Source organism: Melospiza georgiana, chromosome 28 (assembly GCF_028018845.1).
Source record: "Melospiza georgiana isolate bMelGeo1 chromosome 28, bMelGeo1.pri, whole genome shotgun sequence".
Classification (NCBI taxonomy): domain Eukaryota; kingdom Metazoa; phylum Chordata; class Aves; order Passeriformes; family Passerellidae; genus Melospiza; species Melospiza georgiana.
Window position 1 is genome coordinate 274812 of NC_080457.1, and position 124724 is coordinate 399535.

The 124724-nt window shown below is 56.9% G+C and overlaps 6 protein-coding genes across 9 annotated transcripts; 4 read left to right on the forward strand and 2 right to left on the reverse strand.

Annotated features, from left to right (window-relative positions):
* Positions 1-1548: 1548 nt before the first annotated feature.
* On the reverse strand, positions 1549-10205 carry SOCS7 (suppressor of cytokine signaling 7). The gene is made up of 10 exons (XM_058041457.1): positions 9379-10205; positions 7786-7850; positions 7421-7525; positions 6855-6956; positions 6270-6400; positions 5485-5653; positions 3998-4126; positions 3681-3816; positions 2903-3050; positions 1549-2382 (listed from the first exon to the last, which is right to left on the reverse strand). Exons 1-9 carry the CDS (start codon positions 10203-10205, stop codon positions 2930-2932), a joined length of 1785 nt encoding a protein of 594 aa, XP_057897440.1. The 3' UTR covers positions 1549-2382; positions 2903-2929.
* Positions 10206-11564: 1359 nt separating this feature from the next.
* On the forward strand, positions 11565-22496 carry GPR179 (G protein-coupled receptor 179). 3 transcript variants are annotated; one of them, XM_058041564.1, is made up of 12 exons: positions 11565-12397; positions 12810-12918; positions 13743-13845; positions 14039-14235; positions 14348-14416; positions 14751-14860; positions 15396-15634; positions 16196-16334; positions 16559-16664; positions 17121-17267; positions 17546-21502; positions 21785-22496. In XM_058041564.1, exons 1-12 carry the CDS (start codon positions 11565-11567, stop codon positions 22379-22381), a joined length of 6606 nt encoding a protein of 2201 aa, XP_057897547.1. In that variant the 3' UTR covers positions 22382-22496. The 3 variants fall into 3 exon arrangements, with proteins under 3 accessions (XP_057897547.1, XP_057897548.1, XP_057897546.1); XM_058041565.1 differs by having other exon boundaries at positions 17546-21334; XM_058041563.1 differs by having other exon boundaries at positions 17546-22496.
* Positions 22497-23818: 1322 nt separating this feature from the next.
* On the reverse strand, positions 23819-28363 carry MRPL45 (mitochondrial ribosomal protein L45). Its single transcript, XM_058041667.1, has 8 exons — positions 28307-28363; positions 27929-28124; positions 27314-27431; positions 26773-26871; positions 26321-26369; positions 25939-26088; positions 24641-24814; positions 23819-24219 (listed from the first exon to the last, which is right to left on the reverse strand). The coding sequence occupies exons 1-8, from the start codon at positions 28361-28363 to the stop codon at positions 24166-24168; spliced, it is 897 nt and encodes a 298-aa protein (XP_057897650.1). The 3' UTR covers positions 23819-24165.
* A 4563-nt stretch (positions 28364-32926) lies between these two features.
* On the forward strand, positions 32927-64796 carry NPEPPS (aminopeptidase puromycin sensitive). The gene is made up of 23 exons (XM_058041696.1): positions 32927-33095; positions 40768-40852; positions 46234-46311; positions 46627-46748; positions 47595-47702; positions 48834-49034; positions 49907-50003; positions 50124-50157; positions 51376-51490; positions 52721-52885; positions 53552-53656; positions 53920-53980; positions 54662-54771; positions 55061-55124; positions 55784-55923; positions 57067-57201; positions 58006-58225; positions 59268-59410; positions 59635-59691; positions 59977-60084; positions 60916-61071; positions 61187-61234; positions 63160-64796. Exons 1-23 carry the CDS (start codon positions 32973-32975, stop codon positions 63310-63312), a joined length of 2628 nt encoding a protein of 875 aa, XP_057897679.1. The 5' UTR covers positions 32927-32972; the 3' UTR covers positions 63313-64796.
* A 2447-nt stretch (positions 64797-67243) lies between these two features.
* KPNB1 (karyopherin subunit beta 1) lies at positions 67244-91384 on the forward strand. 2 transcript variants are annotated; one of them, XM_058041699.1, is made up of 22 exons: positions 67244-67334; positions 67589-67647; positions 70979-71161; positions 74099-74299; positions 75638-75790; positions 76363-76422; positions 76529-76618; positions 77524-77634; positions 79221-79322; positions 80125-80349; positions 80875-81066; positions 81733-81863; positions 82793-82940; positions 83206-83277; positions 85388-85532; positions 85949-86031; positions 86664-86771; positions 87418-87561; positions 88097-88202; positions 88918-89032; positions 89993-90154; positions 90809-91384. In XM_058041699.1, coding segments are annotated over exons 1-22 (2631 nt in total). In that variant the 5' UTR covers positions 67244-67294; the 3' UTR covers positions 90810-91384. The 2 variants fall into 2 exon arrangements, with proteins under 2 accessions (XP_057897682.1, XP_057897681.1); XM_058041698.1 differs by lacking the exon at positions 90809-91384 and having other exon boundaries at positions 89993-90158.
* A 7553-nt stretch (positions 91385-98937) lies between these two features.
* Positions 98938-110829, forward strand: TBKBP1 (TBK1 binding protein 1). The gene is made up of 11 exons (XM_058041673.1): positions 98938-98984; positions 100574-100837; positions 103279-103503; positions 103577-103699; positions 103797-103901; positions 104243-104384; positions 104464-104624; positions 105463-105512; positions 108311-108429; positions 109241-109980; positions 110195-110829. Exons 3-11 carry the CDS (start codon positions 103282-103284, stop codon positions 110321-110323), a joined length of 1791 nt encoding a protein of 596 aa, XP_057897656.1. The 5' UTR covers positions 98938-98984; positions 100574-100837; positions 103279-103281; the 3' UTR covers positions 110324-110829.
* Positions 110830-124724: the final 13895 nt, after the last annotated feature.

A 124724-nucleotide genomic window follows, 5' to 3' on the forward strand; every position in this document is an offset into this window, starting at 1 on the left:
AGGGGGTCAAATACTCAGAATTCACCACAAAAAACATCCAACAATTTCCAAGGTTTTTATTTCAAACCCTTTCTCTCTTCCCTTCCCACCCCTCCCACAGCAAAAAAAATAAAATCCCAAACAACCCAAAAAAAACCCCAAAATCGACGCTAAAAATGAGTTTTACAAACACCAAGTCAGCTCTTCCTGGCTGACCCTGTAGGAAAAAAAAATACCCCCAAAAAAACCCCAAAACCCCCAAAATCCAGGAATTCCACACCAGCAGTTCCTAAAATCCCCCACAAGAGGCCAAACATGCCTATAAATACAATATTTACACACAAACCCCACAGCTCCCCACCCCAAAAAATAACCAAACACACCCAAAAGTGCATTTGTGGTTCATATCAAAACCCATAATTATTAATATTATTATTATTAATTAATTTTTTTTCATTAAATCTGAAAGATTGGCCTGCAAAGTCCGTTTGGTTTTTTTATTATTATTTTTTAACCATTTAGTAACTTTTCTCATATATTTATGAAAATAAATTATACAGCCACTATTTGAATAAATTAAGCACACACACAAAAAAAAAAAGTTAAGATTAAAATTAAAAATTAAAAAAGGGGGGATAAAAAAAATAAAAATAAGCAAAAGCTGCATTTATTTTTTTTTTTTTTAGTTCCAAAGGGTGATTCCCAAAATCCTGGGAATCTCCTGCCCTGGGAGCTGCTGGAATCTGCTCATTCTTCCTCCAAAGGTGAGGCTGGATCCCGTGAAATTCCTGGGATTTGGGGTGAAGCCCTGGATTGGGAGCACTGGGAGCTCCCCAGGCTGGATTCTGGGGGATTGGGAGCGCCCCAGGATGGCAAAAAGACCCCAAAAACCCCAGCTCTGCTTTTCCCTGATCTGCTGCTCCCCTTCCCAAACCTCTCCCATTCCAAAGAAGAGTGGGAATGCTGTCACCACCACCCCATGGAGGGAACAGAATTTTCCCTGGATTTGTCCTGGATTGACTCACACCTTCCCAATTCCCTGCATCCCACTATCCATCCCTGATCCACTTTTCCTTTTTTTTTTTTTTTTCCAGGATTTTTTTTTTGGGGGGGAAGAAAAGCTGGAGCAGGCCTGGTTCTTGGGAAGGTTTTCCCTCACACAGCGCCATGAGGTATTTCCATGGATTTTCAGGCTCAGTTTCACCCAGAAACCTGGAATTTTTTTAAGGATTGTGGGTTTTTTTCCCCCTCCAAATCCCAGCTGGAGGAGGCAGGCAGGGCAGGATTTGTAGCACCTTTTGTGGCAAAGCAGCTTGGAATTCTTTCCATTGAAATCCACAGGAATTCCAGGACTGGGGTTGTCCCAGGGCTCCAGGGAATCCTCAGATCCAGCAGGATGGGGCAATTCCTTGGATTCAGAGCACTGGAATGCTGCTCCTTTGACACACGGCAGGGGAGAATTCTCCAGAATTCCCAGCTGGAAGTTCCCCCATGGAATTCCTGCTCGGGGGATGGAGAAGCCCGGGATCCCAAGGGGTGAGGGAGGAAAATTGGGCCCAAAATCAGGGATTTTGTTCCTGATGTCCCAGGGAGAGGAGAGAGCTGCTCCAGGAGGATTCACTCCATTCCCAGCCTCTGGAACCCACCAGGGACAGGCTGGGAGAGCCCATCCCAGGCCTGGGATTGCTGGGCAGCTCCAGCAATTCCAGCAGCAGCTCTTCCACCTTCCCAGGGCTCCAGGGAACCTTCCAGCAGCGTTCCCTCCGGATCCACCACGCCCCACGCTCCTCCTTCCTCCCTTCCTTCCATCTTCCACGGCTCCAAGCTTCTCCCAGGATGCTCCTGCCTCTCCTGGAGGGTTTGGATCTCTTATCCCAAGTCCTGGGAAGCGGGGGAGCTGTGGGGCTGCTCAGAACTCCACACTTTGTTTATTCCCAGGGGTTATTCCCAGGGGTTCTTCCAGCCCCTGGCTCCGTTTGCAGCTCTCCAGAGAGGATCAAAGCCTTGCCACGACGCCTGGGAGCAGATGGATGGATCTTCCCAGAGGATTCCCCCTTCTCTCCTCCCTCTCGCCCACCTGGAAATTCCCAAGGTGGGATCTGAAAATCCAGCGGGATCAGAAAATCCAGTTTTTCCTCATGCCGATGATCCAAAAAAAAAAAATTTAAAAATCCAGAGACGTCCAAACTGAAATCTTCCAGGAAAACTCGGGAATAGTGCCATGACATTCTTTGTTCCGCGGGGATCCGCGGGGCCGGGCTGGGTTCCCCCAGGATTCCTTTTCCTGCTCTGCTGGCTTCCCGGGAATGCTGGGCCCTCTCCTCCAGGAAAGGAGCAGCAGCAGCAGCAGCAGCAGGAGCTCAGCCTCCTCCCCACCGTGGCGGGAGGGCAACAACCAAATTCCTGCCGGGAAAAAACGCCAGGAGTTGGGATCAGAGATGGGATTGGGAGGGATGGGCGCCTGGGGGAGAGGGGGAATGGGAACAAGGGAGGAGCAGCAGGGTTGGGCCCTTCCTGAGGAAAGATGGGAATGGTAAAAGGCCAAGAAGCCTTGTTCCCCTTCCCAAGGAAAGCTGGGAATGGTAGAAGAACATGAAACCTTCTTCTCCTCTCCAAGAAGAATTTTGGGAATGGTAAAAGGCCAGGAATGCTGTTCCCATTCCCAAGGGTAAGGGGCAAGGAAGACTTGCTCCCCTTCCCAAGGAAAACTGGGAATGGGAGAAGGCCAGAAAGCCTTGTTCTCTTCTCCAGAGAAAATTTGGGAATGGTAAAAGACCCCTGAGGGAGCAGCCACGGCTTCCCCAGGGGGGTTCTGAGGGAACAGGGTTGGATCCTGGGATGAGGCACCATTCCCAGCCATTCCTGGGGCATCCCCAGACCGTTCCAAAACCATTCCCTGACCGCTCCCGGCCCATTCGCGCACCGTCAGTGCCGGGCGGCTCCGGCCCCGCTACGTGGAGGACTCGGGCTCCTGCTTCTGTCGGGAGATGAGCTGCGCCTCCTTGAGGGACAGGTACTGCTCCTCCTGCGGGTCGTAGTAGTAGAACTTGCGGATGTAGGAGATCAGGGGCCTGGAAAAACAGGGAACAGCCGGACCCCTGAGCCACGGCCCCTCTGAAACATTCCCAAAACACAGCCCGAGCCTCTTCCCCGGAAAAACACCGGGAACAGCCGGACCCCTGAGCCACAGCCCCTCTGAAATTCCCAAAACACAGCCCGAGCCTCTTCCCTGAAAAAACACTGGGAATAGCTGGACCCCTGAGCCACAACTCTTCCAATATTGCCAGAGAACAGCCCGTCTGACGTTCCCAAAACACAACCAGAAAAAACACCAGTAAAAACACCAGGAAGAGCCGGATCCCTGAGCCACAACCTTCCAATATTCCTGAAGCACACCCAGAGCCTCTTCCCTGGCAAAACCCTGGGAAGAGCAGGATCCCAGAGCCACAACTCCTCTGAAATTCCACAGGAACAGGAGCTGCTTCCCAAAGCTCTGGCACAGCAGGGAATCCCTCATTCCCAGGCCGCTCAGAATTCCCACTGCACCCCAAAACCCCGCAGGACATGGATCCCGCTACCCCAAAGCTGGAAAAGCCCACGATTCCCTCCCGGATCTGAGCTCACAGATGCCTTCCCGCTGCCTGGGAGGGAGGGAGGGAGGGAATTCCAGGGACGATCCACGGGGAAATCCCAGCACTCACTTGGGCAGCGGGAGCTCGGGAATGTGGTCGATCCGGACCAGCTGTCGGATCCGGAAGCGGCAAAGGTGCTGCAGGGATTTGACGTTGCTGAACCTGGAGACAGGGTACAGGAGCTGGACGGGCGTCGGAGGGAGACCTTTTTGGGGGAAAAAAAGGAGATTTTGGAGATCGGGATTAGGCAGGATTAGGTTATTCCCAGGCTCACCTGGACAATCCCATTATCAGGATCACCTGGATCCCTGGCCCATCCCATTCCCAGGCTCACCTGTCCCATCCCATTCCCAGGCTCACCTGGCCCCTCCCATTCCCGGGCTCACCTGGGACCCGGGAGCGCAGGAAGTAGAGGAATTTCCCATTTTTGGAGTGCATGATCGCCCTCTTGATGAACTCCACCACGGACTGGCAGCGGTCCTCGAACTTGGGGTGGCACCACAGGCTGAAGGTCCCTTCCACGAGAGAAAGAATTCCCATTATTCCAGGGGAATTTTGGGAAAGCACAGGGGAATTATTCCTGTTATTCTAGGGGAATTTTGGAAAAGCACAGGGGAGTTATTCCCGTTATTTCAGGAGATTTTTGGGAAGGCAGAGGGGAGTAATTCGCTTTATTCCAATGAATTTTTGGCAAAGTAGCTTCCCCAGCACCATCACAGAAACAACAGGGGAAGGATGCTCAGTGACAAATATGGCATTGCCAAAATCCCCTGGAATGGGCTCTGTTTTGCAGATTTGGGAACAGCTAAACTTCTCAATATTCTTATAATAAATTAATTAAATATTCTTCTATTTAATCAATCAAATATTCTTATATTTAGTTAATTTAATATTATGATATCTAGGAAATTAAATATTCTCATATTCTGGCGTGCCCCTTCTCCATGCCAACATCCCCAAGGGAAGGTGACCTTGGAGCATTCCCAGGTGCTGCTGTCCCCATTTCCCAGCCCTGGGATCATTTTCCACAGGAGCAGTTTCATGTTCCTGCTCCTTGATTAACAGGATTGTTAATTAGGCCCTGGGTCACCCTTTGTCCCCGTGCTGTCACCTGACCCACCAGGTGGCCCAGGATGAAACTGGAGCTGGGGACACCAGAGCTCCCAGTGGGTCACACCAGCCTGGGCACCCCCTCCTCCACCAAAATCTGGGAATTCTGCAGGCTGGGAAAGATCCCAGCTTGTCCCCTGGACACCGCCGTCACCGTGTCCCCAGGTGCCACATCCACGTGGGGCTTGGACACTTCTAGGGATGGGGACTCCGTGTGCAGCCTGTTCCAACACCTGACCACACTTCCCAGGAATAAATTCTCCCTAAAATCTCCATTTGTCAGAATTTCCTTTAAATCCAGCTTTCCAGGGCACTGCCAGCTCCTTATTCACACTTTTTCCAGGTACTGACAGTTCTTTTTTTCCATTTTTTCCAAGGCACTGGCAGCTCTTTATTCCTCGGTAGTGCTCCATGCAGGTGTGGTGGGTGATTTCTAATACCCTGGAGCTGAGAATGGCATCCCAAGGATTTGGGATCCCGGGAATGTAGTGCTCCATGTGGGTGTGGTGGGTGGGTTACAAATCACCCCCTGGAGCAGGGAATGGATGGGATTTGGGATCCCGGGAATGTCTCACCTCTGTAGTGCTCCATGCAGGTGTGGTGGGTGGGTTATAAATCACCCCCTGGAGCAGGGAATGGATGGGATTTGAGATCCCGGGAATGTCTCACCTCTGTAGTGCTCCATTCGGGTGGGGTATGTGGGTGATTTATAACTCCCTGGAGCAGGGAATGGATGGGATTTGGGATCCTGGGAATGCCTCACCTCGGTAGTGCTCCATGCGGGTGTGGTGCGTGATGCCCTGAGAGCGGAAGCTCAGGCTCAGGATGTAGCGGGGGTCGGAGCTGTCCCGCACCAGGAAGGACCCGTCCGGTTTCCCCTTCAGCTTCATCTCAGCGTCCTCCCAGTTCATGGGGCCCCAGTACCACCCGCACTGGGAACAGAGAGCGGCAGCTGAACGGGGAGGCCGATCCTCATGGGGAACTGCACCCGGTGTGGGCGGTTGGGATTGAGGGATGAGGGGACAGAGGGGACGCCAGGCCCTGAGGGGACAGAGGGGATCCAGACCCCCCTTCCACACCCAGAAACGGTTTTCCTGGACTCCAAAATCATGGATTCCCAAACCCAGTCTCTGAGGGGCCGCATTCCCAAACCCCAGGCCCTGAGGGGCCGCATTCCCAAACCCCAGGCCCTGAGGGGCCGCATTCCCAAACCCCAATACCTGAGGGGCCACATTCCCAAACCCCAATCCCGGAGGGGCCGCATTCCCAATCCCAGGCCCTGAGGGGCCACATTCCCAAACCCCAGTCTCTGAAGGGCAGGAATTCCAAACCCCAGTCTCTGAAGGGCAGGAATTCCAAACCCCAATCCCTGAGGGGCCGCATTCCCAAATCCCAATCCCTGAGGGGCCGCATTCCCAAACCCCAGTCTCTGAAGGGCAGGAATTCCAAACCCCAATCCCTAAGGGGCCGCATTCCCATCACAGTCCCTGAGCAGCCACATTCCCAATCCCAATCCCTGAGGGCTCGGACTCTCCCCCGCCCCGGTACCTTCTCCAGCTCCCTCAGGCTGGCAGCAAAGCTGCTGGGGTCAGGCCTGGCCAGGGGACACTGCAGGTGAGGAGGGGGCGGCTGGCCCGGGGCCTCGGGGGGACGCAGGGGCACGATCCGGGGAAAGGCCTCTGCAGGACAGACAGACAGACAGACAGGGTCACTGCCATTGTCACTGCCACTGTCACACAGAGACAGACAGGGTCGCTATCACTGTCACTGTCACACACAGACCCCCTCAAGGTCATTGTCACTGCCATTGTCACCCAGAAACAGCCAAGGTCACTGTCACCCAGAGACAGCCAGGGTCATTGTCACTGTCACCTAGATACACACAGGTCACTGCCACTGTCATTGTCACCCAGAGACACCTGGAAACTGCAGGAGAGAAAAAGTGGGGACTCCAGGAAGGGAAAAGGTGGAGATTGCAAGAAAGGAAAAAAGCAGAACTCCAGGAGGGGGAAAAAGCAGAATTCCAGGAGGGGGGAAAAGCAGAATTCCAGGAGGGGGGAAAAGCAGAACTCCAGGAGGGGGAAAAGCAGAATTCCTGGAGGACAGAGGTAGAGCTGGCCAAGCTGAGCTGACCTGGGGCATGGGGCGGAGGAGGCGGAGGCAGAGGGAAGGATTGCAGGGAAGAGCCCATGGGCCCCACAAGCACAGCCGGAGGCAGCGTCCCACTGATGTCATCTAGGAGAGAGCAGAGACAGGTCAGGAAACAGGGAGAGAACAGCCCCAGAGCCTGGGAAACTGCCTGGAAAAGGAAATTGGGGGATTCCCAGTGGAGCCCCAGAAAACAGAATTGAAAAGGGAACTTTGGGATTCCCAGCAGAGTCTGGGGAAACAGCATGGAAAAGAGAATTTGGGAATTCCCAGTGGAGCTTCAGAGTCTGGGAAAACTGCCTGGAAAAGGGAATTGGGGGATTCCCAGCAGTACCTCCTCTCTGGTTTGGCAACTGCTGGAGGACAGGGATCCCTTTTCCAGCACTGGAATTCCCAGGGCCCCAGGGAAGAATCCCAGGGCACCAGGGACCATCCCCAGGTTCCCAGGGACCATCCCCAGGTTCCCAGGGACCATCCCCAGGTTCCCAGGGACCATCCCCGGGTTCCCAGGGACCATCCCCGGGTTCCCAGGGACCATCCCAGGGCAGTACCGAGCAGGCTGAGGCTGCGGCGGGGCGGCGGCGGAGGGGTCGGAGGGTGAGGGGAGCTGAGCCCTCGCTGGGAAATGTCCACGTCCACCAGTGACACCGTCTCACCTGGAAAAGGGAGAGGGAAAAGCCCCGTTAGGACCCAGGATGAGCAAAGGGAAAGGAATTCTGCAGGGTTTGAGAGGTTTTTCCCACTCGATGCTCCCAAGATAAATTTTTCCATCTTAGGAGAGATCTTGAGGTAATTTGCCACAAGCCCAGCAGCTGGATGGGATGAGGAGGCTCCAAAGTGAAATACCCCATTCCCTGCTTGTCCCACAGCAAAACAAAAAACCCCAAACTTGCACAAATCCCCCCCAAATCCTCACCTGTGAAGAGGGGGCTGAACACAACAGGGGAAAAGGCACTTTGGGTTCTTGTCAGTCTGTGTTTCCTGGGGGTGGAAAACAGGGAAAAATTGGGTGAGGAGAGATGGGGAGGGAGACCCCGAATCCCAGCAGGAAAAACAGCGGAACCTTTTCCACCAGGAGAAACTTCTTCCACCAGAGAACCTTCTCTCACCAGGAGAACCCTCTCCTACCAGGAGAACCCTCTCCATCCTTGCCAGCCCCTACAGCCACGGGTTTCTCCAACTCCTGCTCGGGGCAGGGAACCAGCAACAGCTGGCACTCTTGAGAGAACGGCCTCCCCTCATCACCTGCCCAGGACAGACTCGTTACCGCTCAGCACCATCTCAGCACCCAGGCAGCAACATCTCAGGATCATCTCAGCAACCAATCCGCACCCACTCAGCACCATCTCAGCAACCAATCCGCAGTCCTTGCAGTAAATGGCTCCTTTTGTATCAGAAAAGGCCCCGGCCAGGACTAAGTTAATGGCTCTTCTTCCCGGAGAAAGATCTCATCTTAAACCAAGACCTGGAGCCGGGAGCCAGTGGAGCGTCGAGATCAGGGTTACACCCAAAGCTCGCACGAGGATGGGACTCGCAGCTCTGCCCCTGGTGGACAAAGCTGTGCGTATCGTCCTCCTCCGAGTCACCCAGAGAGAAACGACGGAAACTGCAGCTCTGTTGGGCTTCCCAATCGTGAGCTGATCACTTTTAATAAAGGCTTTAAAGGGATAAAAAGTCTCCTGCCCTGTTTATTTCACACCGAGGGCCCCCATCCCCAATTCTGCCCGGCCACGCGTCCCGCACACGCTGCAGAGGGGCACAGCCCTCAGCGTCCACGGAGACGGCGGCAGCGCGGCTCGGGTGGGACGCCCCTCAGGACCCCCTCAGGACACACTCAGGATCGACTCAGCAACATCTGTGCACCCACTCAGCACCATCTCAAGACCCACTCAGCACCCTCTCAGCTGCCCTGGAAGCATGGATGGAGCTGCCCTGGAAGCGGGGATGGAGCTGCCCTGGAAGCGGGGATGGAGCTGCCCTGGACCAGCCATAGCTGGCATCAAGCAGCTCCTGCCTGCTGGAACAGAGGTGAGGGACAGGAGGGACCTGTGAGGCCCCACACCAAGATATCCCGGGATTTCTGCCTCCATCCCAGCCAAGCTGGGGCTGGCAATGATTCCTCCTGCACGGAGGGGAGAGCTGAGCCCCCACAGTGGCAGAGCCTGGGACCCCCAGCCCCCTTAGCTGCTCCTCACGGGGCTGATGCTCCAAGCCCCGCTCCCGGTACCGCTCCCAGAGGTTTTACCACCGTCCCCATCAGGGTTGCAGGCCTGGATCAGCGCGACCCTGCTCCGCCGGCCTCTCCCGGGCTCCAGCGTTCCCGAGCGAGCGACGAGGCCTCGGCAGCCGCTCCGAGAGCTCGATCCCAACCGGGACCCGCGGGGCGGGATGGCCCCGGAGCCCCACATCCCCCTCCGGGAGAGCATCACAACATGGCCCCGGGACTGCCCGGCCCGCATCCCGCGCTGCCCCGGCGGCATCCCCCCATCCCAGCCCGGTGCCCGCGTACCTGCCCGGCTCCTGCTCCCGGCCGCGGGCCCCGCACACATCCGTGAGGCTCCCGGCCGAGGCGGCGGCGCTGGCGGCGTCCCCGGTGGCCGAGCCGCCGCTGCAGCTCTTGGTGCGGAAGAGGCGGCTGAGGCGGATGCGGAGCGAGCCCTTCCTGCCGCCGGGGCCGGTGCCGGTGCCGGTGCCCGCGGGCGGCTGCGCAGGGCCCGTGGCTGCCGCTCTGCCGCCGGCACGGGCGGCCCCGCGCCCGGGGGACCCCGGCTCGTCCTCGGAGCCGCTGCCGCCCTCGTCGGGCTCCAGCGCCTCGAGCACCAGCAGCGCATCGCTGGTCTCCTCGCCGGCGGGCGGCCCGAGGCACGGGCAGGGGGTGCCCGCCGCGCCCGCCGCCCCCTTGGCCCCCAGCCCCGGCGGGCGCAGCCCCAGCGCCGCCAGCTGCAGCTCCAGCCCGCTCTGCGCCGCCGCTCCCCAGCCCGCCGCCGCTTTGGGCTCCAGCGCGCAGCGGTGCCGCGGGCACAGCTCGGCCCCGCCGCCCCCCGGGACGCCCCCGCCCGCCGCCGCCGCCGCCGCCGCTACCGGGCCGCAGTCCTCGCCGGGCCGGCCCTCGGCCGCCGCGTTGCGGAAAACCATCAGCTGCGGCCGCGGGCTGCGCAGCGCCGGCCCGGCCCCCGGCAGCCGCCCCCCGCCGCCGGGCCCCGCGCCCGCCGCGCCGGTACCGGCACCGGCGCCGCCCGCCGCGCCCGCCTCCGGCCCGGTGCCATAGCCCAGCAGCCGGCTGAGCACCCGGTACGAGGCCGCGGCGGCCGCCGCCGCATCCCCGTCGCGCTGCATGGCTACGGCCGCCGCATGGCCCGCGGGGACCGGGGACCGGGAGCGCACCGGCGGCCGCCGCCGCCGCCCTCGCACGGCCGCGGCGCCCCCCCCTCGCTGCCGCCGCCGCCCCGCCCCCGCGCTTCCGCCGCTGGCCGCGCCCCCCGGTGCCGGTCCCGCCTCCCCCGGTGGCCGCGGTCCCGCCCCGGTGCGGAGGCCGCGCCCCCGAGCCCCCGAGCGCACGTGGAGGGGCCGCGGGGACACCCTCGGGACACGCACCGAGCCCCGCGAGCCGCTCCGAGCCTCCGCGCCCACCGGCGGCACCGGAACCCAAGGGCGGCTCCGGCTCCCACGGAAGGACCCGCTCCGAGCCCCGGGAGCCGCTCCGAGTGCCCGGTACCCACGGGCGGGAGCGGCTCCGAGCCCCGGCACCAGCCCGGTCCCGGCACCCGCGGGCACGGGGGTGTCACGGATGGCGGGGCCGGGGGCAGCGAGAGCTCCCGGACACGGAGCTCCAGCCGTGACCCCTCGGACTCACCCCCCGCTCCGGGACCGGGGGATGCGGCGGGGGAAACTGAGGCACGGGCACGCGGCGCTTCGTACCGCGAGCCCTGCGCGGCTCTTGCCCGGTTCCGGCGGGCAGCGCGTCCCAACCGGAGCAGAGGGGACGGGAACCGGCTCTCCCCACACGTCCCCGCGGGCTGGGGCTGGGGAAGGTCATGGTTGCTTGAGACTGGAGCAAGGAAAGTGAGCACCCTTCCGTGCCTCAGTTTCCCCTCTGCACCCCGGCTCTGCTGCGCGGGACGTCCCCCCGCACTTGGGGGTGGGCTTCAGACCCCGCTCTTGCCCGCACCCAGCGCCCCCAGCCCCACAGGGACACCCCCGTGGGTGCCACCCCCCATTCCCACCCCATGGCCCGGAGGGGGGACGGGGCACTGCGGGATTGGATCCCGCCACAGTATGGGGACCCCGCGGGCGCCCCGTTCGCCCCGGCAGCCGAGGGGCCGCGGGGAGGGGGATACGGGCAGGAAAATTCCGGCTGCGGTTGCCATGGCTTCCCATCAGGATGCGCTTGCATCACGGCCAGCCCGAGGGGCCGGGGCGCGGGGTGCCCTCGGTGCGCGGCGCCCACGGGGCTCAGACCGGGGGGCTCCGGGCAGCGCCGCCGCCCGAGCGGGAGCGCGGGGGCGGGCGGGGGGGCTCCGGGCAGCGCCAGCCGCTGAACACGGTTTGGAGCCGGTGACGTCTGCTCCGGCATCGCCGAGGGAGAAGAACGGGCGGCAGAGCGCGGGGCGGGCTCCGGGCGGCTCGGGGTCCCTGCCCGCCATGCGCCGGCCGGGGGGCGCGCCGGGGGCCGGGGGGCTCCGCTGAGCCCCGGCCATGGGGCCGCGCCGCTGGCCGCTGCTCTGGGGCTGGCGCGCCGTGCTGGTGCAGGTGGCCGTGCTCACGGCGGGGCAGCGCCCGCAGCAGAGAGCCCCGGGATGGTCCCCGGCCCCCTCACCCCCATGGGCGCCCACCGCGGAGCCGGCAGCGCCGGCGGACGGCGAGGGCTCGGCGGCGGCGCTGGCGTTCCTGCGCACGGGCGATGCCGAGCGCCTGGCCCGGGCCAACTGCAGCGGCGGTGTCGCGGCGGGGGCCGCCGGGCCCGGGCCCCCCCCGGCGCTGCGGGCAGCCCTGCGAGCCGCCCCCGAGGCGCTGGCCCACGCCGCCAACTTCCTCAACATGCTCTTCCAGACCAACGACATCCGCGAGGCCAGCGTGGCCGAGGACGTGGAGTGGTACCAGGCGCTGGTGCGCAGCCTGGCCGAGGGCCACCCGTGGGTGCGCAGGGCGGTGCTGGCCCTGGACGCCCACCCGCTGGCCCCCAAGCCGCGGCTGATGCTGCAGGCCACCAAGGGGGACGGGCAGATCCTGCTGCAGGACGTGTCCGGCGCCGCTCCCAGCCTGGGCAACCTCAGCTGGGACAACGAGTGGTTCAACGCGCTCAAGTCGCAGCGGGTGCCGGCGCTCCGCAAGCGGGTGCTCAGCAATGACCTGCGCAGCCTGGAGACCCCCAAGTGGCAGCGGGGCGACAGCTACGTGGGGGACGCGGGCCACGTGCGCTGGTCCCCGCCGTTCCTGGAGTGCCGCGAGGGCCGCTTCCTGCCCGCCTGGGCCGTCACGCTCTCCTCCGCCTTCTACGGCCTCAAGCCCGACCTCAGCCCCGAGTTCAAGTAAGTGGAGCCCGGAGGGGTTCGGGGGGTGTCAGAAGGGGTGGGGGGCGCCCCGTGCGTGTGCTGGGAGCGCAGCTGGATGTGTCACCCACCCCAGGGCGTCCCCAGTGCTCTGCCCATGTCCCTCTGCGCACGCCTGCAGGTGCGCAGGGGTTTGTACACATCCCCAGGCATGGGGGTGACTCCCTGTTCCCCCCTCGGTGTCCCCTGTGCTGCCCACCGTGCGCTGCCACCCCCTGTCACTGCTGTGCTGGTGGTGGTGAGCCGGGCTGGGACCCCTCCCGGGATTCGGGGGGTCCCTGCTGCACCCCGGTGCACGGGGAGCCAGTGGGGAGGGAAGGGTCGGCCGGGATCAGTCCCAGAGCCCACGGCCCCATTTCCCCGCCCTGGGCTGACCCGTCCCTGGCCACAGGGGGGTCGTGCGGGTGGACGTGGAGCTGCGGGACGTGGTCATCGACCAGTGCTCCAGCGGGCCGGGCTGGTTCTCGGACACGCATCGCTGTGACCTCAACAGCACCCAGGTACCGCGCCCCGGCACCCCGCACCCCATCCTGCCCTGCCAGGAGCGGGGTACCCCGCATCCCAGCACCCCCGGAGCCCCGGCCGGGCTGCCCGTGCCCCTGTCCCTCCCTCCGGGCTGAGCTTTATCCTCTCCGGGCGATCCATCTGCTTCGCTCAGCTGCTCTCGCACCGCGGTGAGAGGTTTATTGTGCAAATCTTCCCTCCCCACCGCCAGCCGCGCCGTGTGACCCGGCTGCTCCGTGCCCGGGCACCGCGGGGACGGTGGGCACAGGGCCTGGCAGCAGCACCACGGTGCCTGCAGCAGAGCCCGAGCGGTGCCCTTGCGTTTCGGGGCTGGGCACACCCGGGCAGGGCGAACCTGCAGCCTCCCAGCCTTGGGGTCCATCCAGAGCTGTCCCCAGGCGGGAAAGGCGTCGCCAGCTCCTGTTTCCTACCAGCGATGCCTTCCAGAGGGCCGGGCCCGGGGCCGGGCATCCCTCCAGAAAACAACAATGCCCAGGGAGCCGCCAGCGCGGCCGCCGGGGCAGGAGGCGGCCGGGGGGGATTAGGGAGCGCGGCCCGGGCCCAGGCTGCCGTCACGGCTGGGCAGGATTAGGGCGCTCGCTGCATTAGGTGTCCATTTAGGTTTTAGGGAGGGATTTGGGGCCAAGCTTTGGGTTTTAATTCTGAAATGTTTAACCACTGATTCCTCGCGGCTCTGGGGGAGGATGGCGTGGGGTCAGGTAGCCGTGAGCTGGGGGCTGCTGGAGCCCCTGGGGCGGGGGGATTTGGGGACAGAGGGGATGCAGGGGGTGGGGGACGTGTCTCAGGCTGTTTCCTTCAGTGTGTCCCCCAGGAGAGCCGCGGCTTCGTTCTCGGGAGGTACCTGTGCAGGTGCAAGCCGGGTTTCTACGGGACTGATGGAGTGGCCAGCGGTGCCCGGGCAGGTGGGTTGTCCCTGCTGTCCCCAGTGGCACACGGATACAGCAGTGGGGACCAGGGCTGGGGGGCTCTGGGGACACAGAGCACGTGCCCTGGTGTAGGGGGTGCCACCAGGCCCTGGGATGTGCTGATGCCACCCTGGATGTGCTGATCCCACCCCAATGCCACGATCCCACCTGGCCATCGCTCTGTCCCCAGGCATGGCAGGCACAGACGGGGGGTCCCGGCTGGGGTGCTGGCCGTGCCGCCCGGGCTGTGCCACCTGCGAGGACGACACGCCCTGCCTGATCCAGGAGGACCAGGTGCTGCGGGCAGCGGTGCTGTCGTGCCAGGCCTGCTGCATGCTGGCCATCTTCCTCAGCATGCTCGTGTCCTACCACTTCCGACGGAGCAAGGCAAGCCGTCCCTGTGTGCCCCTGCTCCGCTGCCACCCCAAACCCTGCAGGGTCGGGGATCCCCCTGCCCTGGCCCCTCCGAGGCCGCACCCTCACGCTGGTATCCCTGCAGAGAATCCGCACATCGGGAATCATCCTGCTGGAAACCATCCTCTTCGGCTCCCTCCTCCTCTACTTCCCTGTGAGTCCCCAGCTGTCCCCAGGGCTGGAAAGCTCCAGGATGGGGTTTCCAGGATGGAGCTGCCCCACGCAGGGCACGGCTCCATCTAATTGTTAATTTTGCTGGCACCGTCCCTTGGGGGCTGCCGTATAAACCTTCTCAGAAAACCAAATCCCTTTTCTCCCGCTGCCTGTGGGAATTAATCCCTGCCCAAATCCCCTCTCCCTCCCGCACGAGTGCAGCGGGTGCTGCAGGGTCACGGGGGAGGGTGGCACAGGGCTGGCCTGGAAAGCAGGGGGCTCCCGAGGCTGGGGCAGGTGGGATCCAGCCCGGATCCCTCTCTCCTGTGCTCCAGGTGTTCATCCTGTACTTCAAGCCGAGCATCTTCCGCTGCATCGTCCTGCGCTGGGTGCGGATGCTCGGCTTCGCCATCGTCTACGGCACCATCACCCTCAAGCTCTACAGGTAGCTCGGACAGGGGGCTGGGGGCTCGGGACCCCCACAGCAGGAAGGGTTTGGGTCTCAGGACCCCCACAGCGGGAAGAGGTTGGGTGCTAAGGCCACCCATGGTAGGGAGGGCTCGGGGAGGCTGAGGGGCTTGGGACGCCCACAATGGGGAGGACTGGAGGCTCAGGGCCCACGGAGTGGGGAGGGCTTGGGATCCCCAAAATAGGATGGGTTGGGGTCCCAGTGGGATGGATTGGGGTGTCACTGGGACAGTCAGGGGTCTCAGTGGGACAGGCAGGGGTCTCAGTGGGACAGCCAGGCTCTGACCTTGCTGCCCCCGGCAGGGTGCTGAAGGTGTTCCTGTCACACTGGGACGGTTGGGGGTCTCAGTAGGACAGTCAGGGGTCTCACTGGGATGGGCAGGGGTCTCACCCCGCTGCCCCCAGCAGGGTGCTGAAGGTGTTCCTGTCGCACTGGGATGGGCAGGGGTCTCACTGGGATGGATTGGGGTCTCACTGGGATGGGCAGGGGTCTCACCCCGCTGCCCCGGCAGGGTGCTGAAGGTGTTCCTGTCACGCTCGGCCCAGCGCGCTCCCTACGTGTCGAGCGGGCGGGTGCTGCGCATGCTGGCGCCCATCCTGCTGCTGGTGCTGTGGTTCCTGGCGGCCTGGACCATCGGCATGCTGGAGAACGCCCGCAAGAACATCCCGCTGGTCATCCGCGCCCAGACCAGCCGCGGCCTGCACTTCTCCATCTGCGGCCACGACTGCTGGGACTACATGATGGTCATCGGTGAGACCGGCCCCCGGCAGGGCTGGGGTCCCCCCGGCCCCCAGACCCCACCCCGGGCACGTGGGGCTTTCATTCTCTTATCCATTGAATCTTCCTGAAAGCTGCAAGGATCTGGGGTCCCCACAGACCCACAACCCCATCCCATAATTTGGGGCTTTCATTCTCTTATCCATTTAAACTTCCTGAAAGCTGCAAGGATCTGGGGCCCCCATTGGTCCCATCCCGTAACTGTGGGGCTTTCATTCCTTTGCCTGTTTAATCCTTCTAGGAAGGTGCAAGGTTCCCACAGCCCTGGGACCCCACCCCATAATTTGGGGCTTTCATTCCCTTGTCCCTTTAATTGTCCTGGAGGTTTCAAGGAGGGTTGGGGTCCCCCACCCTCCCCCTGAGCATCCCCTGGGGTTGAGTCCCAAACTTTGGGAAGGCCGTGCTGGGGGACGCTCCAGACCCGGCTGCAACCCCGCACATTCCGGGGTGAGGGTGGTGGGCAGCAGCTGAGCATCCCAAAAGCTGCCAGGGCTGGCTGTGGCCGCTCAGGGCGTGTCCTGCTCTGCCCCACAGCCGAGATGCTGTTCCTGCTGTGGGGCAGCTTCCTGTGCTACGCCACGCGCGCCGTGCCCTCGGCCTTCCACGAGCCCCGCTACATGGGCATCGCCCTGCACAACGAGCTCATGGTCTCTGCCACCTTCCACGTGGTCAGGTAGGGCCAGGGACCGAGGTTCCCACCCCTGGGGATGCTCAGGAGCCGTGCCAAGGTGGGGAGGGGTTGGGTGCTCTGGATCTGCAGAGGAAAGGGGGTTTGGGAGCTCAGGACTCCCACAGTGGGAAGGGTTTGAGCTTTGGGTGGCCAGGCAGGGGGGTTGTGGCTCTGCAGGTGGGGAGGGGCTGTGGTGGCAGCTGGCACTGCCCTCCTGGTCCCTCCAGGTTCCTGATTGTCCCCTCGCTGCACCCGGACTGGACTCTGCTGCTCTTCTTCGCTCACACCCACGGCACCATCACCATGACCCTGGCCCTGCTCTTCATCCCCAAGGTATCCCAGGGGCTGGAGCACCACGAGAGGCTCAGGGAGCTGGGGGGGCTCAGCTGGGAGAAGAGGAAGCCCAGAGGGACCTTCTGGCTCTCCACAAGGCCCTGACAGGACCTGGGCAGGGTCGGGCTCTGCTCCCAGGGAATGGGGACAGGAGGAGAGGGAACGGCCTCAGGCTGGGCCAGGGGAGGTTTGGGTTGGATATCGGGGAAATTTCTCATGAAGAGGGTGATCAGCATTGGAACAAGTGGAGTCCCCACCCCTGGAAGTGCTCCGGAAGGTGTGGATGTGGCACTGGGGACCGGGGCAAGCGGCGGCTCTGTCAGCGCTGGGGAACAGCTGGACCCGCTGACCTCAGAGAGCATTTCCAGCCCCACCATTCCATCGCTAACGCTCATCCCAGGGGCTCGGGGAGCGGGGACAGGACCCCGCGAGTGACTCCCCCGTGTCCCCCGGCAGTTCCTGCACACGGGCTCGCCGCTGCGGGAGGAGATCACGGCCGAGGTGTACGAGGACGAGCTGGACATGAGGCGCTCGGGCTCCTGCATGAACAGCAGCATCGCGTCCGCCTGGAGCGAGCACAGTCTCGACCCCGATGACATTCGGGTGGGTGGCACACTCAGGACCTTCTTTTGACGCTAGCTGTGCAGAGTAAGAGGTGCCTTTCGCAATCTTTTCCTGACGCAAAGCAGAGGGAGGGGACGAGGGGGTGCGGGGTGACCCCACCCGGGTGGGCGAACCCGCTGCGTTCTCTGGGCAGCGCGGGGGGCTCCGGGGACACGGGGATGACCCGGGGCTCGGCGGAGCGCTCCCGGCCGCAGCCCCCGCTGTAGGCGCTCTCCTCTCTCCCTTTTCTCTGCCGCGTCCCCCCACCCGCGGCGCAGGAGGAGCTGAAGAAGCTTTACCGACAGCTAGAGGTGCACAAGACGTGGCGGATGGCGAGCAACAACCCGCACCTGGCCAAGAAGCGCAGCTCCCGCCGCAGCCTCGCCCGCTCCATCCTGCGCCGCAGCGGCGCCGAGCTGGCCGAGAGCGCGTCCCGCCGCAGCAGCGCCGGGGAGCGGCCGGGGACCCCGTCCCGCCGCGGCTCCTCGGCCAAGCGGCTCGTGGATGCCGCCGGGCCCGGCCTGAGGATGCGGGACGAGAGCTCCCGGCGCCGCTCCTCGGCCCCGCGCAAGTCCCGCAGCTCCGAGGGGCCCCCGCGGGAGCCCCGCCGAGGGTCGCGCACCCCCAGCCCGCCCCAGGAGCCTCCGCCGGCGGCCGTGACCGACCTGGAGCAATCGGACAGCGACTCGCTGGACGCCGCCCCGCTCCTGTGCAAATCGGCCAGCGCCCAGAACCTGGCGGGGCCCTGGCAGCGCCCCCCGGGCCGCGCCCCGCCGCTGCAGAAGTCGCACAGCGCTGTCACCGGGGCGCGGGACGCGGCGCTGCTGGCCGCCCGCAGCGCCACCCGCGAGCAGTGGCACGGCCCCCGCCACCTGTCCGCGCCCGCCCCGGGGGTCGCCAGCGGCACCGCGACGCCCCCGAGCCCCGCCGAGAGGGGCCCGCACGACGGCGACGCCAAGGGACACAAGCACGTCACCTACGCGCCCATCAAGAGCGTCAGCGTGGACAGCGCCCACCCCGGCAGGAAGGTGCGGGTGACCGTGAGGAAAACGCCCCCCGCGCCCCCCGTGCGCTACCAGAGCCTGCAGCGCTCGGGGACGCTCGGGGACGGCGCGGAGCCGCCCCCGGTGCCCCCGGTGCAGGCGGGAGAGGCGCAGGGGACAGCGGGGCGCGGCCCGGAGCGCGCGTCCCCCCCGGCCGGGAAGGGCCGGCCGCCGGCCCCGAGCGCCAGCTCGGCGCACGTCTGTCCCTGGGAGCTGGTGCAGGACGAGATCCTGGGCAGGAAACACAGGGCGGCCGAGGCAGCGGAGCCGGGGAGCCCCGGGGACACAGCGGCCGCCACCCCCGGGCCCAAGCCGGCCCCCACCAAGAGTTTCCGGAGTCTGGGACTCGCCATCAAAGCCCTCAACCGCTCCAGGGGGAAGAGCATCCTGAAAGGGAAGAGCGAGGGGAGCCTCAGGAAGAGGGGGAGCAGCCGGAGGGAGAGGTCCGGCCCCGCAGAGGCCTCGGCCGCGTCCCTCGGCGGGGCCAGCCCCGAGGGGAGCGGGCAGAGCCCCGAGGTCCCCGCGCTGCAGCACAACAACAACGCCGCCACCGCCGGGGAGGCCGCGGGCTGGGGGGACGGCGGGACGGGAGGAGAACGGGACAGGCTGGCCGCGGGGACAGGCCGTGGGGACAGAGCGGCAGAGGAGCCCGGCGCTGCCCGGGAGGACGCGGGCACCGCTCTGGAGCCGCCCAGCGCGGGCCGCCAAGGAGCTGAACGTGCCCCGGAGGCGGCGCGGGTACAGCCCCGGGAAGGGGACCAGGCTCCGGCCGTGGGTCTGGGGGAGGACGTTCCTGCGGTCACAGCGGAGGAAGGGACACTGGAGGAGCCCGAGGGGACCAGCAGGTCCTTCCAGCCCAGGGACCACCCGGAGGAGGAGCAGCCGCCCGCGAAGCCCACCCCGAGCAGCGTGCGGGGGGCGAGGCCGCCCGGAGGGCTCGGAACGCCGGCAGGAAGGGGAGCCTTGCTGCGCCAGGCCGCCATCGCGCCCCGGGAGGATGGAGGGAGCCCAGAGAGCCCGGAGAAGGCGCTGGAAGAGCGGAGCAGCCGGCCCGAGCCCGAGCGGGGCCCTGGAAGGAGCTGGAGCGGCGCCGGGAGCGCGCAGGGAGAGCTCGGTGCTAGGGGAACGCGGGGAGATGCCAGCCCCAAAGCAGCAACCGGCCGCAGTGAGGGGGATTCTCAGCGCTCTGCGGGCACGGAGAAACCACCAGGGCTGCCTAAAGAGGCCCCGAAGCAAGCGGAGGGCAGGAGGGCTGAGGTGTGCCCGTGGGAGAGCCGGGAACAGGGAAGAAGTGTCCGAGCAGAAATCTGCCCCTGGGACACAGAGGGGGCTCCGCCGGAGCAGGGATCCCCCAGATCTGGAGAAGGTGTGGAGCAGCCTGGGATGGAGCTCACAGAGAAACCCCCAGCTCTGCCCAAACCCTCACCCCAGCGGGCTGGAACCGTGGAGAGCAAAAAGGCAAACATCTGTCCCTGGGAGATGGAGGATGAGCCGCCCCCAAAACCAGAGATCTGCCCCTGGAAAGAGGCTGCAGCTCTGTCGGGGAAGGAGAGATTGGGGCAGGACACGCGTGGCACTCCCAAAGGGGAAGAAAAAGTGGGATCCACAGCACCAGAAAAGGGAAAGCATCCCCCAGCCAAAGCCCTGCCCAAATCTCCTTCAGGGAGACCCCAGAGCTCGGAGAAGGCAGAGATCTGTCCTTGGAAGACTCAGGGCTCTAAATCCAGTGACAAAGCCGAAATCTGTCCCTGGGAGGTGGCTGAGCCTCAGCTGGAGAAGGGAACAGCCCCAGGTAAGGGTAAACTCCCAGGAAAAAAAGCCTCTAAAGTTCTGGAGAAGGGGAGCAGAGACCGAGAGTCCATCTGTCCTTGGGAGAGCCTGGACACGGAGCAGCCCCTGGCCAAACCCCAGACTGGGAGCTCAGCACTGCCCAAAGCAGCCCCAGGGAAATCCCAGAGCTCAGAGAAGGCAGAGATCTGTCCCTGGGAGAGTCAGGATGTTGAATCCAGCAGCAAAGCTGAGATCTGTCCCTGGGAGGTGGCTGATCAACCCTCGGGTAAAGAGAAACCCAGACAAGACAAAGAGGATCCATCCAGTGTGAGCAGAAGCCCTTCCACATGTCAAGGACTCCTGAAGGAAGTGGGAGCTTCCTTCACTTCTGGAAAGAAGGACCGAGAGTCCATCTGTCCATGGGAGAGCCCAGACACGGAGCAGCCCCCGGCCAAACCCCAAACTGGGAGCTCAGCACTGCCCAGAGCACCTTCAGGGAAATCCCAGAGCTCGGAGATCTGTCCCTGGGAGAGTCAGGACCTCAAATCCAGTGACAAAGCTGAAATCTGTCCCTGGGAGAGTCAGGACCTCAAATCCAGTGACAAAGCTGAAATCTGTCCCTGGGAGGTGGCTGAGCCTCAGCTGGAGAAAGGAATAGTCTCAAGTAAGGAGAGACTCCTAAGAAAAGAGGAGACCAAAGTTCTGGAGAAAGGAAGCAGAGACAGAGAGTCCATCTGTCCTTGGGAGAGTCCGGACACTGAGCAGCCTCTGGTCAAACCCCAAACTGGGAGCTCAGCACTGCCCAAATCTCCTTCAGGGAAATCCCAGAGCTCAGACAAGGCAGAGATCTGTCCCTGGGAGTCTCAGGACGTTGAATCCAGCAGCAAAGCCGAGATCTGTCCCTGGGAAGCAGCTGAACCTCCCTCCCAGCAGCCAGATGCACAGCAGGGCCCTGCTGCGGGCCCCAAGGGGGACAAGCGCATCACGCGCCAGGCGGCGCTGGCCAGCCCCGAGAGATCCCTGGGCAGCAGGGACAGAGCGTCCGTCTGTCCCTGGGAGAGCCCGGACACAGCACAGCCTCTGGGGAAGCCCCAGAGCTCAGCACTGCCCAAAGCAGCCCCAGGGAAATCCCAGAGCTCGGAGAAGGCAGAGATCTGTCCCTGGGAGACTGAATCCAGCAGCAAAGCTGAGATCTGTCCCTGGGAGTCTCAGGGCTCTAAATCCAGTGACAAAGCTGAGATCTGTCCCTGGGAGGTGGCTGAGCCTCAGCTGGAGAAGGGAACAGCCCCAGGAAAGGAGAAACTCCCAAGAAAAGGGGAGACCAAAGTTCTGGAGAAGGGGAGCAGAGAGAGGGAATCAATCTGTCCCTGGGAGTCTCAGGACTCTAAATCCAGTGACAAAGCTGAGATCTGTCCCTGGGAGGTGGCTGAGCCTCAGCTGGAGAAGGGAACAGCCCCAGGAAAGGAGAAACTCCCAGGAAAAGAAGCCTCTAAAGTTCTGGAGAAGGGGAGCAGAGACCGAGAGTCCATCTGTCCTTGGGAGAGCCAAGACATGGAGCAGCCCCAGGCCAAACCCCAGACTGGGAGCTCAGCACTGCCCAAAGCAGCTCCAGGGAAATCCCAGAGCTCGGAGAAGGCAGAGATCTGTCCCTGGGAGAGTCAGGATGTTGAATCCAGCAGCAAAGCTGAGATCTGTCCCTGGGAGGTGGCTGAGCCCCAGGAGAAAGGAACTGGCCCAGGTAAGAAGCTCCCACCAAGAGAAGCCTCCAGAGCTGTGGAGAAGAGCAGCAGAGACCGAGAGCCCATCTGTCCATGGGAGAGCCCGGACACAGAGGAGCTGGCCCTGAAATCTGCAGTGGGGAAGGAGCCACCCAAGAAATGCGACAGCACGGAGAGCAGCAAAGCTGCGCTCTGCCCCTGGGAAGCAGCAGAGCCCCTTGGGTCGGAGGAGGCCATCTCCCAGCCAGGTGTGCGGCCCCAGGCAGCCCAGAGGGGCTCCCCGGCAGGGATGGGACAGCCGGGAGCCGGCGCTGTGTCTCCGACACTGCTGGGGAGATCCGGGGGCAGAGCCCCGGGGCAGGCCGGGCACAAGCCCCTGCGCCGGCTCCTGCCCGGCCCGCAGCGCCCGGGGGCGGGCAGCAGCTCCAGCCCCGGCGCTGCCCCGGCCCAGGCTTGTCCTGGGGAGGCTCCGGCAGCGCCGGCCGAGCCCGGCTTGGGCACGGGGAAAAGCTCGGAGGTGTGTCCGTGGGAGGAGGAGGAGAGCACGGAGCCCTCCAGAGCCCGGGATGGGGGCGGGCTGTGAGGGGCTCCATCCACCCGTGGATCCATCCCTCCACTCATCCATCCATCCGTGGATCCATGCATCCATCCACGGACCCATGCCTCTGTCCTTTCTCTCCATCCATCCACCCCTGGATCCATCCCTGGATCCATCCTGATCCCCCCTGCCCAGCCCCGGAGTTGGATTGGGGGGGGCCCTGCAGGTGTGAGGCTGAAGGTCCTGGTTGTGTAATTTTGTGTAAATACAGGAAATAAACTGAATTATCTACGGAGTGTGCTCAGACAGAGGCTCACTGTGAGGTGGGGAAGAGCTGGGAAGGGGCTGGAGAGGAAACCCAGCACTGCAGGGGTTGGGTGGCAGAGGCTGGAGAGGGGCTGGCTGGAAGGAAAGGCCATTCTGCCAAAAAAAAAAAAAAACCCTTTTAATTCAGAGTCAGGGCTGGGGAACCCCAGAGAACCCCAGGTTTGGAGGGAAGGGACCTTAAATCCCACGCAGGGACACCTCCCACTGTCCTTGGGCACTGCCAGGGATGCCACAGCTTCTCTGGGAGTTCCTCCCCAGCATTCCATCCCTCCTGCCCTCTGGCAGAGGGAGCCCATTCCCTGTGTCCTGTCCCCTCATCCCTCTCTCCACCTTCCCTGCAGCGCCCTCAGGGAATCCTCAGTGAGGTCACCCCAAAAATCCCCTTTTCCTGAACAATCCCAATCCTCCCTCTCCTCCCTCAGGAATAATTCCATCCCCTCCTGCCCTGAGGTGCACGGAGGGATCTGAGCTCCACACTCAGCTCCTGAGCCAGGCAGGGGCTCCGTGGAGGAGATTTTGTTTTTCAGGAGCAGAGGGACTGTGACACCCCTGTGACACCCCCAAGGACATGGCAGGGATTCCTCTGCTGGCTGCTCTCCCAGCACAGCACAAAGGGGAGGCCCTGCCCTCCCAAAAGGAACCCCGAGGAGCCAACAGCAGCCACAGCTCCTCTTTCACAGCTCTGCAAAATCCCTCTCGAGGAAGAAACAAAAATCCCCTGAACTCTCCCACGCTCTGCAAGAGGCTGAGAGAAAAAGCAGGGCCAGAAGGAGAAAAGGGTTTGTTTTGGGTGAGCAGGGAGGGCTTTGCTCTGTGAGTGAGGAGAACTGGCTGAGCAGAGCACGAAGAGAGGAGACTCACAGAGGAGAAGAATAAAATGTGTTTTCCCAACCAGGCAAAGCAGGGCCAGCTGCAAATGTCCCCGTGTCCACAGGATGGTGCCACTCCCTCAGTGACAGCACCAGCCCAGCACCAACCCCAGCCCTTGTGAGGAAACAAAACTGAAATTAAACCCAATTATCAGCTGTGCTGCAGCTCCTCTGGGAAACACCAACGTCAGCACCCCCCTCCTCGCACAACTTGATTTAAATTTTCCTGGTTTCTGTTAAAAGATAGGAGTTTGGGAATCAGCAGAGAAAGAGACGGGGAAAATGGTGCCAAAGCCACTGGTGAAGCTTTAATGACTGAGCAGCAGCTCTGTGACCCCTGCCATGGGGGTGACAAACATTCCCAGGGCTCTCCCATGGAATTCAGGACAGAGGGTGGCCGGGGATGCTCCCAAGGCTCCTCATCCTCATGGGAACCCAGCGAGGGCGAGGCTGCAGCACACGGAGTGTGGGACAGAGCCAAGCTCCTCCCAGAGCTCATCCAGATCCTGCTCCCAGCCCCTCTAAGGACAAATCTGGGGTGGCTGGAGCACATTGCTGAAGGCACAGCCACATCCAACACATTCCCAGTCTTCCCCGCTGGCCTGTTTGTCCCTGTCCACATTCCAGAACTTTCTACTTTGCTGTTTCATGCTCCTGTGAGGGATCCGGGGCTGGAATCATCACGGTCTGCAAAAGCAAGGGACAAAAATCAGCAAGAAAAGGGGAGCAGAGGATTCTAGAAAGGGACAAAAGGGGTTCAGAGGGAGGCAGGAGGAGGGAATGGGATGGAAAGCCTCAAATTATACTGGAATCCTCCCCTCCTTCTTCCCCAAGATCTGTTTGTAGTAACACAGGGAGGCAGAGACACTTATGGAGGTCGGGCACAGGGGGAAATAATTCCCAAAATTATCCCAGACTGTCCTCAGCCATTCCAGGCCCTCAACCTCCTAATTCCAGCTCCCAGGTGCTGCAGGGAACAATTCCAAACAGCTCTGCCCATGGATGAACCCCCCCACCTTTCTTTCCCAGGCAGCTCAGCCTTGTCCAGAATGACCCCAGGGATTTGTATTTTTCCCCCAGGGATCTGCATTTTCCAGCCTTTCCCCACCTTAATGATGGGATCCTTGGGTGGGGCCCACTCTGGGACGATCTTGCCGTGCATCCTCCAGGTTCCATAGGGGTTCACCAGGTACCTCTCGAACACAACGTACTCCAGAACATCCTTGGGGATCTCCTCCCCGCCGTACATCAGCCGCCCAAAGCGGTCATAGATGGCCAAAATCTGCCAAGAGATCCAAAAAATAACCCCAGGATGGATGGGGGTTGGAGTGACCTGGGAAAATGGGAGGTGTCCCTGCCCATGGGATGGGATTTAAGGGATTTCAACCCAAAAAAAGGCTGGAATCTCTGTGCTGGGCTGGCAGCAGGTTGGGGTTGGTAAGGGGAGATGGAGGGAGGGATTTTCCTAGGAGGAAAGGCTGTGAAAATGGGGATTGTTCATCCTGGAGAAGGCTCCTGGGTGACCTATGTGACCCCCCAGAAAAACCTGGGAAAATTGGGATTGATCATCCTGGAGAAGGCTCCTGGACGATCCAAGTGACCTTCCAGGAAAGGCTGGGAAAATGGGGATTGATCATCCTGGAGAAGGCTCCTGGGTGACCCAAGTGACCTTCCAGGAAAGGCTGGGAAAATGGGGATTGATCACCCTGGAGAAGGCTCCTGGATGATCCAAGTGACCTTCCAGGAAAGGCTGGGAAAATTGGGATTGTTCACCCTGGAGAAGGCTCCTGTGTGACCCAAGTGACCTTTCATGAAAAGCTGGTAAATTTGGTACTGTCCATGCTGGAGAAGGCTCCTGGATGATCCAATTGACCTTCCAGGAAAGGCTGGGAAAATTGGGATTGATCATCCTGGAGAAGGCTCCTGGACGACCCAAGTGACATTCCAGCAAAAGCTGGTAAATTTGGGACTGTCCATGATGGAGAAGGCTCCTGGATGATCCAATTGACCTTCCAGGAAAGGCTGGGAAAATTGGGATTGTTCACCCTGGAGAAGGCTCCTGGATGATCCAATTGACCTTCCAGGAAAGGCTGGGAAAATTGGGATTGATCATCCTGGAGAAGGCTCCTGGGTGACCCAAGTAACATTCCAGGAAAAGCTGGTAAATTTGGGGCTGTCCATGATGGAGAAGGCTCCTGTGTGACCCAAGTGACCTTCCATGAAGAGCTGGTAACTCTGGGCCTGTCCCTCCCGGGGAAGGCTCCTGTGTGACCCAAGTGACCTTCCATGAAGAGCTGGTAAATCTGGGCCTGTCCCTCCCAGAGAAGGCCCCTGTGTGACCCGGGGCAGCAGGGGCGCCCCTGCCCTGGCCTGGGTGGGATGGCAGCCCCCTCAGCCGGGGCTCACCTGGCGGCTGTGCATCCTCACTGTCACCTGCCCGTAGAGGTTGCCGCGGTTCAGGATGCCCTCGCAGCGCACGTGCACCACCCTGGGGGGCTCCAGGGACTCCAGGAACCGCCAGCGGATGGTTTTGTACCTGTTCCCTCGCACCATGTCCTGCCAGGACAGGAGAGACCGGCTCGGAATTAATGACATTACTAACGATTTGTTCGCTCCTGACAGTGAAAATCAGCTCCAGCTCTGCTGGTTCTTTCTGGGCACCGGAACAGCCACGACCCCACACCTGGGAGGGATTGTTGGGATTGTGCTGTGCAGGGCCAGGGCTGGCTTGCTGATCCTGGGGGTCCCTTCCATCCACCTGAGACACCCCAAAATTCCAGGCACTTACGGGGTAGCAGCGCTCCGTCACCAGGGAGTGAAGCTTCTGCTTGTTAAAGCTGCAGAGGAAACACTCTGGTCAATTCAGCACAGGAAAGGAGGTTCCTCAAAAATCCCTGCTTTCCTCTCAAATTCCTGTTTTCCCCTCACAAATCCCACCTTTCCTCCCACACAAATTCCTTTAAATTCTCCCCATACAAATTCCTGCTTTCTCCTCAAACTCCTTAAATTCTTCCCACACAAATTCCTGCAATTCTCCCCGAAAATTCCAGCTTTCCCCCCACGCAAATTCCACCTTTTCCTCCCACAGAAATTCCGCCTTTCCCTCCCCACAAATTCCTACTTTCCCCCCACACAAATTCTTGCATTTCCCACACAAATCCCGCCTTTCCCCCCCCACACAAATTCCACTACATTTTCCCCACAAATTCCAGCTCCCCACGGGTCAGGGAAGGGCCTTACTTTGCCAGGGAGTTGTGGGCCTCAATAAATATCTCCTGGGCCTTCTCAGGGAAGGTTTTGGTGCTGAAATCCGGGTCGTGATCCTTGATCTTCCGCAGGCTGGGAAAGAAAAAAATTTAAGGAAGAACAGAATTGGAGCCATCCTGGATATCTGGATCCTACAGGATTCAATCCCAGCTTTTACCAGCTCAGAATCCGAGATCCCCCACTAAGACAAAACCTTCAGGTGGTCACGAAAGAGCCAAATCTAAAGAATCCCAAAAAAATTGGGAGTGCACAGCGTGGCTGCTCCCACCAGGAGAGGGGAAGGGGAAACAACAACGAAAATGGGGAAAACAGGGAGGAAACAGCCCCTTAATCCTAAAAATCATGCAGAGATCCCTCAGCCCCCACACAGAGGGGGTTTGGTGGGGGTTGAGAGGATGTGGGGGGATTTGGGGGGTCCTGGGTGGGAACTGGGGAGGACTCTCTCCCATGGACAGACCCAGGACAGGCCAAGCAGCAGGGTAATTACGCTAATTAGCTAACAAGGGGTACGTACGCCAGCTGGGAGCCCGCTGTCTGCCTCAGCTTCTGCATCTGCTGCTTCACCCCGTCCTTGGACAGCGAGGTCAGGCGGGCATCGCCCTCGGGAGGGACGTAGGGATCCATGATCTCAGCTGGGGTGGGAAAAGCAGCTCAGGATGAGGCTCAGAGCCCAGGGAATGAACAAGGGAAATGGGAGAATTTCTGAGAGAATCCCTGGATAAAGCTCATACACAGGTTCTGCTCTCTGCTGTTCCCTCACAGCCCAGGGAAGAGGGGAAATAGCTTCAAAATGAAGTTTAGAGGGGATTTGGGGAAGGAATTCCTCGCTGAGAGGGAGAGAAGGGGCTGGGATGGAATTCCCAGAGAAGCTGCCCCTGGATCCCTGGAACAGTCCCAGGAGCAATGTGGGACAGAGGGAGGTGTCCCTGCCCATGGCAGGGGAGGCACTGGAGGGCCTTTCCCAACCCAAACCCCCCTGTGATTCCAGGATTCAAGGGAAAGGCACCAACAGCTTTGGAGATCAGGCAGGGAGGCCTCTCCCCGGGCCAGAGGGAACAGTGGGGAAGGAATTCCGCCCGGTTCTCTGTCACATCACCCGGGCCAGGCCGAGCGCGCCGCGCTGCCGTACCCGTGCAGGCCAGGAAGAAGGTGCGCTCCAGGCGCTCGTCCGGGAAAACCGGCGCCGCGCACCGGAGCCGCCGCTCCCGCTCCTCAGGGCTCAGCTCCCGGGCCCACTCGGGCAGCCGCGGGCCCTTCCTCCTGCTCCTCACCGGCACAAGCACACAGGGCGGCAGCGCCCCGGGACGGAGCAGGGACTCGGCGGCCTGAGGGGAGGCAAAGGCAGAGCCCGAGTGAGCCCAGCAGCGCCAGGCCTGAATTGATTTCCCCTCTCGCCCCGCGCGCGCCACGGCCCCCGGCGCTTTCCCTCACCCTCAGCGCCCACCCCGCTCCTCCCGCGGCCCCACAGCCGCTCCGCGGCGCCCCCAGGCCGCTCTCCCGGCCTCACCTTCCAGCCGAGCCGCGGGGCCCTGCGGCCCAGCCCCGCCGCCATGGCGGCCGCCATCTTTACCCCGCCGCGGGGGATGGCGGGAACGGGGAGGGCGGGGCCGCGCGCGGAGGGAGGGGAATGTGTGGGCGGGGCCGCGCGGGGCGCGCGCGCGCGCGCGGAAGGGGCGTGGCCGGCGGGAGCCCGCGCCGCGCCCGCGAGTGGAAAATTCCATCGGCTGCGGAGGCCGGGGAGGGGCGGGGCCAGCGCGGGGGGCTCCGCCCACCCCCCGAGCGCGCGGAGGGGGGACCCCCGAGCGTGGTGCAGTGCGGGGGGCGGGGGGGCTGGCACTGCCCCCATCCCCCACCCCCCCACACGGGTCACGTGCGACACGCGGGACCCCCGCCCTGCCCCATGCGGGGGATGCTGCGGGTGTCGGAGCCCCCCCAGACCTGCAGAGACCCCCCCTCCGGATCTGTAGTGATCCCCCCCATGGACCTGCAGAGACCCCCCTCGTAACCCGCAGAGCCCCCCCTGGACACGCAGAGCCCCCCCAGGCCTGCAGAGCCATCCCCGGACCCCCAGATTTGCACCCCCAGACCCGCAGCGCCCCTCTGAGCACGCCCCCCCCGCTGCACAGATCCGCATAGCCCCTCCCCCGGGCACGCAGGACCCCCTTCCGGATCTCCAGAGCCCCCCGGACCCGCAGAACCCCCCCAGGTTCCTGCGCCCCCAGCAGCTCCGTGGGGTTTGTGCGATGCTTTTGGAGTTTCCCATCGCAGCAGCCCCTGACGCTGGCGGGGAGGGGGGGATATCGAGGGCAGGGGTCCCTCCGAATATCCCGGGGACAATCCAGGATGCGGCACCCCCGCCCTAAAACGCGAACCGGCTCATCCCAAGCCCTTTTCCCTCGAAACCCCATCCCGGGAGCCGCCGGGACGCCCTGGGGATGGATGCTCATCACCCGCCCACGCCCGCGGGGCTCGGCCCGGCAGCCAAAGGCGAGCCCGGCCGGGGGTGCGAAGCCCGGGGGGCCCCTCGGGGGCGGGGGGCTCGCCGGGAGGCTCCGGCCGCGCTCGCCGCGCCTGGCCCCGCTCCCAGTTTGCTTTGGGGACTGTTGATCTTGGCTGCGAGGCCGCGTTGCTCCATCGGACAGCTGGTTAATGTGTAGTGACGGCTCCGCCGTGCCCGAGACCGTTGATCCCGGCCCGCGCTCTTATCTGAGCCGGGACGAGCCGGGAGCGGCCGTGCGGGGCTGGGCCGGGGGCGCGGGGGCAGCCGGGTCCCCCTGGCTGGGGGGATCGCGATGCAGCCCGCCGGCACCTCCCAAAATCCCAAAATCCGGGGTGATGCTCACTGGGGCGTGCGGGGGCAAAGCCAGCCGAGAGCGCTTCCCGGAGCAGCCCCGGTGGGGAACAGCGGAGCGTTCTGCAAAGCCGGGATGAAGCCCCGGGGCCGCGGGGCCGGTCCTGGAGCAGCCGGGGCTGAGTCACCGGCCCCGAGTCCCACGGCCCCGGCGCTTTCCCACGGCTCCCGACTGGCGGGGCTGGATTTTCCCAGCCCGGCTGGCTCTCCCGGATGCCCGGGATGCCATCCCGGCCGGTTTCACCGCCGTGGGCAGCGCTGGGGGGCTCTGGAACCCCTCTGGAGCCGCGTCCTTGCCCGTGGGGGGCTCGGCCAAGGAGCATCCCTGAGGAAATTTGGGATGGGGCCGTGGAGATGGCACTGGATGATGCATCCGGCCAACCTGTGCTCTCCTCCTTGCGAAACCACCGCGTGGGGATTTGTGCCGTGGGAGAGCGGGATCAGGGCTGGGATCAGGGCTCGGCACCCGCCCCGAGCTGTCGCCGCCAGCTCCAGGCAGGGGCTGGGCCGCGTTTGCCTCCATCCTTGTGCAACCTGTCCCGGCTGCCCGGCGGGGAGGCGGCAGGGGACGGGCAGAGCCGCACGCACGCTCGGAGAGGGGGAAACCGGGGGAAATCGCCTCCCAACCCCCGGAATGACCCGCGCAGCAGGAGGCCCCGGAGCTCGGAGCGCGGCTGTCCCCGTGCTCCCGAATACCAGAGATTCCATCCCTAAGCCGGCGGCCCAGACCTGCGAGGCAGGATTAGCCGGTGCCCTCCGGCTGCTCCCGCTGCCGGCAGCAGCGCCGAAAACTCCGGCGAGAGAGAGGGAAGAAAAGCCTCTCCTGGGAATTTAATATTTTTGCTTTATTCCCCCTTTTTGAATTTTTTTTTTCTCCCTTGTTTTTCCTAATTAGAAAGGAGCACTGACAGCGGTTGGTGGCTCTGGGCTAATTACAGCTCCTGGCTTCCACCCCGTCCGTTTGTCCCCGGGCCCTCCGCAGTCTGGCACTACAGGAGAGCCCGGTTTGGTCGGGACACGGCGGAGGAGGCGGCTTCCCCCCGGCTGTCTCCACGGAGCCTCGCTCCTTTTCTCCCTTTCTTCCTTCTTTTTTTTTTTTCTTTTTTTTTTTTTTTTTTTCCTGGATTCTTGCTGACAGCAGCATCTGTCACCTCCCAGCATCTCCCGTGCGGGGCAGCACCCGCGGAAAGCGCCCGGAGCGCTTTGCCAAGCACCAGCCCCGCGGCCCCCGCGCCCCCCCGGCGGGCCAGCAGGGCACCCGGTGACCCCGCGGCCACCGGGGATGGGAATTAAAGCTCAGAGGAGACAATCCCCTCCGCTGCCCTCCCGCGCAGCCGGGCCGCCCTGCTCCAGGAATAGTTTCATCCCGGCCCTGACCTTGCCGCGGCTCTGCCAGGGACAGTCACCCGCGCCGCCAGCACCGAGGCCGGGCGGGAGGGGACGGGATTTTGCCCCGGCCAGGTCCCGCAGCCCGGCCGGGGCACAGCCGGGCTCCTCCTGCCGCGGCGGCCCCGGGGTGTCCCCGGCGTGGCACGGCCGGGCTCGGTCCGGTTCCGTCCATCCCGGCTGCGAACCCCGCACGGAGCCTCCCCGCCGAGCCGCGGGGTGCAGCCCTTCCCTCGCGGCGGGGCAGACGCGGCTTTCCGCCCAGAGCCCCGCCAGGATCCCATCACACCCCGAACCGCTCCCTGGCGCGGCTCCCAGCGCCGCTGTCCCCCCGTGTCCCCGCGCGTGTCCCGCCGCGCTGCGAGCTGGCACGGTGCAGCGGGGCGGCAGCGGCCCGAACCCCCCGCCCCGCGCGGCCCCAGCTGCTTCCAGCTGTTGCCTTGTCTCCCTTTCCCTCCCCGGGGCTCTGCAGCACAATGCGGCCCCGCGGCAGCCCCGGATGAACCCGGGCTCGGCAGCGCTGCGTTTCTGTAACCATGTGCTGAGAGCTGTCTGTGCTTTCTCCCTGCCCCAGTTCGTGCCGCCGGCTCCTCCAGGTCTCAGTGAATCCCCGTTCCCTCCCTCGAACCCTTCTCGCCTCTTGAACCCCTTCTCTCCACCTCGAATCCTATTCCCTTCCCCAAATCCCATCTCTCTCTCCTGAGTTCCTGCTCCTTCCCTCAGATCCCTGCTCCCCCCTGCCTGGAATCTCTACTCCACTCTGCAAATCCCTTTTCCCTCCTCAAATCCCTTTTCCTTCCCAAATCCCCGTTCCCTCCTCGAATCCAGCTCCCCTCCCCAGATCTCTGCTCGCTCTCTCCACTCCCTGCTCGCTCTCTCCCTGGCTCAGCACTAACTTATCTTTTTTAAACAGCAAAGTATCACTTTAAACAAAAGTAAATCTCGTTGGGGAAGGAATAGTGAGAAATAAACTGAAATACAGAGAGCAAAGAGGGAAACCCGGGTGTCCCAACACAGGGGCACCATTCCAGCTCTGTCCCCCCCAGTCTGAGTGCAGCGGGAGACCCAGGAGCCGTCATCCCCCTGAACTGGGAGTACTGGGAGCCCCGCTAACGAGGTGCCCGCACCACCCCAAAACCGGGAGCCCCTGGGTGCACTGTGCCAATCCCCACCCAGACCAGGTGACCCGAGAGCCCCAGTTAACGGGGTGCCAGTATCCGTCCAAACCGGGAGCACCGGGAGCCTCATTGCACCTTAATGGGGTGCAATGTGCCAGGCCCACTTGGAGCGGACACACCGGGATCCCCAGTTATCGGGATCCCCATTACAGACGCACCGGGATTCCCCATTACCGGGGCCCCCGTTACCGGCATCCCCATTACGGGGGCTCACAGGGTTCCCCGTTACCGGGATCCCCGTTATCGGGATCCCCGTTACCGGGGCTGCCCCGTCCCGCGGCACCGGGAAGGGGCGTGACCCAGAGAAAGGGGTGTGTCATCGAGGGGCGTGGCCTTGCGCAGGCGCACTCCCGGCCAGCGCTTACGCAACTCCTCCCGCCGCCTTCCCCCCCCTCCCCGCCCCCCGCGCGCGCTACGTGCGCGGCCGCGTGGCGCCGCCGCGCGCACGCGCACGCGCCGCCCGCGTGCCTCCCTCCCTCTCTCCCTCCCCCCCTCCCGCTCCGCTCCCCGCACTCCCCCACCGGGGCCGCCTCGAGCCGGGAGCGCGCGCGCGCCCCCGCCCCTCCCTCCTCCTCCTCCTCATCTTCCTCATCCTCCTCATCCTCCTCCTCCTCATCCTCCGCTCCCGCCGCTGCTCCCTCTCGGTGCGTCCGTGCGGAGCCGCCTCGTCGCCCTTCCCGCGCCCCCCCCGCCCCCCCCTCCCCGCCGCCGCCGCCCCGCCGGGGGGGGCGCAGCCCCGCACCCCCCGCGCTCCCGCCATGCCGGAGAAGCGGCCGTTCGAGCGGCTGCCCGCCGACGTGTCCCCCCTCAACTATGGGCTCTGCCTCAAGCCGGACCTCATCGACTTCACCTTCGAGGGCAAGCTGGAGGCCGCCGTGCAGGTAGGGCCCCCCCTTCTTCCTCCCCATCCTGCCCTTCCTCATCCTCCTCCTCCCGCCCCGCCCCCGAGGGGTCCCGCCGGCCCGCGCCCCCCGAGGGGACCCCGCAGTGCCCCGGGGGACCCCTCGGTCCCCTCCTCGGTCCCCTCCTCGGTCCCCTCCTCACCCCGGGGTGTTCCCCCCCGCCCCCAGGGACCCCGCTCCCCCTCAGGGCCCCTCCCGGCCGTGCCCTGAGGGACCCCCGGCCCCGATCCCCCCGTTCCCTGCGCTACCCGGGCCCGGCCGGGCAGGTGCAGGGAGGCCCCTCGGGGCTCCCCCCGCCGCTCCTCCGCGTTTCCATTCACGATGGGCGGACAAACCCCCTCCGAACCCGCCAAAAGCCCTCCGGGACCCCCCGAACCCGGCCCGGCTCGGAGGCAGCCCCGCCCAGCCCCGCTGCGGCCCCCGCGGGTCCCCCCGGGCGGCTCCGCCGGGCTGGGCCGGCCCGGGCCGGGATGCGGGAGCGCCGCGGGAGCTCCGGGCTGGGCACGGCCGGGATCCCCGGTGCCCGCAGCCCCCCGGGGACCCCCCGAGCTGCGCTCCGAGCCGGCCTGGGGATGGATGGATGGCGGGGGGTTCTGCTGGAAAAGCCAAATAAGCCGTGAAAGGAGAAGTGCCCGGTGCGGCTCCCGGGGAGGGTAGGCCTCGGTGTCATGGAGAGAGAGCCTGGGCATGAGAGCCGGGAGAGGGCTGCGGAGCTGAAACCTCGCCGCGTTCTTCTGCAAGGCGAGAAAAATCCTCCTCGCCGTGCTCGTGCTTCAGAGCCGGAACCAGTTCTGTGAAAGCCTTCAAGTCTCTCCCAGTCATTCTCATTGGCTGCCCTGCCAAGATTTCCCGAATTTGCTTTCACGTCTTTTTCTTTTTATTTTTTTTCCCTTGCGATTTGAGAGAGGTACAGAATTATAATGGCATAACTGTATTTTTGGGGGTTTTGGTTTTTTTTTTTTCCCTGAAAATTAGATGGTCACACAGAGAGCTTAAAAAAATATTTGCGGAAGGTTTTAAGTCTCGAGGTGTGAGCAGATCTAAGCCTTGCTGTGCTGAAGGGGTGGTTAAACCTGGTTTTAAACAGGTAATAAATGCAAGGAGGCAATGAAAGCCGCGGGATGTGAAGCACAGGTAGAGAAGCAGGCGAGTTCTTCCCTGGGGAAGGCCCGGGGCTGGGGATGATGGGGAATCGTGCGACTTTGGGGAGCTGCAGGAACCCGAGCAGACATGAGTAACTTTGTGTCATGTGACAGAAATACTGAGAACCCAAATCTCCCCGCGGATTTGATGCTGGCTCGGGGCTTTGGTTCCAGCCTCGGGGCCGCCGCTGCCTTTTGGGGTGTTCCAGTTCGGAAAAGGCCGGTCTGAGAAATTCCCATTTTCTTCCGCTCTAATCCCAGGCGCCTATTCCTGTCCTCGCACCCCGGCCCTGCTACAGCTGTGGGGCTGTAAATGGGATCACTGAAATCACCCAGGTTAAAAATAACGCTCGGGGGGAGGGCAGCAGCGGCTCTTTAAGCCGGCGCTGGGGAGAGCAGCCCTGGGAACGGCTCTGGGATGCAGGAATGGCCCGGAGCTCCCTCCTGGCAGGGCTCGCTGGTTTGCAGGGCTTGTTCCCGGGGAGTGGTTTGAATTTCCTGCTGTGTCCAGGTGCGTTCCCACAGCAGAGGATTCCACCTGGAGATGGGCAGTGCTGCGCTTTCCCCAGGGAAAAGCTGTGACCCCGCAGGTTCCAGGCTGTAAAATATCCCTTCTCACATCCTCTAGTGCTGCTCTGGTGTTCCCGCAGCGGAGAGGAGGGGAGAAAACGCCAACAAACCGCAGAGAGCGAGGTTTTTGAAACAGATCTAAAGAAATGTATCTTTATTTTGGATAGCTTTTAACACGGTGAGCCCGGGAGGAGGCACCTCCCGGAAGGAGGAGCACCTTCCCGGCTCGGGCAGGGCAGTGGATCAGGGGTGAGTTCACCTGCCCGGGCAGGGCTGGGAGTCTGGAGGGGTTCCTGGGGCTGCCGAGGGCCCAAAGCACAGGGAGATCCCAGGCAATGAGAGGGGAGATGCTCTGCTCCTTGATGGGGAGAGGAGCACCTGGCTCATCCACAGGATGCTCTCTGCACAGGGCTGGACGAACAAAATTAATAACTATCAGCATGTTTCCATCAAGCTGGTCTAGAAATTAACACTTTTGGAGTCAAATTACTTCAATTAAGGACCTTTTCTACCTGAGCCTGAGCCCAGCAGAGATTTTCTGTTTCCAGCACCGCCTGAGAGCTTTGGAGTCTCTGTAAACTCACAGAGGCGAAAGTGGGTTTGTGTTAAAATGCAAAATTTTTTATTTTGGGGTGGGGAAAATACACGTGCTGCCTCCTCTTGAAGATCCTTAAGTTGTTCCTTTAATCCCAATCAGTAATAATTGCCTGCTCCATCCCAGCTGGATAATGGCAATAATCCGCACCAAGATGCTTTCTGAGCCATGGGGTGACTTCTGAGGCTCTGACACCGAAAATAAAAACCCCCAAAAACCAGGAACAAACTTTTCCAGAGAGCCTGCAAAGTGCTTTGTTTGCTTTGTTATTTGGCATCTTTAAGAGCAGAGTGGAATTAGTGCAGGCTGTGGTGTTTAGTCAAGGTATTACAAGTAAACACTTGATCATTCTTACTCACTCCAGTAATAGGATTTGCAGCCCTCTGCGGAGAATTTGGGGCTTTCAAACCCTAAAAAAAAATAAATAAAAAAAAACTGTCGCAGCCTTGGCTGTGGGGCAGGACACTTGTGCTGGCTTTAGGGCCTATAAATAGCCCGAAGCACTTTGTGCCACAGTAATAAACAGTGCCACTTGCATGGCAGCTCCAGATAATCTTCAGGGGATAAAACCCCTGGTGGTGCAGGCGGGAAGAGGTGGCAGCAGATTTCAGGGCCTGGGAAGGGGAGTGGGGACCTGCCTGTGGGTTTGTTCCCGTGTCCAGCTCGGGGAATTGTCCCCCCTGGATAAAGGAATGATCCCGAAACCTTGGCAAGTTGGATTTCACAGCCTCTTTTTGGAGCTGTGCTTCTGAAGGCTCTGGTAACCCAGCTATTACCATTTTGACCGGTTCTTCCAGATTTCTAAATAGTATAATTTGCGGCCACATGAATACTTTTGAAGTCCGTGCAGTTGTGTAACAATTACATAAAGTGACAGTACATAATTCCCATTTATCACAGCTGAAAACCCCAAAAAATCCTCAAATGAACTGTTTCCCAAGGAGCGCGGGCCCCAGCTGGGACAGAGCGTGGCTGTGGGAGAGCCGGGGCTGGAACAGAGTCTCCTGCTCACACCCCTGTGATTGTTCTGCCACTTATGTCATCTCCCAGCATTTAAACTTGATTTGTGGAGGGCGTGGGGATGCCTCTCCACCAGCACAATTAAGATTGTGGGGTGGAAATGGTTCATTTTCATTATTCCTCTGTTGGCTGGAGCTTTAATTACGCCAGCCTTGGCTCTCAGGGCCTGGTTATCAGCACAGGGCACTTGCATTACTCAGTGGCTGGGTCAAACTTTATTTTTTTTCTTTTTTTTTTCCCGGTTTTTTGGCTCTTGGGAGGGTAGGAACAAAGAAGGGATGTGTGGCCCTGGCAGCAGAAACAAAGCTGCCTGCAGCTTTGAGGCTGTAAGTGGAATTTTTGAGCGCCCAGAGGATCACCTGTGAGGGGCAGGGCCGCCTCCCAGCTCCCTGGTGTTTCCCTGCCCATGGATTCCCTTCCTTGGAGCCGCTGCCCTCCCCTGCCTGGAAACTCCGCCGAGGTGTTCCTTGATTGTGGAGCAGCTTATCTGCGAGGAATTTACAGCCCGGGCTCCCTCAAATCCCCGCTGCTGCAGCGTTCGGTGCATCTCTGGCAGGTTTAGCAATGTTTAACTGCTTGTCTGCTGCTTTTTATAGGTCCATTATGCAATATCTGCTGGCCTGAGGAATGTGTGGAGCTGGTTAAAGATTAGTGCTGACACTCCGGGGTGGAACCCTGGCCCTGTGCAGCTCGCTGGGTGTAGTATTTGTGCTGCTGGGGAGCTGCTCCAGGATAAACCCTCTGCTCTCCAGCCTTGGGATCTGCGTTTCCAGCACGGGAAATTAAACCTGGGCCTGGCAGCACCTCGGGGCTCATCAGCTCAAAAATTGGGGTTTTTAACCTTTTTTCCCCCCCAAAAATGCTCCTTGAGCCCCTTAATTCCCAAGATTGGGATGGATTTGCAGTGATCAAGAAGGGATTTACTCGCCCCTGTGAATCCCACACCTCTGGAGCTGGATGTGCTTCAGAACAAGTGAGTTTTCCCAATTAGTCCTGGCGTTGTTAACTCAACTCCTCGGCCACTGGAATTTGCTGGAGATGCAGGTTAATAAATCTCTTTATCGCTCTCCTCATTGAAGCTTTGGATTCTTACAAAAGACACGCCCTGGAACACCAATCCAGAGTAAATTTAGGTGTCTATTTCTAGAAAGAAAATTGCCAAAAACACACGCAGTTGTTGTAGCGCTGCTTTTAGAAAAGGGCTCCGGAGCTGTGTGACAGGGTTGGAATTATCTGGAATTAATTTTGGCTCTGGGAGATCCCTTTGGATGCTCCTCAGCCTGCATTTCAGGTAGGCTGGAGTTCAAATCCCTGCTCCTGATATCCCAAAAAATTGGGAAAATATTTTCCATCAAGTCCTTCCCTGCTCTGACCACAAAAAGCTTCACAGCACCTTTAGGTATTGTTTGGCGGAGCTAAATAATTGTAATTTTTAACTTTTCTTACATCAAATATTAAACTTTTCAGGGGGATTTCAGCTTTTTTCTCCTGATGGGTGAATTTTCCCTTCCCTGCTTGTGGTGCCCGAGTCTGACCTCAAAATAGTGTTTGAATTCTGATTAATCCAGTATTCAATTTAATTCATCAGAAGCCAGGAGTTTACAATCCTGAGCCATTCCTTCCCTGCAGAGATTCCTCTGACTTCTGAGCTGTGTAGAACTGCTCTTCTCTCAGTTCATTAAATTAAATTAATTCATTTTCCTTGCTGAAAAATATAATTTCTGCCTGTACGGTGAATTTCACCCCTTTTTTTGAGTAGTTAAAAAAAAGAACTTTTTTACCCTCCTGGCTCATTTTAGATATTTTTTTCTATGCTGCCCTCTCATAAAACTGGCTTGATATTGGTAGGAAGTGAGGGAAAAAATGCCTAAAAATAGATAATTGCCTGTTTAAGGAGCCTCTGGATTTTCTCTGCTTAAACCTAAACTGTCTTACTTTGCAGGCTCAGTGCTCCACTGAAAGTTGTGTCCTGGAAAAAGTTGTTTTTTAAAGATCAAGCCCATTGTTAAACTCACATTGTCTGCAATTTGGACAGCTCCGAATCCAGGGAGATTTGGATTCATAGATTGAATAAAGGTCTCCAGACACTCATAAAAAGCGTTTCTCATCCTGATTTTTCTGTGTTTTAGAGAAACCTTGTAAAACCCGCCCAAGCTCCAGTATTGTGGTAAAAACTATTGAGATTTGAATTTTGGGTTTGAGGGAGCTTTGTAATTTTTCAGTTTTATGCACTCAGAATTAAAAAAAAAAAAAGTAGATTTCAGGTTGTAAATCTTTCCTGGGAAAATCAGGTTGACCCTGTGTCACCTCAGCTGTTAGACTGTTCTCAGTGCTTTGCAGAAACGTTGTTTTCACAGCCAGTTTGGGTTTATTAATTACGATTAATTTGATTTTAATTCCATCAAGGGGTGACGACAGCCGTGCTGCACCCCTTGGTGTGACACCACTGCAGGGGAGCAGGGAGGAGGCACCGACAGTCGCTGCTCAAAAGGTGTAAATACATCATGTTTCTTTACATAATATTTATTAATTAAACAATTCCGCAACTGAGGATGAGCCAGGGATGTTTGTCAGGGCAGGGAGGTCAAGGAGAAGCTCCTGCCTGGGTTGGGGTGTGTGGGGTTTGTCCTCCCTGCTCAGGGATGGACCATCCTACACCCGTGAGATCCCAAATTTTAAATTAAGGAATTTAATCCCTTCTCCATCAAATGGCTCAGGTTTGGGGTTTCTGTCCCAGATGACCGAGGAACATTCCTGAGGAACGTTCCTGGTTTATTCCCAGCTCCTCTGGGGACACCTGAGCCTTTTCTTGTGGCTTTACAAGCAAAATCAAATAACAGTTTGTGTGCTGCCTGTAGGTGAGCTGGCCTGGGCACACACAGGGGCTCGGAATTGTGGAATTGGGGTTAAAGGGACCTCAAATCCCACCCAGGGCCTTGGAATTGTGGAATTTGGGGTTGAAGGGACCTCAAATCCCACCCAGGGGCTTGGAATTGTGGAATTTGGGGTTAAAGGGACCTCAAATCCCACCCAGGGGCTTGGAATTGTGGAATTTGGGGTTAAAGGGACCTCAAATCCCACCCAGGGGCTCGGAATTGTGGAATTGGGGGTTAAAGGGACCTCAAATCCCATGCAGGGGCTTCGTGGGCAGTGCCAGGGGTCCAGGGCAGCCAGAGCTCCTCTGGGAATGGCACCCCAGCCCCTCCAGGCCAGGATTCCTTCTTGTGTCCCACCCAACCCTGTCCTCTGGCACTTTAACCCCATTGCCCCTTTTCTCTTGGAAATTCATTCATTTTCCTCCCTGCCTCCTTTCAGGGAGCCTAAACCCAGCTCACCCCTAAGCCTGCTCTTCTCCAGGCTGGACAATCCCACTTTTCCCACTTTTCCTCCCTGCAGAGCTGCTCCATCCCTCTGATCTCTCCTTGTCCAGACCCCAGAGCTGGAGGCAGCTCCAGCGCGTCCCTGGCTCCCAGTTGACACGTGGATACCTGGGATGATGGCTCCAGGTTGTGATAGTGGGGAACACAAAACAGGGATGGAGTTTCTTAGGCTTTAGTGAGCTGATTCTGGGGTAGGAAGCAGTTTCTTCGTGCCTGTGTCAAATCTGGTTGGTTGCTACAGAAATTTTTACTCCTTTATTTAAGAAACTGCTGGTGCCTGCTGCTAGAAATCCTATGCTGACAAGCAGGATTCCCAGCTTGATCCAGCCTGATCATTCTGGCGGTTCCAGCCGTAAATGTCTGAATAACTCCCTGGTTTAACTCCCAAATATTTTACCCCTTTGTAATTAATTTTCATTTAATTTGAATTCCTCTGTATTCAGGCTCTCGCATTCAAACAGAGAACTGGCACAGCCCCACGGTTTATTCCTACGCTGGGAGCTGGCACTGGGTAAATAAAGCAGAGAGTGTGGAGCCAGGAGCTGGCAGAAGGGGAAGGAGAATCTCCTGGCAGATGTGTTGGGCCGAGGAGCTCCGACAGCCTGGAGCACGCACAGAGGTTGTGTTGGTGACGTCTCCAAGGGAGATTTGCACTCTGCTGTCCCTTGGGCCATCCCCAGAGGAGGCTGATGGGCTCAGGATCTGTTTTTGCTGGGTTTGGATTCCCAGGCGTGCACAAGGGCCCCATTGTGAAGTTTTCAGCCCTGTTCTTTACCCAGCATTAAATAATTCCCAGTGGGGATGAGTGGCTGAGCGCAGCTCCTGCTCTGCAGTGCCTCCTTCTCCATCCCAAACACCCAACTCTCCTTCAAACGCCTGGAGGTGCTTTTCAGATGGACGAGAGCTGAGAATTCTTCCTGGTGCTGATGGAGTTTGTCTTGCAGGTGAAGAATGCCACCAACCAGATCGTGATGAACTGCGCCGACATCGACATCATCACGGCGTCCTACGCCCCGGAAGGAGACGAAGGTGGGAGCCCTGCCTGCTTTCGTTTCTGCCCCGCAGCTCTGATAGCACAGTGATGTCACGCTTTGATAAGCTCAGCCCCGCCCCTGGAAGCACAGAATTCCTTATCTCGGTTCCGTGCTGGCTCTCATGGCTGCCACTGGCGTTGTGGTGAAGGAGTTCCTTCAATTGTGATAAAGGAATTCCTTCAGTTGTGTTGTGGGAAAGGAATTCCTTCATTTTTGTTAGGGTTAAAAATTCCTTCAGTCTCCTCCACCTCTCCTGAGGGGTGCAGGCAGAGGATGCTGGGCTGCTTTGATATTATTTTTATATCTGGATGTTGTGTAAACTTCTAAGGACATCACCTGTGCCTGTGGGTTTGGGAATATTGACAAAATGAAATATTGACCGGGAGTGCATCAGTAAGAGCCTGCAGTAGGAAATGCTCACAGGAAAGGGTTTGGAGAGCACAGAAAACACTTAATTGGCATTCAGCAGGATTTTCTGAGTGTTGGATAGTGTGGAAAAGGGTGATTGTGAGGAGGAGACCAGCTCAGGGAAAGGCTGGGAGCTGCTGGAGAAATGTGTAGCCCTCAGCTGCAGTCGCTGAGTTCCCCAGGGGTGGCACTGGGTGGGATCTGAGGTCCCTCCCACCCAAACCATTCCGTGGTGCCACTCTCCGGGTCCTTGTTGCATTGCTCCATTTCACAGGTGCAGAAATGGGCTCAGGAGGGGATCTGGGGAAGGAATTCCTCCCTGTGGGGTTGGTTGGACCCTGGCACAGTGCCTGGAGCACCTGGGACAGGGGAGGTGTCCCAGCCCTGGCAGGGGTGGCACTGGGTGGGATCTGAGGTCCCTTCCCACCCGAACCATTCCATGGTGCCACTCTCCGGGTCCTTGTGGCATTGCTCCATTTCACAGGTGCAGAAATGGGCTCAGGAGGGGATCTGGGGAAGGAATTCCTGCCTGTGAGGGTGCTCAGAGCCTGGCACGGGTGCCCAGAGCAGCTGGGGCTGCCCCTGCATCCCTGGCAGGACGGTGGAGGTGTCCCTGCCCTGGCAGGGGTGGCCGGTGACTGGAGGGGTTTGAGGTCCCCCCACCCCAAAAGGCTCTGCAGTTCCAGGGTCCCCAAGCACAGCATCCCCACCCAGCTTTGCACTTGATCAGGTTTGGTTTCTTTTTCGATTCGGGAGGATTTTTGTGGGCGTGAGGAAGCTGCCCTGGGAGGAGGGCGTGTGTGGAAAAGCAGGGCTCAGCTCAGGAAGGGCCGGGCAGGATCCTGGAACGGGGCCACAGGGCTGGAAAAATGGGAAAAATGTCCCCAAGTGCTCGGGGCTGTCCCCTGGCACCGCAGGCTGGCCCTGCCACCGTGAGGGCGTTGCTAAGCACTTATTAATTAAAATTATTCCTCTTATTAAGAGGGAATGACACACTGGCACTCACCAACTGCTGCATCACAAACACTCGAGGTGTAACTTGGTTGTAATTCATGTTAAAAATAGAATTAATATAAAGTTAAAATTAATGTGTTTAAAATGGAATGAAAAGAATAAAAGGAAAATAATAAAATTAAAAATACTAAAATGAATAAAATGGAAAGCGTAAAATGAAAATGCTAAATTTAATAAGATTAAAATTAATAAAATGAAAAGAAAAAAGAAAATAATAAAATGAAAATAATAGAATGAAAATAATAGAATGAAAATAATAAAAATAATAAAATTTAAATTAATCCAATTAAAATTATTAAAATAAATATAACTCAAATTTATAATTAAAGTAAATAGTTAAAATTGCAATTAAAATAGCTTAAAATTAAAAATATTTAGAAATTTTAAAAGAAAATTAAAAAAAAATATAAAACAACAATGAATTGCTATCATCACAGCCAGGCTCCACGGGGTTAAAAACGGATCTGTGGGATTTGGGAAGGTGCCAAGGAGCAGAATGGCTTTGGAAGGAGAATTGCATGGAATTGGCACCTGTTGATGCAGACCCTGAGGCTCCCCCCGTGCTCAGCCTGGGGATGGGGGCTGTGTAATGCCCCCCAAAATGAGCCCTGCACTCATCAGAGCCTGGAGCTTGCTCCTGGAACTGTGCACAGGGAGAAGCTCATGGTGGTTATAAAGAATTGTCCCCCTTCGTCCTGTAGGGAGGAATTGGTCTCACCCTTGCTAAAAATAAAAAATAATTGGGAATTTATCTCCTTTCCAAGCCTGAAAAGCAGCTGTGGGACAGAGATTTTATTTAACAGATCCCAGTTCCTTTTTTGAGGAGCAGATCTGGTGACTTTTGTGCAGAATAATTTGTTTTTTCCCCCAATCTTGTCAGTGCCCCTGCCCTGGGGCTGCCCAGCAGATTTTGGCTGCAGCTCTTGTACCCCTGGTGCTGATGGGCACAGCTGAGGGCAGGACTTTGGAATTTTAATGCAGATTTGCAGGGAAAGCAGATTATTGCCCAATATTTGACAGGAAGCTGAGGGAGGATCCCCACAGCGTTAAAGTCAAAGTGAAGAATTTTTGCTGTATAATCCACAAAGGAGCAGCAAGGACTGAGTAACAAAACCAGCAGAGATTGAGCGCTGGGGAGCAGAAATTCCTGAGTTTCAGCCCAAAACTGAGATTGTCAGGGAGGGCTCTGGGTTCCCTCTGTGCCAGCAGTGCTGTAATGGAACAAAGCTGCTCAAAACACCAGAGTTTTTCCATGGCTGGGTTCAAACTGGCTGGATATTTTTATATTTATTTTCTCCCCAGAGCTGTTGTATTTTTCTCTCTTTTTTTTTTAACATTCCCAGTGGAGTTTCAGCGCCGAGGTGTGCACGTGTGCAGATGGATTCCTTGGCTCAGGGGGAGCAAGGATGAGCTGGAGTTTCACAGAAATGTCAGTTTTGGGGAGGGATGGAGTTTCATGCTCGGGGGTGTGAAGGAGTTTGGGCTGGCAGCTTCCCCTGGGATCCCAGCAGCTCTGGGGAGTTTGTGCAGCAGGAGCAGTGCGGGGACATTCGGGCTGTGCTCAAACTGGGGAGGTTTTGAGGGCAGAATTCGTAATTTTGGTTTTTTTTCCTTCTCTGTGTGGTGGGGATGGGCCTGGATGTTACACCAGAGATTTGGGTGGTGGTTAAAATAGAACAAACAAAAAAAACCCCCAAAAAACAAAAGAAACCAATCAAAAAACCCAAAACTCAAACCAAATCAACGAAAAAAATCCCTAAACCCAAACCGAATCAACAGAAAAAAAAACCCCAAAACCAAACCAACCAAAAAACCCAAAAAACCAAACCAACCAAAAAAATCAAACCCAAACCTTAATTACCTGTGACTTCTCCCCATCACAGAAGGGCTCCTTGAAAAAATTCCATCCTGAGAGCATTCCATTTTGAACATTTCCGTGGTTTGCTCTCAGCTTTGTCCTGGCTTGGGCTCTGGGCCCTGTTGGAGCCACCCGAGGGTGCAGCAGGATTTGGGATTGTCCCTTTGCAGGAAATGTGATTTATCCCATACGCTGCTGGAGCTTTTGAGGAGCTCCCACTTCACCCCCTCAAACCTGCAGCAGCCCCTCTCTATTCTGTGTATTTTTTATTGATTTAAGTGGTAACACATCTTACTCCTGGGTGCTTCCTCCCTTTGTTTTCGTTTTCTCATTTCTTATTTTCTTTTTCTCCATGACAAAAAAAAAAAAAAAAAAAAAAAATCCCTTTTATTTCCTGCAACTTTTTCTGTGCTGTAATGTGCAAGTGATTAACTTGCAACCTTGCAGTGCCAAACTCTCCAGAGCTGGGCTGGTCCCTCCAGGAGCTTTTGTTTCCCAGCCCGAGGAACCGAGCCAGGCTCTGCTGCACTCTCAGCTCCCTTCCACTCCAGCTAAAAGCATTGTCCAGTGTTTTGTGCGCTTCTGCTGCTCTGGATTGAATTATTGCCGTTGAATAAGGAGTTTAAACAAAAAAAAAAGCAAAACAAAAAAACGCCAAAACAAAACAAAAAAAAAACAAACAAAACCCCCCCAAACCAACCAACCAAAAAAACAACAACAAAAAAAAACCACCCCCAAAACATACCACAAAAAACAACAACAGCAAAAAAACCTCAAAAAGGAAACAAGCAAACAAAAAAAAAAAAAAACAAAAAAACCCAAACAAACAAAAAAACAAACAAACAAAAAAAAAAAAACAAAAAAACCCCAAAAAACCAAACAAACAAAAAAAAAAAACAAAACCAAAACCAGAAAATGTAATTTGGAATCTTTGGTTCATGTCCGGTTGGTTTGATTTGTAAGGAGCTGCTTGGAGATTTGGAAAACCCTGAATGTTTCAGTGTTTCGTCTTCCAGCCTTGGTGATGGCAAGGCGCTGGGGCTGAAACCCAACACTTGCAGTGACACCTGAGCAGCAAAACGAGTCCTTTTGTGACTAAAATTGTCATTTCAGCCCGGCCTTTGTCATTCAGGGCTTTGGCCGAGCGGCAGGGTTTTGTCTGGGGATGAAAAGTGCCTCGTTGTGTCCGGGCTTGCCGGCTTTGGCAGCTGGAGATGCTGCTCTGGAGCGGGTTTAAAGTCCTGAAGTAATTATAATTTCTCACAGGTTGAGCATGGAGGGAGCAGCATTGCAGAGTGGGGTTCTGTGGGGTTGTCCCGGATTTATTTGGCTGAATGAGAACAGATCCCCATCCCCTGGAGGGAGTGATGAATTAGGAAGGGAGGAGCAGCCCCAGGTGCTCCAGGACAGTCTCACCCCTCATAGTTTGGATTTTTGCATCCCCAGATAGTTCCTGTGCTCTCTAAATACCAAATCCCCTCATTTTTGGGTGCCTTTGGGATCTCTGTGTAAATACCAAATTCCCTCATTTTTGGGTGCCTTTGGGATCCTCTGTGTAAATACCAAATTCCCTCATTTTTGGGTGCCTTTGGGATCCTCTGCCTGAGCAGGGCAGGAACCCCAAAGTAGGGCCCAGCTTCTGAAGGCGTTTCTGAAATAAAATCAACATTTATTCTGTGGTTAAATCCAAGCAAACCCCCCCCTCCCCATTGCTGTGGAGATTAATGGGATTTTCATAGTGAGAGCCACAAATTAGGTCAATAAACCCTAAGCATCCTGTTTGGGATAATTAATGGGAATCCTGCGGCACTGACGGGAGTGTTTAACAGCAAGGGGGGAATTTGGGGCTGTATTTCACCATTCCTGGGACACAAATCCCGTTTCTCCTGCAGGTTTGGGGATTTTCAGCCCAACTTTCACTCCTGCAATTCCCACCACGAGAGAGAATTCCCGTTCCTGTGGTTCCTCACTCAGAATCACTCAGAATTAGTTCAGAGCTGTGGAGCTCCGCTGCTTTGGGTGAATTTGCAGAGTTTTGAGCCCAAACCCTTTTCCAGGACGATTCTGATCCCGGTGCTGTTTTTTTCCCTTTCCAGAGGTTCACGCCACAGGGTTCAACTACCAGAATGAGGATGAAAAGGTCACTCTGTCCTTCCCCAGCACCCTGCAGAAAGGTAAGAGCCCTCCCTGCCTGCTGGGGCTTTGGACAGCAGCTCCTTCCCTGGACCTGCCCTGGAATTGCAGATTTTGGCTGGTTTGCGCTGAAATCCATAATTGATTTGCCGCAATTCCTTAAATCCCGGAGTTTGCAGACTTTCCTCCAAGTTTCATTGGAAGACGGAACTTTTGAGGTCCCTCTTGGTCGCTGCTCTGTTCAAAAAAATCCAAGAACCCTGTGGGGAATTGTGGGTTTGTTTTATTTAGGGAACAGCCCCGCAGCAAAGCTTTGTGCCACCTGCCCAGGCCAGGTCTGTGTGCTTGTGTTGCAGGGACAGGGACACTCAAGATAGACTTTGTAGGGGAGCTGAATGACAAAATGAAAGGGTTTTACCGGAGTAAGTACAGCACACCCAGCGGGGACACGCGCTACGCCGCCGTCACCCAGTTCGAGGTAAGCCTCTCTGCAGGATTTTTATTTTATTTTTATTTTTATTTTTATTTTTATTTTTATTTTTATTTTTATTTTTATTTTTATTTTTATTTTTATTTTTATTTTTATAAAATTTTCATTTTTATTTTTATTTTAATTTTATTTATATTTTCATTTTTATTTTATTTATATTTTCATTTTTATTTTCATTTGTATTTTCTTTTTTATTTTAATTTTAATTTATATTTTCATTTTTATTTTATTTAAAAATTCTAATTAAAATTTATTTTTCTTTTCATTTTTATTTTTATTTTATTTTTAATTTTATTTTAAATTAATTGTAATTTTAGTTTTAATTTAATGTTAATTTTATTTTTGTTTTAATTTTTATTTTCTTTTTCTTTTCATTTTCATTTACATTTCTTACCAGGATTCATCCTTGCAACAAAGGGTAAATCAAAAGGCAAAGACACATTTTCTCACCTTCACCCATCCCCTCTGGATGGATATCAGAAATTTCCATTATTTTTCCCCTCCTTTCAGTGAGCTCAGGGCTGGGCTGGTGCTGCCCAGGGCACTCCCCAGCACAAACAGAGCATTTTTGGGGCTCTTCTGGACAAATTTGGGGTGGTTTGTGCACGCCTGGGTGCCCTCAGTGCTTCCCCTCCTGCCGTGCCTCTGCTCAATTTGGACAAATTTTTATTTTAAATCAGGAGTGAAAGAAGAATAAAAACCTAATTCAGAGGTCAGGAGTGCAGTGAGGAGACCAAGCCATGATTCTCCCTTTTTTTGCTGGAAATAAATTGAATTTCTGTGGTTTTTACCACAATGTGCTGTGATTTATTTGTTTAATTCTCTTTATTCCAGGCCACTGATGCTCGCAGGGCTTTCCCCTGCTGGGATGAGCCTGCAATCAAAGCAACGTTTGATATTTCTTTGGTGGTTCCCAAAGACAGAGTAGCTTTGTCAAATATGGTAAGTTCCTAAATATTTCAATTAAATATGCCATTGATAATTAAAATTTTGCCTTGATAACAGCTGGGAATAAAATCTGCAATAAATGGGGAGAGAAACACAAAATTAAAATTAATTTAAAAAAACAAAATTAAAATTAATTTCACATGCTGCTTGATTAAGAGGAACTGGGAAAAACAATCCTTTGTGAGTTTTCCTGTTTGGGTTTCTGTCCAGAGCTGGAACAAAATGTGGAAACAGAATAAACACAAACAAACACAAATGAGCATTTTTGATTTGCTGCCTGCACGTGTTTTTAGGTGATCTTGCTGGAGAGGAATTGGTTTTAAAATAGGGTTTATTTATTTATAAATAAATTCATTTATAAATAAATAAAGCGTGGCCTGGCCCTGCACAAGGTTTTTGGGTCTGGATTTAGAGGGGTGCCTTGCTGGGATTGGATTGATGCTCTTTATTTGCTAATGGGATATAACTGAAATATGAACTAAAATTTATTATAGTATCAATAATATGCTAATATTATCAATAGAAATATAATAGGAAAATTATATATGCTATGTAATCATTGTATATTATATGTAATAATTATACTTGTATACAATATAAATATTGTAATATTTATAATTACACTGTAACTACATTATAATTAATATTATTTATGAATGCTTAATAATAATAAAATCACACCTGCTGCTGGGATGGGGCACTTCAGCCACGAGAGAACTGCTTGAAAACACCAAATCCCTTGAATTTTAACCCCAAGGAGGGAATGGTTTCTGCAGCATGTTGGGAATCCCCACTTTGGAGTAGGCATGATGCACCTGAGGGGTTTTATCCCCAATACTTCCAGTCCTGGAGCTGGAAAGTTGCTCATAATGGTAATTTAGGAGTTATTTTGGAGCAACTCCCCAAATGGTTTTGAGATTTAACTTGTTTTAGTGGTGATAAAGACAGCAGCAGCAGGATGATCTGAAATCCATCAAGAAATCCCATTTAGAAATTCCGTTTTTGGGGTTCTTTTTCCTTTTCTGAACCTCTTTGCGCCATAAAAAAAAAACCCCGCAACACTCGGGTAAAAAAACTGAGGTTTTGGAGCCCCCGAAGGCCCAGATTGTGTGTGTTGTCCGTCAGAACGTGGTGGAGCGGCGGCCGTACCCCGACGACGAGAGCCTGGTGGAGGTGAAGTTCGCGCGCTCGCCGGTCATGTCCACGTACCTGGTGGCCTTTGTGGTGGGCGAGTACGACTTCGTGGAGGCGCGCTCGCAGGACGGCGTGCTGGTGCGCGTCTACACGCCCGTGGGCAAGGCCGAGCAGGGCAAGTTCGCCCTCGAGGTAAATCTGGGATGGCTTTGGGATGCAGTCACACGCAGAAATCTCTGAGTTTGGGGGGTTTTTGGGGGTTTTTTGGTGGTATTTGGTGGGTTCTCGACATAAGCGGAGTCCTGGTGCGCGTCTACACGCCTGTGGGCAAGGCCGAGCAGGGCAAGTTCGCCCTCGAGGTAAATCTGGGACGGGTCTGGGGTGCAGTCACAACACAGAAATCTCTGAGTTTGAGGGGTTTTTGGGGGTTTTTTGGTGGTTATTGGTGGGTTCTCGACGTAAGCGGAGTCCTGGTGCGCGTCTACACGCCTGTGGGCAAGGCCGAGCAGGGCAAGTTGGCCCTGGAGGTAAATCTGAGATGGGTTTGGGGTCTGGTCACTCTATGAAATCAGCAAGTTTTGGGGTTTTTTTTCTGGGTTTTCTTGGAGTTTTTTGTTGGTTGTATTCCTGGTTTTTGGGGCGTTTTTGCCCAGAAGGGCAAGTTCGCTCTGGAGGTAAATCCGAGTCGGGTTTAGGGGTTTGGGGTCTGGTCATTCACGGAAATCTGGGAGTTTTGGGGTTTCTTTTCCTAGTTTCAGTCATAATTTCTTAGTTTCATTCGTAATTTCCTAATTTTAGCCGTATTTCTTAGTTTCAGTCATAATTCCTTAGTTTTTCAATCCTAATTTCTTAACTGCAGTCACAATTTCTTACTTTCAGTTGTAATTTCTTTGTTTCAGTCATAAATTTATAGTTTCAATGGTAATTTCCTATTTTCAGTCATAATTTCCTAGTTTCAACCATAATTCCCTAGTTTCAATCCTAATTCCTCAGTTTCAGTCGCAATTTCCCAAGTGTTGCCCAGTTCCAGGTTAACAGAACATTTCTCCTCTCGTTTCTTACAGGTTGCTGCTAAAACTCTGCCTTTTTATAAGGACTACTTCAATGTTCCTTACCCTCTTCCTAAAATTGATCTCATAGCTATTGCAGACTTTGCTGCTGGTAAAGTAACTCACTTTATTGCTGAAATTGTATTTTATTTGATTTTTTTTTTTTAATTAAAAAACCTTTAGGAAGAGGTGTGGATCAATATCAATAAACCTTTGTATTTATTTTATAAAGGTGCCATGGAGAACTGGGGCCTTGTTACTTATAGGTATGATGTTAAAATACTGTCTTTCCCCCTCTCTGTTCATTAATTCTTGGAGTTAATTGGATTCATTTGAGGCAGCTCTAATTGCTGGGTGTCATCCCAAATCAGACAGAACCAATCCTTGCAATTTTTAGTTTGGTTTGGATGATTTTGGCGGTGGTGTTACAGCTTGGGAAGGCAAAATTCAGCCACTGGCTGAGGGTTTTAAATTGTAAGAACCTTCTTGGCCCCTTTTTTCTCCCATAAAATCTCCTGACACAGTTGGGAGAGTTTATTTTGCCTCGTAGGTAAATTTGGCAGCCACAGAGTAAAGGTGTGGAAGTGGGAAAATCAAAAATATTAACTCGCCTTCCTTTGCAGTTTGATTTTTTTTCCTTCTTCTGATCAAGCTTTTGCACTTTTGCTTGATATTAATTCATTTTCTGTGCTGGTGGTCAGGAGGATTTCCCTGAATTTTGACCAACTTGTAAGCTTTGGACTTTAAACCCTGAAATAATTTGGGATTTCTTCTGCTCAGTTTGAATTTGGCCTTAAAAAATCCAAAACAAATTCAAGCCCAGGTTTTAATTTTTTCCCCTGCTTATTGCAATTCTGATGAAATCCGATATTTTATTCCTTGTGGGGAAAACAATTTAATATATTTATCCTGGATGAGGAGAATTTTTGGGCTGGAGCTGTGAATTTTTGCCCCTTGGTGCCGAGTTTGCTCTGCCCCATTTGGGCACCTGCAGGCCCCATCCTGGGAAGGTTTTTTGGGAGGTTTTTCCCTGGAATTTCAGCATTCCAGAGGTCCCTGAGCAGGGCTGGAGGTGCCACAGAGGAGAAATTGCTGTTGGCACCTCTTGGAACAGCTGGAATTCCTTTGGGATCACTAAGGGGAACAAGATCTGAGCACAGAGGGAGCTGAGCTTCCAAAAATTACCTAGGGGAGCATTTTGATAAATAAAAACTAAATTTTCCTCCTTCTGCCTGTTTTTTTTTTTTGTTTTTTTTTTTTTCCTTCCACTTCTTGCATGCCATAAAACAATTCCTGCTCCAAAGCACTGCGGCAGCTGTGGAACTCACCCTGACAATGTCATGGCTACACTGAGATAAATTGTGGGTTGGTTTTCGGGGGGGTTTTTTTTCCTCCCTTAGGTAATTTCACCTCCTTTGGGTTGTGGTTTCTGGTGCCCCGGGGTTGTCCCGTCCCTGCTGAGCTCTGTTTTCTCTCGCCCACAGGGAGACTGCCCTGCTCATCGACCCCAAGAATTCCTGCTCCTCGTCCCGCCAGTGGGTGGCTCTGGTGGTGGGACACGAACTGGCTCACCAGTGGTTTGGGAACCTCGTCACCATGGTACCTCAGCCCTCCAAAATCCACTTTTTATTCCAGTCTGCCTCCTGTCCTGCCCAGAATCTGGGTTTGGGTACACCTAAACAGCAGCACGCTGTGATAACATCATTAATTTAATATTTAAATACTGATTTATGGTACCTCAGCCCTCCAAAATCCACTTTTTATTCCAGTCTGCCTCCTGTCCTGCCCAGAATCTGGGTTTGGGTACAGCTAAACAGCAGCACGCTGTGATAACATCATTAATTTAATATTTAAATGGTGGTTGATGGTACCTAAACCCTCCAAAATCCCACTTTTTATTCCAGTCTGCTTTCTGTCCTGCCCAGAATCTGGGTTTGGGTGCACCTAAACAGCAGCACGCTGTGATAACATCATTAATTTAATATTTAAATGGTGATTTATCATGCCTAACCCTTCAAAATTTAATTTTTTGTTCCAGTCTGCTTTCTGTCCTGGCCAAAATCTGCGTTTGGATACACCTAAACTGCAGCATGCTGTTATAACATAATTAATTTAATATTTAAATGGTGGTTGATGGTACTTAAACCCTCCAAAATCCCACTTTTATTCCAGTCTGCCTCCTGTCCTGCCCAAAATCTGGGTTTGGATGCACCTAAACTGCAGCACACTGTGATAACAGCATTAATTTAATATTTAAATAGTGATTTATGGTAGATAACCCTTCAAAATTTAATTTTTATTTAAATCTGCTTCCTGTCCTGCCCAAAATCTGGGTTTGCGTGTCCCTAAACAGCAGCACATTGTGTTAAAATAATTCATTTAATATTTAAACGGTGGTATATAGCAGCTAACCCTTCAAGGTTTAGTTTTTTACTTAAATCTACTTCCTATCCTGCCCAAAGTCTGATTTTGGATGCCATTAAGCAGCAGCATGCTGTGATAACATAATTAATTTAATATTTTAATTTAATTTAATAAATTTTAATTTAATAAATGGTGGTTTATGGTACCTCCAAAATCCCCTTTTTTAATTTAAATTTGCCTCGTATCCTGCCCAAAACGCGTGTTTGGGTGCCCCTCCATAGCAGCACACTGTGACAACAAAATTCAATATTTAAATGGCGCTTTACGGTACCACCAAAATACCCTTTTTAAATTTAAATTTGCTTCACATCCTGCCCAAAATCTTGAGTTTGGGTGCCCCTAAAGAGCAGCGCGCTGCGTTAAAATAATTAACTCATGATTCCCTGTGGGTTCTGTGCCCTGCAGGAGTGGTGGACCCACCTGTGGCTGAACGAGGGCTTTGCCTCGTGGATCGAGTACCTGTGCGTGGATCACTGCTTCCCCGAGTACGACATCTGGACCCAGTTCGTGTCTGCTGACTACACGCGGGCCCAGGAGCTCGATGCCTTAGACAACAGCCACCCCATCGAGGTCAGCCCTCCTTTTCCAGCCTTTTTTCCCCCCTTTCTCCCTGGGATTGAAAAGGGAATTTTGTGGCGGTCGCTGGGCAAAGCGGGATCCGGAGCCGGGGCTGCGCTCTGTGGGCTCTGCTCTCCCCGTGCCCCAAAAACCTCCCTTGGAACTCCTAGGAATTATAATTCCTAAAGATCTAATTCCTGTGGATTCTAATGCTTTACAAATTATTTAAAATAGATTTTGGGAATTAACCTTGTCCGGCAGGGCATTTTAGAGTGATTCGCTCCCTGAGCGTGCCTTGCCCACTATTCCTGGATTTAATAATCTTAATCTTAATTTAACAAAAGATTTGCTGCTTTTGGGAAGCCAAGGGTTGAAGGGAGATCCCCAAATTTATCTGATCCAGCACCAAAACATAACTTAAACCATGTTTAACATCCAAACCAGCCCTGACCCAGACATATGTGAGGGATTTTCAGATTCCCCTCAAACAATCCAGCAGTGGGAGAGGAGAGGAAGAATCCCTCAGATTTTCACCTCTAAAACAATTTTCCCTCACATTTTCACCTCTAAAACTGACATTTTCACTCGGACTTTCAACTCTAAAACTTTGCCACGAGCAAAATGCAATTTTTTGGCAGCCCAGATGGTTCTCACTGGGGGTTGTGGTGCTTCCCACAGGTCAGCGTGGGCCATCCCTCCGAGGTGGATGAAATATTTGATGCCATTTCCTACAGCAAGGGAGCCTCTGTGATCCGGATGCTGCACGACTACATCGGGGATGAGGTAAAGGGATGAGAACTGGAGATTTTCAGGGCATTTTTTACAGCTAAAATTACTGGGATTTAAAAAAAAATGAAGTTGTTCTGCATTTTGAAAATTTCTCCACGTCGAGCTCTGTTTGAACTCACCTGGGAAAAATAATAATGAGAAATAAAGAAGGAATTAGTGATTTTGAAGATTCCTTGCCTGATTTCCTGGGGATAAAAGCAGAGTAGGATGGAGGAGGATGGGAGATCCCTGTGACATCCCCACTTGTGTGTTCCCAGGATTTCCGGAAAGGAATGAACCTGTACCTGACCAAGTTCCAGCAGAGGAATGCTGCCACAGGTAACTGGGTCACTGGGATGGGCACACAAGTTATTTTGGGACTCAAAACTGCTGGTTTTGCACCTGAAATAATTGAAATTCCTGGATGTTCCTGGCTTGTTCCCAGTTTCATGCCCTGCACGGGAAGGATTCAGCGTGCCTGGGGATTTTCTGTCCCTGGAGTGTGTGGCTGAGGTGATCTCCAACATTTGTAAGATATTTTCAGTTACCACTGAAAAATATCCTACAAATATTCTTTGGTTTGCCAAGAGAGCCTTCTGCAGTATTGATCCTGTGATTAAACAGGTCAAAATCTGATACTTTTGCTTTTAAACCTTCTATTTTTGTGGATCAGGCACAAACATGGAAGTGAGGACATCAAAGCTCCATCAGCCAAATCCAATCCGTGGTGTTTGCTCAGCAATTTTTGACATAATACATAAAAAACCTAAAGGGAAATGTTGTTCTCTTTTAATATTTAATGTTAATTTTTGTATCACCACGTGTATCGATTGGGGTTTTTTAGCAGTAAAGAAGCTGCTTTATCCCCTCTCTCCTTCCTGAGGAGGCTTAAACCATTTCCATTTTATTTTTGCCTGTTGTCTGTTAAATTTCAACAAAACCCAAAAGCGTAAAAGGTGAAGTAAGAACCCAACTTTCCCAACACTCATAAAACCTGATTCAAATCCTTTTCTCCTGCAGAGGATCTCTGGGAAAGCCTGGAAAAAGCCAGTGGCAAACCCATTGCTGCTGTGATGAACACGTGGACCAAACAAATGGGATTTCCACTCATTTACGTGGAGGCTGAACAGGTAAAAAGGGAATTGTGCCTTAATTTCAGATCAAATTCAGCAATATTCCCTGATTTGGAGGATTCCCTTGGGTCCAGGCTGGTAAAAATGGAATTGTGCCTAAATTTTGGATCAAATTTAACAATATTCCCTGACTTAGAGGACTTCCTTGCATTAGGGATGGTAAACCAAATTATTCCATGAAACAGAGGGCAATGACACACAGGGACCAAAATTAAACTAATCATCCCCTTTTCTCATTTTCTCGCATTTTTTTCTTTTTTTTTTTTTTTTTTATTTTTTCCCTCAGCAAGAAGATGACAAAGTGTTGAAGTTGGTCCAGAAGAAATTCTGTGCCAGTGGACCATATACTGGTAAGGGGAGAGCAGGGAGCAGGAATGGGTGGGCACAAAACCACAAAACATCCCAGTTTTAAAGGGATATTGTTGGGTTTTTGTTGTTTTTCATCCAAAAGCAGCAATTTTGGGAGCTGGAACAGCCCCAGGCCTGTGCTCTGCCTGGATCCAGGTGGGGAAATGTGAGGAAATCCAAGTTTGGGCCTTTCCCACTTGTGGTTTCCATATCCTGGCATGGAGAGCAGCATTTCTTGTCTCAAAATTCCTTCAAAAATGTCAATTTTAGGGCCGGGGCCCTCTGAGGGGCTGGGGAGCAGCTGGTTTGTGGTGCTGCTGAAATAAATGAAATTAAAACACCTCAGGTGGGCACGACCACTGATTCCAGCACTGATTCCACTCCCCTTCCATGCTTATCTAAATTAAAATATTTGGCTTGAAAGTTGATTTAAAGATTTTGGGGATTTTAGCTCTAAAACTGTGATTTCCCTCATATTTTCAACTCTATAAAACTGACATTTTACTCCAGATTAAAACTGTCATTTTCCCCTCAGATTTTTACCTCTGAAAACAGACATTCCAGATTTGGGCCTTTTATTTCCAATTTCGTTTTCAGTGCTGAACCTGGCTGGTTTTGAGCTGTTTCTCAGTGTTTTGCGCCCGTTTTCCCTCTGTTGCAGGGGAGGATTTCCCCATGTGGATGGTGCCCATCAGTATTTGCACGAGCGAGGACCCCAGCTGTGCCAAAATGCAGATTTTGATGGACAAGCCCGAGCTCACCGTGGTGTTGAAGGACACCAAGCCAGAGCAGTGGGTCAAGGTGAGAACTCAAAATTTCATTTTCCTCCTCCCTCTTTTATTTCCCTTTCCCCTTGGAATTCTGATTTTCCTCTGGAAAACCTCCTTTTCTTCCCTGTGCTCCTGTGGAGTTTTGGTTCCCATTCCTCCCCTTTCTTTCCCATTTTCCTACAATGTCAACTGGAATTCTTTGAGAATTCAAATCTGGGGAAAAAAAGTGAAATTAAAGGCAGGATTTGAGTTGAGATGTGGTGGTTTTTTTAGTCATTGTTATCATTATTATTGCAATTATTGTTATTGTGGTTATGGTATTATTGTCTCATTATAATTATAATAATTATAATTATTACAATCATTATATACTTTATGCCATGTATTAAATATATTATCTTACTCTAATACATTTATATTAAAATTCTTAATATATATATATATATATTCTTATATATATTATAAGGCTATGCATTTTATTATTTTAATGAATATAAAGATATACAATATATTTATGTTTTTAAAAATTATAATTTTTTAAATGCATATAAAAATATGCATATATATTAATGCATAATTTGATATATTGGTTTTCTGTATATAGTTTTCTTATATATGCTTTCAATATATAAAACACATATATAAACATATGTATTTTAGATGAATATGAAGATGTATTGTAGATAAATATGAAGATGTATTGTAGATAAATATGAAGATGTATTGTAGATAAATATGAAGATGTATTGTAGATAAATATGAAGGTGTATTTTAGATAAATATGAAGATGTATTTTAGATAAATATGTGTAAATACACAGGCATGTTTTAAATATATAACAGTATGACGATCTTTTAGATAAATATATATGGATACAAAGATTTTTTAGATAAATGCCTATAAAATTTAGATAAGTAAGTATAAGTACAAATACATATTTTATATAGATATGAATTGATAGAAGGGCATATTTTAGATACACATACACAACTATATATCAGTATAAATCACATTTTATATGATTACGTACAACGATAAATGACATTTTATTTAAATATACAAGCATAACCGAATTTTATTTAAATGTACACAGACTCAGACCCTATTTTAGGCACAGAGAGGTGTAAAAGGTGCGGTTCCTGGCCGCTGACCCTGTCTGTTGTCTGTGCTGCAGCTGAACCTGGGCACGGTGGGGTTCTACCGCACGCAGTACAGCCCGGCCATGCTGGAGAGCCTGATCCCGGCCATCAGGGACCTGTCCCTGCCGCCCGTCGACAGGCTGGGGCTGCAGAACGACCTCTTCTCCCTGGTCAGCCCCTGGCACTGGGGGGAGTCCCGTGGCAATGGGGGGAATCCTATGGGAATGGGGGAAATCAGCTGGGAATGGGGGGGGAATCCTATGGGGATGGGGGTAAATCAGCTGGGAATGGGGGTAAATCAGCTGGGATTGGGGGGAAATCAGCTGGGAATGGGGAAAATCAGATGGGAATGGGGGGAAAATCAGCTGGGAATGGAGGAAATCATCTGGGATTGGGGGAAATAAGCTGGGATTGGGGGGAAATCAGCTGGGAATGGGGGGAATCAGCTGGGAATGGGGGTAAATCAGCTGGGAATGGGGAAAATCAGATGGGAATGGGGGGAAATCCTATGGGGAGGGCGATAAATCAGCTGGGATTGGAGTAAATCAGCTGGGATTGGGGGAAATCAGCTGGGAATGGGGGGAATCCTATGGGAATGGGGGGAAATCAGCTGGGAATGGGGGAAATCAGCTGGGATTGGGGGGAAATCAGCTGGGAATGGGGGGAAATCAGCTGGGAATGGGGGGAATCCTATGGGAATGGGGGGAAATCAGCTGGGATTGGGGAAAATCAGCTGGGATTGGGGGAAAAACCATCTGGGAATGGGGGGAAAAAATCATCTGGGAATGGGGCAATATCCTCTGGGAACAGGGAAGATCCTCTGGGATTGGGGCAAAATACTCTGGGAATGGGGCAATCCCATTAAAAGGTGGGATTAATCCCTGTATTTTCCGAATAATCAATAAAATTAATGGATGAGCTATTAGAAATGGGGATTAATCTCTTTTTTTTTTTCTTTTTTTCCTCGTCGCCAGGCCCGAGCTGGCATCATCAGCACGGTGGAGGTGCTGAAGGTGATGGAAGCCTTTGTGAACGAGCCCAACTACACGGTGTGGAGCGACCTGAGCTGCAACCTGGGCATCCTGGGCACGCTGCTGTCCCACACAGACTTCTACGAGGACATCCAGGTGTTCGTCAGAGACGTCTTCTCGCCCATCGGGGAGAGGCTGGGCTGGGACCCCCGGCCCGGAGAGGGTACGAGAGCTGGGCTGGGGCAGAATCATCAGGGTGGGGGGAATGGGGGGAAATTCAGGTTGGGGTTGGGTGAAAATCATCAGGGGTTTGGGGGGAAATGATGGGAAATTCGGGTTGGGGTTGGGTGAGAATCATCAGGGGTTTGGGGGAAAATGATGGGAAATTCGGGTTGGGGTTGGGTGAGAATCATCAGGGGTTTGGGGGGAAATTCAGGTTGGGATTGAATAAAAATCATCAGAGGTTTGGGGAGAAATTCAGGTTGGGATTGAATAAAAATCATCAGGGGTTTGGGGAGAAATTCAGGTTGGGGTTGGGTGAAAATCATCAGGGGTTTGGGGGGAAATGATGGGAAATTCAGGTTGGGATTGAGTAAAAATCATCAGGGGTTTGGGGAAATGGTGGGAAATTCAGGTTGGGGTTGGGTGAAAATCATCAGGGGTTTGGGGAGAAATTCAGGTTGGGATTGAATAAAAATCATCAGGGGTTGGGGGAAAATGATGGGAAGTTCGGGTTGGGATCGGTGAAAATCATCAGGGGTTTGGGGGGAAAAATGATGGGAAATTCAGGTTGGGATTGAATAAAAATCATCAGAGGTTTGTGGGAAATGCTGGGAAATTCAGATTGAGGGTTGGTGAAAATCATCAGGGGTTTGGGGGGAAATGATGGGAAATTCAGTTGTGGGGTTGGGAATCTCGTGTGTTAATGAATCATCAGGGATTTGGGAGAAGATTTCTGTTGGGAAATTCAGCTATGGGGTTGGGAATCTTGCGTGTCAATAAATTATCAGGGATTTGGGGGGAAAGAAGGGAGGAAAATGAGGCTGGGAGAGGCATTCAACCACCCCTGGAGGCCTGGATTCTCTGGATATCCTCAGGGATTACCACATAGCTCAAATAAAGATTCAATGCTGAGTTTTGTCTCCCAGATAATCCCATTTTTGTGTGGTTTCTGTCCCCTAGGGCACCTGGACGCGCTGCTGCGGGGGCTGGTGCTGGGCAAAGCTCACAGAAAATCCGATTTTTGTGTGGTTTCTGTCCCCTAGGGCACCTGGACGCGCTGCTGCGGGGGCTGGTGCTGGGCAAGCTGGGCAAGGCCGGGCACAAGGCGACGCTGGAGGAGGCGCGGCGCCGCTTCAAGGAGCACGTGGAGGGCAAGCACGTCCTGTCCGCCGACCTGAGGAGCCCCGTAGGTCCCGGGGGGCTCGGGGGGCCCCCGTCCATCCCCTGGCAGCGAGAGGGAGCGTCCCCGCTTTCTGCCACCCTGCTTTCCCCGCGTTGGGAAGCGCCAGAATTCCCCTGAAAACACCCAAGGGTGGAATCATCTCTCTAGATGTGGGAATTCCACCCCGATTCCACACAAATGGCTGCGTTCCCAAGAGTGTGATGGGTTTGTTTCTGCTTTCCTCCCAGGTCTATGTGACCGTGCTGAAGCACGGGGACAGCTCCACCCTGGACACCATGCTAAAGGTGGGTGCTCGCTCCCCAAAACCCCACATTTCCCCCTAAAAACCCCTCGGGGTGGGGTTTATCCACGCCCAGTCCCTGCTGGTGTGGAATTCCCTTGGGAGTTCCTCCCTGACCTTTATACAAACCGCTGAAAATCACTTTATTCCTCGCGACGAACGGCGCCACCAGCCAGGCCAATTTGTCCCTGATTAGGGTTGCTGAGTAATTAGCAGCTCTGGCACCCACAGAGGGCTCATTAGGCGCGGGATTAACGAGGAATTAATATTTGGATGTGTTTCCCTGCAGCTGCACAAGCAGGCTGACATGCAGGAGGAGAAGAACCGGATCGAGCGCGTCCTCGGGGCCATCTCCCAGCCCGAGCTGATCCAAAAAGTTCTGACCTTTGCACTTTCAGTGAGTTCCCTTCCCTGGGAGCACCCTGGGCTGGGCTGAACCTGCAGGAATTCTCCTCCTGGCTCTTCGGAGTTTGGGGAAATTCCAAATTGAGGAAAATCTCAGCAAGTTGCGTCCAAATTAAGGAAAAATTTGGATTTTGAGTTGGGTCCAAATCAAGAGAAATTTGACTGAAATGGTCCAAATTAAGAAAAAATTTGGCTGAGCTGGGTCCAAATTAAGAAGAATCTGAGAGTTGGTTCAGAGTAACACAAATCTGAGAGCCTTGGTTCCAAATTAACAAAATTTCGAGCTGGATCCAGATTAACAAAAATCTGAGAGAGTTGGTTCCAAATTGAGAAAAAATCGGAGGAAGGTGGTTTCAAATTAAAAAAAAGCTCTGAATGAGTTGATCAAAAAAAAAACCCCTCTGAGTGTGAATAAAATTGAGAAAATTCTGATTGCTATGCTGCAGGGATTTTCTGTGCTCAGAGCAGTTGGTTCCCTGGTGCTGTGGAAATTAATCCCAATTTTCCTGGCACTGCTCTGCTTCCAGCACCAATTCCCAGGAAGCCAAAATGCAGTTTGACCTCTCAATTTACCAAAAAAACACCCAAAATAATCCCTCTAAATCTTTCCTTTTTTAGTTAAAATAAGATTTTTTTTTTGTGGGTGTAACCTGAGGATAACTCAGGGATTTGCTTCTCCTTCAATCTTTGAGTTGCACATTACATTTTGGGGCAAAAATTTTGCTTTACCTGATGGATTGGGTATAGAAATACCTAAAACCTCAACCCATTTTGCTGGAATTGTTGGGGAAATGTGGAATATTGGTGCTGTTTCCCTCCCCAGGAAGAGGTACGTCCCCAGGACACGGTGTCAGTGATTGGAGGGGTGGCTGGAGGCAGCAAACAGGGCAGGAAAGCTGCTTGGAAATTCGTGAGGGACAACTGGGAGGAGCTTTATAATCGATACCAAGGTGGATTCCTAATATCCAGATTAATAAAGGTACGTGGGGCCCTGGGGAAAAGCCCTTCCCTCATATCTGCCACTGGAAGTGGTGAATTTCACCTTTAATTTAATAATGAATTAATGATTTAATGTTGGTTTATTTCCCCTTCAGCTCACAGTGGATGGATTTGCAAATGATAAAATGGCTGCAGAAGTGAAGGTAAGAAGATTTAATTAAAGAATTTATTAATTAGTCGCTGATAAACTTGGGGTGCTCTGGCTGGAAGAGTCAAACCCTGGTGGATTTTGTTGTTCCGTCCCCAAACCTCTTTAAGTTGGATAAAATTTTATTGAAATGCCTTAAATCAGCATTTTGGAAGTGATCTGTAATTTCCACTGATTTATTCTTCATTGATTTCAACTTTGATAAAATCCAGCAGAGTCTGGCAGCAGCTTTGAGTCTCCCCAAAAAAGGAAACTTTGAAATATTCAGAATTATCCCAACCTCCATCATTGGTAGAGCTCTGAGAGTGGATTTCATTATTTATTCTTTCCCCACATTTTTCCAAGAACATCTTGGAAGAAGAAACTTTGGAATAGGGCTGTTAATTGGTTAATTAGCATGTTCCTATTAGGAAAACACTGAGGAGGAATTGTTATTCCAAAGATCAGCTGAGCCCTGAGCTGGCTCTGTCCTTTTCATCATTTAATGACTTTTCTTAGTAAAGATCTAATAGCAGAAATTACTTTACAGAGAAATTTTGCATTAGAATAAATTTTATTTTATTTTATCGCAAAACACTGAGCGGGAAAACCAGCCCTGAATAAGTCCCAGCTCATTTCCAAGAGGATTCCTGACCTTTGAGAGGGGAATTTGCCAGGTCTGAGGCTCAGTGTCACCTTGCAGGGCGTGAGGGCTGTGCCAAGTGTGGGGAAGCTGCTTGGAGAGAGGCAGGGACAGCTCCGGGCTGGGCAGGTGCCTGGGCTGGAAATGCAGAGTCACAGCAGCGCTGGGAAACGGGGAGTGAATGGGGCAAAATGGGGCTGGGGTCACTGAACTGGGCATGGGGGCACTGCCCTGGGCATGGGGGCACTGCCTGGCCAAAATGGGGGCACTGAACGGGCCAAAATGGGGCTGGGGGCACTGAACTGGGGCTGGGGTCACTGCCCATCCAAACTGGAAACTCGGGAACGCCCTGCCAGGGTTTCGGAGTGGCGTCACCTCGGGCAGTTTTGGGTGCCAGGGTTGGTCTGGAGCTGCTGGAGAGTGCCCAGATGGGGCCGGGGTGGGTTCGGGGCGTGTGAGCAGGGCCAGGGGTTGAACTGGTGCTCCCTGTGAGCCCCAGGGTGTGAGGGCAATTCCTCAGGGGTGTGAGGGCAATTCCTCAGGGGTGTGAGGGCAATTCCTCAGGGGTGTGAGGGCAATTCCCTCAGGGGTGTCAGGGCAATTCCTCAGGGGTGTGAGGGCAATTCCCTCAGGGGTGTCAGGGCAATTCCTCAGGGGTGTGAGGGCAATTCCTCAGGGGTGTCAGGGCAATTCCCTCAGGGCAATTCCTCAGGGGTGTCAGGGCAATTCCTCAGGGCTGTGAGGGCAATTCCTCAGGGCAATTCCTCAGGGGTGTCAGGGCAATTCCTCAGGGCTGTGAGGGCAATTCCTCAGGGCAATTCCTCAGGGGTGTGAGGGCAATTCCTCAGGGCAATTCCTCAGGGCTGTCAGGGCAATCCCTCAGGGCAATTCCTCAGGGGTGTGAGGGCAATTCCTCAGGGGTGTGAGGGCAATTCCTCAGCTCAGTTCCTCAGGGCTGTGAGGGCAATTCCTCAGGGTGTCAGGGCAATTCCCTCAGGGGTGTGACTGCAATCCCCTCAGGGGTGTCAGGGCAATCCCTCAGGGACAGGCTGGCCCTGTGGGGATCATCATCCTTTGCAGGGCAGGAGCTGGACTGGGCACCCCATCCCTCACCCCTGCAGGTGTTTCGCCACGCTCTCCAGGTGTTTCCCCACCCCTGCAGGTGTTTCCCCATCCCGATTTTTCATCTCCCCCCGCCGCACTCCGTAATTTCGGCGTCCCCTGCAGCCCCTCGGCTCCTCCCGCCCGCCCGGCCGGGCCGTGTCCCCATGCCGCCCCACGTGTCGCTGTCCCCGCAGGCGTTCTTCGAGAGCCACCCGGCGCCGTCGGCGGAGCGCACGGTGCAGCAGTGCTGCGAGAACATCCTGCTGAACGCGGCGTGGCTGCGGCGCGACGCCGACAGCATCCAGCACTTCCTGCAGCAGCGCCGGGCGCCGCCCGCGCCCGTGTGAGCCGCCCGCGCCCGCCGCGGCCGCAGCGCAGCCCCGGGCACCGGGAGGAGCCCCCGCCGCCGACCCACCTGCCAAGAATTCGGGAGTTTGGTTTTGGTTTGTTTTTTTCCCATTTTTCTTTTTTTTTTTTTTCCCTCCTTTTTTTTTTTTTTTTTTTTGTTTTGTTTTTTTCCTCCTTTTTTTTTTCCTTTTTTTCCCTTTTTTTTTTTTTATTTCCTCCTCCTCCTCCTCAAGCCCGTGGGGATTGGACCGTGAATGTAGAGTTTAATCGGTTCCTGCTCACACACTCCAAGAATTTGGGAAAATTCTGTTCGGGGAAAAAAAAAAACAACAACAACAGCAGCAACAGCAACAAAAAAAAAAAAAATCTATCAGCGATTCTGCAGAAAGAGAGAGAGAGAGAAAAAAAAAATACAAAAATACAAAAAAAAAAAGAGAGAGAAAAATCTGTAAATATGATAGTAATAAAATAGAGCATAACAAAACTGTGAAACTTCCTCAAGCCTTGTCAGTGGTTAAAATATTTAACACCCCCCTCCCCTTTCCTGACACTTATTGAGAGATGTTCTGTTTTTTACACCCTCCCTCCCCCAGAAGAGCAAAGCAGAGGTGTTGAGGTCAGTGCAGAGCCTGAGGCAGGAGCGGGGCCTCAGCCCTGAGTGCAGCAGGTCCCGGGGCCAGGCAGGTGTGGTTGGACAGAACCTGTGCAAGGTTCTGGGGAGCTGTCCCTGAACCCCTCCCCACCCCAAGGATAGTAGGGTTCCCTTTCCCTTTTGTGTTACCTCTCAGCAACAAAAAACCCACAAAAAAAAAAAAACTCAAAAAACCCCCCAAAATGCCCTGTTCTGTTTCTCCTGGGTTCCCCCACCCCTGTCGCTGATGTCCTTCGAGCAGAGTCGGGATTGTAAAGGAAACTCCTCTCAGAGCCACATTAAAGCAGAAAGGTTCGTGCAGTTTGATTTTATTTCCATTTCCTCCCAGCCCCTTGTCCCGTGCAGGGGGACGGGGCTGTCCTGCTCCTCCTGCTCCTTCCTCTCCATCATTGCCGTGGAAAATGCGATTCTGAAGCCTTAAATCAGTGACGATGATGATGATGATGATGATGAAGAAGAAGCTGTGCCATCATCCCCTCCCAAAGCAGCGTGGTCCTACTAACCAGCCACCCTCTAATACACAAAGGTTGGAGTTCCAGCTTTTTATTTTTGGTTTTTCCTCCCTTTTTTTCCTTATTTTCTTTAACAGGAATTCGTATTTGGTGTGGCTTAACTGTTAATTTTTTCGGAAGGTCATCAGATTTAACTTGTCAGACTGCTTCCCCCTCGAGACATTTTTGTGCTATTGTTTAAAAAAAAAAAGATTACAAAAAAACCCACAAAAAATCCTAAAAAAAAACCAACAACAACAACAAAAAAAGTACAAAAATAAAAAAAAAAAAAAAAGATTTAAAACAGTTGGCGTTAATAAAAATGTCAATGTGAAATCCACGTCCTCACCTTGTGTTGTGTTTGGAGGCTGAAAGGACCCAAAGCTGGGTTTATTTGGAGGCTGGAAGGACCCAAAGCTGGGTTTATTTGGAGGCTGAGAGGACCCAAAGCTGGGTTTATTTGACCCAAAGCTGGGTTTATTTGGAGGCTGAGAGGACCCAAAGCTGGGTTTATTTGACCCAAAGCTGGGTTTATTTGGAGGCTGAGAGGACCCAAAGCTGTGAGGGGACAGCAGAGGCAGAGGTGTCACCTGCAGGACCCCTCCTGTGCCCCAGGGGTAGAGTTCAGGCTGACAGACCCGGATCAGAGCCTGAGTAATATGAATAAAAACCACCCTCAGGCACTCCAGAACTGCCCAGGACTGAATTTAGCAGAGAAATGAAAGCAAAAACCTAATTGTGAATAACAAACACTCTATCAAACAGCACAAAGTCGACAGAATAACACCATGGAGGCGCTTCCAGGGTGGGGAACACCCCAGAAATGCGAATTTTGGGGCTCTGAGCTCCCCCAGGCTGGGAACGAGCCCGGGCTGGGAATTCCCTGCGGTCAGCACCAGCCCTGCCCCAGGCTAAGCCGCTTTCCCTTCTGCTCCCTGCGCACGGACAAAGCGAGAACAGCCCCGGGGGACCGTGCGGGACCGGCACAGCCACAACAGAGCAGCTCAATCCCCAGCTAAGGAACTTTGGGATCCGTCCTTTCCATAGGAAATCTTCATTTTTATCGTGGGAGACAAAGTGAGGCTGGGGAGGGGGGCAGGACGAGGACAGAGGAGTTTTGGGGTGAGGAAAGGGCTGATTATTGAGGGAATTGTGGCTGCCACACGCCTGCAGTGTCCCTGTGGCACCGGGGACAGCGGGACCTGTCCCTGTCCCTGGCAGGGCGGCACTGGATGAGCTCTGATCCCCTTCCCACCCAAACCGTTCCGTGATTTTGCCCACGGGATTCGGGAGCGTCCCCTGGCACCTGAGGGACCCAAGGAGGGATCCAGGGAGGGATCCATGGACCCAACCCGAACCTGCCGGAGCTCCGCGAGGTTCGGGATCGCCACCATCCATGGCACGGGGAGCTGTCCCAGAGCAACCCCGACCTCTCCCTCCCGAGCAGCAATTCCTTCCCCAGACCGCGCCCGACCCTGCCCTCGCCCAGCCGGGCTCAATTCCCCCCGGATTCCCCCGGATCCGGTGTCCGGAGCGCGTTCCTTGCCCGGGATCCCGGAATGCCCCGGCAGCGGGGCCCGAGCGCGGCGCTCCCCCGCCCGGGGCGGCGCTCGCCTCTCCCGGCCCTTCCCGGAGCCTCCGGCCGCGGGAGGGGCCGGGCCGTGTCCCGGTAATTGTCGCTTGTCCCCGCGGTGTTTGCGGTTTGTGTGTCACTAATTGCCACTTGCGGCCCGTTAATTAATTATTACCCGCCGTTCTACACCGGTCCCGTTTTCCCTCTTTTCCTGCCCGTTCCCGCACCCCTCGGCTGTGCCGGTGTCACCCGGCTTGGGGACACACCGGGACGCGGAGGGAGCGCGGTGCCCGTTCCGGGGCTCTCGGGGGACACCGGGGCCGGTGCGGGGCGGGTCCTGGCGGGGCTCTCCCCAGGCAGCGCTTGCATGCCGGTTACTGCGGGATCCCGGAGCGACTCTGCAGGGCCGGGCAGGACACACGGACACACCGGACACACCCCCGGCCCCGGGACAGCCGCGCCGGCTCCGCTTCCCGCTGCGCGCCGAGCACGTGGCTCCTCCCAAGCCGGTTCCGCTGCCGCCGCTTTCCGCGCCCGCCGCGGGCGGAGCTGCGCGGGCCGTGGCCGGAACCAGCAGCGGTGCCGCTGCCCCGGTGCCCCGGCTCTCCTTCCGCCGGTCCCGGTGGTACCGGTGCCGCCCCCCCCCCGCCGCGGCCCGACGTGGTCGCGCCCCCCCCCCCCCTCCCGCGGCAATGGTCCCGGCCCGGCCCCGCCCAATCCCCGCGCGCGCCGCCGGAAGCCCCGCCCCTTCTCTTTCCTCCCCCGTTGCCCCCCTTTGCCCCCCCCCCCCCCCCCGCCAATGTCCTCGCGCCGCCGGCCCAGCCAATAGAAAGGCGCGCGCGCCGGCCCGGGGGCCCCGCCGGCCAATCAGCGCGGCGGGCGCGGGGCGCGCGCGCGGGGCCTCCTGGCGTATCCCTCCGCCGCCCGGTGCGCGCGCGCGCCGCCGCCTCCCCGCTCGCGCGGCCCCTTCTTTTTTTTTTTTTTTTTTCCTTTTTTTTTTCCTTCTTCTTTTTCTGGTTTTTTTTTTTTTTTTTTTTTTTTTTTGAAAATAATCTCCCGCCACCGCCCCGCAGCCGCACCGGGAGCCGCCACCGCCCCCGCCCCGCTCCGGCCTCCGCCCGCCGCCTCCGCGGGGCAGGCCCCGGCTTTCCGCCCTTCCCCTCCCTCCCCTCCTCCGGCCCGCCCCGCTTCCCCCCCCCCCCCCCCCCTTCCCCTCCTCCTCCTCCTCCTCCTCCCGCCGGCGCCGGAGCCGCCACGCCGCCGCCATGGAGCTCATCACCATCCTAGAGAAGACGGTCTCGCCGGGTAGGGCGCGGGCTGAGGGCTGCGGGCGGCGGGGCGGGCAGGCCCGGCGGGGCCGGGCGGGGCGGGGGCCGCGCAACTCGCGGGGCGGCCGAGGCGGCGCCCGCAGCCCCGGGGAGGGCGTGGGCGGCGGCGGAGGCCGTGGGGCGGTCGGGAACCGTGGCGGCGGGGAGGCTCCCGGGCACGCTAAGGGGCGCGCTCGGAGCCTGAGGGCCCGGGAGGTTGGGCCGCGGCTGACGCCGGTTTCCCCTCCGCAGACTGCTCGGAGCTCGAGGCGGCACAGAAGTTCCTGGAGCAGGCGGCCATCGAGAACCTGGTGAGCGCTCGGGGCGGCCCCGGGGGTGGCGGGGCCGGTGGCGGGCCCGGCGCTGCCCCGAGCGCTCCGCGGCCCCCCCGCCCCGCCCGGCTCGGCCCGGCCCGGCCCGGCCGCCATGGCCGCTGCCGCCCCTGCCCGCGCCCGGCGGCCGCGCGGGCCAATCACAGCGCGCCCTGCGGGCCCGGCAGCCAATCAGCGCGCGGCGCCGGGCCGGGGGGCGGGGCCGGTGCGGGAGCGGCCGCGGGCCATGTGCGGCCGCCGCGGCCATCGCGGCCCCGGGCGCCGCCCGGTCCTAAAGCCCGGCCGCCCGCCGGGACCCCCGGCCGGCCCCGCCCGCCGCTTCCCGCGGCACCCCCGTTCGCTCCCAGTGCCCGCCGCACCCCGCCCAGTCCCGCTGCCCGCTCCCACCGCCCGGCCCGAGCGGCCGCGGGACCCCCGGCCGGTTCCAGCGGGACCCTCTCCCAGCCTCGCCGTCCGCGGGATCCCTGCCCAGCCCTGCTGCCCGGTGCCAGTGTCCGGTCCTGCTGCCTGTGGGACCCCCGCCCGGCCCTGCTGCCCGGTTCCTGTGCCCTCGGGACCCCCGTCCGCTCCTGCTGCCCGGCGCACCGGTCCCGCCGCAGCCCCTGGAGCCCCCGGCGGGGCGGGACCGGAGCTTCGCGATCTGGGGAGGAGCTCGGGGGCGGCCAGTGGGGGAGGGAGGTGCGGCTGGGCAGGGGGAGCTGCACCCCCGGTGACCTTAGATTTGAGGAAGAAAAGAAGTCTGAAAAAAAGAAAAGAAAGGGGGAACAAAAAGCCCAGAGCCCCGGGTGTAGTCGCTGTGCTGCAGCGGGGATTTGAGGCTGCTGCTGCTCCAGAAGGGTTTTTGCTTAGTCAAGGTGAGGGGCTGCAGCTGTGGCCGCTCCCTGCGGCCGTGGGGAGCGCTGGGGGTGCCAGGTCCCGGTGCTGTCCTGGTCACAGCCCCGTTATCACCCCCAGGACTGGCACCTGTCACCCCGCAGCAGCTCCTGCCCTGGCTGCTGTGCGCCGGGGCAGCCACGCGGGTTCTGTGTTTGTGGTGCTCCTGCCAGGAGGGTGGGCTCCTGTCAGGGTCAGCATTGATGCAGCCTTGGTGCTGAGCCTCAGTTTTGAGGGAAAATCCTCTGGGTTGGTGCTGGGGGAGTCTCAGGATGCCCCAGCTGAGCCTGGAGCTCCAGGGCTCTGCGGTGTGAGGGATTTTGGGGTGATGGGCAGGAGCTGCTCATGGTCCTGATTTCAGGTGCTGGGAAGGGCTGGGGAAATGTGCATTTCCCGAGGTTTCATTTTTTCCTCTCTGCCTGGAGGGATTGCTCCAAGCTTTCATTTTTACTTTGCTTTGTGAGAGAGAGGCAGGGCTGGGTGAGAGCAGAGCTTGGGCTGGCACCAAGGATTTGTGTGGGACGGGCAGGGGGAATGGGCCAGGATGGAAGGGGGCTGAGTCCTGGAGGAGGATGAGGGTGGGGATGAAGGCAGGCAGGTGAGGATGGGGATGAAGCCAGGAGGATGAGGATGAGGGTGGGGATGAAGCCAGGAGGGTGGGGATGAAGTGATGAGGATGAGGATGAAGCCAGGAGGATGAGGATGAGGGTGGGGATGAAGCCAGGAGGATGAGGATGAAGCCAGGAGGATGGGGATGAGGGTGGGGATGAAGCCAGGAGGATGAAGATGAGGATGAAGCCAGGAGGATGAGGATGGGGATGAAGCGATGAGGATGAGGATGAAGCCAGGAGGATGGGGATGAGGAATTCAGGCCTGTCCCCACCACAGGATGTGGTCCCTGGGTGGGAAGAGCCTTTCCCAGGAGAGGGAAGGGGCAGGAGAGCCCCAGGGCTTTGGGAGCATCTCCCAGTTCCCTGCTGGAGCCTCCTGCTCTTCCTCACCCCCTTCCTCCTCCTCTCCACCCCTAAATCATCCCCTTTAGCTAATTTATCCCTTTTTACCTGAGCTGTTCAGTTCACCTCTGCAGGTGGGACCCAGCTCAGGCCCATCTGCCTTCACCTTACCTCTCAAATCTGAGGTTTCTTGTGATGCTGCTCATTTTTTTTTTTAGCTGAATTTATCCCAAAACCTAATGAAAATACAAATTTTCCTGCTAATTTATGAGTGAGAAACCCAAGGATGCTTCTCCACCTGTGAATTTCAGGAGTTTTCGTGTCCAAGGTGGCAGCAACACTTCTGGGTTGTCCTGTGAACTAATTCTGGCTGGTTCCTCACTCCTGATATAATCAGAGTTTAAAATTCGGTTTGAAGTGGTTTAGTGGGGTCTGTTTGTAGGGTTTTTTCTATTGCATTAAGTTTAGAATATTTCTAATGATTTACACCCATCCCTTTAAGTTTTCCCCCATTTTTTGACCCCGAATTCTTCAGCTTGACCTTGAAGAGTTTGGGATGGAACAACTAAAATCAATTTTATCTCAAGAGCTGAGCTTGGGCATTGGAAACCTGGAGTCCAAGGCACTGGAGTTGTTTGTTCAACTTTTGAATGTTGGGTTAGTTTTAAGAATAGGATTTTGGTGCCCCAAACTCTTTGTAATTTAGGGTTGTTTAAGTTGTTTTTATAAAGATGTATTTTAAGATTTCTTAAGAGATTTTAGAAATGGGTTTATTGTAAAAAAGTAGAAGATTTTTAGGAAAATCACTTGGAAAGCAATGCATCTGCTCCCACTGTTTTCTAGGAAGGCTTTTCTGGGCAGGCAAAAAGCTTTTGAGGAAAAATATTCAGAAAAAAAATAAAACTTCTCTCCTGACACTTGGCTTCAGGGAAGCTTCTGAAACTTGAAGAAATTTTTAAAAGATTTGAAAGGAGAAAAGTTTAAAAATTGAAGGTTTTAGCGAAGCAAGTGGCACCAACGCCAGGGGGTTTTGTGTGCACTCGGGCGTTTTTGGGGGAGTTAGTCATAATTTTGGGGGGGTTGATCATAATTTTGAGGGGTTAATTATAATTTTGAGGAGTTAATCATCATTGTGATCAGCAGAGGGTTTGGAACGTCACAAACCAGAGATTCCACATCTTACCCATCCTAGTTTGGGTGCGGAGTCACCGAAACAACGAGCAGGGAGTTCCTCCATAACTCCCACCCAGAAAATCCTTTTTTTGACCCATAAAGGCGCTGATTTGACGGAGCTGTCGGGGCGGGCAGGAGCAGGGGAGGTCACCGGGCTCCGGTGCCAGCTCTAAAGAAATCCCCGCGGCGCAGAGCCAGCGGCGCTTCCGCGCCTGCCGCGAGGAGCTTAGCCCTAATCTGGCCCACGTCCGGCTCTGGGGGGGCTCTGGGGGGCTCTGGGGGGCTCCGGCGCTGACCCCCTCTCCCCACAGCCCACCTTCCTGGTGGAACTGTCCAAAGTGCTGGCCAACCCCGGCAACAGCCAGGTGGCACGCGTGGCCGCGGGGCTGCAGATCAAGAACTCGCTGACCTCCAAGGACCCCGACATCAAGGCCCAGTACCAGCAGAGATGGCTGGCCATCGACGCCAACGCCCGCAGGGAGGTCAAGAACTTCGTAAGTGCTGCCCTTCCTCCTCCTCTTCCCCTTGTTTGTGCCCTGCGAGGGGTCGGGCAGGGTCGTCATCCGTGGTTTTTCACATGGAAAGTCTCCTCCTGGTCCCTGGAGCAGCAGCAGCTGCTCAGGTCTGGGAGTTGGTTTCATCTGGATGAGCTTTGGACAAAGAGCTTCCCCCAAGGGTTGGTTGAGGGGTAAGACAGCTCTCTGTGGAATGGTTGTGATCCCAAAGCTGCCAGCACTGCAGGAGTTTGGGGCTGGATTTGTTGGGTTGGATTTTGGGGTTTCCCCCAGAGGGTGTTTGAGCACTGGGGCAGCTCCCCGTGGGATGGTGGGGATCCCAAACCTCTCAGAGCTCCGGTTTTGGGTTGGATTCTGAGTTGGATTGTGGGATTTCCCCCAGAGCACAGGGACAGCTCCCCGTGGGATGGTCGTGATCCCAAACCTCTCAGAGCTCCAGGGGCTTTGGGTTGGATTTCTTGGGTTGGATTTTGGGGTTTCCCCCAGAGGGTGTTTGGGCACAGGGACAGCTCCCCATGGGATGGTCGTGATCCCAAAGCTCTCAGAGCTCCAGGGGTTTTGGGATGGATTTTGGGATTTCCCCCAGAGCACAGGGACAGCTCCCCATGGGATGGTGGGGATCCCAAAGCTCTCAGCGCTCCAGGAGCATTTGGGCAGCGCTGCCAGGGGGGCTCAGGGTGAATTTGGGGTGTCCTGCAGCGATGGGAGCTGGGCTGGGTGGTCCCCGTGGGTCCCTTCCAGCCCAGGATGTTCGGGGTTTGTGGAAGGCCCTGCTGGGACGGCAGAGGATGGTTTCAGGCTGGAAGAGGGTTGGTTTAGGTGAGCTAGAGGGAGAAGTTTCTACAGTGAAGCTCTGAAAACGCTGCAGGGATTGCCCAGAGCAGCTGTGGCTGCCCCAGGATCCCTGAAGTGCCCCAGGCCAGGCTGGACAGGGCTGGGAGCCCCTGGGACAGTGGGAAGTGTCCCTGCCCGTGGCCCTGGGTGGGATTTAAGGTCCCTTCCCACCCAAAGCATTCCAGGATTCCATGGTTTCCCCTGCAGCTGGGCTGGGCATTGAATTTTCTGCAGGAAATGCTTTTTGAGGAAGATTTTTCTTCCCTTTCTGAGGAGGAGCTTCCCCAGGCGCTCTCCACTCCCCACCAACACCTTTGAAATGCTCTGAGTCTGAGCAATGTTCACATGAGGCCCAGCAAGTTTTAAAAGTGGAAAATGGGAAAAAAATCACAAGTCCCAGATAGAAAATAAATGAAAATCCGTGTGTTTTCCTGAGGGTGCTTTTTGCCCAGCTGGAGTGCAGAGCCTGCAGGGACAGAAGTGGTGGCTCAGTGATTTGTTGTTTCTTTTTGGCTGATGGGAGCAAAAAATGGTGCTGGGATTTGTGCAGTGCTCTGTGACTGAATCAGCTCGGCCCTGAGCTTTATGTTTATTTTTTTTTGGTGTTAATAGAATCTCTCTCGATAATCCCAGAATTATTTGGGTGGGGAGAACCTTAAATTCCATCCATTCCCACCTTTCCTTCTCCCAGGGCTTGGACATGCAGAGATCAGGGGCAGCCACACCAGAGGGTGAATTTGGGTGAGAGATGATGGAGCACCTTTGCTCCTTTATTTCCATGGGATTTTACTGGCATCAGGAGCTGTCCTTGTGCACTGGAATTGAACAATCTGCTGCTGTTTTCAACACCAAAAATCCAACATTTAGGTGGAAACTTGGAAAATGAAGGTGTGGAACTGGAAGTGCTGATAAAATGCATCCCACTCCCTCCAGTTTAGAAAGGAAATGTTGTTGGTGTGTAATTGGAAATGCTGAAAAAATTAATCCTCATCTCTTTGGTTTTTAAAGAAAGTTTTATTGGTTATAACTGAGAATGTTGGGAAAATGCTAATCCCTTCCTGTTTTTTATAGAAAATATTATTGGTATTCAAGTGGAAATTATCAAAAAAAAAATTTCACTCTCTATTTTTTTTTTAAGTAAAAGCTATTGATATATAACTGGGAATTATTCATCCGATGTCCCTCCAGTTTTTTAGAGGAAGTTACTGGGGTAAAACTAAAACTGATGGAAAAATGAAAACCCCTCCCTCTACTTTTTAAAGAAAATTTTCCTGGTGTATGACTGGGAAATGCTGGAAAAAATCCCTCTACTTTTTAGAGAAAGTTATTGGTGTACAACTAAAAATGATGGAAAAGTGCAAACCCCTCCCTCTATGTTTTAAAGAAAATTTTACTGGTGTATTACAGGGAAAGCTGAAAAAATCCATCCCAGTCCCTCCATGTTTTTAATGAAAAGTTCCCAAAGTTCAGAACTCCTCCCGATCGATCCCAACGCCCAACAAAACCACCCAGATAATTTTGGCATAAAAGATTTGCTTTTTGGGGTGAATTCAACCCCGATTTGTTGAACCTTCGCCACGGCAATCCAATCCCAGCCGGACTGTTCCCGTCCCCAGCACTGTTTCTCCAGTAGACCCCGGGTGGTTTGTGGCCAAGCTGTGGGGTTTGGGCTCTGTGGGTGTTTGATCCCCGTCTCTCCTGCCGTGCAGGTGCTGCAGACGCAGGGCACAGGGGATCTGTGGGGTGTTTATTCCCATTTCTCTGGGCCCAGGGCTCTGTGGGTGTTTGATCAGGCTCTGTGGGGTGTTTATTCCCATTTCTCTGGGCACAGGGCTCTGTGGGATAATTTATCCCCCCCTTTCCCTGGGCACAGGGCTCTGTGGGTGATTGATCCCTGTTTCTCTGGGCACAGGGGCTCTGTGGATGATTGATCCCCATTTCCCTGGGCCCAGGGCTCTGTGGGTGTTTGATCAGGCTCTATGGGTGATTGATCCCTGTTTCTCTGGGCACAGGGGCTCTGTGGGTGTTTGATCAGGCTCTGTGGGTGATTGATCCCCGTCTCTCCCATCCCTGGCCGTGCAGGTGCTGCAGACGCTGGGCACGGAGACGTACCGGCCCAGCTCGGCGTCGCAGTGCGTGGCCGGCATCGCCTGCGCCGAGATCCCCATGAACCAGTGGCCAGAGCTGATCCCGCAGCTGGTGGCCAACGTCACCAACCAGCACAGCACCGAGCACATGAAGGAGTCCACGCTCGAGGCCATCGGCTACATCTGCCAGGACATCGTGAGTGGCACGGGGCCGTGGGGCTGGGGGGTTCCGGGGTGGCAGGGGGCTGAGGCCGTGACAGCATGGGTTGGGGCTGGGATTCTTTGGGTTGGAGATTTTTGGGTTTTTTGGGTTGGAGTTTCCCGGATCTTTGGGCTGGATTTTGGGGTGGATTGGTTCTTTGGGTTGGAGTTTTTTTGGATTTTTTGGGTTCGATTCTTTGGGTTTCAGTTTCTTGGATCTTTGGATTGGATTTTGAGTTGGATTGGTTCTTTGTGTTCGATTTTTTTGGATTCTTAGGGTTGGATTTTTTGGGTTACGTTTTGGATTGGATTTGGTCTTGGGTTGAAGTTTTTTGGATCTTTTGGGTTGGATTTAGGATTGGGTTTTGGCTTGGATTCTTTGGGTGGGATTTTGGGTTGGAAGTTTTTGGGTTGGAGTTTCTTGAATCTTTGGGTTGGGTTTTGGGTTGGATTGGTTCTTAGGTTTAAGTTTTTTGGATTTTTTGGGTTGGATTTAGGGTTGGGTTTTAGCTTGGATTCTTCGGATTGTATTTTGGGTTGAAGTGTTTTTGATTTGTTAGGCTGGGTTTAGGATTGAGTTCTTTAGGCTGGACTTTTTTGGTAGGAGTTTTGGTTGGATTTTGAATTGGGGCTTTTTAAGTTGGATCTTTTGTTTAAGGATTTTGGGTTTTTTTGAGGATTCCCAGGAGATTTTTATGGTCTTGGGCTTTTCCAGCCTTAAGGAAATCCTGCTTTCCGGGAGATTTAAAATTATCTCGGAGGGCTTTCCTGACCTAAGGATTCCCAGGAAACTTTGCTGATCCTTTGCTGATTCCCAGCCTTAAGGCATTCCTGATTTCCAGGAGGTTTTTACGGCTCTGGAGGGGATTCCCTGGTTTCCAGGAGCCTTTTCCCCCTGCTGGCAGCTCCAGCAGGTTCCTGGAAGGCCTGACCTCCTTTCCCACCCCAAATCCAGGTCACCATTCCTGAAGGGAACGTGGAGGCTCCCACAGGCTGAGGGGAAACCTCAGCTCAGCATCCACATCCCGGGGAAAACGGGGACCAGCCTTGGGATCCTCCCTGGCCTGGGAAATCCTGGATTTCCTCTGGCCAGGGGAGTTCTGGAGCATTTGTGCTCAGTTCAGGCTTCTCCTTCCCATCCCAGGTGCTGCAGGAATTCCTTGGATTTCCCATGATTTCCTGGTTTATCCTAAAATCTTTCCAAAACATTTATTTGTAGATTCTGGCCAAAAAAAAAAATCTTTTTCATGTGTAGATTCTGCTGCTTGAAAACAGGAAAATCTATTTAAATAATAAATAACTTTATTCAGATTTTTTTAAACGTTTTTTTCAGGATCCAGAGCAGCTCCAGGACAAATCCAATGAGATCCTGACTGCCATAATCCAGGGAATGAGAAAGGAGGAGCCCAGCAACAATGTGAAGCTTGCAGCTACCAACGCACTCCTGAACTCTTTGGAATTCACCAAAGCAAACTTTGACAAAGAGGTGAGGGGAAAACCCCAGAAATCCCAAATTTTGGGAAGGGATTGCAGGGGGAGCTGCTGATCCACGGTCAGTGATGAGGTTCATGCACCACGCTGAGTTTTGATGGATAAATCCTGTGGAAACTGAGACTTGGATGCAGCTCTGGGCAGGCAGGAAGGCTGGGGATCTGCAGGGAGGGGAGCAGTGACTTTTTCCTTTTTTTCCTTCTTTTTTCCTTTTTTTTTTTTTTTTTAAGAAATTGCTGAAATAATTCAGGGACCAGCAGGATTTTTGAATTCTGAAGTTCTGCTGTGTCTTTATTTTGGACAGCCTTGAAATGCAAATGTTGGATTCCCATTCTGGGGGGGGACAATTTCCCATTTTGGGGGAAACAACCACTTCAGTTTTGGGGGAAAGCACTCCTGTTTGGGGGGGAAAATATTCCCATTATTGGGAAAAAATGGTTTAAGATAGAGCAGGGAGTGGTGCCCTGTGCTGGTCCAGACCTAAATTCACCCTCCCTGGGAAGCCTTTAAAAGCTTAAATTCTTCTTTAAACCCCTTTAAATGTACTTTTATTTCTCTTTATTTCAGTCCGAAAGGCACTTTATTATGCAAGTAGTCTGTGAAGCCACACAGTGTCCAGACACAAGGGTGAGTAAATTCAAAATTCCCTTCCTGGGGAGTATCTGCCTGCCAAAAATATGTTAAAATTAAAATAAGTAAATTGTGTGAAATTGGGCATATTTCTCTGCCCCAGGTACGAGTGGCTGCCTTACAGAACCTGGTGAAGATAATGTCCCTTTATTATCAATATATGGAGACCTACATGGGGCCTGCCCTCTTTGCTGTGAGTGGTTCATATTTTATTTATAAAATAATTGTATAATTAATTATAAAATAATTTTTATATTCATAATAAACATAATAATTTAATATATAATAAGTATATATTAATATAATGTAACAGTATAATATTTATACATTGATACATTAATATATGTTAATAATATGTAAGTAATATATTAAATAAGTTCCTACGTAATAATTTATTTATTTATAATAAAGAAATAAATTTTATTTCTAATTCTCATATTTATTCTTCTGATTTTCCTCTGCTTGTATTTTCCCCCATTTGTATTTTTATTTCTTTGGTTTATTTCTCTGATTTCTCCTCATTTGAATTTATATTTCTCACTTTTTTTGGCTGATCTCCCTGTGTTTATATTGCTATTTATTTTCTTGATTTTCCTCTATTTATATTTCTGTGATTTCCCTTAATTGTATTTCTCTTATTTATTTCTCTGTTCTCTCTCTACTTGTGTTAGTATTTCTCTGGTTTTCCTTTGTTTATATTTATATTTCCTCGTGTTAGTGTCTCTGATTTTCCTTTGTTTATGTTTCTATTTCTGATGTTTATTTCCCAAATCTCCCTCAATTTCAGTTTATATTTTCCTTTTTTATTTCTCCGAAGGCCATCTCTTTAAAAACTTCCATTCCTGATATTCCTTTGTATCCCTGGGAATCCCAATCCCTAAAAAATCCCTACAAACCCCATCTTTGAGATTCCAATTGGGACAGAAACCTCAGTTCGAGGTGATAAAATGGGGGAGGGGGGGGAAATCTGATTATTTGTAATTTTAAACCTCAATAACTTGAATATCTGGCAATCCCCAGTCTCCTCCTGATCCCCCCCAAAGCAGGATGAATTCAGGTGGGATCACCCCCTAAAGTCTCGTTTTTGTGCCGTGGCAGATCACGATCGAGGCGATGAAAAGCGACATAGACGAGGTGGCTCTGCAGGGCATCGAGTTCTGGTCCAACGTGTGCGACGAGGAGATGGACCTGGCCATCGAGGCCTCCGAGGTGGGGCTGGGCTCCCCTCATCCATCCATCCATCCATCCATCCATCCATCCATCATCCATCCATCATCCATCCATCATCCATCCATCCATCCATCCATCCATCCATCCATCCATCCATCCATCCATCCATCCATCCATCCATCCATCCATCCCCTGGAATTTGCCATCCCTGGCTTTGGCCACCCCAGGAGCTGCTCCTGCTGTTCCTGGGGGAAATGGGGAAATTCCTGGCTGGTTTTGGGCTCACAGCACCGCCTGAAAAGCCCTAAAAGAGGTTGTGGCGCCTCTTTTTGGGAGCCTTATATTCTTCATTTGGGGGTTTTTAGCTCCTCCTTTGCGAGTGTTTTGGCTCCTTTGGCAGTTGAGTTTTTGGTTCCTCTTTTGGAGGTTTTTAGCTCATTTGGGGGTTCAATTTTTGGCTCCTCCTTTTGGATTTTTTGGCTCCTCCCTTGGCAGTTTTCAGCTCCTCCTTGGGGCCTTTTCAGCTCATTTGGGAGTTGAGTTTTTGGCTTCTCTTTTGGGACTTTTTAGCTGCTGATTTGGGAGTTTTTAGTTCCTCATTTGGGACTCTTTGGCTCCTCCTTTGAAAGGAGTTTTTAGCTCCTCACTTGGTTCTGGCCCAGGTCCTGCTCCCCCAGGTAAATTGGGGGCCTTTGGCTGACTCTGCATTTGGAATTCCTGTTAATCCCAAAATCCTGGGATGGTTTGGGTTGGGAGGACCTTAAATCCCAGCCATGGGCAGGGACACCTCTCACCATCCCAGCACTCTCCAGCCTGGTGGGTTTTGTTCAAATAACCCAATTTTACCACTGTTATTCCCTATTTCCACCCAATTCCACATGCAGCTCCATCACAGGGCTCTCCTGTGTTTTTCCTGGAAATAATCCATGGGATTAATAAAGTAATGTCCAAAATTTTGGGGTCTGTCACAACCATGAGGGGCTTTATGCCAGAAGATGGTTCACATTCCCTAAAATCGATGATTTATGAGTCAGACCTGGAATTCTGGATGAAATAAAAGTAATTATCTTGTGGAATGGCTGGGGCTGGAGAGGAATTTGGGGAATTTGTTCTGCATGCAGATGCTGTTTGCAGAAATTATCTGTGGGGATCAATAACAGCTGAAACTTTGAAGGGCTCTGCATGAATCACATCCATTTTTTTAAAAGCAGCTAAATCTATATTTATGCTTGCATTCCCAAAAAATAAAAAATGAAGGATAAAAGGACAGGCAGCAGCAGTGGGGTGGGGTTTATTTGCTCCAAACCTTTTGCTCCTTCACCTCGGGGTCACTTGGTAATTACACCTGACAGCCAAGTGAAAATGGGGATAATTGTGCCCTGTGAGGAGGGATGAGGAATTAAAGTGGATTTTGGAATATTTAAAGTGGATTTTGGAATATTTACCTCAGTGCAAAGTGCCCTTGAGGCAGCTCAGAATTTGTGCTGGGGAGCCGGGGCGGGGGAATGGGGAATTTGTGCCTCCTGGAGTTGATCATTCAGCCTTTTAATGCTGAAAAAGATTACATAGGAACAGATAAAAATGTTGATGAAAGTAAACTTTTCACCTCTTTTTCTTCTCTGCAGGCAGCAGAACAAGGACGGCCCCCAGAGCACACCAGCAAGTTCTATGCCAAGGGGGCACTGCAATATTTGGTCCCTATTCTAACCCAGACCTTAACAAAACAGGTGAGTGCCACATTCCCTGAGGGAATTGCAGCTCAGGAGCTCTTGGGAATGGGGTTTTGGATTCCTCTGGTCCCGTCTGAATCCCAGAAATGCCTCAGGAGATGGCAGTCCCTGGTCTGTGATGAGCTTTCATGCACCACTCTGAGCCAGTGATGCAGCAAGTTTTGGGCTGAGACTGGGACTTGCCTCCTTTTTTTCCCTGATCACATCCCAGCATTTGTAGTTTCCAGAGGGGTTTGGTGATTCCCTGTATTCCTGAAAGAATATTTGGTATATTAAACCAAATATTGTACAGCCCCTGTCTCATGTGGGCTGCAGTTCCAGGGATTTTTGAGGCCTTAGGCCCTGTTAAACACTTCCAGGGATTTACTGGAGCTGTGCTTCCCAAGATTTGTGGTTTCCAGAGGGTTTTAGTGATTCCCTCTATTCCTATTTGGGATATTAAACCAAATATTCCACAGCTTCATGTGAGCTCCTAGTCCCTGGGATTTTTGAGGCCTGGATTTCTTTACTCCCTGTTAAACTTCCAGGGATTTATTGGAGCTGTGCTTCCCAATATTTCTCGTTCCCAGAGAGATTTGGTGATTCCCTCTATTCCTGACCCAAGAATGTGCTCTTGGGCCTGTAACTTGTAAGATTGTCCTTGGTCCCAAGCTGTAAAAGGAATTATTTTTTCTCCTTACTCTATGAAGAGAGCTCACTAACCCTTAATAGGAGGCCCAGACCCTCACCCTCAGGCAGCACAAAATCTGTAACAATTAAAGTTCAAACTTCAGGCATCACCCTGACGTTTTTCCTGCAGGACGAGAACGACGACGACGACGACTGGAACCCCTGCAAGGCGGCGGGGGTGTGCCTGATGCTGCTGGCCACGTGCTGCGAGGACGACATCGTCCCCCACGTGCTGCCCTTCATCAAGGAGCACATCAAGAACCCCGACTGGCGGTACCGCGACGCGGCCGTCATGGCCTTCGGCTGCATCCTGGAGGGGCCCGAGCCCAACCAGCTCAAACCCTTAGTAATACAGGTCAGCCTTGGGCTGTGGTTCTCCAGGGAGGGTGTTGGTTGGTGTGAGGTTTTCGTTCAAGGAAAGTCAGGAGGGTGTAGTCTGGTTTTGGAGGTAAAAAATCCCTTGTTTAGGGGCTACTAGAGGTAAAAGTCTTGTGGTTATTTGGAGGAGAATGTCTGATTTCTACATGCTCTTATTTGAAAAAAATTCAGAAGGATATCCCCTGTTTTTAACGTTTCTGGAGCCTGAGTTTTGTAGGGTTTTAGAGCCCAAAATCACTAGGTTAATTGGGAGAGAATGTCTGGTTTCTACATGATCTTATTTTGAGGAAAATCAGAAGGATGTTGCCTGTTTTGGAGGCTTCTGGAGCCTGAGTTCTGTGGGGTTTTGGAAGGTTTCATTTGAGGAAAGTCAGGAGGGTGTAGTCTGGTTTTGGAGGTAAAAAATCTCTTGTTTAGGGGTTTTTAGAGTTGAAAATTGCATGGTTATTTGGAGGCAATTTTTTTTTTTTTTCCTCATGTGGTTTCTCCTGGCTCCTTCCAGGCCATGCCAACGTTGATAGAGCTGATGAAGGATCCCAGCGTGGTGGTCAGGGACACGACAGCCTGGACCGTGGGCAGGATCTGCGAGATGCTGCCCGAGGCCGCCATCAACGACATCTACCTGGCCCCGCTGCTGCAGTGCCTGATGGAGGGGCTGAGCGCCGAGCCCAGGGTGGCCACCAACGTCTGCTGGGTGAGGAACCCCCCGCACCCCGCAGGAATCCAGATCCACTGGGAACAGCAGCTCCTGGTGGCATCTGGAGGGGTTTTGGTGTCACCAAGTCGGAGCATTCTGCCAGCAGCAGTGCAGTTGTGCTGGCTCTTCTGTGCTCATCCGTGAATTTGGTGAGCAATTCCAGGGATTGGGAGTTCAGCCCTGCTTCAGGCAGCTTGTGCAGATGCCTGGGACTTTTTCCATGAGGGAATTTTCCTTAATATCCAGCCTGGACATCCCTTAAGGCTGTTTGGTCTTGGCTGTCCAAATCTTGCCCGTTTTCCCTCACGACTCTCCTGTTTTCCCTCACGTTTTCCCCTCACGGATCTCCCCCCGTTTTCCCCTCACGGATCTCCCCCCATTTTCCCCTCACAGATCCTCCCCCATTTTCCCCTCACAGATCCTCCCCCATTTCCCCCTCACAGATCCTCCCCCATTTCCCCCTCACAGATCCTCCCCCATTTCCCCCTCACAGATCCTCCCCCATTTCCCCCTCACAGATCTCCCCCATTTCCCCCTCAGAGATCTCCCCCATTTCCCCCTCACGAATCTCCCCCATTTCCCCCTCACAGATCCTCCCCCATTTTCCCCTCACATCTCCCCCATTTTCCCTCAAGTTGGATATTTTGATATTTTGTGTCCCAGGCCTTCTCCAGCCTTGCTGAAGCTGCCTATGAGGCTGCAGATGTGGCTGATGATCAGGAAGAGCCAGCAACCTACTGCTTATCCTCCTCCTTTGAGCTGATAGTGCAGAAACTGCTGGAGACTGCAGACAGGTAAAACAACCTCCCCAAAAAGCCTTTTGTCATTTATTTCCCACTCCACGCTTTTGGGCTCTTCTTGGCAGCTGAGATCTGCTGTTGGATTAAAACATGGCTTTATTTGGTATAAAAAACCCCAGAGGAATAGAGGATGCAAATCCCAGTAAAAACAGCTCTTCTCACTGAATAATTTCTCATATTTTGTCCATATCTGGTTTTAGGAAGTCCAGAAGTGTCCCTTCTCCCTTTTCCTTCAAATTTCTCCTGTTTCCCCTCATGTCTCCCCCATTTTCCCCTCACGACTCCCCCATTTTCCCCTCACATTTTCCCCTCACATCTCCCCCATTTTCCCCTCACATCTGACACAAAATATTTTGCTCTCAGATGCAGGGGAAAAAAAAGGCTAAAACTCAAATTTGATGGTGGCTCGAAGGTCACATAAATCTGACAGCTCCAGGTTCAATCCCTGGATCAGCTCCACGGACTGATGGAGCTTTTTTTTGCTGCTGATTCTCCTTAAAAGCCTTGTCCCAGTTCAAAATTTAAACTCCTTCCCTGTCTTCATTTACATCCAGCCAGGAGTGGAGTGTCTGGCTCAAGGCTCTGGAGCCCATCAATCATGTCAGGTGCCTCAATTCCAAATTTCACACCCTCAGGGGTGTCTGGGGAGGGGCTCTGAAGTGCTGCTCACCTGACACCAACTCCGAGGCTCCTTCTGTCCCTCTCCTTGTTGTGAGAGCTGCTGAAAATCATTTCAAAAACTGAAAATCGTTAAAAACAAAACTGCCAGAAGCGGCTTCACAAATTCCCTTTATTTCAAGGCTTTTCAAGTGGCTCCTGCTTGTCACAGCATTCAAATGGAGCTGTTGCTGGTTTACTAAAATTAAAAAAAAAAATCTGTTTCCAAGCACTTGGAGCTGCAAATCTTCCTCCTTCTGTTGCAGACCTGATGGACACCAGAATAACTTGAGGAGTTCTGCCTATGAATCCCTGATGGAAATAGTGAAAAACAGTGCCAAGGACTGTTATCCTGCTGTCCAAAAAACCACCCTGGTCATCATGGAGAGGCTCCAGCAAGTACTGCAGATGGAGGTGGGTAAATCCTGATTTAAAATTAAAAATTTAAATTTAAAACTCTATCCCTGAGAGTGTCCAAATCCAGGGATGGTGGGAGGTGTCCCTGCCCATTTGGGATTTAAGGTCCCAAACCACTCAGGGATTCTATATTCAGCTTCTTCACAGCCCCTGTGCTCTGAAATCTGAAAAGAACAAATATTTAAAGTACAACCTGGCTCTCCCTGGAGCTGCCAGGATCCCAGGCAGCCTCTTCACACGTGGGATTTTGTTCTTGTTTCAGTCTCACATCCAGAGCACCTCTGACAGAATCCAGTTCAATGACCTCCAGTCTCTTCTCTGTGCTACTCTCCAGGTAAATTCTCTCTCCTGAGTTTGCTGTGGGAATAAAGTGATTTTTGAGGTGTTTTTGTGCCCCTAAAGCTGCAACCTCAGCTCCCGGTGCTGAGAGTTGAATGAAAAAAGTGGATTTTGGGTCCCAGCTGACACGTGGGAGGTGATGCAAGGTTCAGAAGTCTCTGAGTTGTGCTCTAGAGACAAAATTCAGGGCAATATGACTCAAAGAATGCTGTTAGGGATTTTATAGGTTGTCTGTGCTGTCAGATTGGTTCTTGGGTTGGCTACAGCCTCAACAGTCCCACAGACAACAACAACAAAAAAAATTCCCTCAAGGCTTTTTAGAGATTCCCTCATCTGCCTCTCGTGCTTGGTGCTCCTGATCCAAATGGCACCAATTAAAATGTTCTGAGTGTCCTCAGAATTCCCAATTAAACATCTGCTGATGAGCAGGAGCCATCAGGGCAGTGCTTACTGTTGCTAACACCACTCAAAAAAGGAATTTTTCCCCCAAAATCAGCTCAGAGCATCCCAGGTGGTCTCCAGGATGATTTGAGAAATCCTTAATTTCATCCTCAAAAGCTTTGTGGTTGTTTTCACGCTGCAGTTTTAGGGTAATTTTTGAAAATAATGAGAAATGAGAATAATCTCTTCTTAGAAAGAGTTTCAATGGGGAATTTCACCCTGGAATCTTGCAGGGTGGGCACTGGGGAGCGTAATCCAGGTGGAATTAAGATGCCAATTTTAATTTCTACATGTGTTTTTTTTGCTATCCCAGAACCTGAACCTGAATTTTTTATCAACTTGCAGCAAATGCTTAAAAGCCACTGAGTAAAACTCAGCAGAGGGGCTTTTTTCAGTATTAAAAAAATAAAATGTATGGGGGTTTTTCCCAATTTTTTTTGTTGTTTTGCTGGAAATGCAATTACAAACATCCAGCAGAAGAAAAAACATTTGTTAATATTGAAAATTAAGTGAGAAAATCCTATCACTGGAAGGAACAACTTGGTTCAGTGGACTGTGTTCCTGTCCATGGAGTTTGGGGATTTTTAAGCTCCCCTCCCACCCAAACCATCCTGTAATTCCATAAATCAAATCTTAATTATATAAACAGCCAAAGTCCATTTTTGTGGAGTGAAAAATGAAATTTTAAATAATTACTTTCTTCTGGAAATTAAGGATTTTTTTTCTTTTCCTGGGAACTGTTGTGTTTTAACCACTTCAAGCATTTCTAAACTTTAATTCAGATGGGTTCAACCCCTGCAAGCTCAGCTGCGACAGAAAAAAAAAAGGATTTCATTATTATGTTTTTTTTAATAGGCTAAATTTGGGCTGGTCACATTTAATTCCAGCTTACACATGGCAAAGCTTTGAGAACAGCCCATGCAGCAGGAAAGGGAAATTCAGCTGGAAAATCTGAATGCAGCCAAATGAACGGGACTTTGCAGCCACAAAAGCAGATTTTTTTGGCTGCAAAAGGGTTCAAACAGCAGCTCTTTCATCCTTATCAAAGCTCTCAGGGCTGTGGGAATGCTTTATCTGTAGGATAAGCAGCGATTTTTCCCCAATTTCCACTATTTTTCCCTCAGAACATGCTGCAGAAGGTGCAGCACCCATGGCTGTGGGAATGCTTTACCTGAGGGATGAGCGATGATTTTTTTCCCATTTTCCATGATTTTTCCCTCAGAAGGAGCAGGCCCATGGCTGTGGGAGTGCTTTACCTGTAGGATAAATAGTGATTTTTGCCCGTTTTCCACGATTTTTCCCTCAGAACGTGCTGAAGGTGCAGCATCCACAGCTGTGGGAATGCTGTACCTGAGGGATGGATGCTGATTTTTGCCCATTTTCCATGATTTTTCCCTCAGAAGGAGCAGACCCAGGGCTGTGGGAGTGCTTTTCCTGTAGGATAAGTGGTGATTTTTGCCCTTTTTCCATGATTTTTCCCTCAGAACATGCTACAGAAGGTGCAGCATCCACAGCTGTGGGAATGCTGTACCTGAGGGATGGATGGTGATTTTTGCCCTTTTTCCATGATTTTTCCCTCAGAAGGAGCAGACCAGGGCTGTGGGAGTGCTTTACCTGTAGGATAAGTGATGATTTTTGCCCTTTTTCCATGATTTTTCCCTCAGAACGTGCTGCGGAAGGTGCAGCACCAGGACGCGCTGCAGATCTCGGACGTGGTGATGGCGTCGCTGCTCAGAATGTTCCAGAGCACGGCCGGCTCCGGGGGGGTGCAGGAGGACGCCCTGATGGCCGTCAGCACCCTGGTGGAAGGTCAGGAATGGGGCTGGATCTGGGAAATTTGGGCAAAGCGGTGAAAAATGTAATTTGTGGTGCAGGGAAGGTGGGGGAGCTCCATCCATGGAAGCGTCCGAGGCTGGAGCAACCTGGGATAGTGGAAGGTGTCACTTTAAGGTCCCTTTTATCCCAAGAAATCCTGTGATTCTAAAATCTAAACCAGCTTGGAGCATGGAATTGTGGTTTGGTAGATTTTCTTCTTACTTCCAATAAGAATTTTGGAATTTGTCCAGTCCCAGGAGGACCTGGATAATGCCACTGTTCTCAGTTGTCGAGTGATTTTTGGTTTTCACTGGGTTTGGGTTGAATTTGAGGGATATCTGATTTGTTGTTTATGGCAAATGCCAGGAATTGGGATTTTTCCTTCTCACTGAAATGTTTTCCCTGCACAGTCCTGGGTGGAGAATTCCTGAAGTACATGGATGCCTTCAAACCTTTCCTTGGGATTGGGCTGAAAAACTACGCTGAGTATCAGGTATGGATCAGTTTTCTCCCTCTTCTAGGGGAATTGTGGCTGTCCCATCCCTGGAATTTTCCAAGGCCAGGTTGGATGAGTTTTGGGATAGTGAAAGGTGTCCCTGCCCATCCAGTGGGGTCACTTCCAACCCAAACAATCCCAGGATTCTCAAATCCAAACCACCTTGGAGCGTGGAATTTTGGTGTCTTAAGTTTTCTTAGTTATTTCCAAGGAAAAATGTGGATAAGGCAGCAATTTCCCCTTGGAATGTCAAATTCTGGTGCCTACAAGGGGAATTTTGAGGTTTTTTCCCCAGCCCAGATCCTAGCTGGGATTTCCCCTTGGATTTTCAGTCCTGGCTGGGATTTCCCCTTGGATTATCAATCCTGATGGCCTCCGTGGGAATTTTGGAGTAGTGTTTCCAGCCCAAATCCTGGCTGGGATTTCCCCTTTGAAATTGGAATTTAGGGATGTTTTTCCAACCCAAATCCCTGCCACTCCTGGATGTCCTCATGCCTCCCCTCAGTGCTGTCAGCCAGCTCATTATTCCCAGGATTTAATCACCCTCCCATCCCTCTGGAGCACCAGGACAACCCCAAAATCCCCAGGGATGACCCCAAGTCCCAGAGCTGATCCCTGCTCCGTTGCAGGTCTGCCTGTCGGCAGTGGGGCTGGTGGGGGACCTGTGCCGAGCCCTGCAGTCCAACATCCTCCCCTTCTGCGACGAGGTGATGCAGCTGCTCCTGGAGAACCTGGGGGTGAGTGGGAGATTCCCGAGTAACAGTTGGATGCTCACTCTTCCCAGGGGAGTGGGAGGTGGGAGAAGCCTGGGAAAAGTGGGAGGAATTCTCCGGGAATGTCTCGTGTTTGGCGGCGGCGCGGTTTGAGCGGCGGCCAGGAGGTGCTGGGGGCAAGGGCTTTGGGCTCTGGGGGAATGTCTCATTTATCAGCTTGCTGAATTCCTAAATAAATTCCTTCCTGGATTCCTGAGTTCCTCCCAAATTCCTTCCTGTCTCCCACTCTGCATCACTCCCACTCGCTCTCCCTGAATTCCTTCTGAATCCCTTCCTGAATTCTTGAGTTCATTCCTTCCTGGATTCATTCCTTCCTTCCTGGATTCCTTAAAAATTCCTTCCTTCCTTCCAAATTCCTCCCTCCCTTCCTGTTGAATTCCTTTAGAATTCTGAATTCCTTCCTCCCTTCCCCTCCCTCTCCCACATTCCTGAGGCATTTCCAGGCATTTCCAACCCCTCTTCTTGCTCCAACATTTTTTACACCCTTTCCACTGGAGAAACATTCTGGAACACCCCACACAAACCCCGTGGTGCAGCCTGAGCCCATTCCCTCCTTTCCTTGGCCCCTTCCCACCCTGATCCAGGCCCTTTTTGGGGTGTTTTTCCCCAGAACGAGAACGTGCACAGGTCGGTGAAGCCGCAGATCCTCTCGGTGTTCGGGGACATCGCCCTGGCCATCGGCGGCGAGTTCAAGAAGTACCTGGACGTGGTGCTCAACACCCTCCAGCAGGCATCCCAGGCCCAGGTGGACAAGGTGAGCTGTCCCCAGGCCCAGGGGACATTCTGGGCTCTCATCTTGATGCCCGAAGAGGCTGTACAGAGTTAAATTAATAAAGCAGGGATTTATTGAAAGGCTTCAAGGATGCACCTTGGGCAGCACAAGAGCCTGGCCCTGGCTACACCCAAGCTGGACTCCAAGTCATGAGTTTTCTCACTTTTACAAGTTTTGGTCCATTTCCATCTTGGGGTTAATTATCCAATTACAGCTCCAGGTTGTGCAGACCCATCCTCACAGATTGCTCCCCTCAATTTGCTTTGTTTGCACTTTTGGGCCTTTTTGTTGTCTACACTTTTTGGGCCTGAAGGTGCAGTGGTGTCTGTCCTTGTCTCTGGGGCTAAAGGAGTGTTCTGTGTGACTGAGCTGTGAGCAGAGCCTGCTAACACTCTGTGTGAGTTCAGAGCCGCGCTAAGGCAGTGCAGGATGTGGAAAAGGTGAGAGCTGGGGCTGAAGGCGTCACTCACTCTGTCCCTGTGTCTGTCCGTGTGTCTGTCCGTGTGTCTGTCCCCAGTCCGACTACGACATGGTGGATTACCTGAACGAGCTGCGGGAGGGCTGCCTGGAGGCCTACACAGGCATCATCCAGGGGCTCAAGGGAGACCAGGAGAACGTGCATCGTGAGTGGGGTCCCTGTGGGAGCCATCCTGAAACCAGCCACGCCCTGGAATCCTGGATATTCCCAAATACCCGATACCAACCTCCCCAGGCCTCCTTTAGGGCCTGTCACATCCCTGCTCCTTTCCTTCCTTTAGCATCATCCAGTGTCACCTGCAAGCCACGTCCTCCAGTGTCACAGCCACACATTCCTAGGGCATTTCCTGGCATGGGGACTGCTCTGGGAAGTTGTTCCAATATTTTGTGACTCTTCCTGTGGAGAAATATGCCCAGTTACCTGATACAGATCTCCCTGAGCCTCCTTTTGGGGTTGTCACATCCCTTCCTTTAAAGTCATCCAGTGTCACCTCCAAACCGCATCTCCTTTTGTGCCTTTACTCCCCTGATTCCCTTTTCCCCCATGAATTCCCTCTTTTTCCCCTTAATTCCCTGAATTCCCTTTTCTCCTGTTGATTCCCCGAATTCCCTTTTTTCCCCCTGAATTCCCAGTGCCACATCCCCACATTCCTGGGGCGTTTCCAGGGATCCAGGATCTCCCCCAATCCTCCTTTTTGGGGTTCTCACATCCCTCCAAACCCTCAGAGCAGGAAGCAGCAAAAACCCCAATCAATCCAGGGGAACTGATCAGATCCAGAGGGAGGGTCCAGGCGGGAGCCAGGCTGGTTTTGGGAGCATCCCAGACGCTGCCAAAGCCCTGACCAGGCCTTTGCCCTGCAGCTGACGTGATGCTGGTGCAGCCCAGGGTGGAGTTCATCCTGTCCTACATCGACCACATCGCGGGGGACGAGGATCACACGGACGGGGTGGTGGCCTGCGCCGCCGGGCTCATAGGGTGAGGAGAAACCTGGGCTCTGCCCTTCCTCCTGCCCCTCTGGGCCTTCTAGGGTCACTGTCGGGCTTGGAGTTTGGCTCCAGGTGTGAAGGGATTCGCCGGTGAGAGAATCGTCACAAAAATCCCAGGTTTAGGGTTTTTCCAGGAGTTCAGTACCCAAAAACACTCATCCTTAGGGAACAGAGAAAGGGCAGATCCCAGGATTTCAACCTGGCTTTCTCCTGCCCGTGTGAGGGTTTTAGGGTCACTGTTGGGGTTGGAGTTTGGCTCCAGGTGTGAAGGGATTCGCAGGTGAGAGAATTGTCACAAAAATCCCAGGTTTAGTGTTTTTCCAGGAGTTTAGAACCCAAAACCCCTCATCCTTAGGGAACAGAGAAAGCCAGGTTGAAATCCTGGGATCTGCCCTTTTTTCCTGCCTATCTGAAGGTTTTAGGGTCACTGTTGGGGGGTTGGAGTTTGGCTCCAGGTGTGAAGGAGTTCGCAGGTGAGAGAATCATCACAAAAATCCCAGATTTAGGATTTTTGCAGGAGTTCAGTACCCAAAAAAACCCCCTCATCCTTAGGGAACAGAGGAAACCAGGTTGAAATCCTGGCATCTGCCCTTTTTTTCTTGCCTGTCTGGGGTTTTTAGTGTCAGTTTTGGGGTTGGAGTTTGGGTGTTTGGCTCCAGGTGTGAAGCGATTCTGCTGGTGAGAAAGTTGTCACAAAAATCCCAGATTTAGGATTTTTCCAGGAGTTTAGAACCAAAAAAACTCCTCATCCTTAGGTAGCAGAGAAAGGCAGGCTGAGGTGTTTTCGTTTCTCCTGCTGAATTGAAGGAGAATTATGATGAAATCAACCTTTAAACAAGAATTGGAGCATTTTTAAGTTGCAGTTTTCCCAAAATCAGCCCCCACTCTTCCCGACCAGCATTTTGTGCCACTCACGTGGTTTTTCTCCCCAATTTTCCTCTGCATCCAGGGATTTGTGTACAGCTTTTGGGAAGGACGTCCTGAAATTAGTAGAAGCCAGACCCATGATCCACGAACTGCTAACGGAAGGGAGGAGATCCAAGACGAACAAAACGAAAACCCTTGCGACCTGGGCCACGAAAGAGCTGAGGAAACTCAAGAACCAAGCTTGGTGAGGGCTCAGCCCCTTTTTATCCCACCTGAAAATTCCTGGAATTGGCTCAGCTAAGCCTGGGAAGAGCCACAATCCCAAAGTTCTCTTTTCCTGGTTTTTTGTGGGGAAAAAAAAGTCCCATTTGGGGGTCTTTTGACCCTACAAAGTCGATTTTTCTTAATTTTAAAGTTGGAAAAGTCTCCAGGATTGAACCCAACCCAATTTTTCCCCCACTTTTTTTTTTTTTTTTTTATTATCTCCTGATTTGCAGTATTTAGGTTTGGGGGTTTTTTTTGTTGTAATCCTGGAATTGTTAAATTTGGAAAAATCTCCAAGGTGGAGTCCAGCCCAAGAGCCGCATCCCCCCGTTTTCAAACATTCCAGGGCTTTAATTCCCTGAATTCCTTTTTTCCCCTGAATCCCCTTTTTTCTCTGAATTCCTTTTTTCCCCTGAATCCCCTTTTTTCTCTGAATTCCTTTTTTTTCCCCTGAATCCCCTTTTTTCTCTGAATTCCTTTTTTCCCCCGAATCCCCTTTTTTCTCTGAATTCCTTTTTCCCCCCATTTTCCCCTCAATTCCCTTTCCCTCTTGAATTCCCCAATTCCCTTTCCCCCCCCCAAAATCCCATTTTTCCCCCTAAATCCCCTGGTTTTTTTTTTTTCCCTTTTCCAGATCTGTTACCATTGGGACGACACCTGAGGACCCCCACTGGATAAAAAACCAACAACAACACCGAGAAACAAAAGGAAAAATCTCCAATCTCCTAGAAAACCCCCCAAAAACCCCGGGAGTGAGGACGTGTGCGGAATGTTTGGGAATGAGAGGATGCTGAGGATGAGTGAGTGAGGCTCGGAACAAAAATCCCAACCTTTGGTGACCCCCGGCATCCAGGAGGGAATTCTGTGCCCCAAAAATTCCACAAAAAATAAAAATGGGGGGGAAAAAGCGAAATTCCCACCAGCCCGAGAGCGGCTGAGCTCGGAGGAGAAAATGAGGGAAAAACGGGGAAAATTGGGATTCAAGTGGTGCTCTGTGAGGTTTTGGCTGCTGGAGAGAGAGAGAGAGAGAAGAGAGAAAGGTGGAAAATTGGGAATTTCCCAGGATTTGGGATTTTCCCAGGGATTTGGGAATCTCCGGGATGAGGCAAATCCCCGAGGAGAGAGAAGGAATTTCAAGAGGAGTGAGTGTGTGTGAGTGAGGTCATATCCACATTCTCAACTTCCCAAAAAAAAAAAAAAAAAAAAATTTCATTGCAGTTTCTCTCTTTTTTTTTTTTTCCCCAAAACCACAAAAATCCGGGGAAAAAAAAAAAAAAAACAAAAGACAGAAAAAAAAAGACAAAAAAAAATCTAAAATATACAAAATTTAAGGGTTCAGCTGTTGCATTTCATAACTGAGGTTCAGGCAGTAAGAGATAGGGAAGAAAAAGTAGAAAAGAAGAAAAAAAAATAAAATTTAAGGAAAGTCGCTTTTTTTAGGGATTTTATTTTTAGGGAATGCTGAATGTTTGGAGCTCTTGGCTTGTCCTGCTCAGCAACAAAAGCGCCTTTCCTTCCTTAAATATTCAACTGTGAATGTAGAAATGGGGGAAAAACACAATTTTTGGGTTGCAGGGAATAGAAAAATCCATTTGTCCAGCGAGTTTCAGGCTTCAAAAAGTTCAAAAAAGTCAGGAAAAAAAATTTAAAAATCAGATTTTTTTTAAAAAGTGCTGCAAATTGGGAAAAGAGATCTCCTGACTCGGACTGTAGCAGAATCAAAATTGTGCCAAAGAGTTCAAAAAGAGGTGAAAAAAAAAATGAAATAAATAAAAATATGCACAAAAAGAAAGAAAAATTTAAAAAAATTCAGGTGGTATTTGGAGAGGAAATTGGATGTGGAAAAAAAAAACCCACAAAAACTGGGATTAAAAGCTGTTTATTTGGAATTATTTGGGATTTTTTTTGCTTTTTCGGGGCTCGATTCGGATCAGGCTCGATGTGGTTTTTGGTCTCTTGCTGCACTTGGAAAAACACAAGGAAAAAATAAAAAACAGGAAAAAAAAAAGGAAAAAAAAAGAAATTTATATAAAATATATAAATATATAACTTGAGTTGAGCTGACAACGCCGGCGCTTGTAAAAGGTTTCTATTTTTCCACTGCAGTTGAAGATGAATAAAATGGTGTCAAACATTCCCCAATATTTTCCTTTTTTTTTTTTTTTTTTTTGGGATACTCTTGGCTCTTTTCCAGAGGGAAACCCAGGAAAAAGTTGGGATTTTTAAATGGATTTTGGGTGTTTTTTCCCAGTAATCCACAAGGAATTTTTCCTTTGCTGCTTCCCGAATTTCTCGCCGCGTTGGGAGCGGAATTTTTCCTCTGGAAAAAGGAAAAAAGGGGGGAAAAAATCAAAATAAAAAAGTTTTTTTTTTCCTTAGGGATGTTCAGGGTTTGGAGATTGGGAATTTTCACTTCGTTTGCAGCTCTGTGGAGGTGTCGGGAAAGCTCCTGGGAGGGGGAGCAGGAAAATGGGCAGGATTTGCTCCTCAGTTCTTAAAAGGTTTATTTTTATTTTTTAGTTTTATTTTTCCTTTTAATTCTTCTCTTTTTTTCCATTTTTCCCTTTAATTTTAATTTTTTCTTTTATTTTTCTCTTCTTTTTATTTTATTTTTCCTTTTTTTCTTCATATTTTTATTTTTTATTTTTCCAATTTTCTTTTGGCTTTCCTTTTAATTTATTTTTAATTTTCCTTCTGATTTTCATCCATTTTTCTCTTTTTTTTTTTTCTCAGAATTTTTCTTTTATTTCCCTTTTAATTTTTCTTGGTTTTTTTTTTTTTCCTGTTCCTAGTTTTCTGTCTTCCTTTATTTTTTTCTTTTTCACTTTTTGTCTTTCTCTTCCTATCCATTTTTATTTTCCTTTTTATTTTTTCTCCACTTTATTTTACTTCCATTTCTTTTAATTTTTTTTCTTGTATTTATTTTAATCTTTACTATTTTTATTTTTTCCACTTTATTTTACTTCTATTTCTTTTAATTTTTTTTATTTTATTTATTTTAGTCTCCCATTTTTCATTTTTCCCCATTTTTGTCCTCTTTTTTTCTCCATTTTAAATTTTTTTCAATTTTTCTGCCTTTTTCCAGTTATCTTTTTCTCCTTATTTGTCTTCCTTTTTTTTTTTTCAGTTCCTTCCAATTTTTTCCTATTTTTCGTTTATTTCAATTTTTTTCCTTTTTTAAAATTTTTCTTTGTTTTTTCATATATCTTTTTTTCCTTTTTTTCTTCATTTTTTCCTTTCACATTTTTCCCATTTCCCCCAACCCTTTCAACTTTTTTTTTTTTTTTCCCCCCACTTATTTCTCCATTTTTCCTTTATTTTATTTTATTTTTCCCCCCATTTTTCCTCCTCCCCTTCCCCTTCGGTTCCCCTCGTGTCCCTCCCAGCTCGTACAGGGTATCAGACATGAATGTGCCTTCAGTGCTCTGCCCACCGCGCAGAACCGACTAAAACACCCCAAAACACCCCAAAAATCCCAAATCCGAGGAAAAAACCCCCCGGGATCCCCTCCCAGCGATGCCTTTTCCTTTTCCTCCGGGGCGGGGGCAACTAAATGAGAGAAAACTCAAGGAAAAAAAAAATATACAAAAATATGAAAAAATGGAATTTCACAAAAGCCGTTCCCGGGCGGGAGGAGCCGAGCGGCGCCGGGGCCGGGGCTGGGTCCGGCTGAGGCAGCGCAGAATAAACTGAGAGTAGTGCAAAGACACGGCTTGGACTCTTCATTTCTGGGGGGTTTTGAAGGGTTTTAAGGGGCCTTTTTTGGGGGGTTTTTGAGTTTTTTTGGGGGGGTTTTTGGAGGGTTTTTAGGGGCTTTTTTGGGGGGGTTTTAGGGGCTTATTTTGGGTTTTTTTTTTTGCTTTTTGAAGGGCATTTTTGACCCCTTTTAAAGACCCATTTTGAGCGGTTTGGGAGTGCTGTTTTTGGGTTTTATTTTGCTTTTTGAAGGGTATTTTGGGTTTGGGGGCCTTTTGGGGGTTTTGAGGGCTTTTTTTTGGGGGGGGGGGTTTCTCAGGGGCTTTTTTTTTTGTTATTTGGAACATTTCTGGGGTGGTTTTACCTTCTGGGTTTTTTTTTTTTTTTTTGGTGGGCTTTTCTTGGGCTTTTTTGGAGGTTTTTGGGCTTTTGGGGGGGTGTGGAAGGCTTTTTGGGACACATTTTGAGCTTTTTTTGGGAGTGGGTTGGGGGCTTTGTGCTTCTTTTGGCCTTTCCTGGGGGGTTTTTATGGGGGTTTTTTGGAGGGATTTTTGGGCCTGTTTTAGGAGTTTTTGGAGGGCTTTTTGGGTCTGTTTTGGGGGTTTTTGGAGGGCTTTTTGGGCCTGTTTTGGGGTTTTTTTGGAGGCCTTTTTGGGGTGTATCCCAAGGAATTTCCTCCTCCAAACCGCCCGTCCTCAATGCCATCACTGCCTGGGACATGGACTGAGCTCTTCCAGCATCTGTTGGGATTTCTGAGGGGCTTTTTTGGGCTGCATCACCGGGAATTTGTTGGTGCTGGGGATCCCAAATTCCCGGGCATCCCGCCTTCCCAGAGATCCCAAATTTTGGAGATTTCGGACTCCCCTCTGGAGATTCCCAAATTCCTGAAGATTCGGCTCCATCAGCCGCTCAACCCCAGCCCAATCCCTTTGCCTCGGGATGAATCCCTCATCCCCCACAACCCCAAAACTGCAGCTCCACCTTCATTAATTAATCAATCAATCAATCAAATTATCAAAGGAACCAGCCCTGCGCGCTCCTCCAGCTCCACAAAACCCCAGGAAAACCCCGGGCAGGACCCGTTTATTCACCTCCCAGACCAGACATTAAAAACCCGCTTTCATTTTCCATTTCCCCCGATTTTTTGCGGGTTTTTTTGGTTTTGTTTTTTTTTAATTTTATTTTAATTTTCCCCGGTGCCTCATTCCCCGGGAGGCTCTGCCAGGCTGCTGCCCCCGCTCGGAGACGCCGTGGGAGGGGAGCGCCGAGCGCCGAGCGCGCGTTTCCTCTCCGGGGGAGCCGGGGGTGACAGCGCTGTGCCACCGGTGCCATCTGTGCCACCACCCCGGCCCGGGGACACGCCGTCACTCCCGGGATCATTCCCGGATCATTCCCAGGATTATTCCCGGGATCATTCCTGGATTTTGGAGCCCTGGAGGTGACAGCGCTGTGCCACCGGTGCCATCTGTGCCACCACCCCGCGCGGGGACACGCCGCCATTCCCAGGATTATTCCCAGGACCATTCCTGGAATCAGCAGCTCCCAACACTGGATTCCTCCAGGAGCAGGCTGATGGTCTCAGCTACCAACTAAAAGAGAAGAAAAATCTCATTTTCTTTTGAAAAAGTGGAGTAAGGAATCCATGGTGGCAGCGCTGTGTCGCCGGTGCCATCTGTGCCACCACCCTGGCCCGGGGACACGCCGCCGTTCCCGGGATCATTCCTGGGATTGAGTGGCCTGATGCTCTCTGCCCCCTAAAAGAGGAGGAAAAACTCTCATTTTCTTCGTACAAAATGAGCCACAGGTGGATTTTGAAGTCTCGGAGGTGACAGCGCTGTGTCAAGAGTGCCATCTGTGCCACCGCCCCAGGGACATGCCAGGATTATTCCCAGGACTGGCACTTCCCAACGCTGATGTGCTGAGCTCCCACCTAAAAGAGAAGGAAAAGCTGATTTTCTTCGGAAAAAGTGGCAGAAATGAGCCAGGAGTGGATTTTGGAGCCTCGGAGGTGACAGCAGCCATCCGTGCCACCACCCCAGCACAGGGACATCACTGCCATTCCTGGGATGATCCCACGTGGATTTATCCAGGAGCCTTTTTCTGGGTCCGGGCTGATGCTCTGAGCCCCTACTCCAAGGGAAAAGCTGATTTTCCTTGGAAAAGGGGGGGGAAATGAGCCAGGAGTGGATTTTGGAGCCTCGGACATGCCGTGAGGGCCTTGGGACCCTTCCCCAGGCTGTGTCACCCGGAGGGGACAGGACACGCCGGTGCCACCCTCTGCAATGAGATTTTCCAGCTGAAAATGTTGGGAAGAGGGAAAAATGGCACGGGGGACAGAGAGGAGTTCCCGGCGCTCCCCTTTTCTCCCCGACGGGCCCCATGGAAAGCCCAGGGGATCCCATGGGATGACCCAGCGCTGTCCTCAGAGGCTCTGGGGACCCCAAATCCCCCAAATCCCCCGAATGCCAGGGCAGGGACAATTCCAGCAGCTCGGGCCTGTCCTGCCTCGCTCCGCTCCTCCTCCCGGCCCTGGCACAGCCCCGCTTTGTCCCCTGCGCCCCTCGGGGCGGTCCCCGCATCCACCGGGGCGCTCCGGGATGGTTTCCCTTCCGAATTCACTCCCGACCTGACGGAAATCCTTCATTTGCACTTCAAAGCGCTCTGCAGCCGATCCTCGGCAGCAGCGGCCGCTCGGGGCCTTTTGGGGCCCTGTTTGCGACAGATGCGGTCCTGCTGATCCCCGCAGATCCCTCCGGATCCCGACCCTGCAGATCCCATCCCTGCAGATCCGGATCCCCTCAGATCCCGTCCCTGCTGATCCCTCTGATCCTTCCGGATCCCGACCCTGCAGATCCCATCCCTGCAGATCCCATCCCTGCACATCCTGTCCATGCAGATCCCATCCCTGCAGATCCCATCCCTGCACATCCTGTCCATGCTGATCCCCGCAGATCCCTCCGGATCCCGACCCTGCTGATCCGGATCCCCTCAGATCCCATCCCTGCGGATCCCTCTGATCCTTCCGGATCCCGACCCCGCAGATCCCGTCCCTGCTGATCCCTCCGATCCCTCTGGATCCCGCCCGTCCTGTCCCACCCTCGGGCTCCATTCCAGGCCCTCTTTGCCCTCCCCGGGCCATTCCCTGCTGGAAATTCCCACGGGAGCGACCACCGAGTGCCTGTGCCTGCCCGGCATTGCCCCCCAAATGTTCCTGGTGCGGTTTGGTGCGGTTTGAGCTCCCACGGGAATCCTCTGGGGTCTCGGCACCCCCGGGCGGTGCCCCCAGTGCCAGGGCTCTGTCAGAGCCTGGGTCCCCTCCAGGATGCCCGGTCTGCCTTGGGAACCCCAGTTTGGAGCTCCCAGTTTGGGGCTCTGCTCCCTTTGATTCTCCTGCTGGGGCCCAAAAGCCCGAGCTGGATTTTCCAGCGGTTCCTTTTTCCCCCTGGTGCCAGAGCCACGCTCAGCACCGGGATTTCTCTGTGCTGCCATCCCCCATCTCGGCTTTGGGGCTGGATCCCCCTCAGTGCTGCTCTTTCACCCCCATTCCTGCAGAGGCCTTGGCGGGGATGTTTGGAGGGTCGGGGTCCCCAGTTCCCCCCTGGCCCCATCCCTGGGGCTCTGCTCCCCATCCCAGCTCCTGCAGAGGCCTTGGCGGGGATGTTTGGAGGGTCGGGGTCCCTCAGATCCCCCCTGCCCCATCCCTGGGGCTCTGCTCCCCATCCTGTTCCCTCTGCTGGGCTGGGATGAGGCCCTGGCAGGAATCCTGTGCCCCCGGGGTCACTCAGGGCCGTGGGTCTGTCTGTGCCGTGGGTCTGTCTGTGCCGTGGGTCTGTCGGTGCCGTGGGCCTGTCGGTGCCGTGGGTCATTCCAGGCTCTGTCCTGGGGATCTGTGGTGGCAGTGACGCCACTGAGGGGTCTGCAGGGGTCTGTCCATGCCGTCGGTGTGTCCGTGCCATGCCAGGCTCTGTCCCCGGGTGTTGGGGCTGGCAGTGATGCCACTGAGGGGTCTGCAGGGGTCTGTCCGTGCCGTCGGTGTGTCCGTGCCATGCCAGGCTCTGTCCCCGGGCGCTGGGGCTGGCAGTAACCCCTCTCAGGGGGTTTCTGTGCCCCGCAGCCCCCGGCAGCGGCGGCGAAAGGAGAGCAGCTATTAATAACGCTGCGCACCGGGGAGAAGATGTGAGGATGTGAGGATGCGATTCCATCATGGAAGCGGCTCCGGGAACAATTCAGGGAATAAAAAACGTTCGGGGGGGGGGGCGGGGGGGGCTGGGGGGCGGGGGCAGGGGGGGAGCCCAGCCCCCACCGCGTGGGGCCGCGGCTCGGCCGAGCCGGAGACCCCCGGGATGGAGGGGGGACCCTGGGATGGAGGGGGAGACCCCCGGGATGGAGGGGGGACCCCGGGATGGAGGGGGGACCCCGGGATGGAGGGGAGACCCCCGGGATGGAGGGGGGACCCCGGGATGGAGGGGAGACCCCGGGATGGAGGGGGGACCCCGGGATGGAGGGGGGACCCCTGGATGGAGGGGGGACCCCGGGATGGAGGGGAGACCCCCGGGATGGAGGGGAGACCCCCGGGATGGAGGGGAGACCCCGGGATGGAGGGGGCACCCCTGGATGGAGGGGGGACCCCCGGGGTGAGGGGAGACCCCCGGGATGGAGGGGAGCCCCCGGGGTGAGGGGAGACCCCCGGGATGGAGGGGAGCCCCCCGACCCCACGACCACCCTGGGGGCTCGGGGCGGGCACGGGAGGGGCCGGGGGTCGGTGCTGCCCCCCCGGGGGTCGGTGCTGCCCCCCCCGATCCGGGCCCGGCCGTGGCGGGGGTGTCGGCTCCGCTCCCTGTCCCGCGCCCCCCCCGGAGCATCCCCGGTACCGGCCGTGCCCCGGGGGGGGCGGGGGGGTCGCAGCCCCGGGGGCGGCCCCGGCGCGTGGCGGGGGAGGGGCCGCGGCCGCCCGGTGCCCACGTGGTTCGTCGGTGCCTCCGGAGCGGAAGAAACGGCGGCGGGGCCGGGGCTGCGGCGGGCACCGGGAGCGGCAGCGCGAGCGGCGGGACCCGGCGGGGCGGGGACGGAGCCGCATCTCCCGGCGGCGCCGCCGCAGCGCAGCAGCAGCGCCGGTGAGTGCGGGGCCTGGGCCGGGGGCGCCGGGAGCGGCCGGGGGGGCGCAGCGGGCAGCCCCCGCCCCACCGGGCCTGTCCTCCCCCGCCGCGGCGCGACCCCGGCCCCGGCCCCATCTGCCCCCGCCGCCTTCAGCATCCCCGCTGCGCCCTCACCCGCGGCTGCATCCCCATCCTCATCCTCATCCTCATCCTCATCCTCATCCTCACCCTCATCCCCATCCCCATCCTCATCCTCACCCCCATCCCCATCCCCATCCCCATCCTCATCCTCACCCCCATCCCCATCCCCATCCTCATCCCCATCCCCATCCTCATCTTCACCCCCATCCTCATCCTCACCCCCATCCCCATCCCCATCCCCATCCTCATCCTCACCCCCATCCTCACCCCCATCCCCATCCCCATCCCCATCCCTGGATTCGCATCCCCATCCCCACCCTGACCCCCATCCCCATCCCCGGTTCCGTGCCCATCTCCGCCCGTGCTTCCATCCCGCTTCCGTCCCCATCCCCATCCCCATCCCCGGCTCCATCCTCATCCTCATCCCGTCCCGGCTCCGCCCCGCTCCCCTCCTGCGTTTCCGTCCCCGTCCCCTGCCCGGCGACCCCCGGCGCGGCGCGGCCCCGGCCCGGCCCGGGGGCGTTCGGGGACGGTTCCCGGAGGCTCCGGGGCCGCCGCAGGCCGGACCCCCCCGCTCACCCCATGGCGACCCCCGGCCGCGCTCACCCGCGCTCCGGGCCTGCCGCCGGGCTCGGGGGCGCGCTCCACCCGTCCCCGTTTCCCGCCGGTTCTGCTCCGGTTCTGCCCCGGTCCCGCGCCGGTCCCGCGCCCGCTGCCCTCGCTCGTGGCCGTGGCGGAGCCCCCAGCCCCCCCCGCGCCCCCCCAGCCCCTCAGAACCGGGGCAGCCGCGGGGGGGTCCCGGCAATGGGGGGGGGGGGGGGGGCTGCCCTCGGCCAGGTCCCGCCCAGCGCATCCTGCGGACCCCGAAAAGGTTTGGGGGGACAAGGCCTGTGCCCAGGGCAGCCTCTGTGGGTGCCAGAGGCCCGGCAGCGCCCGCAGCCTGGCACATCCTGCCCCGTCCCCATTTCCTGTCCCGTCCCCATTCCCGTCCCCATCCCCATCCCCATCCCCATCCCCGTCCCCATCCCCATCCCCGTCCCCATTTCCTGTCCCGTCCCCATTTCCTGTCCCGTCCCCATTCCCGTCCCCGTCCCCGTCCCCATCCCCGTCCCCATCCCCATCCCCATCCTCCTTCCTGTTCCCGGTCCCGTTCCCAGTCCCGTTCCCGTTCCCACCGGAGCCCTGAGCCGGCCGAGCCCTCCAGCAGTGTCCCAGTCCCGGGGAGCCGCAGCCGCGTTTTTGCTCATTTCCCAAGCCCCATTTCTGCATTTTCCCAAGCCCCATTTTTGCTCATTTCCCAAACCCCATTTCTGCATTTTCCCAAGCCCCATTTTTGCTCATTTCCCAAACCCCATTTCTGCATTTTCCCAAACCCCATTTTTGCTCATTTCCCAAACCCCATTTCTGCATTTTCCCAAGCCCTATTTTTGCTCATTTCCCAAACCCCATTTCTGCTTTTCCCCCAGGCATTTTCAGCCTCGAGGCGGGGCCGGCAGCGCGGAGGGAGCGGCGGGGACCCCGCCTGGGCCCCGATGAGAGCAGCTCCGGCTCCCGGCGATCCCTCGCGGCCCATGTCCGGAGCTCCCGCGCCTGAGACGCGCCCGTGACGGCCCCTGACACGCCAGTGACACGCCTGTGCCAGCCTGTGCCAGCCTGTGCCAGCCCGTGCCCCCGCAGCCCTGCCCAGCCCGCGCCGCTTCGCCCCGCGCCTGGGGCCCGCTGCAAGGCAGGTGTCCAGGGAAACTGAGGCACGGCAGGCCGGGGGGCAGCGGGGACGGCCCGGGGGGCTCTGGGCAGGGCTGGGGACACAGGGCCGCCTCCAGGCCCCGGGTGTTGGGGACACAGAGGGTCCTGTCACTGCCGTGGTCCCGCTGGCAGGGCCTGGGACGCCCCAGGGCTCCGCGGATCCTCGTTTGGGGGGTCCCCAGAGCTTGGGGAGTCCGATCCTGGCTTTGGGGGCGCCTCAGTTTCCCCGGGGGGGGTGGCGGTGCCCTCCCTGCCCGAGCAGAGCCGTGTCCCCTCTGTCACCCCCCCAGGCGTGGATTTGAGACCCCCGGTCCGTGATTTATTCATTTATTCCCCTCGGGACCCCCGGGCTGTCCCGGCCCCGCCGGCGGCTCGAGGGGGCCGCGCTGTCCCCTCCGTGTCCCCTGCAGGTCCCTGCTCCCTCCATTCGTGCCAGCTCTGTGCACGAACTGCTCGGGCAGCGGTGCCAACCAGAGCTGGGCCAGGGCTGCGCCCGCCCGGGGGTCCCTGCCTGGGGCTGGGGGACACCGGAGGGGCTGGGGACAGTGACAGGGGCCAGGGGGACACCGGAGGGGCTGGGGACAGTGACAGGAGCCAGGGGGACACTGGAGCGTTGGGGACAGTGACAGGAGCCAGGGGGACACCGGGAGGGCTGGGGACAGTGACAGGGGCCAGGGGGACACTGGAGGGGCTGGGGACAGTGACAGGGGCCAGGGGGACACTGGAGGGGCTGGGGACAGTGACAGGGGCCAGGGGGACCCTGGGAGGGTTGGGGACAGTGACAGGAGCCAGGGGGACCCTGGGAGGGTTGGGGACAGTGACAGGAGCCAGGGGGACCCTGGGAGGGTTGGGGACAGTGACAGGAGCTGGGGGACACCGGGAGGGGCTGGGGACAGTGACAGGAGCCAGGGGGACCCCGGGAGGGCTGGGGACAGTGACAGGACCCCGGGAGGGCTGGGGACAGTGACAGGACCCCGGGAGGGCTGGGGACAGTGACAGGGGCCAGGGGGACACCGGAGGGGTTGGGGACAGTGACAGGGGCCAGGGGGACACTGGAGGGGTTGGGGACAGTGACAGGAGCCAGGGGGACCCTCGATAGGGGCTGGGGACAGTGACAGGGGCCAGGGGGACACCGGAGGGGCTGGGGACAGTGACAGGGGCCAGGGGGACACTGGAGGGGTTGGGGACAGTGACAGGAGCCAGGGGGACCCTCGATAGGGGCTGGGGACAGTGACAGGGGCCAGGGGGACACCGGAGGGGCTGGGGACAGTGACAGGGGCCAGGGGGACCCTGGGAGGGTTGGGGACAGTGACAGGAGCCAGGGGGACCCTCGATAGGGGTTGGGGACAGTGACAGGAGCCAGGGGGACACCAGAGGGGCTGGGGACAGTGGCAGGAGCTGGGGGACCCTCGACAGGAGCTGGGGACAGTGACAGGAGCCAGGGGGACACTGGGAGGGCTGGGGACAGTGACAGGAGCCAGGGGGACCCAGTGAGGGCTGGGGACAGTGACAGGAGCCAGGGGGACACTGGGAGGGTTGGGGACAGTGACAGGAGCCAGGGGGACCCTGGAGGGGCTGGGGACAGTGACAGGAACCAGGGGGACACCGGGAGGGTTGGGGACAGTGGCAGGGGCCACAAGGACCCTGGAGGAGCTGGGGACAGTGGCAGGGGCCCGGTGGCTCCCGGGGCGGGCACGGCTCCCGTATTTAGGGCACGGTGCGCGGCGTGGGAGGCCGGAGCAGCTCGCGTGCGGCACCGGCCGCTATTTCTGGTGCCGTTCCCCCGAGGGGACGGCAGCAATGTCACCGTGTCCCCCCGGGGTGCTCTCTGCTCCCACCCTGCTGCTGACGGAGCCTGGCGGTGCCAGGACCTCTGTCCCCTCTTTTCCTGCTGGGGACACAGGTGATGGCACGGCGTGGCCAGTGTCCCCTTGTCACCCCAGGGACAGCGTGGGGTTGGAGCTGCTGCTGCTGCTGGCAGCTCCTGGGACTGTCACCGGGTGCCACTGAGCTCCCACAGACCCCGCTCTGGCTGTGTCACCACCCCGGTGTCCCCAGCACTGCCCCGGCTGTGTCACCACCCCGGTGTCCCCAGAGCTGCTGCCCTGGCTGTGTCACCACCCCGGTGTCCCCAGCACTGCCCCGGCTGTGTCACCACCCCGGTGTCCCCAGCATTGCCCCAGCTGTGTCACCACCCCGGTGTCCCCAGCGCTGCCCTGGCTGTGTCACCACCCCGGTGTCCCCAGCATTGCCCCGGCTGTTTCACCACCCCGGTGTCCCCAGCGCTGCCCTGGTGTCACCACCCCGGTGTCCCCAGCCCTGCCCTGGTGTCACCACCCCGGTGTCCCCAGCACTGCCCTGGCTGTGTCACCACCCCGGTGTCCCCAGCCCTGCCCCGGTGTCACCCGCGTGTCCCCGCAGGCAGGACATGGACTCCATGTTCGAGGACGACATCAGCATCCTGACGCAGGAGGCGCTGGGGCCGGACGAGGACTGGCTGGACAGCCCCAACACCGACCTGTCGGGCGAGATGTGCTCGGCCTCGCACTTCGCCCTCATCACCGCCTACGACGACATCAAGAACCGGCTCACGGGGCTCGAGAGGGAGAACTCCACGCTCAAGCGCCGCCTCAAGATGTACGAGGTCAAGGTGAGGGGTCTGGGGGTGCCAGGGGGCGCGTGGGGCCGGGGGGACCCCGCTGACCGCCCGTCCGTGGCCGCAGTACCCCCTGATCGGTGAGTTCGGCGAGGAACACATCTTCTCCCTCTACGAGGCCAAGGAGAACTCGCTGCTCAAGAGCGAGAAGGCGTCGCTGCAGCAGCAGCTCAACCAGTTCCAGCACGAGGTGAGCGGGACGGGGGGCCTGGGGGGGCTCTGGGGGTCCCCGAGCCGGCCAGCACCCCCAGATCCACCCCTAAATCCCCCCTGTGTTCCCCCTGCAGCTGCAGAAGAGCAAAGAGCGGGAGGAGCAGCTGGAGGAGATGATCCAGGCCTACGAGAAGCTGTGCGTGGAGAAGGCGGACCTGGAGACGGAGCTGGGAGAGATGGTGGGTGACGGCCACCAGCGGGGGACAGTGGGGTCCCTGTCCCTTCTCCACCACAGCGCCGGGCCCGTGGTGTCCCCGTCCCTGGGGCTGCAGGGCTTTGGGGCTTTTGGGCCTCGTTGGGGTTTTAGGGATGCTCGGGTTTATCCATCTCCCCTCTCCCCCGTGAGGCTCCGGTGTCCCCTGGGCACCCCCAGCTCCCCTTTCCCAGCCACGCCGCTGTCACCGGATGGACCCCCCTCCAAAAACCGACCCCAGAATCCGCGTGTGCCGGGCTGGGGGGCAGCAGAGCCCCGGGGAGCGGCCGAGGCTCAGCCGTGTGCCCGGTGTCCCCTCCCGAGCAGCGGGCGCTGGTGGAGACGCACCTGAGCCGCATCCGGAGCCTGGAGCAGCAGCTGCGGCAGCGCGACGGCGGCGCCTTCCCCGCGCTGGGCGCCCAGGACGTGCCGTTCATGGCCCTGCACCCCGGGCCCGGGCTGAGCCACGGTGAGCCGCCCCCTCCCCGCCCCGCCGCGCCCCCCGCAGCCCCGGGCCGCGCCGGGGCTGAGCCGAGCCGTGCCCGCAGTGCTGGAGCGCGCCGCGGGCTGGCAGAGCCGCGGGCTGGAGGCCGAGCTGGAGGCGGCGCGCCAGGAGAACCAGCGCGCCCAGCACCGCGAGGAGCATCTCAAGGCCGAGTGCGAGAGGCTGCAGGCCGAGCTCAAACACCTGCAGGACAGCCGCGAGCAGGTGCGGGGCGGGGCGGGCCCGGCTGGGGTGGGCGGGGGGTGGGAGGGGGAATGGGGCAGGGTCTGACCCCAAAAACCCCCCTAACCCCCTTCCTGCTTGTAAGGGTCTGGGAAAAGGAATGGGGCAGGGTCTGACCCCAAAAACCCCCCTAACCCCCTTCCTGCTTATGAGTGTGTGAGAAAAGGAATGGGGCAGGGCCTGACCCCTTGGGACCCCTGATTCCTGATATGTGGAGTTTGGGTGCTGGGAAGGGTCTGGGAGGGGGAATGGGGCAGGGTCTGACCCTAAAAAACCCCCCTAACCCCCTTTCGTGATGGGAAGGGTCTGGGAAAAGGAATGGCGCAGAGTCTGACCCCAAAAACCCCCCTAACCCCCTTCCTGCTTGTAAGTGTGTGGGAAAAGGAATGGGGCAGGGTCTGACCCCAAAAACCCCCCTAACCCCCTTCCTGCTTATGAGTGTGTGAGAAAAGGAATGGGGCAGGGTCTGACCCCAAAAACCCCCTAAACCCCTTCCTGCTTATGAGTGTCTGGGAAAAGGAATGGGGCAGGGTCTGACCCACAAAACCCCCCTAACCCCCTTCCTGCTTATGAGTGTCTGGGAAAAGGAATGGGGCAGAGCCTGACCCCTTGGGACCCCTGATTCCTGATATGTGAGGTTTGGGTGCTGGGAAGGGTCTGGGAGCAGGTTCAGGGCAGGCTCTGACCCCACGGGACCCCTCATTCCTGATATGTGGAGTTTGGGTGCTGGGAAGGGTCTGGGAGCAGGTTCAGGGCAGGCTCTGACCCCTTGGGGCCCCCGTGCCCGGTGCTGGTGCTGAGGGGGCTCTGCTGTCCCCAGGAGCAGTCGGAGCGGGACATGGCCTGGGTGAAGAAGGTGGGCGACGACCAGTAAGTGCTGGGGGGGACTGGGGGGCACTGGGGGGAGCAGGGGGGTGGGGACACGTGGGACCGGCCGTGGGGCACGGCGGCCACCCCACCCCTCTGCACGGGGGGTTCCCCGCATTGGAGAGCTGCAATGGGGGGGATCCCGCACCCCAAAATCACCAACTGCGCCCCGGGGGCTGGGGCTGAGCGGGGCTGTGGGCGTGGGGTGCCCGGGGCCCGGTGCCCGGTCCCGGTGTCCGTGTGCTGTCCCTGGGTCCCGTCCCGGTGCCTGGTCCCGGTGTCCGTGCATTGTCCCGGTGTCCGTGTGCTGTCCCTGTGTCCGGTCCCGGTGTCCATGCAATGTCCCGGTGCCCGGTGTGGGCTCGGCGCTGCCTCCAGAGGGCACTGACGGCTCGCGGCTGCCGAGAGAGCGGCACCGAGCGGCACCGAGCGGCACCGAGCGGCACGGGGGCAGTCACGGTGTCCCCGAACCCCCCCAAACCCCCCGATGTCTCCCGGTGGCACCGGGGCGGGGGCGCTGTCCCCGCTGTCCCCACGGCGGGCGGTGACAGCGGGCCCGAGCTGCGGACGGATGGAAGGTGACAGCGGCCCGGGAAGGGCTCGGGTGCCGTTTTCCTGCTCCGGAGGTGTTGGAAGCTGTCGCCGTTTCTGTCGCCCCGGTGCAGATCAGAGCTGGGGGATCCGGGGGGAGCTCCCGCCTCTCCCTTCCCCTCCTCAGTTCCCTCATTTTCCATCAATTCCCTCATTTTCCATCAATTCCCTCAATTTCCATCAATTCCCTCAATTTCCATACAATTCCCTCAATTTCCATCAATTCCCTCATTTTCCATACAATTCCCTCAATTTCCATCAATTCCCTCATTTTCCATACAATTCCATCACCCGAGCTCACCCCCAGATCGCCCCCACCCCTTTCCCGCAACACCCACGGAGATGGAAACTGCCAAATATCTCCATTAACCGATCACCCAAATCTTTGTGTTTCAAGCCCAAATTCGCCACGCTGGGACGGGGAAACTGAGGCAGGGCTGGCTGCTCACCCCCTCCCCGGGCACAGCTCTTCCCTGCGCGCTCTTTTCGTGCCGATTCAGCTCTTTTGTGTCACCTGCTTCTCTCCGCGCTGTTCTTTTGGGTGTGAAAAGCGCCTTATCGGCGTTTTCCATCTCCGGGTGATTTTCTGGTGCCTCTGCCGCGCTGTGCTTGGGGCGGGGGTCCCCCCGCGTCCCGACCTTCCTTTGTTTTGGTTTGTTTTCTGAGGTTTTCACTTTTTTAGGCTTTCTGAGCTCGCAGTTATTCCCTCTTGTTCTCCCTCCCGAGAAAAACCAGGGGCCAAATCTCGAGGAAAGCCCTGGAAAGAGCAGGGTGGGGATTTGGGGGGTCAGGCCACCCCTCCCACTTCCCCGCCCCGCGTTTTTGGGGAGATTGTGTGGGTTTTAATGACTCTTGCACCCATGGGTCCCAGTGCCGGGCATGTCCCCACCCCTGGCTCCGCCAGCTCTGCAGCAAAAAAGGGCCTGGGGGACACAAAGGCGACATCCTGTGGGTGTCCCCTGAGGGTTTTGTTTTTCTTTTCCTGCTTTTCTTTCTTTTCCTTTTCCTCCTTTTCCTCCTTTTCCTCCCTTTCCCTCTTTTCCTCCTTCTCCTCCTTTTCCTCCTTTTCCTTCTTTTCCTCCTTCTCCTTCTTTTCCTTCTTTTCCTTCCCTTCCCTCTTTTCCTCCTTCTCCTCCTTCTCCTCCTTCTCCTCCTTCTCCTCCTTTTCCTCCTTTTCCTTCTTTTCCTCCTTCTCCTCCTTCTCCTCCTTTTCCTCCTTTTCCTCCTTTTCCTCCTTTTCCTCCTTCTCCTCCTTCTCCTCCTTCTCCTCCTTCTCCTCCTTCTCCTCCTTCTCCTCCTTCTCCTCCTTTTCCTCCTTTTCCTCCTTTCCTTACTTTTCTTTCCCCTCCTTTTCCTTTTCTTCTTCACCTCTCTATTTTGATTTTTTTCTCTCTCTCTCTGTTATTTTCCTCCTTCCCCCCTCGCTCTTTTCCCCTCCTCTCCCTCACCCTTTTCCTCACTCTCCCCTTCTCCCGCTCTTTTCCCACCTCTCCGGGCCGCGGTGCCCGGGGGCGCGGCGCTGTCAGCCGCGGTTGCGGCGGCGGCTCCGGTGCCCGCGGTGTCACAACGGCTCAGCGGGACCGAGAGGGGACGGCCGAGCTCCGGCCCCGCGGCTCCTCTCTCCCCTTTCTCGCGTCCCGGCCGAGAATCCCGAGCGGCTCGGAAAGCGACACCGACTCGGGGCAGAATTGATGGTTCTGGCAGCGCTTCCGAGCGGGGGGAGCCGCGGCCGCCGCTTCTCCCTTCGGAGTCGGAAAAGTGAATTTGTGTTGGTTTGAGTTGGTTCTGGGGGTCCCCGGGGCTGTGTCGCCCGCAGAGTGTCCCCTTTGGGAATTGTCCTCTGGATCGGGACAATTGTCCTCGGAATTGGCCGGGGTGGAGAGAGGGGACCTCAGACACCCTGAGGTGGCTTTTCTTCACCCTGGGCCATTATTTCCCTCCCTTTCCTGGGGGAATGCTGGCAGCACCATCCAGGCAGCAGGCCCAAACCTTTTTTAGTCGTATTTATTAAAAAACCAAACCAAAAACCAAACCAACCAAAATCCCAAGGGGGAGATCAAGCCCTGCTGAAGGATTCCACCCCTGCCGGAGGATTTAATCCCTGCCGGAGGATTTAACCCCTCCCGAGGGATTTAACCCCTCCCGAGGGATTCAATGGGATTCAATCCCCGCTGAAGGGTTTCTCCCGTGGCCCCCTTTGCCCCTTGCAGGGTGAACCTGGCGCTGGCCTACACGGAGCTGACGGAGGAGCTGTGCCGCCTGCGCAACCTCAGCTCGCTGCAGAGCCAGATCCTGCGGGCGCTGCTGCAGGACAAGAGCCTCAACGGGGGTAAGGGGGACCCGGGGGCTGCTGCCGGGCACGGACGGGGGCACAAACACCGGGAAAATGGGTGGGTGGGCTCAGCCTGCGGGTGGGGGTGAGCTCTGGTGGGTGTCAGTCCCCAGGGGTGCCCGGCCCTGGGAGTGTCCCACAGCAAGGGGGTCCCTAGCTGGGTGTATCTGGGAGTGTCCCATCCCAAAATATCCACACCTGGGAGCATCTTATCCCAAAATATCCACACCTGGGAGCGTCCACACCTGGGAGTGTCCCATCCCTAGAACATCATCCCTGGCAATATCCCATCCCCAAAACATCCATAATTGGGAGCATCCATACTTGGGAGTATCCATTCCAAAATATCCATACCTGGGAATAGCCCATCCCCAAAACATCCATAATTGGGAGCATCCGTACTTGGGAGTATCCATCCCAAAGCAGCCGTACCTGGGAGCCTCCCAATCCCAAAACTCTCCCATGCCTGGGAGCCTCCATAACTGGGAGCGTCTCATCCCAAAATATCCACACCTGGGAGCATCCATATGTGGGATCGCCCACACCTGGGAATGTCCCATTCCAAAACCACCCATAACTGGGAGCGTCCATCCCAAAATATCCATCCCTGGGACCACCCATCCCTGGCTGCATCCCCCCCAGAATCTCCCATCCCTCTGGGGGTCCCCACAGCCGCATCCCCCCCGGCTCCCTCTGGGACGCCCCAGGATGTCGAGGCACATTTTCCACATTTTCCCCATTTCCTCACTTCCCAAGCCGCGGCGCTAACCCGGCGCGTTTCCCGCGTGTCCCCCCCGCCCCGCGCCAGGCCAGCGCCACTCGCCGCTGTCGCAGTGCCACTCGCCGGCCCAGCAGCGCCGCTCGCCCGCCCCGCAGTGCCCCTCGCCCGTCCCGCCGGGCCGCCCGCAGTGCCAATCGCCCGCCCTGCAGCGCCGCTCGCCGGGACCCCCGAGCCAGTCTCCGGCCCAGCAGCGCCGCTCGCCCGCGCCCCCCGGCCCGTGCCAGTCGCCAGCCCAGCAGCGCCGCTCGCCGGTGCCGCCGCCCAGCCAGTCCCCGGGGCAGCAGCGCCGCTCGCCCGCGCCGCCGCCGCCGCCCTGCCCGGCGCCGGGATCCCCGCACCGCCTGCCCGCCGAGCGCGTGGAGCTGCCCTACGCCAAGCCCTCGAGCCGCCACATCAAGGCCGGCTTCCAGGGCCGCCGCAGCTACTCGGAGGTGACCAACGTGGCGCTGTACCAGCAGAGCCGCTCGCTCTGGCTGCAGCCCGAGGCCTCCACGCTGCCCAAGCACCGGCCCTACGGCGAGGTCTACCTGGGGGCCGCGGGGGCCCCGCTGAGCGCCCACGAGCCCTTCGAGGAGCACGTGCGCTTCGAGAAGCAGTCGTCGGACGAGGAGGAGTGGGCGCTGCCCAGCCCGCCCAGCCCCGAGGCCGGCGCCATCCGCTGCGCCTCCTTCTGCGCCGGCTTCCCCGCGCCCGACGCCGACGCCGCGCACCGGACGGCGGCCGCCTACGCCCGCGCCGAGCACGCCCAGTCCTGGCCTTCCATCAACGTAAGGAGCAGCCCCCGATGCCATGTCCCCGCGGGGTTTGGGGTGGGTTTGATCCAGGGAACCCCCCCGGCGAGGTGGTACCCCGCGGAGAGGCGGCGTGCCTCAGTTTCCCCGTTTGTCGCCCGGCTGGCTGGGGGCAATGGGGGGTGACAGAGGGGGTGACAGAGGGGACGCGGCAGCGCGGGGGTCTCAGCGCCGCCCCGTGCCCCCGCAGCTGCTGCTGGAGACGGTGGACTCGGAGGTGCGGAGCTGCCCGCTGTGCCAGCTGGCCTTCCCCATCGGCTACCCGGACGATGCCCTGGTCAAACACATCGACTCGCACCTGGAGAACAGCAAGATCTGAGCCTCGCCCCCTTCCCCACCTTTGGATGCTGCATGGAAACACACCGGGAGTGCCCGCCTCCCGAAATACCTCCAAGTCTTCAGTAGCTACGGACAGACTGAGCCCCCCCGGCCCCACCCAGAGCCCCCGGAGCCCCCGGCCCGCTCCGAGCGGGTTCACCCCCCATTCCAGGGGTACCGGGATCGCCGCCGAGCCCCCCGGAGCCCCCGGCCCGCTCGGAGCCGGTCCATCCCCGCCCGCCCCACTCCCATGCCAGGCTCGGGTGCTGTGCCCGCGGTACCCTGGTCACGCCGTGCCAGGCTCAGGGCCTCCAGGGTCACACCGTGCCAGGCTCGTGTGCTCCAGGGTCACTCCGTGCCAGGCTCGGGGGCTCCAGGGTCACGCCGTGCCAGGCGGTGGCCGCAGGGGACCCGTGTGTGCCCCTGGGTGTCCTCTGTCCCCTCGAGTGTTGCTGCTCGATCTCAGGGAGGATCCGAGGGGCCGAGCCCCCAGGAAGCAGGAGAGGGGAGGGGTCCCAGCTGGAGCCGGGGGTGGGAGCGGGAGCAGCTGCTCGTCCTCGGTCCCTTTGCCTCGTCCCGCCGGTTCAAGCGTCTTTCCTCTCTTTTACACTAAAAGCAGCCCCCACCCCCCGGATTTCCCCCCTCCCCACAACGATGCTGCTGAGAAACGAGCCCGGAGGAGCAGCATGGACCCCCCAGCCCCCCGACACTGCACTGGGCTCCCTGGGGCTCCCCCGACCCCCGCGCGCGGCGTGGGGACAGCGCAGCCCCCCGGCAGCCCCCCCGGAGCCCGCTGTATCGGGGCTGCAGGCGGCCGCTGGCCTGAGCCCCCCGCCCCGTCACCCCCGTCCCCCCACGTTCGATCTACCTCAAAGCCGCCGGGAGAGGGGGGGGCGCAGCGCTGTCCCCCCCCCGGCCGCTCGCGCTGCATGTCCCCCCCGTGTCACAGCGCACACCCCCCGCCCGCCCACCCACCCACAACGCCGGGACCCCCGGAACGAGGGACCCGCCCTCGCTGCGACCCCCGACTCAATAAAACCCGCCCGGAACGCCTCGAGGGGGCGGCGGCCTCTCCTTCTGGGGGGCAGAGGGGGGGTGCGGCTGGAGGTGTCCCGCGGGAATGGGGCTGGGGTCGGGGGGCCCTGTGGGTGAAGGTTTGGGGTCCTGTGGGTGAAGGTTTGGGATCCCTGGGGGTGACAGCTTTGGGGAGTCTCTGAGGGTGACAGGTTTGGGGGGTTCTGGGGGTGACAGGTTTGGGGGTCCCTGTGGGTGAAGGTTTGGGGGGTCCCTGGGGGTGAAGGTTTGGGGGGTCCCTGGGGGTGACAGGTTTGGGATCCCTGGAGGTGGCAGGTTTGGGGGGTCCTGGGGGTGACAGGTTTGGGGGGTCCTGGGGGTGAAGGTTTGGGGTCCCTGTGGGTGAAGGTTTGGGGGATCCTGGGGGGGAAGGTTTGGGGTCCCTGGGGGTGAGAAGTTGGGGGTCCCTGTGGGGTGGCAGGTTTGGGGATCCCTGTGGGTGAAGGTTTGGGGGGTCCTGGGGGGGAAGGTTTGGGGGGTCCCTGTGGGTGATAGGTTTGGGGGGTCCTGGGGGTGAAGGTTTGGGGGTCCCTGGGGGTGAAGGTTTGGGGGTCCCTGGGGTGAAGGTTTGGGGGTCCCTGTGGGTGAAGGTTTGGGGGATCCCTGTGGGTGAAGGTTTGGGGGGTCCCTGGGGGTGAAGGTTTGGGGTCCTGGGGGTGAAGGTTTGGGGGGTCCCTGGGGGTGAAGGTTTGGGATCCCTGTGGGGTGGCAGGTTTGGGGGGTCCTGGGGGTGACAGGTTTGGGGTCCTGGGGGTGAAGGTTTGGGGGGTCCCTGTGGGTGAAGGTTTGGGGGGTCCCTGTGGGTGAAGGTTTGGGGTCCCTGTGGGTGAAGGTTTGGGGGTCCCTGTGAGTGAAGGTTTGGGGGGTCCCTGTGAGTGAAGGTTTGGGGTCCCTGGGGGTGAAGGTTTGGGGGGTCCTGTGGGTGAAGGTTTGGGGGTCCGGCACTCCCGGCCCGTTTGGGGCTGGCTGGGCAGGCGGTGACACAGAGCGGGACAGGCGGAGCAGGCTCGGGGTGACAGGAGGGACGCGGCCACACCCGGGCCGGGGGGCGATGGATGGCGGGCGGTTCTCCCGGGGTCCGGGGGGGCTCTGGGCAGGGGGCTCTGTCCGTCCCTCCCCGCTGTTACTGGGGGTCCCACAGCCCCTCCTGCGGGGCAGGGGCAGAGCCCCGGGGGAGCCCCGGCAGGTGCGAAGGCGCTCCCAGCGCTGCGGGCCGATGGTGCGAAGGAGATAAGCGCCGTGCCGCAGCCTTATCGGCGCCGCATCGCCGCGCGGGCCCGGGCACGGCGCAGGAAGAGCAGCCCCTGCCCGCCCTCCGTTCCACCCGCCGCCCCCGGTGGGCACCGGCAGCCCCGGCGGGGCCGGGGGGCGCGGGCACAGCCGGGGGGGCTCGGGGATCCCCCCGTAGGGACGCGTGGGGACGAGGCCGGGCCGTGCCGAGCCGTGCGGGGCCGTGCCCAGCCGGGACCGGGAGCGCTGGGACGGGGGCGCAGCGGGGACAGGGGCGCAGCGGGGCCTCCCTGCGCTCGCGGGGGGGGGCCCGGCCCCACCTTCGCCCCCGGATCTTCTCTCTTTTTTTGAAATCACGTGATAAATGCCAAACGGCGCTGCCTTACTCATCCCGGCACCCTCCCGGCCCCGCTTTCCCCCGGGGGCGGCCGCCGCTGACTCAGGGCCCGCCGGGCTCCCCCCGGCACCGCGGGGACCCCCCCGGGCCCCCCAGACCGCGGCCCCTTCAGGAGGCGTCACCTGCGGCAGCAGCAGCGTCCCCGCCGCTCTCGAGTGAGTCTGGGGGCTCCCAGCGCCCCAAAACCGGCGCCGCCGGGGGCTGCCCGTGCTCCCGGGGCTGTCCCGGGCTGCTCGCGGCTCGGGGCCGCGCTGGCCCTTCTGTCGCCTCCCGCCAATGGGGTGGGGACGCAGCACCCCCTCTGAACCCCGTGGGGACCCCCCGGCCCCGTGGGGAGGAGGCTCCCAGCCCCCCCAGTGTGAGAGGGAGGCAGCGGCTCCCACGGCCGCCGCCGTGCCTCAGTTTCCCTTGGCCCCCGTCGGCCCCGCTGCCCGCTGCGGAGGGAAGTGGGGGTGTCCGGGGGGGCGTTGGTGGCCCCGTTTCCTGTGACCCCCCCGAGGTGCCAACCGCAGCGCGGGGCTGTGCCTGTGCCGGCAGCGCTGTCCCACGGGCTGTCCTGGCCGTGCCACCCCCGCAGCGTCCCCAGGGCCATCCTGAGCCCCCCCGGCCGCGCTGTCCCCACGGGGCGGGACAGGGGACACGGCGGCGTTTGGTGGCTCTCGGTGGCGCCCCGAGTCCGGCTGGAGGCACCGGGTGCCCCGCGTGGCCTGGCCGTGCCAGCTGCGGTGACAAGGGACAGGCCAGGCCCGCCTCACCGTGACAGGGGGCACCGTGGGGGCTTCTTGCGGGGACAGGAGCCGCGCCTTGTCACCTGCCGCCTGTCCGAGCGCAGTGGGAGCACCCCTGGGGGAACTGTCCCCCCCAAACGCCGGGGGTGTCACAGGGCACTGTCCCCAGGGCCACCCGGGGCTGTGCAGCACCGTCCCACCCTGCCTGTGTCCCTACCCCGGGTGGGACACACCTGGCTCCGTGTCCCCAGTGTCCTTCCCCCATGTCCCCGTGTCCCCGTGTCCCCATGTCCCCATATCCCCATATCCCCATATCCCCATGTCCCCATGTCCCCATGTCCCCATGTCCCCATATCCCCATGTCCCCATATCCCCATGTCCCCATATCCCTGTGTCCCCATGTCCCCATATCCCCATGTCCTCATGTCCCCGTGTCCCCATGTCCCCATGTCCCTGTGTCCCCATATCCCCATGTCCCCGTGTCCCCGTGTCCCCATGTCCCCATATCCCCATATCCCCATGTCCCCATATCCCCATGTCCCCATATCCCCATATCCCCATGTCCCCGTGTCCCCATGTCCCCATGTCCCCATATCCCCATATCCCCATGTCCCCATGTCCCCATGTCCCCATGTCCCCATGTCCCCATATCCCCATATCCCCATGTCCCCATATCCCCATATCCCCATGTCCCCATGTCCCCATGTCCCCATGTCCCCATATCCCCATATCCCCATGTCCCCATATCCCCATGTCCCCATATCCCCATGTGCCCGTGTCCCCATATCCCCATATCCCCATGTTCCCATGTCCCCATGTCCCCATATCCCCATGTCCCCATATCCCCATATCCCCATATCCCCATGTCCCCATGTCCCCATATCCCCATATCCCCATGTCCCCATATCCCCGTGTCCCCATGTCCCCATATCCCCATATCCCCATATCCCCATGTCCCCATGTCCCCGTGTCCCTGTGTCCCCATATCCCCATGTCCCCGTGTCCCCATATCCCCGTGTCCCCATGTCCCCGTGTCCCCGTGTCCCCGTGTCCCCATGTCCCCATGCCAGCGGGTGACACCACACCATTTCCTATGCAACATCTTCATTTCATTGTTTTTCCCAGCAAAACCCCCTCTTATTTCGGGCACCTTCAAGGTTTCTTTTTCCACCTTTCAGTTGGGTTGGGTTTTTTTTTTTCCCCTTTTCTCAGTGTTTTTATCATTTAGGGGAAAAACAAAACAATTCTCGCTGCCCGGGGCCGCTTTCCCCTGCAGGGAGGGAGGCACCGAGGACACTTTGGGGGGACGGGACCCTCCTGGTGCCCCCCGGCCGCAGGAGCCGCTCGGGATTCCCTGATGCGCTCTGAGGTGGGGCTGGGGTCTCAGCCCGGCCGTTCCTGAGGGGTCCCCGCGATCACAAACCCGGGGGGCTGCAGGGACCCCCAGCCCGGTCCGGAGGCTGCAGGGACCCCCAGCCCGGCTCGGGGGGCTGCAGGGACCCCCAGCCCGGCTCGGCGGGCGCGCTGCCATCCCCATGTGCCCCCGGCCGGGTTTATAGGAAGCGGCTCTGCGAGGAAGGGCCGGGCCGGCCGCCCCGGGAGGGTTTTTTTCCTGCCGTGGGCGCCCCGGGGGTGCGGGGGATCCGGTGTGAGTCAAAGCCGGAGCCCCGGGGTGGAACCGCGAGCCCAGCGCTGCCGTGTGACGGAGCGGAGCCGCCAGAGGCGTTTATAAGAAATGGAGGGGCTGGAACGAGGGGGAGGGACCCCGCTGGCACCGCGGCCGCCGCCCCTGGGGACAGCTCGCCTGGCTCCGGGCTGCGATCTTAACCCGGGTTTGCTGCCAAGGGGCGCCTGGGTCCCTCCAAATGCCCAAACCCACCTTTATCACCCTGAGGTGACCCAGGCCCCTCATCCAGCTGCGGGCATGGTGCCAGCATCACCCTTGGTGCCAGCATCACTCCTGGGTGGCCATGCCCAGGCTGGAAATCCAGTGCCAGCATCACCCTGGTGCCAGCATCTCTCTGGGCTCCTCAGGTCACTCTGGGTGCCTTCATCAAGCTGGGGGTCCTGGTGCCAGCATCACCCCTGGGTCTGGGTATCCAGATGTGTTCCCGGTGCCAGCATCACCCCTGGGTATGGGTATCCAGATGTGTTCCCGGTGCCAGCATCGCCCCTGGGTACCTGCATCCACCTGTGTTCCAGAATCCCTCCAGAGCGTCCCCCGTCCCTCCCAGGTGCCTCAGTCCTGTCCCGGCCTCGCCCTGGGCTACCCACACCCCGAGCAGGGCTGCTCCTTGCGTCCCCCCGGTTCTGCTGCCCCTCCTGCCACTGCCCTGCTGTCCCCGCTGCCCGCTGGCCCTGTCCCACACCCGTGCCAGCCGCTCCTGGCCTCTCACAGAGGTTTCCTGGAGGTTTCCACACCTGGGGAAAACGCAGTGCCCGGGGACCTCCTGCCCTCGGCACCCAGGGGAAGGCCACGCCGTGTCCCGTGTCCCCTCCCGGCCGCGGTGTCCCTGGTGCCGGTGACACGGTGGGCTCTGCGCTGCCGTGGCGGGGGCCGCGGCCTCAGAGGGCAGCGCGGGGGGCAGAGCCGCGCACAAACGGCACAAGCACAAACGCGGCTGCCATGTGCCCAGCGCCGCCGCGGCTGCCGCGCCGCGACAAGCGCCACCGGGCCCTCGGGAGCCGCGGGCCGCCCCGGAGCCGCCGCCGCGCTGCGGGGAGCTGACGGAGCCAACGCGCGGTGACACCGGGCTGGCGGGCCCCCCCGCCCCGGCCAGCGCCGCCGCAGCGCCCGCCGGGGGGGACTCGGCGCTGTCACAAGCCATCTGCGCCGGGGACAGCGACAGCCCGCGCCCTAAGTGGGGTTAAACTCGGGGTCACCCCCACCGAGCATCCGGGGGGGGTGCTGGAAAGGATCCCCCTCCCCAAATCCCTCCGTGTGCGGCACCCCCGCCCCTGTGTCACCGCCGTGGGACGCTCTGGGGAGGGACAGTGAATGTGTCCCTGGTCCCTCATGGCTCTGGGGACAGTGAATGTGTCCCTGGTCCCCCATGGCTCTGGGGACAGTGAATGTGTCCCTGGTCCCCCGTGGCTCTCGGGGACAGTGAATGTGTCCCTGGTCCCCCATGGCTCTGGGGACAGTGAATGTGTCCCTGGTCCCCCGTGGCTCTGGGGAGGGACAGTGAATGTGTCCCTGGTCCCTCATGGCTCTGGGGACAGTGAATGTGTCCCTGGTCCCCCGTGGCTCTCGGGGACAGTGAATGTGTCCCTGGTCCCCCATGGCTCTGGGGACAGCGATTGTGTCCCTGGTCCCTCATGGCTCCAGGGGACAGTGAATGTGTCCCTGGTCCCTCATGGCTGGGACAGTGAATGTGTTCCTGATCCCTCATGGCTCTGGGGACAGTGAATGTGTCCCTGGTCCCCTGTGGCTCTGGGGACAGTGAATGTGTCCCTGGTCCCTCATGGCTCTCGGGGTCGGTGAATGTGTCCCTGGTCCCCTGCGGCTCTGGGGACAGTGAATGTGTCCCTGTTCCCTCATGGCTCTGGGGACAGTGAATGTGTCCCTGGTCCCCTGTGGCTCTGGGGACAGTGAATGTGTCCCTGGTCCCCCGTGGCTCTGGGGACAGTGAATGTGTCCCTGTGGCTCTCGGGGACAGTGAATGTGTCCCTGTTCCCCCGTGGCTCTGGGGAGGGACAGTGAATGTGTCCCTGTTCCCTCATGGCTCTGGGGACAGTGAATGTGTCCCTGGTCCCCTGTGGCTCTCGGGGTCGGTGAATGTGTCCCTGGTCCCCCGTGGCTCTCGGTGACAGCAGTGCTGGTGGCCGGGCACGGCCGTGTCCCCAGGGCCGCTCCTCGGCGCTCGCTGCGGGTCACGGCGGCCACGGGGACACGCGGGGCCGTGGGGGACACGACCGGCGGCTGGCCCCGAGTCCGGCACCCGCCTGAACTGCCGGTGACCCGCCGGGAGCGCGGCCGCGGCCACCGCGGGGCCACAGCCCGGTACCGGGCCACCCTGCCGGGGTCACAGCCCAGCACCGGGCCAGCCTGCCGGGGTCACTCCGGTACCGGGCCAGCCTGCCGGGTCACAGGCCAGCACCGGGCCGCCCTCCCGGGGCCACCCCGGTACCGGGCCGCCCTGCCGGGTCACAGCCCAGCACCGGGCCAGCCTGCCGGGGTCACTCCGGTACCGGGCCAGCCTGCCGGGTCACAGCCCAGCACCGGGCCGCCCTCCCGGTGTCACAGCCCAGCACCGGGCCAGCCTGCCGGGCCACACCCCGGTACCGGGCCAGCCTGCCGGGTCACAGGCCAGCACAGGGCCAGCCTGCCGGGTCACACCCCGGTACCGGGCCAGCCTGCCGGGGCCACCCCGGTACCGGGCCGCCCTGCCGGGTCACAGGCCAGCACCGGGCCGCCCTGCCGGGGTCACTCCGGTACCGGGCCGCCCTGCCGGGTCACAGCCCAGCACCGGGCCGCCCTGCCGGGTCACAGCCCAGCACCGGGCCGCCCTCCCGGTGTCACAGCCCAGCGCTGCCGGGTGGATCCGGCCCCGATCCCCACCGGGGCTGTCCTGCAGCCCCCAGGGCTGTCACAGCCGCCATCTGGGGACAGTCGGGCCCCGCCGGGTGCCGGGCAGGCGCGGTTTGGGGCTGGGGTCCCGCGGCCCCACGGCAGAGGGTCACGGTGCGGGTGCCGTGTCCCCCTCCCCTCACCTCCGTCTCCCCCGCTCCTTTCCGTGCCCCCGCCGCCGTCCGGGCTCTCGCGGTGCCGCCGGGCCCGCGGGCGGCCCCTTCCAACCCGCGGCTGAAATGGAACCGGCTCCGGCTCCCTCGCCGTGACCTATTTTTACCATTTGATTGGAATCTGTTTGTTTCTCTCTCATTTTCCCCTCCTCTCCCCGCCGCGCCCGGGTGCGAGCGCGGTGTCAGCCCCGCGTCACATCAATTAACGCGCGCGGGGCGTCATTTGTCACTTCGCATTTCCCCACGGCCACCTCGGCGCGGCCGCGGCGCGGGCGGGGGGCGCTCGCCGGGCTGGGGGTGACCCCCCCCGGGGTGAGGGGACCGGGATTCTCCTCCCGCCCCGCGATTTTGGGTGATGGGGACGCGCCGGGACGCGGCCGCCGCCGCCCGCCTCGGTGGGCCCCGGTGCGGGGTGCGGGGGTCGCTGGCGGGGGCCGGGACACCCGAGTCGGGCCCCCCCGGCCCGGCCCGAGCAGCCGGGGCCGACACCTCCACTTCCGTCGGCAGCGCCCCCTCGGGTATTTTTAACCGCCGGCGCTGCCGCTTGGCACCCTCCGGGTGTCCGTGCCGGCCCCAGCTGCCTCCCCCGGCCCGCGCCGCCCCCGGGACCGCACCGGGGCCCCCGGGACCGCACCGGGACCGCCGGGACCACACGGGACCGCACCGGGGCTGTGGGGCAGGAATGGACCCAGCGGGGGTGGTCAGAGACAGGTGGGACCGTCCCCAATGGAACAGGACTGGTCCCGGTGGGGCAGGATTGGTCTCAGTGGGTCAGGATTAGGTCCATCTGGTCAGGATTGGTCCCATCTGGTCAAGATTGGTCTCGGTGGGGCAGGATTGGTCCCATCTGGTCAGGATTGGGCCCATCTGGTCTGGATTGGTCCCAAGGAGAGCAGAATTGGTCCCATCTGGTCAGGATTGGGCCCATCTGGTCTGGATTGGTCTCAAGGAGAGCAGAATTGGTCCCATTTGGTCAGGATTGGTCCCGGTGGGTCCGGTTTGATCCCAGTGGATCAGAACTGGTCCCAGTGGCTCAGGATCGATCCCAGTGGGTCAGGACCGGTCCCATTTGGTCAGGATTGGTCCCGGTGGGTCCGGTTTGATCCCAGTGGGTCAGAACTGGTCCCATTTGGTCAGGATTGCTCGCAGTGGGTCAGGACTGGTCCCTGCGGTTCAGGATCGATCCCAGTGGCTCAGGACCGGTCCCATTTGGTCAGGATTGCTCGCAGTGGGGCAGGAGCGGTACCTGTGGGGCAGGATCCACATCTCCCCCCCTTCCCCGTGCGGGACCCTCCCCACCCCGGTCCCGGAGGGGTCCGGCCCCCCATGTCCCCGCGTCACCCGGGTGCCCCATGCCGCGGGAGCGGACCGCGGGCCGGGGGGGCTCTGGGCACGGCGGGGGCGGCGCACGCCGCCCGCGGGCCCCGCGCGTTGTCAGAAGCTGTAGCCCGTGTCTCGCCGCCGTGCCCCCGCCCGGGCAGCGCACATCACTCCCCGGCCCTCGCCTCCCGCTGACGAAGAGGAAGGGCCGGGGGCGCCAGCCCGGAGCCCCCCGCGCCCCCGTCACGCTAAGCCGGCCGGACAGGGGCTGCAGCCCCCCGGCGCTCCCCAGGGAGCCGCGCTGCGCGCCGGGGATGCGGCTCCGGCTGAAGAAAATCGCCTCGTACAGGAGGGGGCGAGGGGCGGGCAAGGCGGCGGCGGTGAAACGGAACTGAAACGGAGCCGAAACGGAGCCCCCCGGACCCCCCCGGTCTGATGGCGCACACGGGCACAGCTGCGCCCTTGCACACCCCGGCACCCACCCGGCCCCCGCGCACACTCGGGGACCCCCTCAGTCAGCCCCCCTTGCACACCCACCCAGCCCCCCCAGCCCGTCACACACCTTGGCACACCCATCCCACTCCCCAGCCCGTCACACACCTTCGCACACCCACGGGCACCCCCGGCTCGCTCTCGCACACCCACGGGCACCCCCGGCTCCCCCGGTGCTCCGGCCCCACGCGCGGGGGGCGCCCCGGGGACGGCGAGAGCCGGGCCCGGTGTGGCGGAGCCGGGACGCGGGGGGAGCTGCCCGCGCCCGCCGCCGCCTCCACGCGGGGCTGCCATGGCCGCCGTGAGGAAGAGGAGGAGGAGGAGGAGGAGGAGGAGGGAGCGGATCGGTCTCCGGGGGACGGGAGGGACCCGGGAGCCGCCACCGCCGAGTCCGGGCAGCGGGACCACCCCGAGGAGGGGTTTTGGGGGGGATCTCCCCGGTGCCACCCGAGCCAGCGCTCCCGGGGGCACGGGGGGCACGGGGGGCACGGGGACGGCGGCGCTGGCGGCGCGGGGCTCGGCACCAGCCGGGTTTTGGGTGGCAGCGCCTGGAACGATGTTAATGACTTTTCTTCCTGTCGCTCTCCTTTTACACCGAGGGCAGCTCCGTAACCGGAGCCGCTTCCTTCCCCGAGATTAAGGAGCCTCTGCTCGCCCTGCCCGGGCCGCTGAGCCACCCCCAGCGCGGAGCTGCCACCGAATTGTCACCCCCGGCTGGCGCGGGCCCGGCCCTGCTGGGGACACCCACCCTCGTCACCCTTGGGTGCCCCTTCCCGCGGGGCTCAGCATCCTCCCGGCTCTGCTCAGGGCTTGGGGCTGGGGGCTCCTCAACGGGCTCGCCACGACCCCCGCGCTCCCCTCCATCCCTCCGGACCCTCCATGGGGGGAGCTGAGCCCCCCAAGCCCCCCAGCGCGGTGCCCACCCGGCGCCAGCCGTGCCTCGATTTCCGCGCCGGGACTCACAGGGCTGGGGGGCCTTGGCCGGGTCCTGCGGGGGCACAGAGGGCTCGGGGTGGCCTGGCCGTGGGCAGGAGGGGCTTTGCAGGGCGGGACCCGGGGAGGGGTCTGGGGGGCTGCGGGGGCAGCGGGGATGCGGCGCTGGCTGCGGGTGGGCGGCGGATGCGGGGCCGGGCCGGGGGTCCCTCCGAGGGGGCGGCAGGTGGCCGGGGGTCCCGGGGGGGCGGCAGGTGGCCGGGCCGGGGGTCCCGGGCCCCCGCGGTTTTTGCGCAATCGGTGCCTCCATGGAGCGCTCGTCACCGCGCTGCCCTCGAGCAGCGGCGAGATGCAAATTCCTCCGGGGTGGGGGCAGCGGTTTTGTATTTTTGGTTCCCCCCGAGCCCAAATTTAGCCCCCCGCGGGTGCCCGGTGCCCTCGTGCTCATTTTAATAATGAAAACAGGAACGGTGCCGCCGGGTGAGAAAATTACCCGCAAGTTTCCCCGCGTTCCCCAGAAGCCAAATTCCACGGCAGAGGCAGAGCCCGCCTGGGGGCTGGGTGCAGGGAGGGTGGGGACACTCTGGGGACACTCTGGGGACACTTTGGGGACCTCAGAATTGCCCCCCCCGGCTGCGTGCGACCCCTCTGCCCGGTCCCTCTGCGGGGTGTTGGTCCCGGGATGATGCCCGGGAGCGGGGACATGCAGGATGGTGGCACTGCCTGAGGTGACAGGGGACAGGGGATAAGGGACAGGGGACGTTCGGGATAATCCCCCCATGAAGAGTCCAACCCCCGCGCTGTGCCCGCCCTGGAGACCCAGGGATGGGGGAAACTGAGGAACGGGGCTGGCTCACGGTGTTTGGGGTGCCGGCCTTGTCACCGCCGCTTTGCAAGGGAGGTGGCCCTTGGTGACAAACGCGTCCCCGGCCCCGGGCGCGCCCTGCAGCCGCGCCGCTTCCTCCCGGTCTCTCGGCGAGAGCCGAAGCCACGGGGGTGGCCGGGAGGGACCGGGCACGGCCACCACCCGGTGCTGGCCTCGGCCACCCCGCGCCGTGCGACACGCGAGTGACATCAGCCGCCCACAGCGGGGAAACTGAGGCACGGGGCTGCCGCAGGACGGGATTCAGGCCCCAGGAGGAGCCGCAGCTCCCGCGCTGCAGGAAGGGCCCTGCGGGGGAGGGTGCCCGGCCGTGGGGAGGGCAGGAGCCCAAATCCCCGGGCGCCTCTTGCGGAGGGCCCGGCCCGGGCTCGGGGTGCCCCAAACCAAGGGACGCCGGGGCACGGGGGGCCGGGGTGTCCCAGAGGGGGCCGGGGTGTCCCAGAGGGGTCCGGGTGTCCCAGAACATTCCTGTGGCCGGCCAATGGGACAGCTGGTGGCTGTTCAAGGTGACGGTCAGGACACGGCTCCTGTCCCTCCTGTCCCTCTGTCCCTCTGTCCCTCCTGTCCCCCCTGTCCCCCCTGTCCCTCTGTCCCTCTGTCCCTCTGTCCCTCTGTCCCTCCTGTCCCCCCTGTCCCTCCTGTCCCTCTGTCCCTCTGTCCCTCTGTCCCCCTGTCCCTCTGTCCCTCCTGTCCCCCCTGTCCCTCCTGTCCCCCCTGTCCCCCCTGTCCCTCTGTCCCTCTGTCCCTCTGTACCTCTGTCCCTCTGTCCCTCTCCCCCCTGTCCCTCTGTCCCTCTGTCCCTCTGTCCCTCTGTCCCTCTGTCCCCCTGTCCCTCCTGTCCCCCTGTCCCTCTGTCCCTCCTGTCCCCCTGTCCCTCCTGTCCCTCTGTCCCTCTGTCCCTCCTGTCCCCCCTGTCTCCTCTGTCCCTCTGTCCCTTCTGTCCCTCTGTCCCCCCTGTCCCTCCTGTCCCTCTGTCCCCCTGTCCCTCCTGTCCCTTTGTCCCTCTGTCCCTCTGTCCCTCTGTCCCTGCGCGACTCCTCCCTGCGCGGGGACACCTGTGACACGCATCTCCCCAGGAGTCCCGCCGCGCGTTCCAGCGTCCCTGGTGTCACTTTCCGGTGCCAGGGGGACACTCAAGGGCGCGACATCCCGGGCACGGGGCCCGTCCGGCCCTGGGGACCCCGCAGCCGGCCCGGCAGGGAGCCCGGGGGTGGCGGCGGCGGCCGTGCGGACCCCGGCCAGCCCGGTCCCCTCTGGGTGGTGTCCCTGTGAATCCGCCCTCGGCGGCGATGGCAAACCGGGAGGGAATCAGCGCCTGGGGACGGCAGCAGCGCCCGTGCCCCGCCGCTCGCTCCCCGCACCCGTCAATGATCGCTCCCCCATCCTTAACCCCCCTCCGGCCCCGACCTTCCCTCCCAGAAATAAACACTTCTGGAAATTTCCTTGTTTTGTTCATTTTCTCACTGGGGATCTCGGAGTGGGGGTCCCTGCTGGGCGGATGGGGAGGGGGTGGCAGCGCCCTGGGGGTGCCCCGGAGGGTGGGGACAGCTGGACGGGGGGCTGCTGTCCGCACTGCCAACCTCAGGGAACCGGAAAATGTGGGGAGGGGGCGGCGGGGGGCAGCAGGGGGGGGTTGCATTGAGATTGAAGGCCGGGACCCCTCTGAACAATGGCAGGGGGCAAGGCCGGCCCGAATGGGTGCTGCGGTGTGTGTGCTGGGGCAGTGCAGAACCCCGGGACACCCCGGGACACCCCGGGACACCCCCAGAACAACCCCGGGACACCCCCGAGCCTGGGGGGTGGGGGGTCCCGGCCTGCCGTCCATCCACCCCCACGGCCGCCCCGAGCATCCTGAACTCGCCATTTCCTCCTGCTGGGCCGCTCCGGAGAGGGGCAGCGCTGTCCCCGTTCCTCATCCTCATCCTCATCCTCAGCCCTGTCCCTGTCACCGACCCGTCCCCGTCCCGGGCCACATCCCCGTCCCTGTCCCCATCCTTATCGGTATTGCCATCTCCAACCCTGTCCCTTGTTCCCATCCCTATCCCCATCCCCTGGGGGGGCTCCGGGGGACACCGGGACTGCCCCGGGCACGGCGGGGTCACGGACGGGGCCGGGATGGCCCGGCCTGGGCTGGGCACGGGGGGACCGGGCTGGGCCTCCCGGGGGTCTCAGACCACCCCAAACAGAGAAGGGAAGGGGGGCCCAGACGGGGCCTCAGCGCCACTCCCCGGGCGTGTCACCCCCTCAGTGACTGCAGTGTCACCAGAGCAGGGGAGCACCCGAATTGTCCCTTCCCCGTGTCCCCCTGAGCCCCAAACACCGACAGGAGCGTGGCCCCTGTCCCTGTGTCCCCACACTGTCCCTGCCCCTGTCCCCACACTGTCCCTGTCCCTGTCCCTCTGTCCCCACACTGTCCCTGTCCCTGTCCCCACACTGTCCCTGTCCCTGTCCCTGTCCCTGTCCCTGTCCCCTCTCCGTGTCCCCGTCCCGTGCCCGGCTCCCCGCGTGTCGCGGTCCCCTCCCCGTCCCCGTCCCGCCCCCGTTCCGCCCCGCCGGGGCTGGGGAGGGGCCGCGGGCGGAGCTCGGTCCCGGAGCCGCTCCT

Bases quoted from the DNA above. Each gene is read 5' to 3' on its own strand.
- SOCS7 (XM_058041457.1), bottom strand. From the start codon at position 10,205: ATGCAGCGCGACGGGGATGCGGCGGCGGCCGCCGCGGCCTCGTACCGG. The intron at 7,526-7,785 runs GTGAGGATTTGG...TCCCTTTTCCAG, and splicing joins GTTCAGCCCCCTCTTCACAG to GTGAGACGGTGTCACTGGTG. The intron at 6,401-6,854 runs GTCAGCTCAGCT...TCTGTCCTGCAG, and splicing joins TCCTCCGCCCCATGCCCCAG to AGGCCTTTCCCCGGATCGTG.
- GPR179 (XM_058041563.1), top strand. From the start codon at position 11,565: ATGGGGCCGCGCCGCTGGCCGCTGCTCTGGGGCTGGCGCGCCGTGCTG. The intron at 12,398-12,809 runs GTAAGTGGAGCC...CCCTGGCCACAG, and splicing joins GACCTCAGCCCCGAGTTCAA to GGGGGTCGTGCGGGTGGACG. The intron at 16,335-16,558 runs GTAGGGCCAGGG...TGGTCCCTCCAG, and splicing joins GCCACCTTCCACGTGGTCAG to GTTCCTGATTGTCCCCTCGC.
- MRPL45 (XM_058041667.1), bottom strand. From the start codon at position 28,363: ATGGCGGCCGCCATGGCGGCGGGGCTGGGCCGCAGGGCCCCGCGGCTC. The intron at 26,089-26,320 runs GTAAGTGCCTGG...CTGTCCTGGCAG, and splicing joins TGACGGAGCGCTGCTACCCC to GACATGGTGCGAGGGAACAG. The intron at 24,815-25,938 runs GTGAGCCCCGGC...ATCTCTTGGCAG, and splicing joins TGAGGATGCACAGCCGCCAG to ATTTTGGCCATCTATGACCG.
- NPEPPS (XM_058041696.1), top strand. From the start codon at position 32,973: ATGCCGGAGAAGCGGCCGTTCGAGCGGCTGCCCGCCGACGTGTCCCCC. The intron at 47,703-48,833 runs GTAAGTTCCTAA...GTTGTCCGTCAG, and splicing joins GAGTAGCTTTGTCAAATATG to AACGTGGTGGAGCGGCGGCC. The intron at 54,772-55,060 runs GTAAAAAGGGAA...TTTTTCCCTCAG, and splicing joins TTTACGTGGAGGCTGAACAG to CAAGAAGATGACAAAGTGTT.
- KPNB1 (XM_058041698.1), top strand. From the start codon at position 67,295: ATGGAGCTCATCACCATCCTAGAGAAGACGGTCTCGCCGG. The intron at 71,162-74,098 runs GTAAGTGCTGCC...CTGGCCGTGCAG, and splicing joins GCAGGGAGGTCAAGAACTTC to GTGCTGCAGACGCTGGGCAC. The intron at 86,772-87,417 runs GTGAGTGGGAGA...GTTTTTCCCCAG, and splicing joins TGCTCCTGGAGAACCTGGGG to AACGAGAACGTGCACAGGTC.
- TBKBP1 (XM_058041673.1), top strand. From the start codon at position 103,282: ATGGACTCCATGTTCGAGGACGACATCAGCATCCTGACGCAGGAGGCG. The intron at 103,902-104,242 runs GTGGGTGACGGC...CCTCCCGAGCAG, and splicing joins AGACGGAGCTGGGAGAGATG to CGGGCGCTGGTGGAGACGCA. The intron at 108,430-109,240 runs GTAAGGGGGACC...GCCCCGCGCCAG, and splicing joins GGACAAGAGCCTCAACGGGG to GCCAGCGCCACTCGCCGCTG.